This window comes from Rhamphochromis longiceps, linkage group LG17 (assembly GCF_057381845.1).
Source record: "Rhamphochromis longiceps isolate RC_006_pf linkage group LG17, R_longiceps_female_GT1.1, whole genome shotgun sequence".
Taxonomy (NCBI): Eukaryota; Metazoa; Chordata; class Actinopteri; order Cichliformes; family Cichlidae; genus Rhamphochromis; species Rhamphochromis longiceps.
In genome coordinates, this window is record NC_140573.1 from 10,607,549 (window position 1) to 10,751,727 (window position 144,179).

The 144,179-nt window shown below is 40.8% G+C and overlaps 2 protein-coding genes and 1 long non-coding RNA gene across 14 annotated transcripts; 1 reads left to right on the forward strand and 2 right to left on the reverse strand.

The window, feature by feature from the left end:
• Positions 1-23,556: 23,556 nt before the first annotated feature.
• On the reverse strand, positions 23,557-113,922 carry LOC146649315 (uncharacterized). Of its 12 annotated transcripts, none has more exons than XM_085385860.1 (8): positions 113,475-113,922; positions 69,107-69,408; positions 62,755-62,848; positions 42,134-42,206; positions 36,072-36,202; positions 34,982-35,115; positions 28,458-28,545; positions 23,557-24,097 (listed from the first exon to the last, which is right to left on the reverse strand). In XM_085385860.1, exons 1-4 carry the CDS (start codon positions 113,480-113,482, stop codon positions 42,188-42,190), a joined length of 423 nt encoding a protein of 140 aa, XP_085241986.1. In that variant the 5' UTR covers positions 113,483-113,922; the 3' UTR covers positions 23,557-24,097; positions 28,458-28,545; positions 34,982-35,115; positions 36,072-36,202; positions 42,134-42,187. The 12 variants fall into 12 exon arrangements, with proteins under 12 accessions (XP_085241986.1, XP_085241984.1, XP_085241983.1 ...); XM_085385858.1 differs by lacking the exon at positions 36,072-36,202 and adding an exon at positions 33,609-33,675 and having other exon boundaries at positions 113,475-113,921; XM_085385857.1 differs by lacking the exon at positions 36,072-36,202 and adding an exon at positions 33,609-33,693 and having other exon boundaries at positions 113,475-113,921.
• On the reverse strand, positions 63,084-65,644 carry sox2 (SRY-box transcription factor 2). The gene has a single exon (XM_085385854.1). The coding sequence runs from the start codon at positions 65,141-65,143 to the stop codon at positions 64,181-64,183; it is 963 nt and encodes a 320-aa protein (XP_085241980.1). The 5' UTR covers positions 65,144-65,644; the 3' UTR covers positions 63,084-64,180.
• On the forward strand, positions 97,680-99,013 carry LOC146649317 (uncharacterized). Its single transcript, XR_014908183.1, has 3 exons — positions 97,680-98,328; positions 98,467-98,749; positions 98,877-99,013. It is a non-coding gene; the product is annotated as an uncharacterized LOC146649317 (long non-coding RNA).
• Positions 113,923-144,179: the final 30,257 nt, after the last annotated feature.

Here is a 144,179-nt window from a genome sequence, read left to right on the forward strand (position 1 = left end):
TGGTGTATTGCCTTGACAGTGTGAGCAGTTGTTGGAAGATGTAAAGCCCATCTTGAACATCCGATGACCTGTATAGTGCACTCTATGAAGTATTTTGTATTGTATTAATTCAGACTGGGATTTTTAATTAATTTAAAAGTTTTTAAGCAAATCTGAGACCAGAAGTTTTGGTCTAGGTTGACTGATAAATCTGCTTCCCACTTTGCAGTAGGAAGGGATATTGATTCATTCTGTTTGTTTTTCTTATAAGTGTGATCTGGCAGGCCTGAGACATTAGCGTGCTTAGAGTAAATGCATGTCAACTACTCTGCATTATAGTTTCTCTGTCACTAGATTGAGACGTTGATGATTCACAGACAATTTTCTTGAAACAAAAAATGGCAGCACTTCATTATGAAAGTCTCTAAAAACATATCATATTTTAGCTATTCCTCTGATATGCAAAGGCTAGAGTTTATAATGGTGCAAAACCTTTGCTGAAAAACGTATTTCACTTAAAGCACACAAAATGTTTGACATGGGACGCTGCAGTTCACATCTTGTTTCCTAGCAACATACATAACTTGTTTTCTTTTGTAAACACACACAGTCGTGACTGTGTTTTTAGACCAAACCCAAATTAACTGTCAGTTGAATCACTTTTGAAATAATCTTGTATCAAAGTCTTTCACAATTTTCATATTATCACGCAATTACACCTCAAATGAGAGAGCTATGTACACTGCTCAAAAAAAAATTTAAGTGACACTTTGAAAATTTGTCAGATCTCAGTAGGAAAAAAATAATGCTGGATATCCATACTGTCATGGACTGTGTAATGTGTAGGAACACATTAACAAAAAAATCCTTGCAGCAACTCAAAATGGTACTCAGGAGTTTGATTGTCCCCCACATGCTTGTATTCATGCCTGACAACATCCCGCATCTCCTAATGAGACAAAGGAGGGTGTCGTAGGAGATCTCACTTGCCAGATCTCAATCAGGATATCACTGAAGTCCTGGACAGTCTGAGGTGCACGATGTTCCTGAGGTGTATGTGGGGACGACCGGTGCCCACATACCAGTAACTCTCAGTGCTATGGCAGTGGTATCACCAGCAGGACCTAGTGCATTAGCTTTGGATCTGGCAATGGGTTCAAAGAGTTCATCCTGATACCTAATGGCAATCAGGGTGCCATTGCGTAGCCTGTAGAGCACTGTGCGTCCCTCTGTGGAGATGCCTTACAGGCAGCATAACATTCTCCATGGCATCAACACACACTTTTATGTCTGTCACGTTATTAGGGTGAACCTGCTTTCATGTGTGAAAAGCACAGGGCACCAGAGGTGGACCTGCCCAGTCTGGTATTCTATGGCCCCTTGGAGGACAGTGGGTCTTCAGACCACCCTCGTGAAGTCTTTGTTTGGTCATAGCTCTCTCACACCAGCCTCTTGCTGGAGGTCATGTTGTAGCTCTGGCAGTTCTCATCCTGTTGCTCCTTGCACTAAGGAGTACATACGTGTACCGTTATTGAGTAAAAGACAGTCTACGGCCCTGTCCAGCTCTCCCAGAGTAACTTGAGTCCTGGAATCTCCTCCATGCTATTGAAACTGTACTGAGACAGTAAACCTTGTGGCAATGGCCTGTATTAATGTGTCTTCCTGGAACAGGAGCTACCTGTGCAACCTCTGTATGATCCAAGTATCGCCTTATGCTACCGGTAGTGAAGTCGACCCGGGCCAAATGCAAAACTAGTGGAAACAAACACTCCTGTTTTGGGGGTTGTCTCGTTGTTGGCCCTCTTGTGCACCTGTTCATCAACAGCAAAGCAGCTGAAACTGACTAACAACCCCCTTTGCTACTTAGTTGATCAGATCAATACCACAGAAGTTTAATTGACTTGATGCTCTGCTTTGATTAAAAAATGTTTATTTAATTTTTTTTAGCAGTGTGGTTTCCCTTCTGATTAGGTGAGCTTTTTGCAACAAAAAGAGTTCTTTCACAATAAAACACAAGAAATAGAAGTATATCATATCTACAACATAATAGGCTATAACATACAATACTAAGTTATTTAGCAACAATTTGGATGAAAAATGTCTTCACTTGCTGTTTGAATGAGTCAGTGGAGTCTGTACCATGGAAAGACAGCGAAAGAGAAATCCTCAATCTTGGTGGCACCGCTTGAAAAGCCCGATCCCCGACTGCGGTATCCTTAATATAACCATCACAGGCACAGCAGCTTCACCCACCTGTGGTTCAAACTTTCTGTTTATAAGGAGCAGACGAGAAATCGTGTAAACCTTGACTTTAGTTGAGTCAAAAATTCAAAGTATGGTGATGAAAATTAGCTTTAGGGACTACACTTGAAACTGCAGAAAGTCACTCAAAGCTAGGAGCTTACTTATACGTATATATGCAGGGGTGGGGGGGAGACAGGACAAAAGGTGACATATCAGTTGAAATTAAGTCACTCATTTTGTGTTTTGATTCAATCGGTGGTAATATGATTGGTTGATTCATTGATTTAATCATCCAGTCATTGTTTTTTTTGTTTTTTTTTTATCTCGGCCACATGTAGTCGTGCTGAACCAAATTCATTCGAAGGTCACACATCAGGACAAATGGCTGCTGAAGAATTTAGCTTGGGGAAATTGTTTCAGAAGCACTAACCTTCAGTATCTTTGTTCACAAGTCCAAAAACTCACAGAGTCACATTCCACAGCTGTGGCATCTGTTCCTGACAGTTTACCAGACACCTTGTGCAGCATCAAAGAAAAACATAAGGGCAACAAAGTTGTGGCATTGTATGTGGGATGCAGGTAAAAATTTTCACTTCAAGTTTTGATTGTACAGGAGAAATGTTTTCTATGTTATGTTAGGTTATCTAATCTGTTCCACATACAGCAAGTGGCTCAAGGGAACGAATGAAAGGTCAAAGAAAAGGTAGAAAAACTTAAAGGCCGCTAAATGAAGACACTGCTTTTCGAGTTCTGCCTTTTTCATCACAGCAGGTGATGCAGCTCTGCATGTTTTAATCAGCAGAATTTTGTGCCAAATGTCCTCCTGATGCAATCCCCACCTCAATCTGCTAAATGGGAACGTAAATTTGCAGTTCCAGGCCTCTGTATTAATAGCTAGCTGTACTCAATAAGATGTTTGTCATCTGCAGACCTGATACAATGCTGCTGTTAAGACCTTTCAAGACATTTTTTTAAAAGATGTAGAAATAATTGCTCTATAAAGTTTTACTCAACAGATATGTCTGCATTGCCGTTTATATTGTGAGACTTTACGGATTTGTGGTCTGAAGCCTCAAATTCTTTGTTAAGATTTTTTTTTCAGAATATACCAAAAATGAAGTGATCAAGCGTTGGAATGTGGCCTCTCTGTCTGGATTTCACACTTGATTTTTGAACGTTTAAATATAACGCAAGGCCATTATGGCTGAAACTGCCACTTTTTTGTTTGTGTCTCAAGTAAAATACTTTTAAAGTGTCATTCTGGATCTATGACGATATTGGAGAGACAAGAGAGAGCGGTTACACTCACAAAGAAATCAAACCTTCCATGTATTTCTTGAAAAACAAGCCTTTTGGACAGATATGTGACTAAGAAATGGATACAGTCTTCACAAGTTATGTGAAGTTACTAAGTTAGTTACTGTCACTGCTGCAATTGCACTTGACTGTTGCAGAGCAAGTCAGAGATGTTGAATTTCACTGTCATGTACTGCAGTAAACGCTGTATTTTCATGACATTATCAGGCTTCAGCAATCATGTCACTCTTCAGTAACAAGAGAGAAGAGCGGAGGAGTTGCAAGGAGCTGAAATCAAGGATGAAAGCAAATACAGGCTCATCGACTCGTTTTTTTTTCTTCTATCGAATGAAAATGAAAAAAAAAACCCATAAATATATTCTCATTGAAATGGAAAAAGTGAGAAAGTGTTTTACGGGACAAACTTGGAGAACTCTTGGGGAAGCTCTAAATATGTAACTACAGTGACATTAAAGGCTGAAGATCGAAAAAAAACAACAACACTAAAAACAAACAATGCTGCATGTGGACGATAAAGCGCACCCTTCATTCATTGTTCAGCATCGTTACACTGCAACTTGTCTTACAACCTCACAAAATCACAAAGTGGCTGTGGCTTAGGAGGTAGAGATAATCACAGAGTTTTTGGTTCAATCCCAGGCAGCTTCTTTCTGCATGCCAAAGTATCCTTGGGTGTGTTCATTGGAGTGTGAATGACAGATAGAAAGCTCTTAGATGTAGAAAATAAGTTATTGTATGAATGGGCGAATGAGGTGTGGTGCAAAGTACATTGATTGCACAAGTAAAAAAACACTGTGTAACAACCAGTCCTTTTCCCATCCATTTAGGCAGTATTCGTCCAATAGGAGAGCCTCATGCAGGCTAAAGTTGAATGAGAAAATGTGCTTTTTGCATAGATCTAGATATAAATAAAGACCATTTATATTTTTTATTTGAGGTTTTATCAAAGTCATCCACCCAAAGCAGGTGAAAGCCACAGTAAGCTAGTTTCTGCTAGTGCATTTGTAGTTTTTTTCCATCAGGAACAATGATTTTTGCTTGTGTTTGAGCTTGATCTTTACCTCTGACAAAACACACGCGCGCACACACAGACACACACACACAGGGGATGGTTCCTGAATGGGGCCGGAGGTCAGCAGCCGCATGCACGTGACAAGTCAGAGTTAATTCCAGCATCACAAAGGATGCTCTGGACACCAGCAAGCACACTCTCCAACAAACACTCACACACACCAGATTATCCCATCAGGCCAGCTACAAAGGTCAAAAGCAAATGTTCAACTTTTGGTCCTTTAGCTCTTCTATTGTTAACACTTAGATGCTTACTTTATGCAAAACCATCAGTGCATTAATATGAGATTTATGGGGGTTAATGCATAACAGTAGACACCAAGGTTATTATAGTTAACTGAAACTAAATTTAGATGTGAAAAACAAAAAAACCCAAACATTTCAGTTACAACTTAAATAAGAATAAAAGCTAGATTTTTGAAAACTAATTGAAACAATTTTGTGAACTTGCAAAACTAATTCAAATAAAGTAAAAATACAGTGTTTTGATTTGATAAAAGTTTAATTAAAATACATAGAAAAGTTTATCGACACTTTAGATGACTGCGAGTCAACTGCTTTCAGAACGTTCTGTGTCTTTATTGTAACACCTGTACTGATTTTCCTAAATCCCTTCTCCATAAAATAATAATTAATTAGGACCTATTATTGTAGAGTTTGTACCTCACAAGAGAAACCGCCTTGAGGTGACTGTTGTTGTGATTTGGAGCTATATAAATAAAATTGAACTGAATTAAAACCAAGATTGAAACTAAACTGAATTAAAAGCAAAAACAGTGCAATAAAAATAAAAACTGATCAGAAATGATTGTTTCTAGTCCTCTAATGAAGGTATTGCCCATAAAATGTTTAACAGAGATATTTTTAATGAACTTTTATTTTGCTTAATATGAATAATTTGCATTAGAAATTCAAAACTGAATTCAAATTAGAATTTTGATTGATAGCAGGAGTAAGAGTTTCTATTTGTCTTAATTTGCTCCTTTTATTCCGAGAAGGCTGCAAGTATAAATCATGGCATGCTTTTGATAATAACTCCACACACAAAAATGTGGAAATGTCATTGTTACACTGACGTTGTTACACTGACGTTGTTACACTGACGTTGTTACACTGACGTTGTTCATGTCCACGTGTGCACTGTAAGGCTAAAATTGGGGATTTATGATCAAAATCGACTCGACTTCGGCTGTTATTTATCAAACAGCTACTTTCATACAATCAGTCTGGTTTGCTCTCACTTCACTGGTCATCAGGTTTCCATGTCCTCCAACTATATAAACATTAAAAACAGAAGTTTACAGTAGTCTCTGAGACCTATTTGATTATTGGCTGGTTTTCCTTAATGGGAATTTTATATTTCTGACATTTTGCTACTTCCGTTTGATTCTTGTGCACCAGTGTAATTCTCTATAAATATTACTGCCTTGTCATGTTAATCAAAGGGTTTTGTGAAACTAAAGCCATTGTCACTATGTTTGTGGCACTGTGTGTGTGTGTGTGTGTGTGTGTGTGTGTGTGTGTGTGTGTGTGTGTGTGTGTGTGTGTGTGTGTGTGTGTGTCAGTGCTCTTCAGATCACTGTGTTTACTGATTGGTCTGCCATCCATCACTATCAACTCCTCTCCGCCCCTTAAACAGAGGCATCAGTGATGGATCATCCTGATTTGTATCAATGGGCAAAACCTTATCAATAAGGTTAAACACACTAATGTGGGTCTAAAGTGAGAACAAATACGTGTGTATGTGTGTGTGTGTGCGTTTGTTTTTCTATCCTCCTGGGGTCCATGACCTGAGATATCAGTCACGCCGTGGGGACCAATTTTTCCCGTGGGGACCGAGCCCTGGTCCCCACGGGCACAACCATTGCATTCAATAGAAAACAGGCTGCTGATATGCCTGGTTAAGTTTTTTTCAAAAAAAAAAAATGGTCCCCACAGATTCAATTTTCACAACTTTGTGTATGCCCTGGTGACCATGGGTGGTATTGCAGTGTGTGAATTTGCATCCGTGGGGACATTTTCCTGACAGTGTGTATAAGTGTGTATCCCAGTGGTCTGAGATGGTATTGCAGTGTGTAAACTTGCATCTATTGGATCCCTTTTCTGACAAAGTGTGAAAGTATTTATAAGATACCACTTTGTTCCTTTATTAATAGTATTAGAGCCTGCTCACTTTAATGTGACCAGACTTCTATTTTATTTAATTATTTGTACCACAGTTACTAAGGGAGCTCATTTATTTATTATACTTCATTTTCTTACGATTTTCTACACAACTGATATCATTTAAGGAGACAAAATATCAAATCATTAAAGTATATAATACTTATTATTTTTAAATGAATAAATGGTCAACTTATGAATCAATAAAACTGGGATAAATAAGCATTTTCAGCCAAAATACTGATGACAAATTACAAAGAAATTCAGGAAATGCATCACTGTATTATGCAAAGTCAACCCACATTATTCAAATTGTTTACTGCAGTTTGAATAATGCCAACCATTTTGAGATTCAAGCACAACAGCAACTACATCCTCTAAATTAGAGTATAAGCAAATAAACAAGTGATATAAAAGTTAAATCCACTCACCATTGACATCAAAAAATCTTTAACTTTTCAATTAAACTCCAACAACAACAGTCCACTTGTATTCCCAAAACTTTAGATGATCCAGTTTTGTAAAATAAATAAAATAAAATATATTGAACACAGATTGCCGTAGCACCTAGCAATATGCTAGCTTTGCATATTTTCAAATTTGATCTCTGTAATACAAAACAGAGACGTGTGGGTGACCCAGCCATTTCAGCAATGAGTGCCCCACTTATGGAGGTTGGCCAGGTGGTCTGGGTCACTGGTACTCTGACACATTTTCCGGTCCTGGAGCGACATGCAACATTATGGTCAGAATACAAGGGGATCCAGCCTGAGCAATGTTAGATTACAGCGGCAGGCAGTCCCTAATTCACCAGAACCTGTGTCTGTTACTGTCCTGGGCCTGTGACCCAATGTTTTGATTTTGTATTATGCTTTATTAGTCTGTTTTCCTTTTGGTTCATGGTTCGTGACTATTGGGGTTTTGGTTTCTGTTCTTCTGGGATTGTGAATTCTAGCTTTTAGGTTTAGTTCCGCCCTTGTGTTTATTCTCTTGTTCCCCAGTCATGTCTCATGTCTCTCAGGTCCCTTTATTCTGTGTTCCCTCTGTTCTCTGTCGGTGTTGTACCTCTGAGTTCTGTCCATGGATTTCCTGCTTTATTTTGAAGGTCCATGACTTATGTCAGTGTTTTTAGTTTTGCTTCCTCCATCTCGTTAAGTCTAATTTCTCCCGGCTGTGTTCCCACATGTTCGAGGCTCTATTTTGAACTGTTTTGCATGGGCAGCCCAGGCAAGGAGGACTCAGCCACACTTCTAGAAACCCTCACTGCTTGGTCTGTTCAGTCACTAGCTCAGTCAGTCACTCAACCACCTGATCCGCTTCTACCACAACTACCACTTCGGCCTGTAGCCCAGTTAGCCGCCCGGCCTGTAGCTCCATTTTCACCTCAACCATTACTTCAGTCATTATCACAGTCTCCTGCTCAGTCACTCTCAGTTCAGTCTCCTGCTCAGTCTCCTGCTCAGTCTCCTGCTCACTCGTCTTTAGCTCAGTCTGTTATTCAGCCTCCTGTGTTGCCACTAGCTCAGTCTCCTGTGTTGCCGCTAGCTCCACTTAGCACGGCCTGTACCTCTGCCATTAGCATAGTTTGCACCTCAGCCATTTATTTTATCATCAGTCCAGTCTGCAGATCAGCCTTTAGTTTAACTGCCTGTTCAGTCTGTCGCTCAGCCCCTAGCTCACTCACCTTTAGCTCAGCTGTTAGTCCACTCATTGGTTCAATGACTCATCCTACGCAGGGAACACACGTCATGAAAACATTTGCTGGTTCTCAAAAGGTGGCCATGTTAGAGACAGTAACTCAGTCCAGGGCCTCCCCAGAGGCTGAGTGTCAGCCACCAGCCGACTCTAGATCCCTGGAGGCTAAGGCGCCAGTGCCAGCTACCTCACCGGGGAACTCCACTGAGCAGTCTCAGCCGTCATCACCCGCTGAGAGCTCCAGCGAATTCACCCATCCGCCTCCATCCTCTGCTGGGAGTATTAGTGAACACTTTCAGTGCTCTGAGGACTGCATCCCACTGTCGCTGCCTTAGCCAAGCCAATGTGCTGCTCAGCTCCAGCCAGTGTCAACACTGCCAGAGGTCCCCTCTGCCTGCTGATTCTGTATCTGTTCCTGCTGGAGGGTCCGAGGGATCCATCCAGCCTGCAGCGCCACCTACTCCATCATTTGCGGCTGCCACGCTGTCATCTGGTCCTGCCTCGTCTGGTCCTGGTCCTGCCACACCGCTATCTCGTCCACGTCCGGCTCAGCCTGCTCGACCTTGTCCGTGTGTGGTTTGGTGTCAGCGGCCACCTTCCAGGTCGCTGACTGGACTCCGTCGCCGACGCGGTTGGCATCCTGAAATGCTCCGACGCTGCCGCTGCCTTCCACGCGGTTGGCCTTCGGATCGCCTACATTGCCACCGCTGCCTTCTGCACGGCCGGCCTCCAGAACTACTTGGTTTCTGTTGCTGGCCTCCTGGTCGGCCCCCTGAACTTGTGTACCTTGGACCCTGGTGCCATCGACCTCTGGGTTGGCCCCCGGAGTTACCGTCTTGTATTATTGAGCCACTGGCCTCCGGGTCGGCCCACTGAGCTGTGTTTTTGGTTTTCCCAGCTCATCTGTTTAGTTTTGGACTCCTGTTGCCGGGATTTTGCTTTGTTGGACTCCGAAGTTTCTGCTGGTTTTCTGGTTTCTGTATTGGAGAGGAGTGTCCCCCAGGATCAGATTCGCTGACCGAGGGATCGAACTTCTGGGAATCCTGTTCGCAGCCGGTCACTATGCTGTCACTGGAAAACTACTGAAGACTCTGATGTGGTCCCCCAGCCACCAAGGTTTATCCCAAAAAGACCAAAAAGAACCCCTGGTGTACAGCGACCTCTAAATTCTGGAAATCCATCAGCAGGTGAAATGTGCTCATCTCCTTGTTGTTTCTCTGAAATCGGGATGCCCACCAGCACCGAGCTCCAACCATTTTGCTGTCCCCACAAGCAGCAGGGAAAGACAGTCAAAAGCAAGCATGGCCACCCAAGGAAGGCGAAAGTGCACTCTGTGCAAAAGAAAAATTCCCTGGCTGGGTGTGCAGTGCAATGTGGGTCTCTGTCTCCAGGTGGGTAGGAACTGCTTCAGGGTCTATCACACAGGCCCAAAAACGCCTGGACGCTTGTAATATAAAAAGGCCAATAAATTAAAAACTGAGTGAGCGAGGATTAAAAAAAACATTTTTGTACATATTTATTATAGTTCATATTGCAAGTTGATGTTGTGTTGTATTTTGTTATTGCTGAATATCAGTTTCCACTATAAATCTCAAGTTCTTTTTTTTTCACTTTAAACTGTTGTTCCACTTTCATAACAATAAAATAATATAAAATGGCTGCCAGGTATTGAAAGCTGAGATTATTCTAAAAAATGGGGCAAAAGCATTCAGTTATAGTATGTTTTTTGACCCTTTTACAGCCAAAATTACCAAAAAAGTCCAGGTGGCCTAAATTGGTCAATAAAAGTTTAATTAATAATTTTGGATGTTAAAACCATATTAAACTAGTTTTTCTTGGATACATTAATATTTTGTTAAAACACAAGTTCAGCAATCTAATGCTGACATTTTGGTGCTGAAGGGAAGGGATGAGGGAAAACACACTTTTCCTGACTTTTGCGGTCCTCACTTTACCTATTCCCATCCCCCACCCGCTGCAGTCACAGGCTTGCAGGTGTTGCTAATTAGTCGCGTGCTCGGTACAGCCAGACACGCGGGGCGTAGCTCGGAGGCGAGAGGAGACGGCTGGGAGTATGAAGAAGCGTGACAGAGAGAAAGTGGAGATGTCCGACAGTCAAAGAATAGAGGATGAAGGGATGAATGTGGTAAGTACATTAAACAAACTGTTTTAGTGTTTACTTAATAATTAGGCAAAGTGAAGTGTTTGCAGCCGACAGTTTGCTCTGTAGTTAGCATGCTTTGCTAATGCTTGCATGACTTAGCTTAATGTGGTGTTCGACGACATTCTCCTAAACTGTACAGTTTTTAGCTGATATCTTAACATTCATGCAGTCATGAATGTCTGTTTTGGACACTTTTATTAGTTACTGTCGTAATTTTCGGGCGTATGTGGGACTGAAAATGAACGCTTAATGAGCAATCAATGAGCTTAATGAGTAGCTAGCAATAGTGTTAGCTCTAAATAGTGAGTAAATTTCTAGAATAACTTCGTTCAACTATAGGCCTGAAGTATTCACAACAAGAAACAAGCTAAGCAGCTACAGAGTCATTTCTTTTCAAAGCGTCAAGTTTTTGTCGTGGCGGGGAGGGTGGCAGTCGGAGCAGCGAGACAGACCCGCCGAAGCTAATCCAGGAGTCTGGATTAGCTTCGGCTGTCGAGGACCCAAGTTCATAATGCAATTATTGTCGTAACGAGCTAAGAAATGGCTTAAGTGTAATGTTGTGTCGTGGTATGCAAAACGAAGCGTGAGGTCGCGGGGGCAGCGACAGTACCAGAGCAGCAGGCGAACCGACTTTTCCCTCAGTTAAATATTCAGCCGTGGAAAGTAATTTAGTGGTGTTTTAAGTTTTGTGATTGTTTATGATAGACAAAAAAATGTTTTACTTCTGCAGTGGCTTGATTGCTGTTAATCACAAACGATGAAGTACAATATTAAATAATAAAATTACTATCATAGTAAATTAAGATAAATAAATCTAACAATATTAAGCATGTGAACAGACTACTGCACAGCTTAATTTAAACTATGACTTATATTCAAAAGATTGATTTTTATAAAACCGTATTCATATTTGCACCATGTTTTTATAGTGACTAACATATGTGATTAGACCTATTGATGTCACCTTAAATACTATCCCATTATCACTAAGTGTGTATTTCTTACTTGTTGATGTATAAAACTACTGTACTTCAGGTATGGACATGTTATGTTAGCTGTTTTGTGTTTGACCTCATCCAGAGTAAACAATCCACCAGACTGAAGGCACGTTTGCAACGCCTGAGAGACCATCATGATAAATGCTTGTCAAGAGCCATGGACTCCTTAAAACACCAAACACAGGTAATCATGATAGGGTTTTGACTTTTCCCATATTACAATATTAATAAATACAGTGGTGCTTCTGACTTAGATTTGTGACAGTATGAATGCATGTGCCAAAACATTCTATAGGGGTGTGTTGGTTTGATTACGCAGGTGTACTGAAAAGATAAATTTTTTTTTCACCAAAGCCAGGTGCTGAAGTTTTTTTTTTGTGTGTGTCTCTAATGCCTGATTTTCACCCAAGCGACTTTAGCATCATGTCAGCTCTTTAGTTAACTAATTTGAAATGGCTTTTGTCATGTGTGGGAGGAGCGGGGAATAGTGTACAAACCTAGGACTGACATTTAAGCAAGACATATTAGCCTTTTATAAAGAAGTAGAAGCTGTACCCAAATGTCATTCTAAACTAAAATGTAAATATTTGTAGGAAACTAGTACTTTGGTACAAAACTGCATCATTAAGTTCTTAAATATCCGATATATGTATCTAAGTATCATAAATATTACCTGGCAAAAAATGTACTTCAATGTCAAATGTATACATAAAAGCAAAGTATGTACACAGTTACATGTATTTCAGGGGGTGTTATCAGCCTGGCTGATCTGAAATTCAGCTTTTCATTTTTTTTGTACTTCTGTACAGTAATTGAAAAAAATGTTTGGTACATCTCATCACTCAGTGCTAGCTGAAATTGTCTACAGCTTAGTTTACAACAGTACTGAGGGCCACTTTTTAAGATGGAGCCATGTTTAGTCAACTATAGGCTAATAGAAAGGGTTTTGGGTGTTTTTCTTTTGGTTGTGCTGTAATTAAAGCCTTCTGAATTTAGACATCAAAACCAAAGTATGTGTAGTAATGCTGTGTTTTCTTACACAGCATTAGGTTTAAATAAAACAGAGGATGCATTTAGGAGTGTATTGGTCTTGTTCATCACCTTTTTGTGAACCTTATCAAAAGAAATGTTTGTCTCTGTAATGTTTAGCCATCGGAGAGAACAAACCAAGAGGGTGAGACTTCATCACAACCCCAGCTCTCACCTAAGCAACTTGCAGCTTCCAAGACTTTGGTAAGTAACAAATTAACTTGTGGTATATAACAGGCTCAGTACTCTATAAGTTTAACAGTTTACCATGTAGATATAGATGAAAAATTAGCAGTGGTGCTGGTATCGATAAATAAATAAATGTGACAGCTGCCAGTCATTATGTGGCTTTTCTGCCTTTCTTTCACTGCATGTTAGCGTAATTTGTATAAAAGATGGGTTATGTTCACACACACGTAGGTGACAGAAGCAGAACTTGACACACAAGCACAAGAGCACAGCCCACAGTAGTGATAATGAAATGGACTTCAGGATATACCTCATGATTGAGAATCCATAACTCATTACCCCCCTTAAACCACACTCAATTAATTTTCCACAGTTATATTTAATGCTAAAGTGACTTTGTTATCCTCCACAGCTCATCAAACTTAATAAAAATTTGCATTCTGCATTGGTTGTATATTAAGATGGTGTGCAAAGTATGTTGATACTCAAGCTGTGTCCCAAAACCTAGGCTGCATCCTTCGAAGACCGAAAAGGCCGGAAGTGCGAGGCTTGTAAAACAGGACGGTCTAGCATTAGATTTGCGTCACCAGCTGTCTCGTTGGCGTTTAATAAACTCAGCCGTCTCACCTGCTCGAGTGACCATTGAACCCTCCGGTCAGCTGTCGAGCGGCTGGGTAACAGAAGTCTCTGAAAACGTCTGAGCACTTTTGCAAATATGCGATCTCTTGATAAACTGAGCAGATATTTGAAGTTTACACAGCTACAGTCTCACCTGAAAATGTTAAAAATTTATTTTGTGACCCAGAAAGAGTAATAAGATTAATATTAAAAGTTAGTAGCGGCCGCCATTGTTGGAAACTGGAATTGGCTCGGCCGCGCTATGAATTCTGGGATATGGTGGGGCACAAAGGATACACCCGACCCATCCTTCAAATCTGGGGAGAAGGAGGACGCATTTGTCGGCCAGATTTGGAGGAGTCTACGAATTGGGACAGCCTTCGTGGCGTCGCTGTGATGTAATCGGTCTACAAATGCGGCCTCAGGAGGATGCAGCTGACGTTTTGGGTGCCAGCTTTAGTGCCAGTCAGGACAAGAAACCAAACGCATCTCTCATTTACCTGAAAATGTACTAGTCCAGTGACCCTGAAAGGCATTTTAATAAGTTTAAAGGCAAGCTCTGTTGTATTGTTTTAAGGCAGATATTTCCATGATTTTAAGTGTTTACATTTGGCTTGGATATGTTATATGTTCGGTTATCATATCGATATGTGGAACAAAGACTTGACATGGTTAAACAACATACAGGAGTGATTCTGTAACTTTTTTCATAACTAAGATATAATTATTGTGGTCATGAGCTACGTACTTCTGCGCTGTACTGCTTCTTAATTATAGAATGCTTATTTTTCAGTTCAGGATTGTTAGGAATTTTAAAAATCCACATTCAACATTTAGGATTGAGTAAACAAATAATATAAGCCAATGGCAGTACTTCAATACCAGTTCTTGTTACCCATCCTGTGTGAGAGGTGAAGGAGAGCCAGAATTGTCTGCACTGTTTCTGATGTGGATTAGATGTCATTCATATTTAGTGTTTTCAAGGTGCAAATTGCTGAATTGACTTGCATGACTTTCAAAATTGCAAGTATGCTTTACCACACATCTTATCTAACATGTTCCTCATTAACATTATGTATGCAGACATGGTAATACATGTGTCCTTTTTAATTTTATTAGCCCTCAGCAAGTCTTAATCAAGAGGGGGAGACCTCATCGTCAGATCTTTCATTTGAGCTACCAACATCATCTGAGAGCATGGTATGTGTCAAATAAGCACTTTTAGCTTATCCCATATGACCATAAGTATCGCTGAAACTTTTTCATAACTTGCAGGTTTTTGCTAGAGTGAGTTAAGCTGTCAGTTTGAAAGAGAACCAGCAAACACAGCCCTGACCATGCATTCACTGTTTTGTTAGCATGTACTGTCTTTATGTCATGTACTGTCTTTATGTCACATACTGTCACACATGGCCTGGCAGAGAACTGAACAACAGGAGGTTCAATCTGGCCCCTATGGGTGGCTTTGCTTCAGCTTTCATGCTTTGCAATCTTGGAGTTGAATTTTTCATAAAATGAACTGTTTTCCTGGTGTGGTGAAGTCAGCATAAGTCTACACAGGATTGCAAATGTATGGGAAGTTAAAATTTCTAGATATGTTATTCAAATCAAACTCATGAGGTTGTTAGTTTACTTACAGAACTCAAAATGTAAAAATTTCTTTCTTAATTCGCTTGAGAAGGGTTGAGAAGTTAAAAATCAGGTTTGATATCTTTCTCGATGTATTACAGTCATTGCTGTCAATGTCTTACTGTACATCTCCCCTCTCTCCATAGGAAATAATTGTTGATGTTGATGCTGATACTGACGTCGAGATAATCACTCCTGAAAGTTCATGCTCTGATGCTGCTGACCCAGATGTGCCATCACTCAAACGAACTGACAGCATATTTGTAAGTTTGCATAATTCTGGTCATTTCCACACTTTTATTAGGGCTTTAACTTACTGTAGAAGACTGGCATTGCAGCATTGCAATTTTTAAACTATATGTACTTAACAAAAATCTTGGGCCACTCTTCATTCTTTGTATTTTACTAGCAATATGGGTATAGTTCTCCAGGCTTCTTGAAGGACATTAAAGGGCCTCTTTGGCTGTTTCTGCATTTTGTTCTGTTCAGTCAGATGACTCCACACTGCTTCAATAATGTTAAGGTCAAGTGATGTTTTAGTGACAGTCTGCTAGAAAGAAATTACCTACAGATAACATTTAAATTTTATTTTTTTCTAAGTTGTCTATGTGGGGACACAACACTGGTTCATCTCTCAAGTTAGGAGACTTTTTTTTTTTGCTTTGAATGATTCATAGGTCATTGTTAAGTAGCTTAACAAACAAAAACATTCCTCTGAAAATGGTCAGGTACAAGGACTGGGCTCAAATGAGTGAAAAAGTAGCCAATGTCCAAAGAAAAACTTTGAAAGACCTTCCGAATGTCTGGAGAACTATTGCTCAAGAGCACTTTAGAAATTACAAGTCTGCCTCCTTGGAGTAAAAATGTAAAGTAATGAGAGAGAGGAAAAAATACAGGAGTTTTCATCCAATTATTTGAACAGCTCTGTTCAATAATTATTTTACAGGTTGTTTTTTGAGGGGTTTTTGTATCTTGTTTGACACAAACATTTGGTTGTCAGTTGTGAATTCTTATGGTAGTGCTGAAATGGTATCATCCAGCCCTAATTTTTCCTTGTTAATTTTATGGTTGGGTTGAAACTATCGGTAAACAAGTCTTTCTGTATACAAAGCTAAAGTTGTTGATGAAAATGACTAAATCCTATAACCCTTCATTAACCTGGTAACAGTTCTAACAAATTAAAGTTGACTTTAATGAAGGTGTTAAAGGGGTCTCACAGACGGTGTAAGATTTTCACACCTGGGTAATTATTCTGGCAAATTTAGCTATAAATGTCTCTATCTGGTTTTTCAGCTTACCAGTGAATACCTGCAGTCAATCTCCAAGGTGGCTGACACCTCAGAAGGTTCTGGAAGTTGTATTGAAAGCACTGATGATGAATATATTCCATCAAAAGACTCACGGAATGAAAGCAGTTCAGAGGGATCTGCAGATATTCTTGAGTGTGAAGCAAAGATGGCAGATTTTCATGATGAGGAATTTCTTAAGAATCTGAAGAGAAGCCGGGATCTTTATGAGAAGAAATGGGATGTGTGTGTTTCATCTCGTGCCCTGCAAACTCTAAAAGAAGGAAAATGGAACACTCCTCAACTCCTCCCTTTCACCGAGGATGTAAAAACCATGCATATGTATCTTGATAGGTACAGAAAAGAATGCCAAACCAGACTTGCCAGTGATCCCAATAAGAAGAACTGGTCAATGCTGGCCAATTTGACTCTTTGCGAAGTGATACTGTTTAACTGCAGGAGAGAGGGTGAGGTATCAAAAATGCCACTAACTGCATTCACCCTGCGAGACACTTCAGGAGTCCATTCGGATTTGGCAGTAGGACTTTCAGAGTTGGAACAAAAACTTTGTCGCCATTTCCAGCGCATTGAAATAAGAGGGAAAAGGAACAGAAAAGTTCCTATCCTCTTAACACCAGACATGCTGTCCTCAATGGAAGCCTTGGTTTCACATCGGCGGGCCTGTGGTGTGTCTGATGAAAATCCCTTTTTCTTCTCTAGACCTGAAGCAGACACTCACTTCAGGGGATCGGATGCCATCAGACAGATTGCAAAGGAATGTGGAGCGAAGCATCCAGAAACACTGTCCTCAACTAAGTTGAGAAAGCATGTGTCCACACTGTCCACAGTCCTAAACCTGAGAGACAATGAGATGGACATCCTCGCAAATTTTCTAGGCCATGATATCAGAGTCCATAGGGAGTACTATAGACTGCCTGAAGGAACCCTTGAGTTGGCTAAAGTCAGCAAAGTGCTCATTGCTCTAGAACAAGGCCGACTGTCAGACTTCAAGGGAATGAGCCTCGATCAAATCCAAATTAATCCCAATGGTAAACAAAATGTTCTTATATTTTTTATTTCAGAGTAAATGTCTTATGTGCTAAATGGTTTTCTTATCACTGCTTTACAGAAGAAATGCAGGAAGATGTGGAAAGTGATCTTTCAGAGACGGATGCATCAAAGGAGTTATCGTTCAGTTCCTCAACATCGAGTAGGTGACAGGTTTAACTGTTTTTATCATCCAGCCATTTACTGCATATAAAAATAGATGACATGATGGTTTTTAAATTTGTAGCAAAAAACGTGGAATCTTATAGTGGCAGACTGTTAACAGAGGGGACAAACTAAAACCTCAAAGTACATGTCAAATTGTTCCGAAAGAGTTTCTCTCATTTTACTTAGTTATCACATGAATGTATGTTCAATTGTTAAATTTTCTGATCAGTTTGGTTTGAAATGTACTTAAATGTTATAAAAAGGCTGTGATCTGTCAGTATTGACAGCTGATTTCAGTTAGTTGCTGGCAGGCAGATGGACAAGAACTGTATCCCTTGCTGCACTTGCCCCATCACTATTGTGCAGACATTTGATCCAAATGACAAGCAACAGATGTCTGCGCTTGTTGTTATGGCTTAATATTTGAATAGTGCAAAGATGTGGAGACATGCCATTCATCTTTACATACAGTTAATAACTCTAACAAAAAATACATTGCATAGTGTGAAGGCTGAATGGGCACAGAGTTCAACCATATACCATTACTGACAAATTTGACTTTTGACTTTTTTTGTCAAAGGATCCCAAAGATCGAGAAGTCAGCCAACCACTGAGTTTGATGAAACACCCACAGGTATCCAGCAGAATAACCAGATGGTACCTTTTTTTTTAAATTATTTTGTGGGTTTTATAAACACAGAAATTTAAAATTTTTTAACAGGATCCTCAACACCTAAGAGAAGAAAGGAGACGGGATCTGACATTGACGACCCTAAAGAGGGTACATCTCACACCCACCGCACACCCTGTTTTGCCTCAGGTACCTGTCTTAATTTAGCCTCTAAGCAAGCTTCACAAAAACCTAAAAAAAAATTACAGAAATTTGATTGTGCGCTATCTCTGTTAACAGGAACTTCAACAAAGGAAAAGGAGTCTGACACTGATGCCACTAAAATGGGTAATTTGCACACAAACTACAGGACTTTAAGTCCCCCCCCCCCCCCCCCCCTTCCTTTTTTTGAAACCAGCTTTTACAAATTGGTAGAATTAAACCAAACAGGAGCACAGAGAGTATAGATGTTATTTTTTGGGGTATATTTCAGTTGTGCAAACCTGAAAACCTTTTGATTGGTATGACTGTCTAGAGCAGATTTCACATAATCCACAAGAAAACCACAATTTCTGTAATTGTAACTGGATGTACTGAATGTACTTTAGAAAGTAGGTTAGAAGTTTTTTAGACTGATCATTTAGAGTATCCCCTACCAAAGAGCCTGATAGCACCATTGTTGCCTGTATTGTGTAACCTTTGTACCCTTGCGTGCTTATTACTGTTAGCTTTTTCTATTGCTGCTAGCTGCTTGCCCACTATTTTATTTTCAAGCCACGTCAGTTCAGTTGGCATTAATTCTCTGCATATAGAGAACCATGAATGGGTAAAATCGTTTGTTTCCACCTTTGTAATTGTTTTCCTTCAAGAGCTCTGCCAAAAAAAATCACATTCTTTATCTGAAGGAGACTGGACTAGGTATTTGACTGACAGTGTAATATTGAAACTTTTCAAATATTTTAAATTTTAGCACAGTAGATGAGTTATGTAGCAGGGTGATAAGACTGTACTGCATTGCAGTCACAATTTTGCATGTTTTTCAGTATTTGTCTTCTGTTTTCCAGGCTCACAAGGTACATATTTTTTCTACTTACACAGTTTACTCTTCTTCTCATAGGACCACCAGGATTCAAGCAAGGACAGTGGACCACAGATGAGCCTGATGGTGACCACCCTACTGCAGGTATCCCACAGACTGAGGCTTGGCATTTGCCCACATTTCTTCTTTACCCATTCCCTTTTCCACACAACAGCTAAAAAGGCTATACTAAAATAAGCACTGATTTGCTTTCTCACCCTAATAATGCTTTAATTTCTAAGTTGTACAAATGTTCTTAGTACAACCTATCTAGACTTGATGATGAATTAGTAATGATTAATGTAACAAGGCAGTAAGAAAAAAACGGAGGTCTTTCAGTACAAGGCTTTCATCAGCGTTACAGCAGATGAAATGTGTGCCAAATTTATTAAGGCTGACTACTTATGGGTGATTAGCTGGTTATTACTCTTGTCCAAAATGACTGTTACTGGTCAAATAATTTACTGTTGTTACTTAACAGAAAAACACTTCTTCCTCTGTCAGCTCTTTTTTGAGAGCTCCAGTAGGTGAATACTTTTACCTGAAGCAACCAAAGTCATACAAAAGTCTTTATGTCATGTTAATTCTGGACAAGATCATTCCAGGAATCCGGGCTCTGTGCCAGAAAACATGTTTGGCTAAAACTAGGTAATCCAGGTTTTCCATTTCAGAGTGAGTGTGGATGGTGAGTCAGACCCTGTAAACCTAACCTGCAGGATTTCTTTGACTCCTCTCCTTCTCCTGGTGTATCTGAACTGGCTGACTTGCATTTTTTTTTCTTTTTCTCATCCATAAAGTTGCCATCAAAGGTCATAGTTGAGTGGTTTATTTTGCAGAAATGTACATTTTTACAGACATTGGGAGATGTAGTGAGATAATAGTTTGTACTTAACAAGACCGCATTTTATAATGATTTACCAATGTAAGAATGGAAACAGAAATGACATCAGATTTACTATCAGTTAAAGATGAAATTTATAGCCCATTTTCTAACTCTGGATGGCAGTACAGCTGTTAGGCTGGTAGTTCCCATGTATGCAAACATTTCCTGTGCGTTACTGTTTAAAAAAATCTTTTTAATAGCATGTAGTGAGTGTCATCAGATATGACACGCCACAATATGTCATTTTTGATGACAAAGATCTCATACTGATGCAAATAAATACACTGGGTGCATCCTAATTCACTAATTTTATTGTTCTTTTTTTAAATTGAAAGTTGGTTTGATTCTAACTCTTGCAAGCCATCTCAAAGCTCGTATTTGATGAGTGAGGCAACATTCACAGAAGCAGGCTTCACAAAAGTAGTTTTCCATCTGACAAGCCACCCTATTTATATATTACTGATATTTTTATTTATTTATTTTTTTGAAGTGGCTGAGCAAACTGGTCTAATCCATCACATAATCACTGAATTTCATACCAATGATGACGCGTTGGATAAAGTCGGTCTGTCAGCAAGAAACACTGATAACTAAGTTATTTGTTATTTCTACTCACAGGCAGATCGTTTCTAAGCATCTGATTTGATCTTTGAAATTTCATTTTTGTCAACCATTTAAATTAAATGGTTTCTAGTATTATGAATATACTAGAATATTTTGTATTATTTAAAAAAAAATTAAGTTCACAATTAGAACTTAAGTACATACTGACACTAATTCTGTAAGTGGATTCTTTCTCTGAGCAGGATGCAGTATGAATCCAAATGACAGCTTGTTACTTATCTACAGGTGCTAAAGTGATAGCAGGCTACAGGGAGAAAACAATGCTGCTTTCAAGTGTTTCTATTATTGTTATTCTCAACTGTTAAAGCTGACTGACAACTGAACTGTGGTTAGCTACCTCACTTGTTAGAAGTGGATGTTTCCTTAGATTTTCTTGTATCTATCCTCCATCCTTCTTGGGAGGTACTAAGAAGCAAGGAAAAAATGCAAATGATAGAAAAGTGTAGGCAGTTTTAGGGACCTAGGATGTATCCACATATAACTGTGATAAAGAACCTAATGTGTAATTTGCCTGTTCACTGACAGATTTATTTTATTAATATTCTGAAAATTCATGATTTAACTGGACCCTCAACAGCTAAGAGGAAACAGTGCAAAATTTAAAAGTGATTACTCTAAAACTGAAGCGTCTACCCTTTTTAGTTTTGCCTTAATTTATCTTTAATTATTACAACTGTATTAAGTCACTTTCTTTTCTATTTTAGGAACATCAAAGAAGAGGACTTGGACATCAGCTGAGGTCCATGCTGTGGAAAAGACACTAATGTCCTTCATTGAGTCTGGTAAAGTACCAGGAAAGTCGGAGTGCGTTGCCTGTATTGAGGCTTCACCGAAAGCACTTAAAAACAGAACCTGGACAGGGGTAAAGTTCTATGTAAAAAATCGAATCACTGCAATGCAGCGTAAAGCTGCAAAAAGAGTTTAACAGCCTGTTAATTGTTCATTTGTGCCTTGTTTGCCCCTTTGCAATGTTTTTACGTTCTGTGCTAGACCAATGTTTTTGGACGTCAAAAAAAAAACATTTGGAAAGATTCATGTTCCATTTTAATTAGTTTTAATTATGTTTTGAAAAGGAAAAGGCATTCCTGTTCGGACATATCTAAAAATGCCACCTTGCTTATCAGGGAGTATTGTCTTATATATACTTATATTTATACTTATATTTATACTTTTATTTATATATATATATATAGATATATATAGATATATAGATATATAGATATAGATATATAGATAGATATAGATAGATATAGATACACTGTTTGTTGGATGTAAGGGGCTGAAGGTCTGACTTTAAAAGGCTGAAATAAATGTTGAAGGCATAAACTCAGATTGTCTGCCCATTTCGTACAGTAGGTGACTTCTTTTAATCGTCAAATGTGGTTTGGTAAAAATATTTTGTTTTCTGTTAAAGCAGATCTGATGCTTCATATCTGATGAAAATCAACTGACAAACTGAATTGATTTAAAATTATTTTATTTGCACAAGTTCAGTCATACCAAGTAAAACACTATAGAAAATGTTACCTTTTGCTCAACAACATTCTTCAATTTCACAAGTAGTGTTTGTGTAATTTCATAACTTCCTAACTAATATTTTAGAATCAGATTTAAAAAAACAAATTAATAAAATAAGTATCTGGCAGTCAGGATGAGATTAATAAAACAATCCATCCATTTTCTTCCACTAAACCAATTCAGGGTCTCAGTCATTATCTAATATGATAGTAAGGTTTCATGGATCAGTGTTGTTGACTGTATGCTCATAGACACATGACTGGTCCCCAGTATCAGTAGACGGGTCATGTCTGGTCCCCAGTAAAACAAAAATTCAGGTTTAAAATTTATTTGAGAGTGTTTGACTTTTCAAGTCATTTTTAAGTTTAGATGAATTTATTATGAATTTAGGAGTGAAAATCAAGTCTTTACACCCTTTGGAAAGGGTGGATCCCATCAGGCACCTGTCACTCATTGGACCCCACGATGTAGGAAAAACAGGTATGTGTGTGTGTGTGTGGACCAGGCAGGACGATAGGTGGGGGTAGGAGTCATTTGTTCTGATGTAACAGAGTCAGTTTCATCACCCGAGGCATCGAGGATGAGCAGGAAAGAGAGAATGCACAGAAGGGAAAGGAAGTGACACGATGAGTCTAAAATGACTGTCTCTCTGTCTCTCTCTCTCACACACACACACACACACACACACACACACACACACACACACACACACACACCCCCTGGGTGTCAGCTTCCATCAGCAGCATGTATGACTGTGACTTATAACCACAGCTATGCGATCATTTACACTCAGTGCAGGAGATAGCCAGAAGCTACTGTCCCTCTGTACTAGTGTGCAGTGATTTAGTGTCTGAATTCACAACACTTGCTTGGATGTATTAGTGTATATGTTTTTACACGCCATATACATATAAATGAAACACTAATACATTAGGAGTCTTTCACAATGTTTTTATTTTTGTTTTATCTTTTAAACAGTGGAGCGCAAGCTTCAAGAACAAGAAAGTACAATAAAAAAAGAAGAGTTTGTGATTAAACCCACATTTAAACCACATCAAAATCAGCTGCCCAGGTCTTATGATGAAGTAACTTATGACTGGCACGATCACACTGAACACATACTTGTTTTTTTTTCTTGTCATGTCTCAGTTAAACTCAAAATGCAAAGGTCACTGAATCTGGAGTTGCTTAGAGACCAGATCTGCTGTACCGGTTATCTTTAATCGAATCAAGTGTGAAGCTAATATTTAATTCCACAATAATGAACAGACTGTTGGCACACAGACAAAAAAGGAAATGTCACAGTACACTAATGTACACTTTTGATGGTTATGGCACAAGCTCAAATACAAAAACAGATAGGACACAAATGCTGAGAGTCCGGAGACGTACAGTTTAATAAGTGTTATAGAACGTAATGTAAACATGAAAATGAAAAAAGGAAATAAGTGAATGCCGAACAGGAAATCTAGCGAGGCCCCCTCGAGAAACCACAGTGTGCCATCTGCATTATTTCCAAATTATTTGTCATCTAATTTTTTTCCCTCAGCACCTTCAGAGAGCTGTCCAGCTGAAGCCTTCTTTTCAGCTCAGGTCATTTCAGTTCAGCCTGATTCACTTTAATTCAGTTTTCTACACTGGGGAATGACTCACACTCCTGACAGAAGACTCCCATTTACTGTCTGCCTGCATGTGTGTGTCCGTGTGTGTTTGTGTGGGGTTTTTTGGGAAACGTCAGCATCTTCTCCATCTCTCGTACTCGCCTGATGTTACACCGTCAGCATCACCTACAAGGAGACAGAGAAACAGGATTGTGGCGTGTTGTCAGCAACAAATCGGACTGTGTAAAAATAATGCCTCGTTCTTCCTCGCTCTCTCTCGTCTAGCATCATCAGTGTGATGTAATATGAAGAAATCACAGCTCTGGAAATTCTGCTTTTGAGGAATTATGGAGATAAGCTTGTGTTTCTTACTGTTAAACAATAAAGATGACGTGTATTTGTAAAAAATAATAAAAACATTTTTCTCATACTTAATGAATTCAAATACTATTAGACTGTGGTGGAGGTGCAGCGGAGGGGTGAGGCGTCTTAGTCGAGTCAAGCCGCTGTTCTCGCTCTCACACACACAGACACACACATACACACACACACAAACACACACAAAATTCAATCATGTTTCTGCTGCTGCCTGGGGGAACTCACTGTGGAAACCTCACTATAGTGGAAAATCACCTTTTCCATGTTATTTTACACAGCAGCACCTACGCCACACACTCGCAGACACACACCTACACAGTCTGTCTGCATTTACACGAGGAACCCAAAAGATCTGATTTTTTTTTTTAACTCTTTGTGGTGCTGATCTCACACCGTCATGCCTGTCTCAGCCAGAAGTCAGCGAGGAATGAGATTTTTATTCAGCCATGAAGAAAAAAAACGTGCCTCAGAGAGTTAATGTCATCCTGTGACAATACAGGGTTTGTTGCTGTAAGCGTGCTTAGCTAAGGTTGCATCAACCTGATACGTGACCTTATCTTGAGTGGCCATGTTGAATCGCGGAATCCTGAATATACTTATATACAGACACTTTTCTCTATAAAGTTATTTGGCAATGAATGAGGAATAAAGAGCAGGGGGCAGTTAATTTTGTAGACTATCCACAATATCAAAAAATCTGTCTTTTATTAATTACTGTGGTCAAACAATCAATACTTTTATTTTACATATAAATATATATTTATTGTTAGTAGTAGTGCTGGTAGTGCTGATGTTGACACTGACATGGGAACCTTATTTAGCTCAGAGAGTAGAACAAGAACAACAGTACAGCAACCAAAATTCCATCTAAGGCCTGAGTTACACAGGTGTAGGGACCAGTCAGAGACACACTGACAACAACCAGTTGTCAATGGGAAAAATGTGCAATTCCCGACCAGCTGGCGAGAGGTTGCTGGCTGCCTCTGGGTGAAACTGGCCACAAAGCCTTCTTGTGATCAATTTGGTTGCTAGCAGATTGCCACAGTTGCCCATGGTTTACATGGAAGATGCTAGCTTGTCTGCAAACACTTGCCAACTACTCTTTGAGCAGCAGTGATACTAAAAAATGCAACAGAATTTGGAAACGGAGAGCCTTCATAGTAAAAGTTGTGCCTTACTGCTGTAACCAGCACGATTTTACTTTGAACGCAAATGTTCTGCATTTCAAGTTTGTGGCACACTTGTCACACAGTAGTTGGCGAATGCCTGTATACTTTGTAACTTCCTATACTGATTTTTCTCTCTATAACATTCTGACAGGGAATTTTAAACTTTTTACATTTTTGAATGGCATGATCCCTTCCTAGCAATTTGTGTGCACCCTCATGCTATGGATATCGCAGGGAGAGCGATCAAACTGAGGGCCAAGAGCAAGAACATGGTGCTTGTTGCATGGATTCTAGATGGTCTGTCAGAATTCGTCATGTTGATTGCTCATGGCGTCCAAAATATCCTCGGGCCACTAAGAAATATCCCTGTGCTCCTGTTGGATAGCCTGACAATGAAATGGCATCATGTGAGGGTCTAAGATACAGTATTTATATATAATTAAACTTCACCTGAGCAACATTTGTTCATAAGCCATTGACACACACATACACACACAGTTTGTGCTACAAGGAACCCTCTCATCAACCAACCACATTACAAGCAGATGGTGAATATTATATGTGAAGTAGAAACATAATAACACCTTACATGAAAGAACTTTACTACAGAGTTGCTTCTGACTTAAAGGATAAGTCCTGTCATGTTCTGTTCTGCCGTTGCTTTCAACAAATCCCATGTGTCAGTGTAATCCAGTAATCATTACGTGTTAGCTATAGCTTTTTTAGATGTCATAGTGGTCCATTATTGTCCATTAACGGTTAAACAAATATCACCGGATCTCAAAATTTCATAACAAAATTAAAGTGCCACAGACAAAGTAGAGCAACTGTTGAGAGTAGTAAATATTGTTTTCTGTGGTCACTTCCCAGGAGGAACAGAAATTATGGGTGTATCAGTAGGCGTATTTGTCCTGAAGCATGAAGAACACAATGTTAAGTTTGGTATGAAATGTCCTCAGAGCAGTACGCCCTGGGAACTAAACTGCCACGGATCTATTAATGGTCACATACTCGCACTCCCCAAATGCTCGCCCTGAAATTTTGGCAGTTCACCAGTAGCTGTCCATCAGGTATGGTGTGCTAGTAAGGTTAGCTTAAGTTTTTTTTCTGTAGAGCTAATTGCCCATTTTCATGTAGCACATAAGCTAAATAAGTTAACGATAAAGTCATTTTAGAGTCCATCGCCATTAGAAACTGAAGGGCTGCGCCGAACAAAACTGGGGTTTGTCAAGTTTTTCTAGAAACCTTTTTAAAAGAAGAGGTAGCTAAAAAAAAAAAAAAAAAAAAAAAGCTAATGCTAAATTAGCAGCAAACCTTTCAGAGCTAATCTGCACCAGAAGTTTTGTCAGCTTGCAAAATGCTTGTCATAATGTCGTACTTGTAATCTCTTGTTAAATATTTTACCGTTGCTGACAAAATAAATTCACAGTAGTCTGCAGACAATGAAGTCTATTGTCTGTAGCAAGATGTAAAAAACAAAGGACAAAAGTGATCTGTACACTTCTTAAAAGAAAGTTTTCTATTTTGTCAAACAGCTCAGGCTTTTCTTATTGTCAAGATAAAGAATTTGAGTGTATTAACTGTTACAATAAGAGCAATTAGACATTTTAAGATCTTTTTAAACAATGGGGAAAGTGCCATTTTTGCTTTATTTTTTCCCTGCTTTGCTGAAAATATACTAAAACCTGAACCCAGCATAAAGTTTTTGTATATGTTACAACACCATATTGGTCATATTGGGGAAATTTACATAAAAATATAAATAAATATTTGTTAAATATTTGTTTTAGAGTACACATCCACTTTTAGAACTAAAGTTTAAAGTAAGGTTACACAATCTGAATTATGGCACTTTTGAATGTAATTAACTTTTATCTATTCTTTCCCATCGTTTATGTTGTTTTTCATGGTTTCTTCCTTTTGCTCTTTTTTAATCCCCTCATGCCAGATGGCTGCCCCTCTCTGAACCTGGCTCAGGGAAGAAGTTCCAGTTCAAAGGAACTTCTTCCTCCTCACTGTTGCCAAGTGCTTGCTCACAAAAGACCGTCTGAATGTTCTTGCTCTAAAATTGTGTTTGTAATATGAAGTAGTCTGTTGTAAACGACTGCTTTTGAAACATAAAAACTGTATAAAGTATCTGGGCACTACTGCTGCTTACATACTGTATTGAGGTCTTTGCTGGACAAATGTCATATGAAACTGGAAAACACCCGACTGAGAAGATGTGAACAAGCTTTGTGTGGGTGTCTGTCTGTCTGTATGGATCTGCAGTGCTCTGCCAATGCTACAGACATTTCAGAGCCCTGTGGCGTAATTCAGTGTGTCAGATACAAGAGGAAATAATGTGGTGAGCATCTCGTCGAATCGCTCCGGCTTAAACGGTCTCTCTCCAGAGTGTGTTTAGGAAATTAAAGGCCGGGGATTTTTTTCATAATTGTCTAGTTTATCATTTTATTACAGCTAGCTTTCCTCTGATGGGCTCCCTTTATGATTTATCAAATACAATTACTGCATGACTTATTTTAGGACCATTAATGTGTGCACGTGTGTGTGTGTGTGTGTGTGTGTGTGTGTGTGTGTGTGTGTGTGTGTGTGTGTGTGTGTGTGTGTCAGCTCTGGTGTATTTAAATAGCATTAAGTAATTGGAAAAACAGGTCGAGAAGCTGGAAAATCTAAATTGTCTTTGTGGATTTATACCCCCCATTCAAACACACACACACACACACACACACACACACACACACACACACACACACACACACACACTCTCCTTTTCCTTTTCTCTCTGTTGCTTCTGAGTAAATACCCAAAAAGCTTCTATTTTAAACGTAAAATAAGAGAAAATTGTGTTTTAACTGATAGAAGCTAATCTGAAATAGTTTCATTCTTGTGCTGTGACAATATTTCACAATATTTCTCAAGGAATGAGGAAAATTGGGATATAGAGAAACAGGGAAAGGAAAGAAACAGTCACAGAGAGAAAGAGGTTAATTCCATACCTTCGCCTTCCAGCTAATGAAGTGTAGGTGGCGTCCCGGTCACTTCAGCTAATTGAACAGTGGAGATTACAGCAGCCGTCGCTCCCCTCTGTGAAAAGAGGGCCGTGTTCATTAGTCGTTGCCATATAATATTCATTCTCTGTAGAAATATGTAGATAGTAATCTATGCAAAGAGCTGCTGGTATGATTATAAAGCTCTCAGCACGTTCTCTGGTAGCAATAACTCAAACAACCATGATTTAAAATACTGCATGTGTCTATGTTTAACTTTATTGCTTCGCACTGAATTTATGGGCCTTTATCAATTAGACGTATACTCAGAAGAATCTATTAATATTTATGTAGGGCAATGTATTAATTTTGACATTTAACAAACCAGTAAAAACAGTAAACCTAAAGTATATCAGTATCTGAGTGTTATTTGAATTATTTGAATGGCTTTAGAGAGCAATAACTCCTGCGCAGCTAGTAATAATGGGCACAGTTGATAGTCTTGGTAACACTGTGACAGACTTCACTGAGGCATGTCAGTGCAACTCTAGGCTGCCCTAAGTAAAACAAAGTCTATGGACGGAGAGTCATTGAACCCCCTAGCTGGAATATGTGTCAATTTAAAATCCTCAAGAAAGCAAGACAAGATGGCAAAGCTAGTCATGAAAGGCTCAGTTTAATTCAGCTTTATTTATATAGAGACAAATCACAGCAGCAGTCACCTCAAGGCGCTTTGTATAGTAGGGTCAAAAGCCTACAATAATAAAGAAGACCCCAATAATCAGGCAGGTAAGGTAGCAAGAAACTCAGGAGCAGCCCTGAGTTTGAGATAACAGGTAGCACTATGCGGCGTCCTGTTGTATTCAAATTGATGGTGTATAAACTGGAGTTGTGGCCATCAGAGAGTTGTCCCGATTTTAAAACAGGCAGTCTTTAGTCACCAAAAACCTGAAACCAGTTGTCAATGGACTTGTCTCACATTATAATCTTGGCCTTTTTTTAATGCACTTCTTCAAAAGCCTTTCCACCACATTTGTAATAATAAAATGTTTATTTGTCATTACCAGCATTCTTCTATTTTCAGTCATTCTGGAATAGAAATTACGGCCATTGTCATCCAACCTATTCTGTGCATGAGAAAATTGATGCTGCTAATTACAAGGTATGTCTTTGTACCCATGTACAAAGATTAAGGGAATGTGTGTACAAAGCAATGTTACATAATTAAAAGCTGCAGCAATGACACTCGTGTAACCGTGAGGTTGATTAATGTCTCTGGTTTGTTGTGTTATGTTCACGAATTTCACGCTCATGTGACAGGTTGTTAGGCTTTGATTTTGTAGTGCGGTCCTGTGATAAACGAGCAACATGCTATAAGCTTTTCTTACATGTACAGTGAGTTGTGTGACTAAAACGACCGTCTCGGTCATTTGTTTCTACTGTCTGAAAAGGCCCACGTGAGTAAGCCTTCCTAAAATGACATACAGTGCTGTTTCACTCCAAAGGACCCAGAGAGTCCACATCAGGAAGCAGGTGGGCTTGTGGTTTCACAAACACACCCGGCTCCAGTCTCGCGGCTTTCTACCATTTTTGAGTTTCACTTTTACTCCCTTGGTAAAAGCAAGGAGGTCCTGTAGGTCCAGCAGCTGGGGCCTTACTGTGTGGAGCTCGCATGTTCTCCCCATGTCTGCATGGTTTCTCTCTGAAAACTCTGGTTTCCTCCCAATGATATATATGGGGTGAGGTTAACTGGTGATTCTAAACTGGCTATAGGTGTGAATATGAGTGTGAATGGGCTCCCGGCTCTAGACATTAGCCTAATGACAGACTGGTGATCTGTCCAGGGTGTACCCTGCCTATCACCCTATGGCAGTGGGGATAGACTCCAGCACCCCCAAAACACCCTGATGAGGGCAAACAGAAGAAAATGAATGGACTTTGACTCCCCAGTAACTTCTATTGTCATTCACCATTTGGTTAGGTTTAGCTAGCAGCACTTCTTGGTTAATGTAAGGAAAAGACTTTTGGTTTGAAGTGAACATACAATAAAATAAATACATAAATAAATTTATAAACACAACAAATTTACCATTTACAGAAACCTCCATTTAAAAAACCGCTAACGTACTATCAGAAATTTGCAAGGACATTTTCCATGTTTTTATGCATATTTTTTGCAGTGTAGGATTTAATAACATCAAGTATAAATGACAGCATGAGCCTTTTTCTGAGGGGAAATCTCTATTAATAATGGTGGAAAGTGTAATGAAAATTGCTACTAAAGCAGAATTACTGTTACATAACTGAAATGTTACTCAACTAAAAACACACTACCATTAAATAGAAAAAAATACTTTACATAAAAGCATAAAATAACCTTCAAAACATACTAGGGATGTTTAATGTCAGGTGTCCTGTGGGTGTAACAGTTTAGAAAATGGATGGATGATTGTTTAATAAATAAAGTTAACTGAAGTATATCGTTGAAGGGTTTGTGAATCAGTAATGGAGACAGTTGTGAATAAATGAATGAAAAAATAATAATCAAGAACGTCCAGTGAGAGCAGAGTTTATTATACTCACAGCCATTACTGTGAATTTATGACAAACACACCAATTACTCATCTTAACTAGTTTATGGAGTTATACAGACTGCAGGTGTGTCCATGTGTGTGCGGTGCATCCTCTGCGTGCGTGTATTGACAGACAGAGAGAAACAGGAGGCAGTGGGCACGACCTGCAGAGGTGGGAGTGAAAGTAGGCAGACAAAAGATTTTAGAGTTAAGCAGGAAAGTTTGGATGGTCTAACGTTATAGTTTTCTTCTAACTTTCTTCTGGGAAGGACAGAAGCAGGAATGTGTTGCAAGTTAGTAAAAGGCGAGAAAGAAGCACTAAAAGACTAGCACGGCCCACCTCACAGTCACAGTGAGTAATAAAATTACTCAAATATATGTTAGCGTGCAGTCTTAAAGGAATTATATTTAGGATCTAATAACACACAACTTTTGAACTTTTTTTGTCTTGGTGTTTTTTTGTCTGATAGCTTTAAAACTCAAATTGTGGCCCCTGCTCAGCATTTAAAGCAGTAAAATTGATTTTCTAGTGTAAATCATACTTTTGTAAGTTGTGTAAATTACAACTTGGAAAAAAAGCACAAGTACTGGCCAGAAATGATTTAATTGGAGTGGGGAAAATATTGAGGCATGCGCACTCTTTCTCCCTGTGAACTGCACTGATCAGCCTTCCCCACCCGTGCGTCAATATTTGCTAACTCACTATCGCAGGATTCATGTTTTTTAAGTCACCTGATGCCGAAGTCACTGAACAGAACTCAGCAAAAACTCGTCATGTCTTTATCAGGACAAAAACAAAACTCCTCTCTGCTTCTGTCACTTTTCTAACCCCACTGAACCCCCTCCTCCCTGCCTCTTGTTGCCTATCCAGCACAGTGGGACCATGTCTCTCTCTCTCTCTTCTCCCCTCTCTCTCTCTCTACCTCTCTCGCCCCCTCCCTCGGGGCAGAAGTAGACCACGCCTTGAGGCCCTGCTCCCATTGTGTTTTCTCTGCTACTTCTGTTTGGGGCCTTTGTGTGCCGCTAATCAGCCGTGGGGCCATGCTCAGCCTCGAGTGTGTGTCTGCGAGTGTGCGTGTGTGTGTGTGTGTGTGTGTCCCTTGCCCTCATTACGTAGCCACACTGGGAGGCCAGCATGGGAAGTTTCTGCTGCCCTCCATCACCCCCTCCACCACCACCACCTCACCCCCCCTCTAGCTGTCCATCACTCACTTCCTCCCCCTATCCTCATCTCACCAACCCTTGGACCGGCCACAATTTTAAAATAAAACTGCACCTGCTTCAGTGGCTACATCAGAAAGCGATGCAGCAGTGGAGCAGAAAAACAACAGCGCTTTGTTCTAAAGTCCTCACAGTCACAGATATTTGCTGCGATCATTAGCGTCATTATTTTCGGAGCTGGAATGAAGCGATTTTGCGACAGGAACGGATTCTCTGTGCAAATCACAAAGTCTTTTCAACTGAATTTAGCGACAACAAAAGCGGGACTCCTCCACCCTAACACAAGGCTGAAAAAGTAAAAGTTTAAAGTGAAACTTCCCACTGCTTTTCAGGTCTTTTTTTCCTTCTTTTTTCAAACACGAGCACTTACAATACAGTAGGCAGGATGTTGTATGCTTATTTTATCTGCTGACGAAGTTAAAAAATATCTAACGCAGATCTTGTAAGAGAATCTTTTTTTTTAAACCAGGCTATAGTTGTTATGCTTTAACAGTTTAACTATCATGACTTGTTTAATAGCTGGTGAACATTCTGTGAACAAATATTGCCGTAATGTCACTGTCATCTGGGGATACAGTCATCTATACTGTCAAACTCCTGGCTGTATGATTTCAGCGGGATTTATTAAGTAACGTATTGTAATAGTAAAGAAAAAAACCTGGGGGTTGGAATAGTGTGCAGACCAATAATTAGTCATTTTATTTGTGAATGATTTAAGGCATCCTCTTCAGAGTTTGAGCTTTTCTTCACAACATCAACAACAACACTTTCTTTTGTCTCACGTTCACGTGTTTAGCATGAGTCAACTGATGATGACTACTTCTCTCTTTTAAAAAGACAAAACTGAATTTCCAATTGTTCTTTGTGACAATCAGTTTGTTTGTTTCTTTTTTTTTTTGTCTTTCTTTTCATAATTTATGTCTTTGTGTGTATCACTTGCCTCGAGACAAATTTTCTCTTTTGGACATTGAGTTAAGTTAAGAGGAAAATGTTGCCCTCGCTGACAAGTAGCCTACTGGGTTCAGTATCAGTGCAAAGTCCAAGAAAACAATCTCAGTTTACACAGCCCTGTTTGTTTGGCGGGTTGTCTTTACAGAGATTAATGAAAGTTCAGTGCAGTAACGCAAAGTAAAGAAAAACTGAAGAGTTATTTTTTTAGATTATCTTTCACTTTCAGTGTTACTTATACACATCAGTAAGCTGGACTGAGTGAACTGTCCGCTGCCCTTTAGTGCTCCTCCCCTGTCACCTGCTGGATGCCTCTCTACCCTCATGTTCCCCCCCCCCCCCCCACTGCTCCACCGCTTCACCTCCTTCCCATCTACTTTCTCCCTCCTTCAAGTCTTCACTGTTCATGAAATGTCACCTGTTCACATGGAGTGTGTCTCTCTGTCTTGATGCCCGATGAAGCTTAAGCCGCTGGACCTCTTTGCCTTGAGGACAAGCATAGCCTGCTCATTGCTCATGTATACACACACACACACACACACACACACACACACACACACACACACACACACACACACACACACACAGTCTCTGTCTCTGTTCAGTCAAGAGCTACACGGCTGTCTTAAATTTCATTGTGGGACAGAGAATATCCTCCCTATATATGTCACTCTCTCTTCCTTTAGCTCATTTCTTGCTTCACCTGACTTATCACACACCCCTGGCCCGTCCTCAGTCCTCCTCTGCTGTCCGACAATTTAGCTCTAGGTCATCAGCATCGTCTACTTACTGACCTAAATTCATGTTACGCCACATAATTAGGCTGTGTGCTTGTTTCCGTTCCCACTTTCAAAGACAGGTCTAAAGAGCTTGAGAAGCGTCTTGAGAGGGGAGACTTCTGTCCTGTGTCCAATGGCACTCAACAAGTTCTCCAACTAAATGGAGCATAGGAGCATACTGGCAACAGGAAACAGGCAACAATAAACTGTTAGAATTTTTGTTAGGTTAGAGGAAAAACCCTTGTTTAAATCATCGTTAGATGTCCAAGATTTTGAGTGTTACTGTGTTTCCTTCCCACTGTTGCCAAGTGAACAAATTCCAGTTCCTGGGTATGGGGCCGTCTGATTTTTGAGGTTTTCGCTCTATTATTATATAGTCTGTAAATTTTCCATGAAATTTTGGTACATCACAACATCATTGAATCTGGACAAATAAAATGTACTTGACATGTATATGAAAGTATGTTTATACCAAACATACTTTCATTGTTGATTAATTATTGGAATTTAAAAAAAAATTTGATTTTCTATATTCCAGTTGCATTTAACTCAGAACTATTGGTTCATGTCTTTGAGGCTGATGAAACCCTCCATCCACTTTAACCTCCTCCGCAGTGGTTCTGAAACCACAGTAGACTTCCTTTGCAGCCGAAGAGCCTTTTGAGAGAAGCACTGAATACTCATCTAATTCAAGTGAAGCAAATGAAACATTTTTTGAGTATAGACACAAAAATACACGTCTTTGACATACCGCCTGGAGCTGAACCGCAGTATATTACTAGGTTCGGACACAACCCACATTTTGTGAACACAGATTAATATATAAATAAAGTAACATTTCCCACAAGAGTCCAAAAAAAAGTGCCTCAGTCGGGGGACAAAACTGACATTTTCACCTTGTGCCATAATTTTTTCAGAAAGCTAATCTCAGAGCTAAAGGTGCTTACTGTTACCTCACTGACATTGCACATGTTTCAACAGAGAATCAACAGCATGAAAGTCTTGTTCTCACCTAGAAAAATTTCGATTTGTTTCTTTGCTGGTTCAAAGCAGCAATCTCAGCTCAAGAGGACACACAGAGGAAATGTTGTGAGACCCCCAACACCACGGGTGGCTCTGCAGGAACAGCGGACCAACAACTTAGCTCTAAAGAGAAACACGGGCAATGTTTAGTACAGGAAAATAAGTGCTCTTCCATAAACACCGCAGAAGCCAAAACATTGAGATTAACAAAAATTGCAGAGCAGCAATAATTTACATTCCTCAAAACAAAAAACAAGTTCAGGCCAATCTTTTTTTTGTGGATTGCTTTAACATGACGATCTGTCATGTAAACCCAGGACAGAGTAAAGGGAAACCAGAATCATAAAATAACAACACGCCTCATAAACTACCGCTATAAAGGTTTAACTAAAGCCTTAAAATAGCAATTACATCAACTGAGTTTCGTTTACAGAAAAAAAATCAGTGAGTGTATTAATATGTGTGTGTGTGTGTGTGTGTGTGTGTGTGTGTGTGTGGGAAGGGGGGGGGGGGGGGGTGAGAGAGTAAAGAGTAAGAGCAAGAAAAAGATGGTAATTAGTTGTGACTCAAGGTTTCCCTGACCATAATCCTCTGAACAATCTACACTCATACAGGTGTTCACTAAATCCAATTACCAACAGAAGAGGCAGTGGGGAGGAGAAGGCTAAATTATTTTAGCATTAAATAATACTGAAACGTTTTTGGGGGGTTGCCAAATAATAAAGTTGTATGTTGCACCTTCAAAATGCATTTTCCAGTCACTCGGGGAGACGGATATGCAAATGAAAATATTAGCAGAGCATCTACACTTCAGTCAGACTTTGAGTTTGTAGTTTACTTTTTCATAAATGACTTTGTGTTTATAGATTTCTGTCTTTTAAATAAGGTCAATAGCACTACCAACATGGAGCTTATACATAACAATAGCTGATAATATAGTGGACTCATATGACTGCCCCTATGTTTACAGAGCGCAACAAAGACGAGGCATTATATTTCAAAAGCTGCCTATTTATGTCAGGAGAGCTCATGCTCTTAAAAATGGTAATTGAGCTTTGGTACAGCACATGCATAATTACCTCTTTAAGACTGTCTCTGCTATTTCTTTTGTATTCCCGTGTATCGGTTTTAATATGTAAGTCCAGATATTGTGTACAGTAGATCCAGTATGTGTCACTGTGGTATTGTGCAGACCTCATCCTCTGATCCCCTGTATGGTTAAGCAGACCACAGAGCTCTGAGCAGGCTTTTGCAGCTTATTCAAATCAGAGCACTACTCCATCAAAGCTTCTGTTAGTTTAGCTTAATTGTAACTGAAATGAGATGAGATTAGAAACAAAGGCAGTCATTCTGTTACACAGTAAGCATGGGCAAGACTCTTCTAAACAGCACAAAGTAGTCAGCATAAAACTGTTAATGATTTTATGTCGAAAATTGCTTTCACCTGATTTGTACAATCAAATTCTAACCAAAATAAGACATGACCTGACTGAAAAAATAATAGAGTTATTTTTTAAATAAACATGCAAAGTATTAAACTTCTTCAACTGAACATCCCATAATAATAATAATAGTAACTATTATAATGAACATATACCTGACATGCTCATCCTAAACTATGGAGGTGTGCAGTGTGGAAAAAAGATAAGTTTATCAAATAAATGCACCAAAATAATGTAAATAATGCAAATGAATTCAATTTATTTCCTTTATATTAAACCAAATTACATCATTACACCTCATAGTGCATGTAAGGTGAAGAGGCCACGTTAATAGAGAGAAAACCCCAATATTTAAAATGACCGTCTATGAGCAAGCACTTGGTGACAGTGGCAAGGAAAAGCTCCCTTTTTATATGAATAAACTGCTGTGTGTGAAGACAGTGAAGAGTAATAATAATAAATGATTTAATGCAGAGTGGTGTATGAACATATAGAGAGTGCATAGAGGTGAGTGAAGAAGAAACAAAAAGTGCATCATGGGAAAGGAAAATAAAAACAGAATTCATTGTATGTCAGATTTATAAATTACCTGCATTATTTTACCAATATTCTAAATATGTTTGTTGATATATTTATTTACTGGCAATATAAGGTATACGGCATTGCTTGGTGGGCTTTTAACCCTGTTAAAGTACCATTCAATTTTTGGCATCTTTATTTCAGCACTGTCAGAATGTGAGAAAATCCCCAAATGAAATCGTAAACTCAAATAAAAACTTGGGAGTTCTGATCTTAATTACTTTTCTACTGCTTTGTAATATTGTTATGACCAACTGCCTGTCTATGCTAGTGAGCTTGTTTGTGCTCTTCGCCCTCACCTGTAACTAGCGCTACAGGGAATGCTTGTCATGCTACTTGTGATCAACGTGTAGTCAGACAACATGATTTTGGATTCTTGTATTTTTTTTTCTCAAATAAATATCCAGAAAATAAACTGTATCTTGTTTAAATGCTAGCACATCACTGGTATACTTCAAGGACACTTACATAACACACAAGTGAAGAAGAGCTTTGCGAGTGAAGATGAAGGTGGTTTACTGAAGTGAGCAGAAAGGGGAAAGAAGAAGAAGATTCTTGCTCCACTCCCTCCAAACTTGTAATGGAGGTTTGATTAGCAAGCATGTAATGTACTTTGCCCTGAAGCTAAAGGCGGGGGGAGGTACAGGGGGGTGTTAGAGGAGGCAGTGAAAAAAAATGGAGGGAGCATTATGGCAGGAAGAAGGTGGAGCGCATACAAGCTGCCCTCTCAGCAGATCTCCTCATCCAACCTCTTCCCGCCACCCTGTCCACCTCCTCCACTCCTTAAGACGAGGACACAAGTTTCCCCCCTACTTCAAAACCTTGTGTCTAATGCCACCTCCCCATCCACCGCCACCTTCACCCCCTCCCATGCTGTATAAGTGGTGGAGGTGGGTGGAGTAGGATGGGGTTGGAGGTCAGAAGCAGGAAGAGTTTTTTTCTTTTTTTAACAAGCTGCACGTCTGCATGCAGGAAGTTGTTTGTGCACAGACACAATGCAAGTTTATTTGAATCCAGCAGGGAACAGTGAGCAATGTTGTCACTCAGCTGGTTTTAAGGTCAAAGGTTAAAGAAAATGTTGAGGTAGCACCCACCAGTGTGTTGCCTTCACTGGCAAAAAGAAAAATGAAACTAAAAGTCAGGGGAAAAAAAGTGTTTCTTTACACGCAGCAACAGAAATATTCATATCTGTATGAACAACTCTTCGGGGAGTCAGGTTAAATTGAGTCTTTGTCAATTTAAACTAAAAGATTCACTTTATAAATGATGGTGTAGTTTTAATAGTAACAATTCAAGGCACTGATGCTTTTAAAGTGACCCAGAAATTGTTTATCTTACTATGAATGAGCTCCCAGCCTTCAATCGTCATTTTCTCCTTTAACATAACTGATTATCTGCTAAAGTCACTTCCTAAATGTCAGGAAAGTTCCACCCAATCATGGAAATTATGAAAATAAAACTTCTTTTTAAATTAAAAAAAAAAAAAAAAGTTCTAACAATCCAATCCAAACAATACAGTCTGTCCCTTTCTCTCCATCCTTCTGTCCCATCCACCGCACCGGATCAGCGTTTCTCTCCACCCCTCCTCTGCCTCGCTGTGCTGTCAGCTCAGGGTGTGAGCAGAACAACGTTAATGTGTGGAGACACCTGACAAGCCTGCTGGCCTTTAGGGCTCAGCCTAATCACTCTAGACCCGAACCCATCGGGAATTAAACCTGCAAAACCAAACAGTCACTGTGGGAGCTGGCTGGCATCTGCTGGGGCCACTCCATCGGCTGCTGAGGGGAAAGGAACGTTGCAAATGGCGCGAGAACTGTGCTGTTTTAATGGACTAAAATCCACGACCTGGGTAGATTTATTGCCAAACCTGTTGTGCCATTAAGTAGCCAGGACATCAAGTAAAAAAAAACAACAAAAAAAACAACAACAACAAATAACAATAATAATACAAATGTTTCAAAGTTTTACTAAACTAAACGTATCTTGAGGAGAACTACCTCCTTCAATTCCTGTGAGTTATTCTATTCAGGGCTTTGATTTTTCATTGTAAATCCGACAGGATGGAGGTGTCAGAGTTGAATGCACGTACACACAGGAACACTTTCACGACCATTATATTAAAAAACGTCTAGAAAATTTAATACTGCACGACTACGGAGAGACCGACAAACGCTGATGTATGACAACATAAAGGAGGTTAAGACAGCGAGAGGCCAAGAGTCAGTCTGAAAATGTCACCGTAATGTGCTTGAAGTAACATTAAAGCTCTTCTCCACCATTCACGCTACAGTGCTGTGTTAACTTTAAAATTAATGGGGATTTTCCAGTGTTTAAAGTACAGTAGCTTGTTAACTCCAGTATCTGTTAAGCCACACTGGGCCCCTTCTCCACTCTCTCTCTCCAGATGCCCTCATTAATTTTAGATTGGCTCTAAATGAGTCTCCTTCATCGCAGCCAAGGGTTTGTAAATTGGATTCATTTATATTTAAATTGTGAAACAGGCGTGGTTAATGAGAGAGTCGTTATTTTGGGGGGTTATTTCAGATTGGGCCGATAGCCGGGGCAGCTCAGTGCTGTGCTGAACTAAAACCATCAGAGTAGAGGCACACGTGATGTTGGGCTTAACGTTTTCTCTAACACAAAAAAAATTAAACATGTTTAAATTAGATATATATTTTGAGGCACGTTGTTAATGAAAACGGTAGAATGTACAAGCACCTTGGCATCACCGTTTATTCTTTAACTTTAGAACATCACTTGGATCTAAGCTTCTAAAATGTTTTCTGTATGAAAATGTGAACAAAATTAGGGAGGAAAAACAACTGCCGTGTGTTTGTGTCCTTTGTTAACACCTAATTTAACACTCTTAAAACTAATGTGTCACTCTCAACGCATCTGTGTGGTTTTCAGCGCCGCATGTGCCAAAAACAAGCCGGTGAACGTGTTGACTTAACAGGTGCCTCTATCAACACATGACGCCCTGGCAAAGCAGCGGGACGCCTCTCAACCTAAACTGCTAAAACTAGAGTGTTGAAAGTGCCACATCTGGGGGGGGGGGGGGGGGGGGAGAGAGAACACGAGGTGAGACGACAGAGATGTCCCCCCACCCCAAACCCATCCCTCTCATAAAAACCCCAAATCACACAGTGCTTTACAGCTGTACATCTCCTTGCAAGGCTTCTTACAGCTCTCGGCGTCCTATAGCAACCCCCAGCTTCTCCCTGCTAGGAATTTGACTGTTAGGAATCTAAGTGCCAGGCGTTTAAAACCTGAGGAATGCTATTGTTCTGGTCACAGCTGCACTAGCACTGGCCTGGCTACTGCTGCCACTGTGTGCGTGGGGAGGGAAGAGGGGGGGGTGATGGTGCAGGAGGAGGAAGAGGGCGGGAGAAGTCGAAGGTGTGAAAAAGGCAACTTTACGTGTTTTCAGTGCTCTGCGGTCTCATGACAAAGCAGCACATAGTTGACAGTAAGTTGACACATTCCTCCAGCCCGGCCTCCTCTCTGACTAACTGCCCTACTACTCTTCTAATCTTCTTACAGCATGAGATGCTTCACTGTATGTAGGTTATATCTGAAGCTTTAAAAAAATATATCAGATAAATGTGCACAACACACATGCTTGGAACTGATAAACACACAATGGTATGTATGCAGCGATGCAGTGGAAGATTAAAACTGCTAGTAGTATAGTTGGTGTTAGGTAAGCCCATACAGGAAATTTATAGTAGTTGAGGACAGGGCATTTTAAAGCTTCTTTTAAAAACAAAAGACATTTGTTGTCTTTTATACAGCTTGGCTCCAAGATGGGTTTCGCTCTCACAAAGCTAATTTCTCACTTTGTGACATGTTGATTCTTTATACCGCTGCTGTTTAATTTGGATGAAGGCAATAGTAGAGGTCTGGCAGCTTTGAGTAACAGGCATGTGTTTTTTCACTAGTAGAGCTGGTCAGTTTCTCTGCTTAAGCATATTTCTTTAAGGCTAGTCAAAATTAGCAAGCTAACGAAGCTAGTGCTACCATTAGCTAGCCTTTCCCTAGATCTACCCGCCCCCCAAACTGGCAGCCTTTGAAAGGTACTCCACAAATCATTAAGGGCCAGGTTTTAGTGTTAAAGACAAAGTACCGTTGGTACTGACAAAGAAACTGCAGTGACAAGACTGTGTGTAAGAGGAACTCAGAGATGTTTGCGACTGACCATGTTGCATATATATTTCTGGAAGTTCCTGGAAGTATTTCTGGAAGTAATTTACTAACACTGACATGCAGTTTACTGCTGACCACACCAATATTTAATGCTAGGAAAACAGCATGTCTTATTTTTTACGCTTGATATGAAAAAGAACAAACTGCGCCTGTGTTTAGAAAACAGTAAAACCGAGTAAAATCACTCGTAAAACTAACCACTCCCATAAGTGCTATTTGGGACACTATTTTAATGCCATTTAATAAATCATTTAATAAACAAAACAAGAATGTGCTGTTGCTCTGGTACCAATACTAGTGTATATCCTCAAATTATTTTCAGTAGCTTTTAGCCACTCCTCGTGCAGATGGAGTTGCTCACTTTTTATAGAGATATCGGCGTACCACATCATAACGTTTGCTACTAAAATTATGTGCTGCCTGAAACAAGTAAAAGCTATTTGAGGGATGTTGGTTCATTTTCTTTTCACTTCAAATGAGCAGTTGGGTTCGGGGGTTGGGGGGGCTTTCTGCCCACTATATTGAATACAATTTTTATGTGACTGATTTTAGGCTGTTAATAAATAAAAATCAATGCCCGGCAATGTACTCTCAAGTGTGTTTGTGTGCAACTTTTACTATATAAATCTGTCAACAGCAGTGAGGATGCAAAGCTTCTCTCTCTCTCACACTCACTCTCTCCTTCTCTAGTAATTACCATCCAGCTGCTTGCAGGAACAATGCTTGGCTCTCTTCCAGACGGCTGACTTCATACACTCTGTGCCACACTCAATTTGGAGCGCAGCGGAAGCTGGGCATGACTGGCACCCTCCAAGGCATTGCTGTCTTTTTCTATGGGACTCTGTGTGTGTTTGTGTGCATGAGTGCGTGTACGTGTTTGAGAGTGTGTATTTGGGTGTGTTCCCTAAACTTACCATTTGTCATTTTGCCATCCCGTTTCCCATTGTCCCGCTCTCTCACTCGCGTCTTCACTCTCTCGTTACATCACTAGAAGAAGAAGAAGAAGGGGTGAAAAAATGGAGTGTTGTTTTTAAGGGAAATCAGCATGTATTCTGCCTTGTTTCAGTATTCACTTGGAGATCTGTTTAGGAGCAGACCCAGAAGGAAGATTGCCACATACAGATGCTCAGATATATTTAATGGATGATCAGCAGAGTACAGAAACACGATAAAATCATTCATTCTGTGTGTTTAGCAGAGCAGATGTGGGTGAATTCATAGAAGGCAGATTTATGAAAACACTCTGGCTTGGTGAAAAGCTGCTGAGACTATAAGGTCAGAGTTCACAGTGAATCCATGTATACCCACAATAGTTCCCAGTGTTTCCTGATGCAAGGCTGTGTTACCAGGCAACGAGTAGTGTTCGGGGGCTAGTAACTTGCTGACTCCCCCCCTGTGCACTTCAATAAAGTTTAGATTCAGAAAGTTAAAGGTGACTTTGGTTAAAACGACTGCAAACTTTGCCTAAAACTAACGTCACAGCAGATCCACTCCCAGCTGTCTGAATATGAGGAACTCCCTCATTATGCGGGTCAGAGGAAACTATTGTTATCACTCCACTACAACACACACTCACAGACAGACAGCGTGAGGAGGAGGCGGGATGAGGGCACAACTCAGACAGAAATCGCTCAACACATATCTTTATATGGCTCCCTGCAGTCGCTCTATACAACTGTACACACGCACACACAAGCACACCCGTGCAAACAAAAAGCACGTACATAAACACGTACATAGTGCTCCCCTTTCAGACCCTGTCTTGGCTGAATAGGGGGCAGTACGAGCGGACTCTTCCTCGCAGCATAATGAAGAACTGTTTGGGTCCAGTACGCCGAGTTACGCCGATTTCACTGCCCAAAATAAGCCTCAAACATGCGCAAACACGAACACACACACATACTACCAGGCCCAGTCTGGCTCTTACTGTTTGGGACAGAGGGGCATTTAAAGAGGCGAGATAAACAGCAACAGTTGCTAATTGTTGCGTAACAACTCGACAAGGACAGAGCAGCGCTAAAACAGAAAGTCTTACAGTTTCATTTTGATTTGGGATTCAAGGCTGTCTCTTGACACTGGGTTTGACCACGTTTTTAAGGCGATACATTTGCGAATATACATGGCGATTTTCTGCTTTTTTTTTCTCATGAAGAAGACAGAATCCTTTTTATCCAGACATCGATCATATGGAATTAAAATGGGATTGAGATGTTTAGTTTTACAACCATATTGAGCCACCACCTAAACAGGCAGAAAGATATCATTGAACATTTAAAATAACAATAATAATAATAAATCAAAACTATACAAGGCAGGATATGTGATGCACAGACAAAAAACTAATTAAAATTTTTTCCAACTGCATAAAAATGTGCTGTGGATAAATGGTAATCTGTGTGTAATCCCCTCTTTAAGTGCTCTCACTAAGTGCTCTCATGCGCTCGTATGACTGGACAGGTAGAGCAATGGAAAATGAAAGAGGACAGGCTGGAAAACTGTAAGATTTACTTTGCTGCTAGCTAAACAAGATAGCTTTAGCTTGAATTTAAGCTGTCAATAATTTATAGCTGTTTGCAGCATCTCTTAGTCTTTCATCAGTCTCACATTTTGCTATCTAAACTTGTTATTGCATCATTATTAACACCTGCATCAGCACAGTGACAGAACATTAATGTAAATTACACCACAAAAACAGTAATGTCATTCCCCATTTGCAAGGCATATGACTGAGGCTGGTACAGCGTGGCACAGGACCAGGCCAAAGCAAACAGAGGTGTGTTTCTGATTTGACTGCTCGCTCAGTGCCGTTACAGAGTTAATACAGACGCTCACATAATGCAGTGTGGCTACCACCAATCAGCGGTGGTATTTTTGGAAAGTGAAGTAAAGAAATCTTGCACCCCTCGATATTCCTTCCCACTGTCGCCAAGTGCTTGCTCGTAGCGGGTCGTTTGATTGTTGGGGTTTGCTATATAGATATAACTGAATTGAATTTTATCACAAAGCTGGTGTAAGCTGTCATTTCCTAAAAAGTCATAGGGTAACTTCCTTAAAAGGGAGTTACAGGAGCATGCTATAAAAGAAGGTGTGCAGTTGGTTTTAGTTTAATCACGTTTGAATTGGTAAAAATTAGCTTAAAAAATCACGACCACCAGTTTTTGCAGTGTAGTTCTACAGTCATGGGCCCCGTCCCTGTGAGATTACTTCTACTAATATACACTGAGTGGACATGTAAGTTTGTCACGTATGCAGGTATGTATGCATCTATTGACCTGTGAGCACAAATGCATACGTGTTCATTTCTGGGTATCTGTGTGTGGATGCGCACATTAATGCACGTCCGTGTAAGTGTGTGTGTGTGTGTGTGTGTGTGTGTGTGTAATGGCAGTGGGCCCCCAGGGCTGGGCCCCCCACAGTTTCCAGCAGGATTGTGGGTAGCTGGGAGAGGGTTTGGATTCTGGCTTTGTCTGTCTCTGTGTGCTGACATCACTGTGCTGATGGCACCAAATCCCTGTTCTACTGCACGCAGCACTTTCTATACAAAACACAAATACAAACACACATTCTCACACATGCGGACACATGGTACAAGTAATGCCAACTTAGCCAAAAAAAAAAGAAAAAAATGCGCTTTCTCTTTTTGACACACATCCAGACATCCATGATGCGGCTATGCCATCATACCGTGAGCTTTTTAGCAGATATTTGACGCTGTCGTCGACCTGTAGATTTTTATAAAGCAATGACAGCTTGTTTTCAAACTAATGATCACCAAACTGACATTCAGTCACCAGTTAAAGATAAATTTCAATAATTCCTTAAAGTTTTCCACACTGACTTTTTCAGATTCATCCAAGACAACATTAAAACATGCACGCACAAGGATATTATGATATTCATGGTATTTACATGTTTTCCTACATACTGAGTATTTCACTGTTTCCTCTCAGCAGCTTGTGCCACACACGAGTCTATTTGCTTCTAAGCTCAACTATCTGACTGCGTCTTTACATAGCCTGGTTAAATATTAACTGAGAGCCTTTCTCTTCCCTCTAGTGCTGTCTTTGGTATGTATGCAGCTAGCAGGAGGGCGGGAGGCGTCGGGTAATGACGGTGACAACACTTCCCCCTCAGCCTAGAGGAAATTGGTAATTGGTTTTGTAAAAAGTACATCGCTAAATTGTTTATTGGTTGCTTTAATTTGTTCGATAGAGAGAAACGAGGCCAGCGTCAACGTGCCAGAAAAAAGTGTTTACCAGGGGAAAAAAGTTTCAAGGTGATAAATGATGATACCAAACAGGTTGCCTTGAGATTTCAACTGAGAGTCTGAAGCTGCAGCAGGATGAGTTCTTCTCAAATGGGAAGAAATGTTACATTTTAATGCATTCAAAGTGTTGATATGAATATATTTAAGAAAAAAAAAGAGAACCGGAGCTATGTTTCCTAAAGATCCCATTGTGAATTTGTTTTCCATTTCATTCTTGGATAGGGATACAGTGTCTTGCTCAAGGGACACTTCAGGGTAGCAGCTGCCTGCTGACGCAGATTCACCCTACATCCTCTGTTTGAATAGCAGTCTCTAAAAACCACTCATCCTGCTTGATGCCCTCGTGTGGTTTTGTACTTTGCAGGTCATACAAGGGCTTAATATCTACACACAGAAATACCACGAGAAAAAAAGCATGAACATCAAGAACACACACACACGCACACACTGCTCCTAAGAACCCCAGAAAGCGATTGGGATGGACCCAGCACTCAGAGCCACTCAAAGCCAATCAAAGCTGATGATAGCACAGACGTTTATACTATCCATCAATCCACTGCCTCTCTCTCTCTCTCTCTCTCTCTCTCTCTCTCTCTCACACACACACACACACACACACACACACACACACACACACACACACACACACACACACACACAAAAGCATTTTTGAAAACTGCCTTCTTCAAGTGATCTCCATCCACATATCACTGAGGAGGTAAAGGGTTATCATGGTAACGGAGAAAATGTGAGCACAATGATGCCAATGGTGCATTTGTACTACCGGAGAAGTGAAAGACTAACTCATAAAAGATTGATCAAACATTAATTTGGCAGGGTGAGCTTTCTGCGGAGATGCTGGCTTACAGGTGAAACACAATGTCCTGAAGTGTTTAGGTGAATTCTGAATATATCAGAGGAAGGCTCTGCGCTCTGTCCTCTGATGAACAGTGGGTGAAATGTATTTGTAAAAGGAACTCAAAGTGAGTAGATGGGTTGAAGCCTGGGTTGCCATTCTCTACATGTGACGCACGGGGAATCTGATTAGCACTGAAGTCATAGTTTTACTGAGTTTTACTGTGCTGCTGTTCATACGGCACTGTGGAAAAGAAAAAGTGAAGAGGACTCAAACTATCAAGGCAACACGATTCAGTTCCTTTTAGTGTTGTTGACTTTACTTTGATTTTAGACAACACTTCTGGGAACCTGAATGTCCTCGCTCACCTAATTACTCTCTTGAGGTTAATAATAAAATTCTTGCTCAGCGGCATGTTCCCTGAGCCTGGGTTTGTGTTTCCTTCAGGAAAACTGGTGATCTTTAATTTGCTGGGTAAATGTGATAAGCACTACACCGACACACTGCTACAAGACACTCTTCTTTTATAAATAAATGTTATTATGTCCCCATAAACATATGTAAGGAATACTGAATAAAAAATTGAATAGAACACAGCAGCATTTTTTAATCTGCGAAACAATACATGGTTCTGAACAGATAAACGTCTTCCTGCCTGGTGTTGATTACAGTAACTTATGTGTGTTATACGATATAGATGCAGTCTACAGATTGTAGTTCAGATCTTAGCTTTATGAAATATTTTCCAATAAAATTAAAAATCACTGCATTTCTGAAAACGACTAGCCTTTGACGTAAGCTCACAAGATTTTTTGTTGCTGCTGTCACATCTTTAATCTTTAAAGATAATCAAATGATAGCTGTCTTTTTCTTTGTTCTTTATGAGGATAAAACTTACATGCAGATGATTAATATACTGGCAAGGTTGTTTTGTTGAATGTCCATATATGTTTACTTTATTCCTTTAAAAGTTTTAAATCAACTTCTCTATCTATATCTATCTTTCTAGCTGTCCATTTCAACAGACTCACTTTATTGGACTCATTTAATCCTGCACTTTAGATTTCTCACTCACAAAGAAGCAGTTTACTCTGGGTTTATTTACCCTGGTGGAAAAACAGTCTTATTAATGAGCTAAATCTTATTAATTGCACTCATTTCAAAGAACCTTGAATGATGAATGGGCTGTTTTATTTCATTCAAAAAGTTTAATTTTTAGTTGTCCCTTTCCAAAAATTGTTTAGTCTCATGATTCAAGGTTTTCTACACGAGGGTTAAAAAAGTCTACTTCATTTTTTTTTATTTTGTAAATTCTGATAAACAAAATCATATTTTTTTATGATTTTGGGGAAAAAAGAATCTACTTTACACCAAAAAAAACATGTCATAATTTTAAAGCTGACAGTTTTTGAAGACTTTACAGGTTTAGGAGTTTAAAATGTCCCAAATTTGAATACGATCAAATATTAGTTGGGAAAAATTTGCTCAAGGCACACTTTTCCTTCATAGATATTGGTTAGTAATTTTTCTATCTGTTTTCTTTTACAAAAGAAAATACACATATAGAGAATTCACTTCCAGGTTAACCTGTTTTTCTTCAAAATATTTCAGAAATGCTGTATTAATCACATCAGAACGATTAAAGGGTAACTTTTTTGTTTCAGTCAAAAAAGGATGGATGGATGTGAGATACAGATAATCTAACAAACAGCAGACACTCACGCAGTGCGCACATCTGCCTTCATCTGCCTTAAACCAAATTTCGCAACATGTGAAAACCTTCTAATAAACTTTTAATGACCACTCCGCGCACACAGCCCGTCCTTTGAGTGCTGCTTCTCTTTCTCTCACCCACGCACACACACAGAAGGTCCTGTCAGGGCTAACTAAGCGCAGTGGCGGGCAGGGCAGCATTTGGATTGGCTGGACAGGGGTTACCGGGGGTTACGGTGGATTTGGTGGACCACCTGCTGAGCCTCAGCCGCCAACTGACTAAAAACATTTACATCAGAAACCACCCAGGATAGGGAAAGAGAAAGAGAGGGGAAAGAAAAAAAAGAAAGTAAAACTAAGAGACGGAGGAAGTTGAGACAAGAAGCACTATTCATGGAAACTTTACTCGTCATCTGCTCAGTTAACCTGACTCATCTCTTGTTTTTACAGATGACTGTTGTGCCACAAGAGAATAAATCAGTTTATCGCGTACAGCGCAGGTTCCAGTAGCGGTTGTTTAACTAATACCGATTCAGCTTTACAACCTGTTCACTCACTTTTGTTTTACAATAGTTTATGATGAGGAGTCCAAACCTGCAGCGGCAGTGTGGAAGCAGTCGAGGGCTTCTGCGCCTGCTCGGAGTGCAAGCATTTGTCGGAGACTGATGGGCTGAAACTCTTGCCCAATAGCCAGATTGTTTAAGGTGTGAGTGGACACACTGCCAGAGCTGTTAGTGTGCACGGGGAGACTTTGGCTTACAGTCAACGGGACAACAAAGTTTCATTGACAAGGCTTTGGTGACCGTTGAGCCTCGCTGGGCCAGAATTAATGGTTTTGTTTTTTGGGGGTGGTGTCTGTATGCTGCTAGTACTGTACCAGCTCCTCTGATACGTGGACGGGGAAGACTTGAGCTTTAACAGCTTTAGATGCACTTTTATTTTTCCTGTCAGTACAATGGTGGTACTTTTCAACAAGTTAGGACATCAAAATCCGCTGTCAGGTAAAATTTTCTTCAGAAAAAAGAGAAGGATAAGAGATGAAAGCAGACACTTTCTTTATGTTTACTCCCTTCGATTTCTTCCACTTTTCAGACGTAAAAGCTTTGAAACACCCATTAGCATAAATCAGCATTGAGGTGTGGGTTTGCTGATCATCATACTAAAGGACTGAAAGTGATTGAAGTCAGTGAGCTGCAGAAAATCCCAGCACAACAATGTCCGATATCACTCATAATCAGCTTAATTTCGATCCGAGAAATCTCTAAAAGTTCTGACACCACAACTGTTTTAGTAGCAGAGCTTTGCAGTGGCCCTTGCCCCTCCAAATACATCAATTCCCCCTCCGGATCCCCTCATGTATAAGGGCCCAGGCCCATACGGGGGTCCCCTCAACACCCCTACTCTGTCTTTGGCTCTGTGTGTGTCGGTGTGTGTGTGGTTGGGGAGGGGGGTTAGTCTGACCCGCAAACTGACCTCCTCAAACTTCAAACTGAATACTTCTGGCAGTTACCACGACGACAGAGCTCTCCAAGCCTTATCCTACTTACCGAGACGAGACGAGGAGCGAGGAAGAGGTGGGAGGAAGGAGAGCAGGAGCGAGGGAGGTAAAGAAGGAGAAGAGCGACAGAGAAAGAGAGAGAGAGAGCGGTGTGGACAGAGAGAAAGATACTGGTGGGGGGGTGGGGGGGCAAAGAGGGAGGCAGGGAGGACAGCCAGGCAGAAAGCGAGAGTTGCTGCTGTTGCATCTCTGTGTTTTTCATGAGTAGACAGTTTACTGGGAGATTATTCACAGTCTGGTATTTAGCCTTATTAGGCCACTGCTCCCAATGCAGACTTCCCTCCCATCATCCACTGCCACATTGGAGATTTTTTTATATATTTATTTGCTTGTTTCACATTTCCTTCACCTTTGTGTACATTCAACTTTTAGTAAATGCACAGTTTGCACTTTTTTCCCCTCTTTAAACGGAAGAAATAATTCAGGGTGGGTTGTGCGGGGATCTGGAAGGAAAAGTCCTGTTGGTTTTCATTGGATAGCGTTAGGCAGTTGGAGCACTCCCAGAGCTTGGGGAGAAAAAAAAGCGACTGATTGAATTGTCAGAACAAAAGATGAGCAGGTTTGTCAAAGGCACACATTTGTGTAAACAAAACCTGGAAGAGTAACTTTCAGGAAGCATTGTGCTGAGATAAATCCAATCACAGAGCCTACAGCAAAAGGTTGAAATCAGTCCAGCTGCAGATTTTGGATCACGGTTGTTAAATGATTGCTTAATTAGAGGCAGTAACCTTTGTAATCAAGGTTTAAACACTTAATACAGTTGGGGAGAGGTTTTGGTTTAAAAAAATGTATCATGACAATAAGTGGGCAGGTTTCTCTCTACCGGTCGACACTTTGACACTTTCCTAGTCCAGTCCACAGTTACAGAGTTGTTCGAGCATCTATCCCAGCTAACGGGGGAAAGCGACCAATAACTACCGGGGAAAAAACAAAAGCTCTTTCTTACTCTTCTCTGACCCCATGTAAAGCAAGGCTTGTGACTAATTTCAGTGCAGATAATGCACTTAATTTATAGCCACTACATCGTGTAATCAACATTTCTTTTAATTTACTACCCATCCACGCAACAACCATGACCTCCTTCATCTGAGGACTGTGACTGTAAATGGACTGGCACTTACATGCTGCCTTTCTACTCAGTTGAGTGCTCAAGGCGCTTTCTTCTGCAGGTCTCAGTCACTCGTGCAATCACCCAATCGCGCACACATTCACACAGTTGCATCAGGAACAACTCAGCTTTCCCGAAGACACTTTGGCACACGGGCTGAAGGAGATTATGAGGAGTCAGGCATCGATCCACCGACCTTGCCATTCGTAGACAACCTGCTCTCCCACCTGAGCCACACTGTTTGTTTTTTTAAAGGAAAGCATCTATGCCAGTTTTTGTTGATGATCCAAAAGTTAGAAATAAGCAAGTTAATTAAAAATAATAATGATAATAATAATGCAGTATGTTAAATTTGCCACAGCTCTAATTTGTGCCCCTGAATGGCTTCTTCTCCATAGCAACCACATCCAAGGCTAATAGATATTGTAGTATTTCAAGCAATCAGGCATACCAAAGTAAATGGAAGAAAGTTGTAATAGTAGCCTTTATATGAATCCATAATACTTTTAACTATTCGAGAGTTTTCCACGCTTCTTTGTTTGAGAGCACTGAAGACTGGACTGGTGAAAACGATGTATGGATTCGCACCTCCTTCTGCTTTTTTACTGTTATTGGATAATTTGCCGTTACTTTGCAATTTCTAATACGCGCATTGATCGGCACGTTTGAACTTTTTCAGGCTACGCTTCTTCACACGCTGTAACCATCTTAGTAGGCAACAATTTATTGCTAATGGCTTCCTTAAAGTCACCTCCCTCCTACTGTTTAAATATCTTATAAGCTCATTAAGAAGCACAGCCAGAGGGTTCCTGCCCATCGAGTCTCAAACAAAAGTCAACTGGACTGTGTCTGATTTAGACAGTAATAGTGAAAGAATGACAGACGGAGGTAAAGCAATGAGGCCTGTCATGATTTTATGTGTGTGCAACTGTAAATGTTTGATGGCATGCGTATGCCTTGAGAAAAGCAATTCAAGAGAGATCAAAATCAATAGTCTGGGTGTTTGTGTCCCCGGGCTTGCTGTCACTCACGCGCCCTAATATTAAGGCGATTGATCCATCTTTGCCTTAATCTGTGCTCAACAGCTTCACCTGGCTCATTCCCAGGGCGACACAGTCTACAAAGAGACTCAAAACTCCCAGTAATGGGACAGCCGGCCCTGCTTCTCCATCCCGCTGTCTGGTTTCTTCTCTCTTGTCCTGTCCTCACTTTTTATAGCCATTCATGTCTCTTCTTGTATTCCCCTGATTTATTTTGCATCTTTTTATCCTATCACATTAAATATAGCTGCTACATATTGCCCAGGCTGACCTGTCTTGTCCTTCCTTGTCCTGCCAAGTCCATCCCAGTCTTGTCCCATCCTTTCTTTTGCTGTCTTAAATTCCAGCTATCCTCCTCCCTTCCTGTCATGCCTCTCATGCATACAGTGATTGTGGAATCCTAAAAGTCCTTTTGGTAGGAAACTGAAATTTTGACTGTGAAACAAACACAAACAGTTACTAAACCTCCTTTAAATCACCTTTTTATCACTACATTGCAATGCCACCGTGTCATCATGACTTAATCTGCGCTTGTTTAGAAGTCACTGTAGTGATGATCTCAACATCGAAAATGAACAGCATAATCTTTTAAGTGTGTCCTGAGGGACACAGTGGGGTAGAGGATGATGTTCGCATTAAAGCGGCGGCTGTGAACATAAACCGCAGGCTGTCTGGACTAACAGTCCGAAACGCTCCCTCGGGGCGGCGCTGTACGTTTGAGCTCCGTCAGTCTGTAAATCGGTAAATGATCCCGGCTGTCATTTAATCAATATGAACAGGGAGCAGCTGTCGCACATCATCGACTCCCCTGGGGGCCGTTGTTGAGACGCAGCACTAAAAGAGAACGCGTGTGAATGCAGTGTGTGTGTGTGTCGGATCCATTTTTCACAGGTATTTATTGTGACAAGCAGTGTAGCTGCAGAGCATCCTCTGGCTTCTCAGGGTTGTATGGTCAGTGCAAAGAGGGTACTGGCTGTTGATGAATTTTGCCCTGAAGGAACAAATTTAGTGATTTGTTGATGGAAATCGACTGCCAGCCCTTTTGAAAATTAATTGTTAGTTCATCTTCTCATGTTTTATTTTATTTCCCTATAAAGACAATATCTGGAGTCATTACTGGATTCAAAATATTGTAACTGTCTTGTGGTTTCAGTGTTGCCGTTCATTTTTTTAATCTGTTTTTTTACTTCACATTTTAAAGACTGAACAAGTTTACAGTGTAACCATGAGGTCTCTTTGACTTGTAGTGATTTTTTTGTGCCACGAGTTTAACAGAAACATGATTTCAACCACTTTCTCCTTGCAGGGACTCTGAGAGACGACAAAGCCGGTAACAGGAAAGATTTCTGGATGATTTATTTATTTATTTTTTGGTGGGGGGGGGTCCCCCTCTTTCTCTCTCCTTTCCTTTCGCCGCCTCTCCTTTTCTTTTTCCTCCTTTCCTTTTCTCTCCTCTTGCCTCCTCTCCTCTTCTAACGTGAGACAGTGAAATCTCATCCAGCCACTCTGCCTGCCCTTACAGCCAGCAGGGAGGGACATGTCATTTCATTTGTGTGCATGTGTGTGTGCGTGTGTGTCCCTTTACTGTGCAACACACAATGACGAGAGCACAGGGAGGAGGCAGGTTGTGTGTGTGTGTGTGTGTGTGTGTTGGGGGGGGGGGGGGGGGGGGGTGACAGGGCTCTGATCTCTCAGATAGGGAGATAGCCACCTGATTCAAATGGCTCGCTTGTTCCCGGCAGTCACTTGATCGGCGTGTGAACTGACTCCTCGCTTATTTACAATCAAATGCTGCAGCACTGACCTGCCCAACCCAACCTATTGCAGACATCTCTCTCTCCCTCTCTCTCTCTCTCTCTCTTTCTCTCTCTCACTTTCTGCCCTATATTTGCCATGTCCCTCTCCCTCCCTCCCTCACGCACGCACGCACACCCACCCACACACATACAGGTGTACTCATAAACCTGTGATGGAAACTTCCAGCAATGAGCTGCACTGTAATGATCATGCAATCTTTTGAAATATGAGCTCGAGTAAAGGGGGTGGGTTGCGATTATTTTTTCATATTAATACATTTATCACATTTGTAAGATCACATATTAGTGATTAAGCCACTCAATCAAATAGTTAATGCTTCAGTGTACAAGAAGATTTTTTGTTTTGATGTATTTTTTTTCTGGAAAATATACGCCGGCACTATCAGTGAAGCAAATCATAATAAATGAACAACTGTAGTAAAAAAAATGTCAGTATTGTAGCCTAACAGCGCACAATGAACACTTTAAAGCTCAAATATATCTGGGTGCAGAGTTACATTAAGGGACACACTTTCTTCAGCTACAGAACTATGGTTCCCTAGAGAGAAATGCTTTTCCCGATTGGATAAAAAGAAGATGAAGAGCATATAGTATGTTACACTAAAGCCTGGTTTCTAAGTCTGTATCTTTATGGATGAAATGAGAAACTAGGATGAATTGAGGTAAATATAATCAAAGACAAGGTGACATCTTTTTTCTTAACAACAGATTTTCAGAAATAATTAACGTTTTCATATCATCATTTATGAGTAGAGCTGATTTCTATATTTTTATAATCATTACAGTAATCTTAGTTTCTTCCTGTTTCGTGTGTGTGCTGTGCTACAAGAAGCAGCAAGACTCTAATCTAATCCAGTCCAATCTGAGCTAATCTGCACCCACTTGTGAGATAAAACAGAAGATTTTGCTGCATATCCACTACAGATCTGCAGACGGGATTTCAGACCTCGCTGAGTGACTTTTAAAGGTAGAAGAATGAAAACAGCGAATTAAAACACCATCTGAAACATTTAACGTGTAGAAAATAATAACCCTGCCCACCATTACAACCCCCAGTCTCAAATTCTTGTGAGTCTGGGAGAAACAACTTCAGTCTACTGCATCTGCTTGCCCATCCGTCCATCCGTCCGTCTGTCTGTAACTGTCCTGTCTGATTATCTCTCCCAGTTGGCCCCGAGGGGACACCCACACTGAAAGAGGCCACTCTTCCATTCAACAACAGCTTCTGTCAGAGACACGAAGAGAGGGAGACCTCAGAGTCACCAGCTCCAGAATAGCCTGATAGTGACTGATGCAATCAATCGAAATCTACACTACAGTCCGCACCATCGTCCAGCGAGCCAGATTTTACGCATAATAAAAGGAAATTGCTCTCGCTCGGAGCTGAGTAAATGCAGAAATTTTAAAGAGGGAAGGTTCCATGCCACGCCGTGTTCGCCTTCCTTTAAGACTCTATGTTTTCAATTCTTGAAAAAAAGGGGGAGAAAACACTAGTAGGATTTTGTTTTGGGCCAAATAAAGAGTCATAAATTCCCTGAACTCTGAACTGTCTGACAAATTTCAGTCAGTTTAAACCAGCACATTTGTAGCTTCTCTAGTTCCTTGCTTCAATGCAAAATGTTTAAACTCGCTAAGGATGCAGAATACAATGTAAGTAAACAAAGAGAAGGTCAGATAAATAATTCAATACTGGAAGAGTTATGGCATTTCTACGTGACAGAAAGTGATCTGCGTGTCGACACGAGTTATCAAAACAGTATCGCCGCAAATCAAAATGTGCCTGCTGCTGCTGAGGCCCAAACCATAAAACCATTTGGCAAATGACACATGGAGGATGTTTTCAGCCTTTATCTGATAGTTAGAGACCAGAGAAAATAAGGGGAAAGTGAGGGAAGACAGAAGCGGGCCCTATGTGTATGTATACACTGCGCTTGTAGCAGAGGAAAGTGTCGTGCTGATATCTCAGCAGGCTTTCAGGAACTGCACCATCTCTGTGACATGTTGTAATACAAGTCTAACCTTATAAACCCCACATGAACACATTTTCTTCCAAGTGTTCCTTAAAAACGAAACCCAGTGTTGACTGATGACATGTGCCACAATCTCCACAACAATGACAGCAGAATCCCTCTGAAATTACACTGGTTTAATTAAATATTAGTAGCACTGGGTGGTAAAAGTTGTATACTTTGTTTAAAGTGTATAACAATGTTGTTAAAACTGTAGATACACTACTAAAAGGTGGCCCAGTTTAGAAACATCCATTCAAACACTATAAACAGACATGATCAAGCCTGTTTCACTTGTTTGGGTTTGGAAAAAGTGATCAGAGTTCTCGTGGTTTTTCTGTCTGTACTGTTTGGATATTGTCCAGGTTTGATGTATGATTGTTCTTGGGTTTGAAAAGACTGAAGCCTGCTTTAACATTTATCATTTACGAACTTTGTATAATCCATAAATAAGCAAAAAAGAAATAGGTAAAAATCTCAGTTTGAGAAAAACAAAAAGGCTAGAGTTTTTTCTTTTTTTTAAGAGTGTGCGTCTTTGCTTTTATTTTGAAAAGCAATCAGATGAGCTAACTGCGTTGGACCAGTCTGCAAAATATCAGACTGTTTTAAATATATTTTATCTGTTCTAGAACGGTCTTCATAATGGGTGTATGCTCTTTAGTATCATTTGGCCGGACTTTCTGCTGTACTAAAACACTAAAACCACACCTTTTCACCCATTTAGCCCCACTTTTTTTCTCAGCATGCATTTCTAGATGTGTCATATTCTAAAATAGGACAGCACCCGCCGCCCCCTCCCGATTTAATGTGCGAGTGTAGTTGTTGGTCAACAGTTGGGTCGGGGGGCCAGGCAGAGGGAGGGGGGCCCGGGAACAATGGACTGTGCTGTTGTGCTGGACTCGGTGGAGAGAGAGGGAGAGAGTCGGGCTGATGACAGAGTGAAAGAGGTTAGTGTCTATGCTGGGAAATGAGACCAGAGGAGGGAGGGTGGTGGTGGTGGGGGTTCCTGTGTCTGTTGGCTTGTTAATGATGATTCAGTCCCATCAGCTCAACAGCCTTCTCTATCAAAGAGTCTCCGAATGCCTGCAAACCACCTCCAGCTATGGTGCCCCGACAGAAACAGGCTCCTGACAGTAAACCTGTCAGCTACACTCATTCTAACATGAAACAATATGTCGCTGTCACACTCATCTTTGGCTTCATGCGCGGAAATCTGGTGCAAAAATTCAAATCAATCAAAATTTGTCTGCCACGTGTTTCCTGTGCAATCGGTATTTTATTGTTTGACTTTTAACAGTTTGGAAAATAAAGAGTGCCGGAAAAAAAAGAAAAAAGAAATAAATGCTTAAAAAACATCGGTTTTCTCCATGTGGAACATGAATAAAGGGCTTGAGAGCTTCGGTGATGCTCTCGGCTGTGTAGACTAACGAACACTAAATGTATCCAAAGACTGACTCTGGGAGCAAAGAAATCGAGACCTCGGTTTCAAATTCGCCCTAATTCGAAAAGTGACGCTGTCGAAAATCAAAAGTACGACACCTCAGCCAAGTGGATCGAAACTTTCACCGGTGGGGGGTGGTGGCGGTCGATGGGTGGGTGTGGTGGGTTATAATGAAAGAAAAAGCCAGTCACTGCAGCACAGATCGGCCCTTTCTGTGTCTCAGCAGAACACCCCACCCGTCCACTTTCCCTCTCCTTTTCCCCTCCCCCCCCCCCCCCCCCCCCCCCCCCCCCGGGTCTCCTTGAGTTGCCTGAGCCGGCCTTGGGGTGGCAGTCAGCCTAGAAACCCGCTCATGTTGTTCCAGACAAACGACATGCTGTGGGAGTCGGGAAATTGTCGCTCTGTTTTATAAAGTCTACAGAAGAAAAATGCATATTATTATTATTATTATTATTATTATTATTATTATTATTGTTATTATTATTATTTATTTATTTATTTTTAATTGAGATTATTGACTGAGTTTATACCTTTCTGCCTTTGAATCACTTCCGATGTCCACTCTTTATTTATAATCGGACATTGGGTGGACTTTCCCGACAAACTAGTATATGTAGAGGATGCTTTAGTGCACGCTCACCGCCCTCACCGGTCTCCTAATATCCGGACAAGAAAGGACCGATTTTCACTTGTAACTGCAGGAACGGACCTCACACCGGTCACCTGTTGCTCTAAAGAGACGAAAGAGCATAAATATGCGCGACACTGGTTTGATTAAGACACCTTTGCGCACCGCCAGCGTCACTAGCAGTGCGTAATCTCTGGCTTTCCTCTAATCGCTTTGATTTTTTTTCCTTTCTTTTCTTTTCTTTTTTAGCGATCATATAGCTCTTGAGTGAAACTCCTGAATTGGAGCTGCATTGTCCTCTCCCCAACAGCAGCCAGCAGGCTCAGCAGCCAGCACAGCCAGCCAAGCGTTTGACGTTATTAAATAATAAAGAGATGCTGATCTGGTAGCATTGTTGTGAAGGGAAAAGGCCAATTGGCATGCCATTATACTGTCATTATGGCTGTATTAACTCGAATTAGACAATGTGCTTTTTGATACTTGCATTTTGTATGTGTGTGTGTGTTTTTTTATTTCTAGATTTTTTAATGAGTGTATGACAGAAATGAAGACTGAAAGTACAGCTACATTAAACCGGCATGCAAGGAAACAAAGATTAAAATAATTAAAGTTATCCTTAATTATTAAATTCGATTCGATATATATATATAAATATATGGAGTTTAGAATTCATTCCAAATATATTGTAAGTGGCCCGTGAACAGTAAAGATTTGTTTCCTCTAATGAGCCCTCTAATTTATCGACTCTACTCGTTTTTGTGGCAAAGCTCGGGTCCGTTTTAGCGCATGGCAAGAGAGGTTTCCTACCAGGCTACAGCAACCTGCGCCAGGCCTTACGTTGTTTTAGCCAGAGGGGAAAAAAATATTCACATCCCTCTGTATCCATCCCTCTCCCAGCCTTCTTTATCCTGGCTTCAGTTTTTATACAAGAAGCAAAATGAGGCGTATATGATCAGTTCCATGATCAGCTTTAATCAAGAAAATTTAATCGATCTGCAGCCCTTACATTATGTTCCACTGAGGTTCAGGAAGCCCGGGAGGCCTTTAAGCGAGGCCTGCAGCGCTAATTTCTAAAAGGCCTTAAAAAAGTAACAAAGTAAGTAGAGTGCAGGAGTAGGCTACATCACGTTTATGCAACCGCGTGGGTGTGAAACACGAGTTTTACAAGTGTCATTCGGGAACACGGAATGCAGATTTCGTAATGACATGCAGTTAGTGATGGATATTTAAAAAAGAGTTTAGGCACAATGGAAAGTAAAGCAAAAAACCCCCAAAACAACAACAACAATCAAGCAACTTTAATGTTACTGCAAACGGGAGTGAATTCCAAAGTTTTGTACGTGCGCGTTCACGGCCGATGGAGGACACGAAAAGAACAAAACGCGGACACCTGAGGCACCGCACGGTGAAACAGAGACACTGGTGTTTTGGTTGTGGGGATTTTTTCTTTGCTTTTTACTAAAGAGTCGTGATCCCCCTTCAAACTGTGCATGTCCTTAATGATGGCGCTCTATAAAGCTGTCAGCATCAATGAACGGAGATGATAAACGGGAGCTGGAGCTACGAGTGACGGGGTGGGGGAGGAGGGGGAGAAGTGGTGGGAGAGGGAGTGAGGGGTGGTGGGTGGGGGCTGTCGCAGAGGCCTCGAGCCTCTGAGAATGCAGGCCGAGAGCAGCGCGAGGCTGATGGCATGCTGGTCTGTGTCAGTGTGTGGTCCTATTCACTGCAGTAGCGGGAGAGAGAGGGAGAGAGAGAGAGAGAGAACCCCTGCACCTGCGCTAGATCAGCAGGCTACTGGCTGCCATTCAGTCCCTCTGCGCTCCACACACACACACACACACGGGCAGCTGAAACACACGACAGCTCTCTGCTCTGACAGTTTTGCTATTCAACTCTTCTCTGCGCTGTGATGCAGGCAGAGATGTCAGGCAGCCTTAAAAAACAAAAAGACTTGAGGGATGCAGAATAACGACGCGACACGAGAGGACGGATCTAAACAGGGCGTTTGGGATTATTTATAGAAGCGGTCCAATTTTTTTCACGTACCCCGCACCCGGCCCGAGAACAAGGGGATGGCCGGGTTCCCCCTTATTTAGGGAACCGTGATCGTGCTCTGACCGACATTTAAACATGGCGTCAGTTACACAGACAGAATGATAAAAACACACACAGATCCATGGCTGTTTGTTTTGTCTCATCACGGCTCGTTTATTACTAAACATGTTTCCCATTTAGTCTTGTGTCTGCCTTTTGTTAAAATAATAAAAATAACAATAAAAATAATAATAATTGTTATTAACTATATAATAATAATAACGGCTTGGTTTCAAAGCCAGCGCGTGTACACTTGGTAGAGTTTTTATGTTGTAAAAAACCTGCAAGAAAAAAAAATCATACAGCGATTTTATGAAAACGGAGATAGACGCTTCACGTGCGGGTGACGTCAGCGCCCCCCCCCCCCCCCCCCCCCCTTATTATTTGCGTGGTGGGTGAAAAGGGAAAGTGGCTCTCGTGGGATTACAGGCCACTAAGCTCGTTGTGTTTGCGTGTGTGTGCACGCGCGTTTGGTAGGTGGGTCATTTGACCTAATTAAATAATAAATAATAATATAATCTGAACAACAAACACGGGATTTGGATTTTGTCCAGGATAAATGACAGGTCTGACTCGATCCACCGTTTCTTCATTTATTTACATTAAAATTCCAGCAGGCCTCGCTGAGCCAGTTTAATCTGAGCTCACTTCACAGCGTTTACACAAAATGCTCGGCTCCACTTTGATGTCCTGTTAGAAGCTGCGCTGCTTTTTATTTTTTACAGTCATTATATTTTTAATTGCATTTAATAGAAACACCTTTGTAACGGAACACGCACGTCAATATGGGCACAGACGCACACCAGGTTATCACAGATAACATCTGAGAGCTTATTGCTTTTCTTTTCTTTCTTTTTTTTTTAACCCGAGGCGTAAAAAAAACAGGAGGCGCGCGCTTACCACCTGTTGCAGGCCAAATATCCTCGAGCTGGGGCAGCCAGACTCTGCACGCGAGGAACAGAAGGATGGGTGGGTGGATGGATGGATGGATGGATGGATGGATGGATGGATGGATGGATGAACGGTCGGATGGGGGAGTAATGGGTGAACGAAAGGATGAAGGGGAACACCTCAACCGGGCCTCCCAGCTTCAACCTACACGGGCCAAACAAAACACACCTGACTGCGTAAAGTGCAGCAAACATACATCTGAACACTGAGACGCGTTCAAAGCGTCCCCGTGGACTAATAACACCACATGTGGGGTGTAACGTTTTAGGCAGGCCACTTAATTCCCGCTATCAGCTGTGCTGTTTGAACAGGAACGCCGGGCTCGGAGCTCAGAGCCTCTCAGACCAGCTCAGATTTTGGAAAGCACGCGGGGTTAAATGCGGGGCTAATATTTTTCTACCGAGATAGCGCGATATCAGTGTTTTCCGAGTGAACATTCACAGTGTCCTAGTTTGTGACTGCCTCGCTCACACAGAGAGCAAACCATTTACAGAAGGGTTACAAACAAAAAAAAGTGGCTGGGTATGGGGCAGTAATAGAAAATAGGAGCATTAATATAATAATATAATAAAAGCTGCCCACGGCCTCAAGTCAAGCATCCTGTGTCCACATGGAAGTCTTTACCAGTCAGCCACAGGTCTTATGACACGCCACGGAAAATATAAGTTGCCCATCGAGCATGTTTGGTGTTCTTTGCCTTTTAAAGGTTTTTCCCCTCCATCACATCAAAGGTGCCACGCTCAGCCGGGAAAAAAAATGATCATTTTGCGGGGCCCCGTGGGCCTGCAGGGGCCCACGGCGCTCCTGGAAACATAACAGGAGATCTTTACGCGTCTGCTTTTTTTTCTTTCTTTTTTTAAGCAGGAATAAATTAATTAATAAAACAAATTGTTTATCACCAGCGCTCTCGGCTATTACAACCGATTCAACTGTTTACATCAATAATTAATGGGACTCCCAACGATCCCCTGACCTGCGAAAGGTCCGATTAGGAGGAAGCGAGAGAGGGAGGGAGATGGAGAACTGGACGGATGAATACCGAGGGGCCTCTTCATCTGCCGCTCCCCCGGGACACAGCCTGCAAGACACAACGGCCCAATGCGCGCGCGCACACACACACACACTCTCCCCCCACAGATTTAAAACCGTTTGTTAAATTCAGGGCGAGCTGTTAGCTCATCATAAGGATCATTATTATTATTATTATTATGATTATGATTGGGAGGAATCCGCCTGGTTGGCAGAAAGGTGCATGGGTGGATTATTTTGGAGTCTGTTCTGTATGCGTTTGTTTTTTTGTTTTTTGTTTATTAAGGCAGAGGGTGGATGAGGGTGGATAAGGGTGGATGGTGGTGGTGTGCAGCAAGTCACCGGAGAGCTTGAACCATGAGAAGCGGGGTTAACGGGAAACAGCAGGGCCCGTTTGATTAAACATTAAAATTAAAATGACCACACTCGAGTATCGGCGTGGAGCTATTACACGGCCGAGGAAAAAGCATCCCGGCCAGGCTCCCTTCAAGAGGGCTCCACCTTCAATTTCCACCTAATTGGTCTATTTCAGCCTGATCAGCCAGCTCCGTGTTTTGAAAGGAGTGAGAGAAACACAGAGAAAGCTTCCAAAACTAATAGATATTATTGTTGCTGTTATTATTATTATCATTAGTCTTATCATTATTATTGGATAAACTCAATGAACGAGAGGAAATAAAGCCTGAACTCAAAGGTTTAAGCTGCTGAAAATACTCCTTAACAAACACAAAAAACACTGCAACACGGTGTCAGCAGACAATAAAAACCCACGGATGACACACATTCTCTTCTCTAATCTAAAATAACCTGGAATCAGATCTGCGCCTGGCATTAGCGCTCCTGCATGATCAGTCATCTATCAGCCTTACAAAAGAAGGCCCAGTAATCCAAGAAGAACAAAAGAAAGAAAGGGAAAAAATGTAGTTTGTATATTACATTTTTAAAAAGAGAAAGAAAAAACATCAAACCGTAAACCGGCTCTTAATAGTAATAATTATAAAAGAGGAGAAATGACAGTCTATACCTGGGGATGATGGGTATTTTGGTGGAAAAATCTTCCCCCCACTTTTTAGGAAACAGGCAACAAACTTTGGGCTTGATGTGGCCATCCGCAGGAACTAGAAAATAGAAACGTGGTTAACCACGACGCACAGTTATTTGTGGACTTTAAAGGAGGCATGTCGCCCCAAAGCTGTACTCTGTAAGCACTTAGTAGAATACTAAGAATACTAGAATTTACAGTACACATTTAAAAGAAGACGACAACTTAACATGTGATGACTGCCTGGCACACAACAACTACAACAAGATAAAGAAAACCCAGTGATGAATCAAATCAAAACTCAAACAATTTCAAGTATCCAAATTTCCAAAATTTATTCATTTCAAACTGCATATTGAAAAAAAAATATATACTCAGCTGAAATTGTAACTGTTATAAGGATGGTATTAGTTCCAGTATATATACATGGAGTGGTTGGCTGTTCTGCGTACAGGCCACAATTCTTAAAATACAACTACGGGAATGAAAAGAAAAAAACCCAAAACAATTTTTCTTCTTTTTGAAATAAAAACTTAAAATATCACAGGAAATATACAGAAATTGTACAAATCAATTAGAAAATAAAAAATAAAAAGTACAAGCGTCATATACCTCTAACAGATGAAAAGTGGGAGACGGAAATATAAATTAAGAACCTATATTTTAAGCTGCATTGAGAGGAAAAACAAAAAAGGCGTCGTTTTTTTAATATATATATATTTTTTCCAAGAAATAAAATGTTTAGTAATGCTGCCTTTAAAAATGAAAACAACAACAACAACAACAAAAAGAGCAGTTTTACCTGCTTCGTTTCATGTCCCCTTTTTCTTTCCAGTGTTGTGAAGTGTTAAATGAGCTCCCATAAGAATTTCAGCTCTGCTATCTTTCACTTTTTTTGTTTTTTTTTATATTTTTATCTGCAGAACTGGCGTTGCTTTATATAAAACAGGAAAAATGAAACAAATCGAAGAAAAAAAAGAGAAATAGAAAAAGAAATATGCAACCTTTTGCAGTTTAACAAACAAATTTCGTCTGATTGTAATGTTTCTTTGATAAATACTGTACAAAAGGGTGATTGCAATAATAAAACATTTTTTGATTGCGACTCCCACTTTCTAAAGTCTTCCAAACTTCATCCGTCAGTGAAAGGGGGTGGGGATGGTGGCTGTGGTGGGGGATCTCCTACCGTTCCTCTAGAGCTTCCTTAGAATAAAATGTGAGACAAAAAAAAAGACAAAATAAAAAAGAGTCGTGTGTCCCTTTTTTCTTTTTCTTGGAGACTTCTATACAACTTTTCCCACCCCGAAATTTTTCTGTACAAAAATAGTCCAACGTTAAGTAGTCCACAGTTTCTCTTATAAAAGTTCTTTCTCTTTCTCTCTCCTTTTCTTTCTTGCTTTCATGTCTCTTACATGTGTGTTAACGGCAGCGTGCCGTTGATCGTCGTCCCGGGCACGGCGCTCTGGTAGTGCCCGGACATGTGTAGCCTGGTCTGGGCGGTCGGTTCGCTGACCTCCGCCCCGGGCAGGTACATGCTGATCATGTCTCTCAGATCCCCGCTTTGGCAGCCCGGGGCGGCCCTGTGGGATGACGAGGTGACAACGGGCGGGCTGGAGCTGCTGGACTCGGACTTCACCACCGAGGATGGCCCCATGGAGCCCAGGGCGGTCATCCCTGGCGTGGTTTGCTGGGAATAGGACATGGAGTATGTCGGGGAGCCGTTCATATAGCTCTGGGAGCTGGTCATGGAGTTGTACTGCAGGGCGCTCATATCGTAGCGGTGCATGGACTGCATCTGGCTCGGGTTGTGCGCGTTCAGCCCCGGGTGCTGGTAACCCAGCTGGTCCTGCATCATGCCGTAGCCCCCGTTGGTCCAGCCGTTCATGTGCGCGGCGTAGCTGTCCATGCGCTGGTTCACTCCGCCGCCCAGCCCGGCCCCGACCCCGACCCCGGTCCCCATCCCGTTGCCTCCCGGAGCCAGCAGCCCACCGGGCAAGGTGTACTTGTCCTTCTTCATGAGGGTCTTGGTTTTCCGCCGGGGCCGGTATTTGTAATCCGGGTGCTCCTTCATGTGCAGGGCCCGCAGTCTCTTGGCTTCGTCGATGAAAGGTCTTTTCTCGCTCTCCGACAGGAGTTTCCACTCTGCGCCCAGCCTCTTACTTATCTCCGAGTTGTGCATTTTGGGGTTTTCTTGCGCCATCTTCCTCCTCTGTCCCCGGGACCACACCATGAAGGCGTTCATGGGTCTCTTGACCCGCTCGGGGCTGTTTTTCTGGTTGTTGCCGGTGCCGGACGTGTTGGTGTTGCCCGTGCCCCCCGTGTTGGTCTGGGGAGCTGGGGGCTTCAGTTCAGTCTCCATCATGTTATACATCGGGAACAGATTTTTAATTTCAAAAAAGTTGAATCCCAGAAAAAAAAATGTTAAAAAACAAAGAAGCCAAGAGAAAAACTCCAGCAGCCAAAGGAGCGGACAGTGAGGAGCGAGCAGGGCTGCAGCGAAAAGTTACCTGCCGGGATTTCTCTATGCAACTTTTCTCTGGACAAAAACAACAAGCATCAAGCCGCTTCTCTCCACACACACACACGCATATACACACACACGCACACACACAGAGACACGCACACACAGGCTCACGCACACACACAGACACTCGCTCTGTTTTCCTCTCTCTCTCCCTCTCAGCGCGCAGAGAGAGAGCCTTCTTCCAAAACAGCTCCCCGCTAATGTTGTGTCCACAAAACTTCTCCCGTCGCTTCTCCGAAAACGAGCGTCAACAAACCCGCACTTTTTCGCCTCTGTCCGCCCGAGCCGAGCCGTGACAACTCCGGATAGTTTGTGAAACAAGTTAATAGACAACCATTCATGCGACCGGGGGCTGTCAGCGTATAAATGGGTTCGACTCGGCCAATCAGAGCCGGCCTTTTTCCCAGCGACACGCCAATGGGAGACCTTAATTAGCATAAAGGGGCGGAGTCTGCCTGCCCCAGACACACACAGAGAGAGCCACACACACATACACAGGGTGCCCATATGGCCAATACCAAGTACATATTTACTATTTCCAGGCTGATGGGGATTTTTCTGTGGGAACATGTTAATGGGAGCACTTGATGATTATTTCCACACTTCATACTGAGAGAGCGCGTGATGCAGAAGCGAGAAAGTGGCTGCTTGCAAACTTTTAGCCCCACACAGAAAGTTAAAGTTGGATAAAAAACTAAACAGAATAAATGACAGTATAAACGTTCAGGAAATGATTTTTAGAGCCTTTAGACTTTACTTCTAACAACAAATCCACAGCTGGGAGTCAAACGCACATGCGCAACTATCAAACATGTTCAGCATCATTCGACCCTAAAGGTGGAGACAGCGTCCGACACAAGCCACAGCCTGCGGGAGCTAACCCTCGTCCCCAAAATCGAAAAGTCACTCATTCCCCTCCGCTTACAACAATCGCTCACCAACACCACCACCCACATCCATCAGAACAAAAGCACAACAACACTTAAATAAACTTTGTTAGTTAACTCAAAGCATCGAATGACTGTGTGTCTGAGTGTGTGTGTGCGTTTGTGAGTGTGTGTGCGTATGAAGGAGGGAGGGCCGGGGGGTTATGAGCTGGTTTTTAGCGTTGAAAAGAGGAAAGGTAATCCAAGATGTTTCCCCCCCTTTTTGTCCCTTTTAGTGAAGTTGAATGCCAACACACAGAAGGCAGACGGGCTCATCTCAGCACAAATAAGCGCTTTTTTGTTTGGGATGTTGTCGCTACATCTGTCCGGACAAAGACCCTACTCCACGTCACTTCCACTGCGAGTGCTGCTGTTGTTGTTAGGGCTTTGTAGTGTGTGTAAGAGAGAGCGAGAGAGGGCGAAGTAAGGCCTTACCGGGGGACGCGAGGAGGGGGAGAAATAAAGGTGAGGAATATTTTAAGATAAAGTGTGTTTGCACAAAAGGCGCAGCTCATTCAGTGAGCCCGAACGAGCGTGTCAGCCAAATAAAGTGTGTGTGAGTGTGTGAGAGACAGAGGGGGGGCGGGGGGGGGGGGGGGGCGGGTAGAGAGAGAGAGAGAGAGAGAGAGAGAGGAAAGAGCGGCCTCAGGCCGAAGCAGGCCGAGATTACCGTGTAGGGAAACACATGCCGCAGAGTGCGAAACTATCAGGCTTTAGAGTCTCTGGGAGGAAAAAAAAAGTTTTTGTTGTGGGGAGGGGTCTGTGCTGGAAGTGTTAGTTTCACTTGTTTTAGTTCTTTCTCTCCCCCCCCGCGCTCAAACTGCATTTGAGGTGCCCAGAGCCTCTGTGCTGCGTGACACCAGTGCCGCCTAGTGGAGAACACGGGACCTACACGCGACTGCAAAACTTGAGGGGAGTAGAGGATGAGTTAGAAGTTCAGTTCAACGCCAAGGAAATGCTTAAAAAAGAAGAGTCTAAAAACCTCAGTATTTTTTTTTATCACAAAAACCGCCCTTAGACAAAAAAATATATACTGAATATATTGTAATAAAAAAGCTCCGAAAAACCCGAGTCACCTGTCACACATCTCCTGGCCTGGATCGCTAAGCCAGAGAGTCACGATAATTAAAGAGAGATGAAGTCCACACACCTGAAAAAAATTCCGTTTCAACCAGATGAAATCCCAACTGAAAGTCAACATATCGGGCCTTATTATGACGATTTTCTGTTGTTTTTGTTTTTAATCATTTGATAATAAATAGAGGAGCGGATCCCCCACGCACCCACCCCTTCCCTCGTGCACTCATTATGCCGGCCCCCGGCAACCTTACATAAGATTCATCTTGTGCTTAAAAGGCTGCGAGAGGCGACACATGCAGCTCGGTCCATTCTAATGCAAGGTTGAAATGGGCCGCTCGGCTGCTATCTGCATCTGAGTGTGTTCCCCCTACCTCTAATCTGCTTATGATAATAAAGGAACAGCGGGGCTCTGCGGTTCTCTGAAAGCAGGCCCCAGCCAGTCGGGAATGGCCCCATGCATCCGCAATCATCCTGAATTTGTTTAACAAAAAAAAAAAAAAAAGAAGAAGAAGAAGAAGAAGGAAAAAAAGGGAGAAACCAGTGGGGCGGCCCCCTCGGACCACTTGTAAGCCCCAATGGTATATTCACCAGGTTTGGGGTGAAAAACTGCAAACACGCAGCGGTCTGTGAAGCTAAAAATGCTGTTTACGTGGTTGCACCAATTTAGGTGACGTAATCTCTGCAAGAGTATTTTTTAAAAACAAGTATGGGTGGAAAATGATTCAAGTATCTCCTGTCAGAATCCTTCTACAGAGGATCTCAATGATCAGAGTTTACCGGTGACAATTTTCAAATGCAACACATGGCAAAATCTATGAAGGGATTTACTCCCGTTACAGTGAAACAAAATAAAAACCACATTTGTTGTTTCAGGTGAAATAAACTTCTTTTTTTTGTTTTTGCTTTTTGTTTTTTGCCACAAGGGCTAAAGAAGCAAACAAGAAATAATCTAAGCAGAATCTTCACCATAATTAATAACGCGAATAATACAAAATACATGAAGAGATTGTTTTACACACACACACACACACACACACACACACACACACACACACACACACACACACACACATATATATATATATATATATACATATATATATATACATATATATATATATATATATATATATATATATATATATATATATATATATATATATATATATATATATATATATATAAAATCAAGCAGGTTAAATATTTAAACACGATTTGCTGTTGATTTTTTAAATGACAGAACTAAAAATGTCAAAGTGAATTAAATAAATTCGATTATATGGTCAAGCTTCTAAAGTTTAAAGACATTGCAAAACTGAACTGATGTCATTAAACATAAAAGACATCGAGGAATTATGAAAAAAAGAAGATACAATGTAAGAAAATGTGAAATGTAAGTAAAATGTAAACGTGGATTTACTGTAAATTTATGGCGGTCCGAATACAGTAAGCACAGAGGCGCGTAAATTAAGCCTGTAAGTAACAACAATAAGCCGGGGTTGGTTTGGAACACAGCTCAGAGCAAATACTATGATACTCGTGAGTTTTTAAAATAAAAAATTAGAATGTGTTTTTATATTTTTATCAAGCTAAATCAATTTAAATAATTTTTAAATGTAAATGATTTTTGAGCTACACGAAAACCAAACCGGCCGACAACAACACAGACAGTCAGTCAAGCTCATGATTCCAGGCAGTGTCATTCCACAACACTGTTTTATACACACACACACACTGACACACACACGCACACGCACACACCAACACGCACAGGGCTTCTCCACTCCGCCGCACTCCAACTTACTGCCAGTTTGGGAGTTGTCTTCCTCTCGTCTTGATTGGCAGAAATTAAACAAGTTGCCATGTCGCTCAGCCTCCTTCGTGTCTATCTCTCCCACCGCTGATGGAGCCTCAGCCTGTCCGGGGCAGAGCTCCAGTCGCCGGCACCCAGCCCGCACTTTCCGTTCGTATCCCCCCCGACCCGAGCCACCAACCACCAACACCTGGTAGTCCGTGCGCTTTCGGTGCGCGATTGTCGGCGTGCAGATCCCGGCGTGCAGCCCCGTCGTCTGTCTGGAGCTCTCCGCTGTCTCCTCTCCGCTAGCCCTGCAACAAGAAAAAGCCGTTTATGGCGACACACAATGTGAAAAGGGGGCCGATTTAAAAAGGAGAAGAATGCAAGCAAGAACAACAAAAGTCAGTTATAGCAAAGTCTGTGCCTCTCCTCTCCTATCTTCCACCCCCTAGCTTAGCCCACATAATGAGCAGGAAAAAGCTTTATATTTTGTTCACTGGGTATTCACAGATAATTTGAAGCCATTGTTTCTGCCACAGATGGTTCTTTTTAATACAATAACGGTGCTCTTTGTGAATAGCGAGCCCACAATAAAAATCTAAAGCGTCCTCCTGAATAACCATTTTGTTCTCTCTTGTATAGGCCGAACAAAAGCGCCAGTGAGGTAATGGCCTGCCTTATTGAAAGCCTCAGAATGGGGATTTGATAAAGATTTTTTTTCGCTCCTTTTTTCCTTCTTCTTCTTCTTTTTTTTTCTTTTTGCAAAGTACACGGCAATGTCAAAGAGAAACTGACACGGGATAAAAAGGAGGGGGGAAAAGGCTGGAAAAAGTGCTTGCAGTTGCAGATTGCAAAGATATTATTATTATTATTATTATTATTATTATTATTATTATTATTATTATTATTATGATAACTGGATTATAACTGGCAGAAGTCAGATGTGAGGGGCTGTGTTGCAGAGCTGCAGCAGAGCAGGTCAGGTGCATGTTCCTTTTTTTTTTCTTTTTTCTTTTTTTTTTTTTACAATGGAGCTTAAATCCAGAATACATTAGCTTCCAGAGGTCTGCTGTGGATTTTGCACAGGGTGTGTCAACTTCTGGACTCCACACAATTAAGTGTCCAGGGTGCAAAATAGCAGCAAACCCTTCTCACTTCTCACTACACAATCACAGAGCAAAGATAAATAAATAATAATAATATTGCATGACCTTAAAGTGCTTATAACTATAACTGGGAAATGTCATAAATGCATGGGTGTTAATGGGAAAAGGGGCGGGGGTGACTCATGTAACATGGTAATGTTGAGATGCTTGCCTATAGGCCTATAGGATGGTTCTTGCAGAAGTGTGCAAGACCCCCTGCACACACACCCACCCACCCACCCACACACACACACACACACACACACACACACACACACACACACACACACACACACACACACACACACACAGTCTTGATGTAATTCGTAATTAACTCATGGCTAATCAATAAAGCGTTTAACACAACGCACAATGGACACACAGGGGATGATCCCCAAGCCAAACATATTGGATGTCACTGATCGTTACAAGGTGAGGACACCCTGTCTGTCACACAGGGTTGGAGGGTGAGGGTGGGGGCAGCTGGAGAAGATTGCAAAGGAGAGGAGAGGGGGCATGAATGGCAGGATGGAGAGAAGGGCAGAGAGGGGATGAGGGGTATAGAGGGATGAAAAGGTGAGAAGGAGATGCAAGGAGAGAATCACATTTCAAACTCACCGAATCAGCCCCCCAACACACACACACACACACACACACACACACACACACACACACACACACACACACACACACACACACACACACACACACATATGATATGTACTTATCAATGACATCAGTGAATAATGGATTAAGAAGAAGGCTTCACTCATGCCTCCTGACAAAGTTCATTCATTCATCAGTTCATAAGATGAGAAAAATGCTATTAAGGCTGATAATAACAAACAAGATGAGAGCATTTGGAAAGTTTGGTGTCATCAGCACAAGCTTTTCTCAGTCTGCTGGTATTCTTTCACTGTGAAGCAGGACTGTTTTGCTACAAGCACCATCTTCTTCAAATGCCTTAATTTCAAAAGCAAGAGCTCAAACTTTTTTCCTTTTTTTACATTTGTATGAACTAAATGAGTTTCTCTCCAAAGTAGAAACGCAATGTGTGCACACAGTTAGTGTGCTTGTTGAATCTACGATCAGCTGTGACAGGAAGTGGGTGGGGGTGGGGGTTTGTTTAACAACAGGTTCTGCATGAACTCATTTGTATTCTTATTTTAAAGAAATAAATACCTAGTTACTTTCATTTTGTGTGTCTTTTATTTGAAAACAATAACCCAGTAGCATTTTTATGCCCTCGTAAAATCACTTGCACACAGGCTAAGCGATTCTCTAGAACTTTGCTTGAAAAGACAGAAACTCAAGCATCAGAAAATCTGAAATGCACCTAGTGTGCATGCACCGCAAACACTGTCTGCGCGTCACTGAGCTCGTAACACAATTACATCTGCATTTAGGTATAAAAAGAGGTGGAGTTTTACTCAAAAGGTGTAAAAGAAAAACCAAACACAAAGTGATGACCAATAGGAGCAAAGGCCTAAAAGGCATCCAGAGAGAGAGAGGAAAAAAGAAGAGAAAAGCACAAGAGCAAGATTTAAAGAGGAAAACATGGCGGAGAGAAAGCGAGAGGGGATCAGCGCTCTCAGTGTGAATAAGCTTAGCTGCAACGAAGCTCAACTCTCTGGCTTTATCTGATCAGTCTGTGCCATGTAGTCTAAATCACAGCCATACCACTCATATTAGAAGAGCTGGAGCACTTTTAATTATAAACCCATCCACAGGGGCCGGAGAATATGATAGCATGTTTGAAAAACTGGAACCAGAGAGAGCGAGAGACAGAGAGAGCGGGAGAGTTCACTGGCACCATGAGAGCTTTTTAGAACGACCAGCATCATCACTGAATACTAATGCATTTTACCTTGAGGCTGACCATTAACATACACAAAGCAAACGGCCACACACAGACACATATTTATGCTCTCAAAGACATTCAATCAGATGCATATTACACATACATGCCTGCATTTCAATATGCATGAGCGCGTATGTGGTGCTGTTTTGTTTGTGTGTGTTTTGTTGGGTTTTTTTCCAGCTCGGCCTAATGGGAGAACCACGGTGCTGCCCCCAACCCCCAGCCCCTCATGTGTCTGCATAACATGTGTGTGTTTGTGTCTGTGTGATGCAGACACACTGACACAGTAATCAGTGAAAAGGGAAGGCCCTGGATGAAGGAGACGTGGCCAACCAGCTGTCAATCACGCTACAAACACAAACATTACAGCACAAATACCCATTCATTAGCACCAATAAACTCGTCCTTGAGAAGAAATAGTAACATCGCTGGAAGGCTTTTTTTTTCTCCTTTTTTTTTTTGAGGATCATGGGTCACTGCGCAATGTTTTCAGGACTACCTAAACTACGTTCAGTATTACGAGTTCAAGTCTTTTTTTTTCTCAGTTTAAGCCATTCTCCTTCCTGCCTCTCATCATCGAGTATCATGCCATGATACTTATAACCTCAAAAGGTATCAGCAAGGCAATTTACGCCACATTCAAAGGCAAATCTAAGCCTCCTTTGCTATAAATCTCTTTATATGATGATGCCATTTTAACACTTTCATGTTTACCTGAAATTGACCGAAAGAAAGCACAAGAAGTTGAAAGTAGAATTTGACGGGGCTCGACAGATTGAACCAACTTCAGCAAAAGAGCTGTCGGCTGTGGCGACATCACCAGACACGAAGAAGCATGCCAAAAATAGCAAAATCCTCAATTTTACTAAACAAACAGTTAAAAACATTGAAATTGTTACATTTTGTGAAATCAGCAAGGCACGTAAAAAGAGACGAGTTAGAAACAACATCTCTCTCGTTACTAAAAAAGGCGCTCCCACACTTGTTTATTAACGATGTCACAAAGCCTCACGTTACAGTTGGGTCTCTTAAAAGAACCACACTCATCTATTGCACAGCATTTTGAATGACAAATCCACCTCTGTGGTGCCAGAGAACAGAAGGTGATTGAAGGTTTCTGCAGCAGACTCTGCAGAGTAACCGGCCTGTGGCTGTCCCGCTCCTCCGCATGATGTAATGCCCAGCTTTGATGTTGCTTTCAAGTTTGAGAGTGGACAGACAACTTTTCAAAAAAGAAATAAAAAAAAAAAAGAAGAATAAGAAGAAGAGGTCTGAAAATGCTAGAGTGGACATAAATTTCCATATGCGGACAGCATTTTAAAAGTTATCTGCCACAATGTGGACATGGTCGGACTTTGAGAAGCGCAGGGCACGAAGCTGTGGAGTTTGAGGATTAAAGCTTTGAAGATACTAAAATGCTGACCGCCAGAAGAAGGGAGGTGGCTGGTCAGTCCTGCAGCTGTTTGTTCAGTAGGCAGGCAGGAACACATACGGACACAGCTGTCAGATATTTGCTGAGCAACACAATATAGTGGCATCTCATTAATGAAGAATGCAACACAAACTGTTTAAACACAGAAGCACAAAGAGCGTCCTTTTGTAGGCCACCACGCTCTTTAGCTATAGTTCATGTTACAGGACTGTGTCAGCATTAATGCAGTCTCAGTGGAAGCTCGTTTCCCCCACTGAAAGGAAAAAAAGGCTTCCATAACAAAAAATTTTGAGTTAATAAGTCAAAAATTTGAAAAAAACAGCTTTTCAGGTAGTGGGTTGAAATTTTGAGCTAGCTAGCAGCCAATCAGGAAGGTCTGTGAAGGACATCATTTCCTTGTTACCTGGATGGCGATGGTGTTAAAATGCCTTCTGTAGCTGCATAAAAGGTTTAGAGTCAGTGAGTTCATGTCAAAGTACTGGACAGCTAATATCTTCGAGGTAGCAAGGAAATGACTTCTTAACACTAAATCGTCGTTTCTAAGACGATGTATTCTAGATATTTAGTAATTAACTGACTCTTCCTCTTAAACCACCATGAAAGACAGTTTGCACTCACAGTTTTGAATGAAATATCTTTCAGCCAATTTTAATAAATGTAACACAATTATATCTATTCTAAGAATAATAATAACTTTGGAGAGTCACAGACTTTTTAAAAATCTATAATTCTCTGCTAATTAACAAATACCTTCATTTGAGATTTTTTCTTTAACAGGGTGCATACAGGTAAACATTCTAACATAAATAAAAGCATTGCAACAGATGTCAAACAAGATAACCAAAACACTAGTTAGATTCTTAAAGTCATGATCTAGCAGTGCAAACCAATGACTTTATGTTAAATCTCTGGTTGTTTGGAGCTAATTAAAAATGCAACAAAACTATTAGAATAAGTTACGCACTCTAACATATTACCATACCAGTGTTAGCATTAACACTAATCACTGCTGTGCAGGCTGAGCTTAGCCTCAAGTTTGTACAGCTGTAAACTCACTTCCGAAACGTTGCTGTTTATTCATTCTGATCATGTTTTGTTTCTCTACAGTCACAGACTATCCTATATGATTATCACTGTTCTGAACAAAACCACCAAGCTCATTTTTCGCCTCCCACTGGCTCTTTCACTGATGTAGAAAACACTGGAAATGTTGTTCCAACTATGGCCAAGAAGCTAATCCAGAAAATGGAGGTGATAATGACAGAGTGCATGACATGACATGACAATGATTCTGCAATAACTATGCACTGAAAAACAATCGTCTATGCTATATTACAATACTTCACTGAAGAAATTACAAACACCCCTAAGAAGGCAAAACATAGAAATGGTTTCATTATACGAGGGAAACACTCACAAAAACCTGAATTATAATACCTGTTGGAGAATTCTTACATAGCAAAGACGATATTCAAAAGTCAACTTTCAGTTAAAAAAGTTTCTTAAACCTTGTTTTGTATTTTAAGTCACAATTTCTAAACTGTACAGATGGGTGAGTCTATATAGTTTCCATGCCCTAGTTACTGGCATTATTAGAGTTCATTTAGATGACGCTTAACTACCCAATCCACTCTTTAAGTCTGACATCATTAAGTCAACATCCAAACTCCGCTTCTGGTCCCAAAGTCAAACAAACACTGCGGCATCACGGTGAGTTATAAACTGTCTAAAATGAAATCTTTAATAAAATGATATGTTTTAGTTTGACGTTAGCAGGGAGTTAGCTCGCTACTTTCCATCTAAAGATGATATTCCATGTTCTGACTGAAGGATTTCTGAAAAATTTAAATGTACACCTCTGATATCACTTTCGACATAAATGCAGACAGAAAACTAAACAGCAGTGACGTTTGTGGGGTTACTGAAGTTGGACTAGCTGGTATATAATGATGTGCTACGTCGTTGCTAGCGCCACAGCTAGGGTTAGCATAATGTAAACACATTAGCACAGTGAAGCTGGAGGATGAACACTAATGTTTTTTCCACCCACATGAGGGTTTCCGATGGTTAGGGACAAATGCAATTGCATGGTAGGATGCTGTAAACGGACTGAACTTCAATCGGGAGAACAACTGAGATAATCTATTTACAATGCAAGGTTAGTCATTAATATACTGCTGCATGGGCTGGGCTGTAGTTACACCGTAAAGTTTTAAAAACTGAGCTTTAAAACATGCTGTCGATGAATAGTGTAATAAAAACCGATAGAGACCGACAGTGATCACTGACTTTTTGTGCAGATTAAATAGAACAAGATACAAAAGCATTAAAACATGTTAAAAACAGAACCTTAATAAAAACAGTGTAATTTGGACCCAGGGTTCTTACATCATCACTTAACAAGTGGATAACTGCTCAAATGAGCCTAGGATTACCCAAGCTGGTGACTAAGTTGTGAGTTTTGCCTCTAAAAGGACTTTGGTGTGAGCTATCATTACTATCCATTTTAATAATGTGCCAGTCCAGTTTTTTAGCTTTCTTCCCACTGTCCACCATTTCCCCTTTATAAGTTTCTTTCCTGTTCTTCAACACAAGTTAAGGCTCAATCACACCAATGCAAAAATAAGACTACCACATTCTTGTAAAAAAAAAAAGTTGGCTGCATTTAATTTTGTTGTTCCCTGACACCGACTGAAACAGTGGCCAACATGTCTCCCAGGGGTTGAGGGTGTTGCATGCTCAACCTCTGGGTGACCACTTTTGTTTGCAAGGAGATTGTACAGGTCGCCATGTAGTGAGGGAACCTGTCTCCAAACAATCGTGGTTACACTTGGAGTGATGGCAATCACTCTCAGACAGAATGACAAAGCTTTGCAAATATTTGCTGTCTAAAAGCAGACAGATTTTCATCATGTTGCAATCCGTCTGCACCAAGGAGCACGATATATAATGCATATATATATATATATATATATATATATATATATATATAGATAGATAGATAGATAGATAGATAGATAGATAGATAGATAGATAGATAGATAGATAGATAGATAGATAGAGATATTTATAACATTTATTTATAACAGTGATCAAAGTCAAGTTGATCAAGTATGTCAAACAGCAAAATGAGATAAAGATAATCTAAGATTTCTTTGTGTTCTTTTTAATTGCTGTGGTTCGTCTTTTCCTGAATTAAAGAAGCATCTGTGTGCAGGGGATGGCCTGACCTGACAAAAACCAACACCACTCTGAATTTAGAACAAGCTATCTGTGGATTACATCTCTACATACCGAGATCAGCATGACATAAAAACTCCAATTAAACGAGCAGTTAAATGTCACTGTGTAGGAATGACAAACCCAAACAGGGTTAGATTTCAGATTAAACATGACATTTGCCTGGCTGCACAAGTGAATGCTGTCACCACTACAAATTATCTGGATGATGATTAAAATGGCATTTTAGCTCATTTAGTGTTTATGGATAGTTTTCATAATGTTTTTATTGCTAACTTGCACAACTTAAAGGCTTCATCATGTTAAACAAACCACAACAGCTGGTTACAAATGCTCAAACGTCATTTGAATTACAGGACTACATGACCGATATCATAAATTAGAAGCATCAAATTCAAATGCCTGAGGAAAAGTGAAGTAAGATATTCAGTTACTGGCATCATATTAAAATTATGATTTTATAATAACCAACTAGTTTGCTTGATTGACAGCTAATAATGATCACACCCAGCCAAAATTGGCGTTTGCAAAAATTGATGCGTGTCAGGAAATGCAGCTGATCTGATATGTCAGGGCGTCTGGTGGGACTGCAGTTCACCATTAAGCTAAAAGATAATCTAACCCAAACATCAGTCACGGATCAAGCCAGAGGAAGGACACTTTACTTTGAAATAACTTGAGCTGATTGACGATTATTAGTGATCAAGTCAGATTAGCAGGCAGAGTGAAAGGACAACTCCCATGGTTTGAGTTGCAGTTAAAAATGTACTTCAGCATGCTGAAAGGAGCTGAAAATAAAATCATAGGAATCTGCTTTAGGGCCATCTGCCTCATGGAGAGCCAGAGGATTGAAGTTAACAGAAAATCCAGTCACACTAAAGCAGGTACAATACATACTGATATAAGCTCTAATATCAGTCAATGTAAATTCAGTGCATATATGTCAACGACACCACTCTTAAACAAACACTGAGATTATGTCTTGTGCATTACAAAACCCAACAAGGGGAAAGAGATGAATCCTGGTCTGTCTCCATGTGTCAAAATGTCCATGACATCTTCATGCTAAAATGCTAAAGGTGTAGGTTGCACCAGCCAACCAAAAGTGGAGCCACATCTCAAATGACTATTGCAATCTGAAGTTTATTAAAGCTTCATTAAAAGTAGGCAAAAAATACACACTGTGTGTTATTAGGCTCAGGCAAAGGAGGGAAGTAAGGCCGATAACAGCAGGGACCTCACATGGTGAGTGTGTGACAAATACAGTTAAGCACTCTCTTATACTGGGAAGTGTAAAAGGTGCTATAAGACCACTCACCATTATTGAAATTTACCTGTGCTCTTGGTTTAAATCTGATTTATGATTGCTTTTGGGAACAGACCGGAAATACACCTGACTTCCCGTGTATTGGCTTAACTTCAAACGTCTCATATTGACATTCCCTCACCTGTACAAATCAACATGAGTGCATGGCAAGAACACCAGTCAAGGGAACTAAGAAAATAAGCTCTCCACACTTTGCATGCACAATGGGCTCCAGTTCAAACTCCAACAATTTCTTGGCCTCTTTTGTACACTGAAATATTCACAGACGCAAAATACAGATTTGTCTGTAATATCGCACACATACACACACACACACACACACAAACTGCAGCTATATTACAGATGTATACATATAAGATGCTTCACGCTCACTCCATCATACACTCATCTCTCTCCTCTCTCCACTCTCATCTCACTCCCAGCCACCGCTGGTTTTGTTTACAGGCCAATTTGAATGAGAATGAATCTCTCTAATCCACGCCGGCTGCTGCGAGGCCCTGGCCCTTTGTTTGGGATTACTGCAGCTTAGCGCTAGCTAACAATGAGGAGATGAGCAGCTCACCTCATCTCTGCTAATGAAGTGTGGAGAGTCATTTAGCCGGTAGCTAGCTGCTACCGAGCCAGGATGATACCTTCACACGTGCCTGCACGCACACACACTCACGCAGATACATATACGCATTTGTATTTCTACACATGTGAGGACACTAACTGTTGACACTTTGCTTTTGTTCCTCGGTCACACGCTGAGCCTCTCGATCTCAAGTGTTGACCTTAAATACTGTGAAGTATTTAGAAAGTGCGACAAAGGACATGACTACAACTTCTCTGACAATTTCCATGCATAGCCTCGATCATATGTATATGTTCAAGGCTATATGAAGCTTTCATTGTTCTAACCTAAGATGTCTGTTTTTGCACTGTTGCGACAACAATTGTTTGCGGTTTGCCAATTTTAATATTAGTCCAGTAAAATATGCTGAATCTCTTTAAAGATTTTGGGCCTGTTTTGTACCCTATTCTATGTTTGCAATATGAACCTAAAATTCTATTTCTATTTATGGGTTCTACCTTTGTTTCATGCTTTCACAATATATTTGCAAGATAAGTTTGAGAATTTTCAAACCATATTAAATAAAATTTAACAGCAAAGAAATGTGCTTTATGTCAGCTCAAAATGAACAGTGAACGTTGTTCAAACACAGTCCAAATGTGCTGATGTAAACAATATGGCATCACTTCAAGTTTGTGGCCACACGGCTTTCAATTCCAGGCATAATTATTATTTTCAAGGCCCTGCATCTTCCCCTTTCCATAGACTAACCTCCTGAAATATACTGGGCATGGCTGCATGGCAGAAAATCAGATGCAAGAATGGCATACCAATTTTCAAAATAAGAGACTCTAATCCACACTTTAATTTAGAAACTCTCCCAGTGTGCCTTGGAAGGATGCAACAAGGCACAGACACCCATAATACTTGCTGTATAGTTACGCATTAAATCTCTCCAATATCCCCCAGACAATAACTGCAAACTGCATGTCACAGCAACACAGACCTCAACAACTGCCACTAATGGCTTGATTTTAATATGCAGCGTAAACTCAGTATATTGGTTAGCACTCTGTAAAAACTGAATGTTTTAGGCTTTAATTGCACTTGGCATGCTCATTATGCTAATATAGTGGATAGCATTTTGACAGTGCAGATCGTGCACAAACGTGGGCCACACTTCTAATCTTTGAGTTCAAGTGTTTTTATTCTCATCATCATTGGTGTGTAACAATAAGCACCTAGCCATGCAGTTCACCGTTACAAGCATTTCTAAAAGAATGATTAGGAACCTGCTGACTGCACAACTGCACGATATTTCATATTTTCACAGCTCTGACAATACATGTACAGCCACTCTGAAGTCTTCTTTCTATCCTATGTTTCATTCAAAGTAATTATTATTTAATATTTACTGCAGCTCTACAGATGAAGCTTAATGAGCAGGCCAGCTAGCAACATGTTCTTCGTCATTCTCATCTTCAGGGTGATGAAAGATTTTAGGGGATGGTTTAAATTTATGGTGGAAATGAACTAAAGACATTGAATTTAAGACAACTGAATACTTTCATGCCTTATATTCCTTTTTAACTAATGCCGTCTCTCGCTGTTGTCTGATAAGCTTTCTAATTCATGTACATATTACATGCTATAACTTGCTATCTTCAACTTATCTTATACCTTGTTTTCAGTCTGACTGTACATTGACACATTTGGAAATCTAACTGAAGCATTCCCTTAAAAAACAAACAAACACACAGTAACTGCTGTAAAACATGCAAAACACACACATTTATGCTCACGCTTACTGACTGGTATTTGTGTGTGTGGTGAGGGGTAAGCCATGGTCACCAGGGTAGAGAGGCGTCAAGGCAACAGGAGAATCAGGAAGATTTAAGCCTGGCACAAACACACAGAGATAGCAGCGGTCCACACTGAGAGCATGTTGGCGTGTCTTCTGACAAAGTGACTGAGCCTGGCATCTGATTAGCAGAGAGAGAGAGAGGTGAGGAGAGAGACAGAGACCGAGTGGAGAGGAGAGTTTTGATGTTTATCCAGGTTTGTGGATGAGCATGGCAGGATCAGAGCTCTGTGATTGACTTGGATGGTGAGCGAGGGAATGGCCCGATGTTGGTCACATACCAGGACATTCCCCTGGCCTTTACTTACACACTGGTATATGTGACACGTATGGGTACACACTCAAACACACGCACACACAAACACATGCAAGGTTAAACAAAGGTTAATGAAGGGAAGAGGAAGAACATGCGTGGTAATGTTTATTTAATTTGCTCTCTTCTGATGACATTTAGCACTCTTGATCACAATAATCACTCTGTTGTCGTCTACATAGTGCACACTTGAAGCTATCTTGTTCAAAAGTGTTTGCTCTTGGGTTTATTTTCTTGATTTATTCATTGATGGATTTGGCGAATAAAAAGTTTAAAATGTGTGTGTGTTTGTGTGTGTATGTGTGTGAAGGGGAAGAAGCAGATTGTCCTCAATTGTCCTATACAAAACGCAGCAGCCAGACTACTAACTCGCTCTAGCAAGCGAGCTCACATCACTCCTATTTTATGTTCTTTACATTGGCTCCCAATAGATTTTAGAATTTGTTTTAAAATTATTGTTTTAACGTACAGAGCACTAAATGGCCAAGCCCCAGATTATTTATCCAAGCTTCTCACAAAATACACTACTGCTCGCCGTCTCCGGCTTAAACAAGTTTTCTATTGACTAATGCTTTTTACATTTTTATATTTTTAATTTACATTTAAACTCTATATTGTGTATACTGTGCATTTTGCTATTTATCGTACTGTTTATTTTAATCTCTGTGTGCAGCGCTTTGTGACTACCTGTCTATGAAAAGCGCTTAATAAATAAACTTTACTTACTTACTCAAACAAAAAGAAACATCAACAGATGACAATAAGAAGTCCTAAATCCACCCGTGTTGAAAGGACATGAAAAGACATCTAATTCTCTCTCTCACTCTCGTTCTGTATTTTTGCACAAAATAATTTCTGTTCATCTACCAATCAGTTAATCAGCTTATCACTGCGGCTCTAATTTGCAAATGACAAAAAGGGAAAACACGGAATAATCTGGTATTAAATATAGAAACACAAAAGAAACAAAAACACAATGTGGTACTTCTTCGCCACCTATCAGTGCTCACAGGGAGGGGTCTTCTTTTCGGCACAACGCAGCTTGACAAACTAATAGTCCCTACACACACACACACACACACACACACACACACACACACACACACACACACACACACACACACACACATGTCAATGTTGAAAGTTTGATCTCTTCTAGATCTTTTCCTGTCTGCTTAGCAGCTACTTATAAAATGAATAAGGACTCACCACTGAGTCCTGAGTCCACCACAGACAGGTTCAGACTTCCTGTCTCCACCTGCACACCATTTTAAAACCGAGTCTACGAAATAAAATTAACGTGCCATTGATTCCCCCCCCCTCCTAAATTAGCCTGGTTTTTATTAAAGAAATGATGTAAAGACCATGACACTAACCAAGGCTGGAAACAACAGTCGAGGAACCATTTACTGACACTCAAAAAAGTGATTCTTTGTCCTCATGAAGACGTAAAGTAACAAACACCAATGACATAAGAAATATAAAGCAATCAATTTGAAAAAAAAAATGCAACTTAAACATGTCAAATAAAAGGTTTTTTTAACCATTTAATTACAGTTTACATTTTTAAATTTACAGTTTACGTTGTACTTTTGTAACAAAATTAGATGGAAAATTTATATATAATCCAAATACTTAAAGTTAGCATTTTGGGCATAAATATAGTGCATAAAAAAAGAACAGCACACAAAGTTACTGATTGAACAGGCGTATTTGCTCCTTGTGTAACGCCTGTCCACAGACGCAGGCATTTCATCCTACAGTGTCTACGACAGGCCTACAGACAGTCTAAGTTTGAATCACAGAGTCAACAAGCTGTAAAGTGTAAAAGCCATAAACGCTCAGTGTTTAACTTCAGGCTGAGAAACCTCACACCTCACTGATAATGTGTGCGTTTCGGGAAAGACTCAAACACTGCGGTCTTAGCGAGTCGTGACTTAACGTGCCCTGAGCTCACACGCGTACACTTGGTTTGTCTCCGTCCTGTTTAAACAGGATCTGTTGAATTTCACAACCAGCTCATAAAGGACGCAAAAATGTGTTAAGATCCGCGGGAAAATAAATCCGGACTGTTTGCCTCACTTCTTGTGTACATGCGTGTGTACATATATGAAAGAGTGTGTGAAAGGTAAAGATCTCTGATTGGCCTAAGACCCCGTTAGGGTATGAACTATTGTTTCCGCCTAAATAAGGCCTATTATGTCTTAGCGTCTATGAGTATATTGACATACTTCTTATGCAGTATTGGTATATTTTAGAAATCAACATTTTTATATCAGTAACTAAATAGACTAACTAGATTATAACTACGTATAAATATTCACGTTCTGCCTTCAATTTCAATGACAGGTTAGTGGACGGGGTTTGGACCTGTCTCTCACTAACATTCTTCTGGCTTTCCTTGATTTTGCTTCCTGGTCTTTGTCTCCGTGGGGGATTTTCTCTTGATCTCATATCCAAGTGCTTCTAGGATTACTGTGGCGTCCATGAACTCATTGGTTTCAGCGATATGATGAACAGCGCTGTGTTCATGTCTGGAAGTATCTCCTCTGACAGGACCTTGTCAGCAAGCTCGGAGAGTCATGCTCTGGGCTGGGTGGCTACCTTAGGTGTTCACCCATGATGTTCCTCCTCAGCTCAGTAATGCATCTGTCAGTAATGCAGGTGGCTGGGCATCATCTGCTTCAGTTCCACTACACTCTTCAACCAGGGTTGGCATATGGCCCTAATGCTCACTGGTGTTTTTATTTTGCTGTAGCCTCTGGCTCTTTTGATATTATAGCACTGAGCTACACAGTGCTTCCTGGTCAGTGTGCATCGTAGCATTCCATCAACTCCATGTTCTCAGTCCTTCTCCATGTATGCCTGGTTCCAGTAGCCCACATCTCATCAGTATGTCCTAGTTCTCCAGGACCTGACCTGGACCTTATTAAGCTGGGTGACGTCTGAGTCGGTATGGCTTTTGCTTTGTGTCACTTCCAAGATAGGCTTTTTGCTCATGCAATATACAAGGTGTAAAAAAGAATCATCAGATTTCAAAGTTCTTTAATTCTGCAGCTGTTCACTAATAACTAACGGAACACATACTGTTAGAAAGCGCGTATTGGTAAGTTCCATGTGGTTGATGGTAGGTTGCATAGCAACAGCAGTGGCTGCAGTAACTTCAGACATGATCACAAAAGCATGGGATGAGTATGGACCAATGATGTTGAACACTTAAAGTTTACAATCACTTTAAAAAGTAAAGCCTTTTGAAATGATAATTCTTTCTAATCTACCCTATAAATGTATATATCTACAGTCAGGTGGAAATAATTATTTCATCCCCTGCTGCTTTGTGTGGTTGCTCACTTACAAAGAACTGAACAGTCTTTAATTTTTATGGTAGTTTTACTTTGATGGAGAGAGACAGAATATCAACCAAAAATTTAAAAGATTCGACATTTTCCGCTAGACAGGTAAAGTACTGCAATAGTATTGCAATTTGTGAGTGTTCCCTTGAGTTACTTTTCAGTTACCTTTTAATATAAAAATGTTGTTTAGTTTCATCTTAAGTTTTATTTACAGTTTTTTACAGACGCTAGGACACATTTCACAATACTTAGGTCACTTTTGCAAAACTCTTCACACAATCCTCCTAACTGACCGTCAGCTTGGCAAAGCAGTTCATTTCACATTCAAAATGCACTACAACTACCAAAACACTTTATTCAGGTCTCAAATAAACTCATTCTTCCAGAACACTAGCAAAGGTTGACAGCCGACAAACACACTTTGTCACCCACAAAACAATGACCTAAAAAACACTAACAACATGTAGCATTACACAGTGTTTTCTTGTGTAAAACAAGGACACATCTCTGTTTATAATTTCAATATATGTTACTGGAATGGATCAGACATGCAGAATTCGTTAATATTTGTTTATGTATTTTTAGTTTTTTGCACTAAGTAATCCCAAAATACAAGAATTTGTATACACACCATCCACTGATACACATACAATAGTAATGCTAATCTACTCGATCTTCTCCATTTGGCCACAGGTTCTCATCCACATCACATCTTATGTCATCTAGGGCAACACACCTAGGAAAGAATCTTCTGGCTGCCAGAATTGAAGGAGTTGAACAATTGAAGGAGTAACACCTGTGTAGATGTTCATCTACAATGAGAATCAGCTGTGGCTGGTTAAACTGCATTTTTAGATTTAAAATATGTTTCAATAAAATATTGCTGTTGGATTTTGCTGTCTTTTTAAGTTTTGCATTGTGTTATTGTTTTGGCCATAAGTTTAACAGTTTTGACAACAGTATGTAAGCACATGCAAAATGTCCTGTCCGTACAAAGATTTTTGGCAGTTGTTGTGTCTGAGTGAGAAGATAATTCATGAAATTTGAGAGATGTAGTCATTGAATGCATTTTGTGCCAAAACAATGATAACTGGTCCTCAGTTTAGCCCACATAGACTTCTGTTGTGCTCACTGTGTGAGGAGTTTTGCAAACGTGACCTAAGTATTGAGAAATGTGTCCTAGCGTCTGTAAAAAACTGTAAAAGCCTTGGTACAAGTTGATTCAAGAGCAATATATAATCTGAAGTGAAAGCAGAGACAGAGTGCATTAGGTTCTCCACAGAGATGCAGCATGTGTTCATTTGCATGTGTGGTCTAGGTAAACTGTCCTTGCACACGACCTAAACCATCATAAATTCTGACCTACAGATGGCCTGCAGCTGGCACAAACCTGGCCACGTGATTGTATTTTCTTCATTCTGATCCTCTCAGTTTTTGGCAAAAATACATTTAGTTGGGCTACATTATACTTTATATTTCTACTTTGTAATTTTGTGCCTACTTCAACAAATATATCAGTAGTTTTGTTCTTGGGAAATTGCAGTGCTATCACTTTTAAAATTGTATTTTTCATTTCACAGCCATTTTCATTCAGGTAATTCAAGTCTCTGTTGCTGGAAACACCTGTGATGTTGAAATCTGTCCTGCATGCATTTCTGTCTGTGTGTGAGTTCACCAGCAGACACATTATTAGGGTAGAACATATTAATATTTCTCATCACGACTTGCTTTTTGCCGCTAATTATCATTGTACATGTAAGTCAAGTGTATGCCTGTGTGTGTGTGTGTGTGTGTGTGTGTGTGTGTGTGTGTGTGTGTGTGTGTGTGTGTGTGTGTGTGTGTTCACCATCCACCAAAGAGTTCCAAGCTGTCATGCTTTGGCCTCCTGCAGCTAACATCTGCTGCATTTAGTGCTGCCATGCTGCTCTGTGACACACACACTCTCTGATAGAATCAAATGATCACACACTGCCAAGGTTTATCATGTAACACCAACACACAGCCTCATTATTCTGTCCGCCAGTGTATCGCACACATGCTGCTTGTCCTTTTAAACACTGAAACCTGTTGCATAGCAGCGAAGGATTTTTAACTCTTCAATACTTAAATATTTCAATAACAGCAAGCGTGAATATTGATGTCATTAGATATTGCTTTTCGTTCTTTTTCTTTCAGTTCAAATTTGTTATGATGCTGGAGTTTTTCCAGGAGGTTCACGTATGTAACAAACCTTTTCATACAGATTCTCTCAGTCAGGAGTCATTCTGAAATACTTCTCTTTTTGCCCATTTAAAGGGCTTTAGACTACAATCCTTACTTTATCACTTACCCAAAACCCCTCTCCTCTTCTTTCCCTGACAGACAACCAGCTACACACCTATTAGCTCTGATGTGGAAAACTGGATGACCACACTGATGGAGTCCCAATACCAAATATTTCTTGGTTCCCGAACCCAAACAATGCCGGCATCTGCTACCACACCAATTCTTTTATGGAAAACCCTCTCTCTCACTCTCTGTCAGTGTCCTTCGCTCGCCCATCCAGGCACTAATGTAAATGAAAAGCAGTGGGAGTGGGTGTGCTGCTAATGTCTGGACAGGGACAAAAAGCCGGGGTATTGTATTGGCCATGTGACACACATCCGAACCTCGAAACACACACACACACTCCTTCCTCCTTCCCTCCCCTCATTCTCCTCTATTGACGGCTCTTCAAAATCAATAAAAATGATCTTGGAGTCCATCCACCATTTGGCTGCATCATCTTGGAAGTGCCTTCTTTAGAATATAGCAGCCATACTGTACAATGGGCCAGCCGAGCGCATGTAATTTGCCATTGATTTCCCCCCTCCTCTCACTCCCTTACCGACTCCTTAGCCCCTAGTCACTGCACACAACACAAAAAAACTAACTTCATCATACACCCCGTTAATGCACATGCACAATAACCCTCTTTTCTCCTGCCCTCTGGTAATTTCACTCTTTCATTATCTTTTTCACTTTCTCTCTCCTTCCTCCTTTATCTCCTTCATCCACAGCACTCTGTGCTCCGGCCCTACTGCTGAACTCTCTTCACAGGTCACTGTTCTTTGCCATAATGGACTTGTACAAATGTGTGTGTTTGTGTATGTGTGTGTCTGTGTGTTTTCAATCTGATTTTTTTATTACTTTTATTTTCATTTCTTTACTTCTCTTCTTTTGTTGAAGTGAATGTCCCACATGTTGTCAACCACTTCTAAGCACGTCTATATCTTGTAAGCAATATGCAGCCCACAACCTTTTACTAAGCTTCAAAATATATCATTTTTCACATCTGTTTAAAGTCTGAGCTTTCATTTCCATCCTTTATGTCACTGCAACATTTTAAGGTAGTAATTTATGACTGTCTATAAGTTTGTAATGTAATAAAACCAAGCGCAATGTCCAGGGATAAAAATTAGGCCAACACAAAATTTAATCTGAGCCCTTCAGATTAGCTCCAAGCACAGTTTCAGCTTCATGGACTCCCTTATTAAAAAACTCAACTCCAGCTATTTAGCTATGTAATAAAAATGTTTACAACTTAGCATAAAAACATTTTGGGTGTCTATAGCCAGTCATGGGAATAACGGTGTTACAAGTAACGGCGTTACTAACGGCATTACATTTTTCAGTAACGAGTGATTTAACTAATTACTACTTCTACAAGAAAATGCGGTGCGGTCGCGTTACTATTTTTCAACAAACAGACGGTGGAAGCTGTCTTCAGCTCACTGCATCTTATATCAGTTGCACGGAAGTAGCTGTAAGTAATCTGGGCGCTACAGCTTTAAGCAGCTGCGCACGCTCTCGCGGACGGCAATCGCTTTCTGGCAGGGATCGCTTTTTGGCACAACACCTGGAGCTAAGGGGGCAAAACAATCGCAGGAGTGCTGCTGTTTGACTGAGGAAGTAGTAGTCGTGAAGTAGTAGAAGTAGTCGTGGTAAGTCAATCACACGACCACTTCAAGATGACAAAGCAACAAGGTGATACCAGTTTTTAAATTGTGTTGATAGGCCACGTAAAACCAGAGTCATGATAAACAATATATACGCAGTGTTTTTTCCTCAATAGTTTTGTCATGTTTACTGTCTAAGGACAGTGCTACCAAGCACTCTCTGCTTATGAGCAAAAAAAAAAAAAAAAACAGCCCGTTCGTTTTGGTGGAAAAATGCACCATGTCGACCAATCAAAAAATAATAAGGTGACATGACATTTGGCTGTTTAGGAAGAGGGGGAAGTTTTAGGAGTGACGGCGAGAAAGAGAGAGAGAGAGAGGGAGAGAGAAAGAGAGAGACAGCAGAAAAAGATAGAGAGTGAGTTTTGAGATGTGAGAGATTTGTGACATTTAGCATGTTTGGAGTATGTAGTTAATGTGTTGTCTTGTGTAGTTAGTGTGTAGTGTTGTGGATAGTTTTGTGTTTTGTGTCAGAAAAATGTCTGATTTTAGATCAATTGTGTTAATACAATATGTCAAACTGAAAACATAACTGTAAATTCAGACATGTGAGGTTGTGCTGAAAAGGATGATACCAAACAAGGCAAAGTAAATAGTTTTTAAAGGTGAAATGTAGAGGTAAAATCAAAAGTAGTTAAAAATGGCCAATTATACCAATTATACCCTGGACCACAGAGGGTTAAACATTTTTTTTTAAGTAACGCAATAGTTACTTTTCAAGTAATTAATTACTTTTAGACTCTTCTAACTCAGTTACTAACGCAGTTACTTTTTTGAAGAAGTAACTAGTAACTATAATTAATTACTTCTTCAGAGTAACTTGCCCAACACTGTCTATAGCTAACCTCCTCTGCATAACAGGGCATAAAGATAGCGGTTAGCCGGTAACTGTCTGCTAGTCCTCACCTGGGCTAATTCAATGCGCTAATCTCCACCTCTCTGTCATGTTTGTGATGTTGATGTCTTTCTGAGCAGAAAAGTGGAACCAGGCTTGTCAGTGAAATTTTTAGCATTTACGTGGACTGTTACTTCCCCCTAACTAGCAGGTACATGTGCCCAAATGTTTTGCCCAAACAGTTTATAGATCCAGCTTGCCAGCCAAACTTGTTAGCCAGGCTTGCTAGCATTAGCTGAAAATACTTCATCTTCCTATGAAAACACAGCCACTTCAGCTCCAAAAAAGACAGCACATCAAAAATGCTAACATTGAGACTTCACACTACCAGGGTTCAAAAGCCATTGGGTAACATCATGGTGGCCACATGCATCTGTTTATGTTGGACCACTACAAAACAGCAACTTTTGACAAGACAATGTGGAAATATAAGTGTATTTTCCTTTTCCATAACCCTCCACATACCTTTTCCTTTAAAATTAAACCTCTATAATTAAATTATATTTTTTTGGCCCTTTCTGTTCAGTTGATGCAGTCAAACACTCTGCACCAAGCTTTCCTTTTTTAAGCTGTTGAAAAAATGTACTTCACACATTGCTTTGAGTTTTCCACTAAGAACAAAGAAAAGTGATTAGGACAACAAGGGGGTAATATTTTAGATTATTTGACCGTACTCAAGTGTATGGAAGAGGATTAGGGCCATTGGAAAAAAAAATCTGAGAAAAAAGTCAGAATTCTGAGATTAAAGTTAGAATTCTGACTTTTTTCTCAGAATTCAGGAAAAGAAGAAAAAAAAAGTGCCCCCCTTTTTTTTTCCAGTGGCCTTAATCCTCTAAGTATATATATCTCCTCCTAAGTGAGATATATATATATTTTAGGTCAAAAAGAAAAAGAAGTGTGTCATAAACAAAGTCACTCTTAGTGACTATTTGAATATTCAAGAATCTGTGAATAGTTCTCATCATTATGTGACAAGTTGGGAGTGACACCTGTCTGTTTTGATTATTTCTTTGCATTTAGATTTTTGTCATAGCTGATGATGTTTCCACTCATGGCAGTGACATCTCTGTGATGATGCTTCTGCTTAGAGCGATGACCTTTCAAAACCCAGCAATGACGTGTCTGGCCACATCGATGACATTCCATCACTTGGTGATGTTTCTAATGCAGGGGTCGGCAACCTGGGGCTCTTTAGTCCTTATAGTGCGGCTCCGCGTGGTTTGGGAAAATAAGTTAGAAGTATTTAGCTGAAGTGTATTTTATTTATGTTAGTTCTTTTTTAACTTGTAGTTCTAAATTGGAAGATTATTGTGATATTGAAATATAAAAATACAATTATATTCTATTATTTTTTCATCGCTCAAAATAAGCATCACACTCGCGGAAGCCGGTGTACCCGCCGAAACGCCGTGCATTTATCGAGACACCAGGTAGGCCAATTATGGACCTTCGGATCCACATTATGTCAGCAGCTGTTTGCAGACGCTGTGCGCAGAGGTTCAGGACCAGAAGTCCCATTGTAAACATACCACAGCAGACCCGACGCTGTTTGCATGAACATGCTTTTCAGCATCTCTTTATTGACCACTTTTCACACACGGTTGCTGTACGCATACAGCCGCTGTAGCTTTTCAGCTCACAGCCCGACACATGCCAACACAACAGCATAGATAGCACAGACATTAAGGCGGTGAGGCGTGATTGCGGGTGCCGCTCAGGTGCGTCCGCCTCCCCTGCAGCGGCGCTGCAGACCACGCCCCGCCACACACATTAACCAGGTAAAATACATATGTAGGCAGAATTTTGCAAATATCAATTTTTCATTTTTCAGCAGCATAGTGCTTTTTTTCCCAATTATTTTTTAAAAGTCAGGTCAAGGCTCCAAAAGCCCAAAGGCGATATAAAGATGGCGGCTCACAACAGTTTTTGTTTGCTGGATCATTTTAGTTCAGGTTGGTGTATTTCCTTTTGTTATATTTCTTTAAGAGTTCAAAATGTGTTAATTACATAAATAAAATGTAATTTTCTCATTAGCACTTCAAGGATTTCATAAGCAACACACCTTAGTTGTTCACACAAAGCATAAAGGTAAAAAAAACAATATATACAGTGTTATCTTCATTTTAGATGTCAAAAAGTATTTGCGGCTCCCAGTGTTTTCGTTTGGGTCCAAATAGCTCTTTGGGTGTTAAAGGTTGCTGACCCCTGTTCTAATGTAATCATCTGTTACTTGTGCCAGCATTTGTTGCCCGGTGATGGCCTTTTTAGGTCAGGTGATGGCATTTTTAAACTCATTGAGGGCCGTTTTGAACAGAAGAGCTGATGTTCACAAAGGTCTTGATCTCATTTTAAAACCTGCTGTGGACTGGGACAAATGTACAACAAGACACGCTCGTGTTAAAAACAGCTTGTTGCACACTGAATCACGTGAACTGTTTACGGGGAGACACGCACGTATCAAACACACAGAGACAGCTGTCAGTCAGTCTTTGAGATCAGTGTGTTGTTTGTTAAGTCTGACACTCTGCCTTAGCCGCTTTAAGCCTATTACTATATTCTTTCTGCGCTGTTCACAACATACACACACATATGCCAGTGCTATCACTAAGACTTTATTCAATAAGTCTTGGATATCCTCCAGCCGTACCACACATCAAACTGCAAACACACACAAACACGCACACAGACACAAACGATATCTGAATCTTTTTTTTTTCCTGAGTGGTGTTGTCATTGCTGTTTGTTGAGAGTATCATTTACAGCCAAGGTGTTTGAAGAAAGACACCTCTCCCATGGCACAGTGTGTGTGTGTCTCTTCAGAGTGGGGCTTTGCTGCTCCTGACACCGTTATCAGCTCTAGTCGAATGTATTTCTTATCGAGGTGGAGGTGTGGAGGGAGGTGGAACGGAGGGGTGTGTGCGGGGGGAGAGAGACGACCGACAATACAAGCTTATCAAACGTCCTCAGCCACGATTCGGCTTGTCACTCAAGACCCGCGTGCACGCTCACACACACGCATGTGCGCATGCACAAACACAAAAGTGCACACAGACAGCTGGGCCTTGTTTGATTGATAGATGGCTTTCCCCAACAAATAGAAGGCTGGGATCAACATCAATGCCCCCCCCCCCATTTTTGTTTTTATTTCACCTTACACATGCTTGTGTGGTTTATAGTGCTACGTATGGATGTGTATGTGTGAGAGAGAACATTCCAGAGTAACAAAGGTGGGATTAGGGATGCATTAGTTGGCCGTGGAGCGAGAGGCCTGTCAATAACAGCAGTCAGAATAAACCCCGAAACCTCGATAAGAAGACAAAGGCCGAGCCAGATAGCAGCAAGCAGAGAGTGAGAGAGAGAGAGATGGAGTAAAGGAGGGATCGATAGAGGAAGAGAGAGAAGAGGATGAGAAAGAGAAGGATGGATTAAGAGGAAAAGAGAGAGAGGATCAATATCAAGAGAGGCAGGAGGAGAAAGTTTGCACAAAGACCGAGGGAGGGGTGGAGTTGGGTGAGGACAGAGAGAGAGGATGCAGGAGAGGATGCTGAGAGGTGGAATGTAGGTAGGAAGCAGAGATTGACAGACGGGTCGATAAAGATAGCAGCAATGTTGTATTACATCCTGCTGCAGCTAAACATCTGAGGCTATTTTGAGCATTTTTACTGACGAGAGGCTGTCAATGCTCGATGTGAGGTTGTTGATTAGTCTTTATGAGCTTGGCTGCCTAAGAATCTGTATTTCTACTGTCACTTCAATTCCACTGATAAAACTAAGAAATAACCCAAAGATGTTTTCACTTCCTTGTGAAATTGTGTCCTTCTATTCGTGTCTGTCAGGTTTTGAAAGAATCCTGTAACCCTAATCCTTTAACAAGAAGAACCTTTCCAGAACACTGGGAACTGGTGCCTAAATAAAAGGAAAAGGAACAAAATTTGGCCCAATCTATAGTGTGTGCAACCCAGCAGACGATCCAGGGTCCTAATTTAGTCCATCACCAGTTTGTTCCACTAAGACCAAGCAGTGGTGGTATCAGCAACATTACGTGGAACTCAAACAAGTACAGTTTTCAGATTTTTAGATTTCTCTATGTATTCCATGCAGGTCTGCATGCCTGATATATTTCCTAATTATCCCAAACACCCACTGAAAGGTACAATAAAATGAGCAGAAAATCTAGCAGATTTCAACGCTCCTGAAAAACTTTCAATCAACTCTCCAAAAACTATTTATGCCCAGTATGCTGACATTACGTAGTTTGAATACATGTGAATTTTTTCTTATTTTGTTACATAATGTAAATTGTTGCATTTTATGAAACCTCATCCAATTATTGATACATTCAATTTATACCACCATATTTTCCTTAATGATTTAATATTTGAATAAATCAACTTGATTTTACATATTACAGTCGTATTTTACTAAAAATTATTCATGTTTTTTTGAGAACTCAACAAAACTCTTTAAATATTCCTCCAACACCAAAAGAAGTCAGTGTTTGAATTAAGGTCTGTTTTGTCAGTCAGTCACATTTTGGTCATTCTAAAATGTGAAATTTGAAATTGGTGAATTTACAGACTTTGTCAATGTCACAACAGATTTAACAGCAAGGTTTAACAGGAAAAATGGTGTAAAAACAAAAAAAAAGAAGAATATTTGTATTTGGTTTTTTTGCTAAGAAAGCTGACAAAAGCACCAACATTCAACATTAATGACCAAAATATCTATGTGTGTTACTTTTACTGTGTTTACTTTTAGCTCTGTTTGTCTTTTTGTGCTGTAAAAATCACTTAAGTTTTGCAGCCAAGTTTTGCTCGGGCAATGCAACGCAAAGGAATTATTTTATCACAAGTAGTTTCTGAACAGGTTGGCACACTAGCAAAGAAGGAGTAAGAAGGTCCTGTGTTTGACTGCACTGCAGGGCTGGAGTCTTTCTGTGTGGAGTCTGCATGTTTTCCTGTGCCTTTGTGGGTTCTCTGCACACTCCCACAGTCCAACGACATGCCAGCTTAATTGGTGATTCAAAGTTAGGTGTGAATGCTTGTCTGTCTCTATGAGTTAGCCTTGATCTAGCCAGGATGTACCCCACTTCATAACAGCACACCACCAAGCAACGTGGAACATGGATTACCCCCCCCCCCCCCCCCCCCCCCCCCTCGCCAAAAGCGCGATGATTGCTAAAGTGGTTAAAAAAAAAGGTTAGTGTATTTTTCGTGTTGTTGACGTTCATATTACAAATATGGCTCATCATAAAGGAAGTAATGAAACTGTAAATGGCACTAAGGCAAGATTGTTTTGAGGATCAGGTCAAGCTTCATTAAAACCTGATGAAGCTTGAGCATGTATGTGGTGGATCCAGATGGCTTAATTCAAAACTGCATAATATGACATTGGGACTGGTTAAGGACTCTGATCTCTTGGTGACCTTTTAAAGAATTTGAAGACATAAACTGACACTACGTAGTTTACCTAAAATACTCCAAAACATTACTGTCATAGACAGGATTTGAATTTTTCTTTTGGTACTTTGTTTCTATCGTCTAACTTTAGTATGTAACCCATTGAATTGTGTTTAAATAAATATATTTTTGTGTTGTCACATCTATTTTATGTATGTATAGCCAATAGGGCATGTAAACAACAGAAGTTGATCCAAAGTGCTTTAGAAACCGGCGCATTTTCATTTCAGGTCTCCAAAAAACAACCCAGTTTCACAGAAAACTGAAAGGTGTGTTTTGTTGCATTAACTAATTATTGTGGACACTAATAATCACAGTGACTTAGAGCAAATTTAAGATAGTTCAACTCATGAGTCATGACACACTGCTCTACCCTACATATGCTGCCTTTATAGGTTGAAAGTAATGGTATCGGTATTTATTTGGTATTGATACCAAAACCTGCAGTATGGCACACTACTAGTGGATACACACCTGATGCCTGATGAGCTGTGCTTTTGATGGAAAAGTACACAACTAGCCTCTATGCAACTTATCATCTTGCCAAACACATGCCAGCCTGAACTGGAGGCTAAAACGCCGGTTGCTCTTAGTCACAACAATCCTACAGAGGTTTGAACCAACGACAGCAGGGGCAGACAGTAGCGGGTTGGGAGGGGCGTGTAATTGTTTCAGGCGGCTCTCATTAATTAATTTCCCTCCTTCATTTAAACTGAAAATGCTACATAGGTCTGGGAGGTATAGGCAATGATACAGAAGGAGCGACATGAATACTGAGAGCGGGAAGAGACACGGAGAAAGACGAGAGGGAGAGAGAGGGAGTGCATCCCGCTCCCATCAGCATGGCAGCGAGCAGCTAGCTGTCACACAAAGACACAATGAGGCCCGGCAACAAACAGCCACTTAAAAAACAGCCTGGCAACAGAGAGCAAATTCAATTAGAGAAGTAATTAGTAGATACAGGGCCAGGCAGCGGGCTGCGGCGATGCCACAACACAGGAATTAATAGGCGCGGATAGGAGGAGGACGCTGTCATAATTAAGAGGCAATCACCTATGTCAATGAATACCTAAAAAAAAAAACACAGCCCCCCAACGCAAAACTATTAATTCAGTGATCAAAAATATTTCAGGAGATGATTAATACAGCAAATTCATTTTAAAAGACTAATTTCTGGAAAGATAGCAAGACAATTGCACATAATGTAGCCCGCCCGGCATTTATATTGCTAATTAAATTTTTTCTTTCTGATAATTTGTATTGGAAGGATTGCTTTTCTCTCTCCTTCCTCCCCTCCCACGTGTGTTTGCTTCTTCGCGAGTTGTGAACCAACGGAGGCAGTGTTGCAGCAGTGAATAGACTGCAGAGGCTGCTGAACGGTGTGGCTTCAGAAAAACACGAATTGCTGCCATGCATGGGCGAAAAACACAAGAACATGAAATAACCCCCCCCCCTCCCGAAAAAACAAAATAAGCAAACAAAAAAAAAAAAAACCGCTCACCACTTCCATCTTTCCCTCCATCAACATTCTCTCCAGACTCCACAGATACAAAAAGACCAAGCACTTAAATTAGATGATAAGGACGTGAAATAGTTTATTGATTGATTTGCTTCCCTCTTGTTGTGGGGTACATTGGAGGGCGACGGCAGCTATCATTCCACGCCAATGGCTTCTCTGTCGCTAATTACTCTAGTTTTTAAATCCCTCAGATGAGCCACCGAGGTTTCGTACAACAAACAGGAGAGCTTTGAAAAAGCAAAGGGACAAGGACAGATCTGAAGGCTGAAGGGAATCATCAGAGAGTGTAAAGAACAAGAGAAGCTGGTTAGCTTCAGCGTTTCACATGCAACAAGCGACAGGATTTTATGGTGTTGGGCCTGATGTTGCTTTCATGCATGTTGGTGTGGAAATTCTTAGAATGTCTTAAAGCCACTGATCTGAGCAATACTCACATAGCAGCCCAGAGAAGCTGCAGGGCAATAGGTCTATAAATACAACAGGAATGAATGACTAGCAAAGCCACACAGTTAATGAGCATGTGCAGATATAAACAACGTAGCTGACACAAAGTAAGCACAAGGAGAAATCTGGATGCTTGTATGATAAGGATCTTTCATGATCAGAGCACCAGTGGTACAAAGAAAAAGATTTACTGATTTCACCTTACTTCCATTTGTTTGGCTGTTCTCAGGAAAACTCCTAGAAAAAGAAAAAGAAAACATGCAATACAAAAATACTTGAACACAAAAAACAGAAACTGCCACTCAGTGGCAAAGAAAAAAGAGAAGAGAAAAAGCATCACAGCATAATATTATAATGTAATGTAATACCACGTAAAAACTGAAAAACGCGGTCCACACTTCCATCAGCAGGTCTAAAATTACCAAAGTTTTTTTATTCAAGGTCAAAATTAAGCATTTGTGTGTCTGTTGCTTTTACAAGTAAAGAAAGCACTACTATACGTTCATCCGTGATCCACCAATTCGTAATGAGCCTAATCAGGAATTTCTCTGTAATTTCAACCCATCTGTTTCATACATCATTACACTATAAACCTTCTAAACTTAACTTAAAAAATTAGAACAGCTTCCTCACCAAAGCTTAAAAAAAAGGGCTATAAACCAGCGTGAGAAAGACAGTTACCAACATTAAACACCATGCTCTCAATAGTCACGCTATAATAAATGAAACTTTTTATGTGACACATTTTTCTGGTGTGGTCTGGTGTTTATATTGGCTGACTAATTTTGTGCTCAGCTGCAAAACGTACGATAACCTTTTACCACCTCGAGGTTTCTCTTTATGATCTCAGAAACAGAATTCTTACCTTTATTTATGACATTGTAGTTTTCTGCGCTAAAACTTTTATTGACCTAAAACAATTACACAGGGTTTTTTTTCAAACAAAAGCTAAATGATTTGTATTTTCAAATGTATATCGTGATAAATATTTTTGGTCATATCGCCCTGCTCTAATCTGTTGTCCATCTTTAATGATCCTGTGCAAACTGTAGCCTCAGTTTCCTATTCTTCTTACCTAACAGAAGCGCAACCCAGTATGATATTTTGCTACTGTAGCCTAATTGCTTCAAGGTTCAACGTGTTGTGTGATCAAAGATGCTCTTCTGCATATCTTGGTTTTACAGTTTTTCTTGATTGCCTAAACACTATAACCAGGCCTCTAAACTAAAATTTCAAAACCGTAACGCTATTGTTCAAAAAGCTCACCCATTTCCCTGAACTATAAACACTATTCCCTGCTTTGACACATGACTCAAATTTGGTGAACTGTTACTGCAAAACTCTACACACAAATCCCTACATTTTACAGTGCTTACACCATGTAGTCATTTAGAAAGCACTAGCATGCAATAATGTTAACTTAAGTCAGCATAGCTTGAGCTCAATTAGCACACAATTAACCAGGTGGAAACACTAGGAGTCAAAATTTAGCACACACCAATCAGAACCTGCGATGGATAGATAAAAGGGCCAAAGTCAGCTCATTCAGGTTTGAAACAATGGATCCAAAGAGATGCAAAGGAAGAGGACGTGGTGGAGAAAGAGGACATGGTGAAAGAGGAGGACGTGGTGAAAGAGGAGGACGTGGTGAAGGAGGTGGAGAACGACGGCGACAAGGAAGGGGAAGAGCAAGGGCAAGAAGACAGTCAGTCTCGGATGAAATTCGAGCCACTTTAGTTGACCATGTCCTTGTCCATGGGATGACTATGAGGGAGGCTGGGCAACGAGTACAACCGAATTTGAGTCGCTTCACTGTTGTCTCCATCATCAGAACCTTCAGGGAGGAAAACAGGTAGGTGTACTTGCAGTAAGACTGCTTTGTACAGTAACGTTTAAGTTACTGAACTTATGTGTCTTGAGTATGTTTCCATTATTTGCCTGTAAAATGAATGTGTGACAGTTACAGTAATGAGTGCTTCTATTTTTGTAGGACACAGAGACGACCACCTGGTGGAGGCAGGTTAAGGCTTTTGTTGGAGGAGCAAGAGAGGGAACTTGTAAACATGGTAATTGCAAATAATGTAATCTGCCTGCAAGAGATTCAAAGGAGAGTGATTGAGGATGATCATCTTTTTCGAGGCATAAATGCCATCAGCCTCTCCACAATTGACCGCATCCTCCGAAAGAATCAATTCCGGATGAAACAGGCATACCGAGTCCCTTTCGAACGAAACTCTGACAGAGTGAAAAACCAACGTGTGGAATATGTTCAGGTATGAGTTTGGATATTGTATAAAGTATTGTGTACCATCACAGCATGGCAGTTTATGCTGCCATTTCAGCACTCTTGAACTGTGGTTCAGGGTACCGATTGACTCTACTGTGTTATGTGTTTTGCAGAGAATCTTTGAGATTGAAGGACGGCCTGTTCCCCATGAAATAATCTTTGTGGATGAGGCAGGTTTTAACCTGACCAAAAGAAGGAAAAGGGGGAGGAACATAATTGGCCATCGGGCTATTGTAAATGTCCCTGGTCAGCGTGGGGGGAATGTCACTATGTGCGCAGCCATCAGCCAACGAGGGGTACTCCACCGCCATGCCGTACTAGGACCCTATAACACTATGCTTCTCCTTGCTTTTCTTGATGGTTTAAGACAACATATGTTCCAGCTGGACTACAGGGAACCAGCACAGCCAGAGCAGCCTCACTACGTTGTTGTGTGGGATAACGTCAGCTTCCATCGCGCTGCTCTGGTTCGTGACTGGTTTACCAATAACCCAAGGTTTTCTAATATCTTTCTGCCTGCATACTCTCCCTTTCTAAACCTGATAGAGGAGTTATTTTCGGCATGGCGGTGGAAAGTGTATGACCGAGAACCTTATGTCCGTGTTCACCTCCTTCAGGCCATGGAAGAGGCCTGCCTAGACATATCAGTAGATGCATGCCAGGGGTGGATCAGGCATGCAAGAGGATTTTACCCCCGCTGCCTGGCTGGGGCCAATATAGCCTGTGATGTGGATGAGATTCTTTGGCCTGACCCAGACCAAAGACAAGATGCTGAGGTGGGATAATGTTTCTGGTGTGTGTTGTACTGTATAGTACATGAATGACAATGTGCCACTGTACATACATTGGTTGTGTCTTTTGTGTTTATCATGTGACAAGGGTTTTGAAGGGGAGAACCATAAGCAACCTATTTGTTTTGGAACTATTGTTTTGAATTAATTGTACCAGTGTGCAAAACTCTGTTGTGGTGTGTGTGTTTTTGAGGGCTTGTGTTTGATGTCTGAGGGCAAAGTTTGGTTTTTCAGCAGGAGTGAATAGTTTTGGGTGTAGAGCTTCATTTTGACCTGGAAATAGGATGTTTGGGAAATTGAGTGAGATGTTATGGATTTGTGTTTACAGTTGTGAGGATATGAGGCGTAGTTTCAAGAAATGTGTTTTAGCAATCGAGAAAAACTGTAATACATGATGATTAATTTAAGTTATTGTTCCCATCCTTGGAACAGCTTGAAGCAGTCTCGCCATTCTCTTCTCACCTCTGCCAACAACAAGGTATTTTCTCTGCAGAGAACTGCCACTCACTGGTTATTTTCCCTTTTTCTGATCATTCTCTGTAAAGTATAGAGGTGCTTGTGTTGGAAAATCCTAGTTTCTCTCAAATGCTCAGTCCAGCCCATCTGACACAGACAATCGTGTCACATTCAAAAGTACCAAACACTCTTCTGCAATGACCCGCTTCAGTTGATCTGACTGTAAACAACTATTAGAGGTGTTAGACTTATGATGGGTTGTGTTTCTACACCAAACTTTACTAAACTTCTCAAAATCCATCACTTACTGTAAATGCCTCTATCAAGACCTGAGAATGGCTCAGAAAGTTTCAAAATCAATCAAGAACCCAGCTGGACGTTGGAAGATTAGTGTCTATTTATTTTATCCATGCATAGACATAAAAAGTAAAGTAAGGGCTCTATTAAATTCAACAAAAACCATACAATAACCAAGAAATGATTGACTTCTGTGCTTTGTATTAAATAAGTAAAATCAAGCAAGTGCAGATGACTTTAACCTGATTTTGAGAACACAAAATCAACAAAGAAAAAAAAAATGCAAATGAAAACTATTTACCGTTGGCTCGAAAAGTCCACACATTTTATCTTCTAAGTGGAAATGAAAGCGGGGCCTACACGTCGCAGAGGGGCCCAGACTGTGATGATGAGCTGAGTTTCCACATCCACATCTTTTAAATACAGATTTAGTTTCTTAGGTTCTGTTAGAAAATGGAAGGAGATCTCCATATGCAGAATTTACATATTCATCTTTGACAGTTGGGGGTTATTTTGGGTCCTATTTGGGAGTGATGTGAGAAAGAAAATATCCACTTAGCCATATCACCTCCAGCGATCGGGACTCATAAGCCTGGCAATAGGCTGAGAGGGGAGGATAACACTAATGTGGCCTCAGATTTCTATGCAGGACTAGTTAATGCTATTTACTGAGGAAGGTAGATGATCGACTGCGGAGCAGAGAGGAGAAGGGAGGGAAGGAGATGGACATTAAGTGGCCTTCGGAGTCTGTGGCCGCTGCTTTAAGAGAGCCAATTACCAGGCTAATGGAGTTAATGCCAGAGATGAGATGAGCTTGGGAGATGAGAGGAGAGAAAGGATAGCGTGGTGGTGGTGGTGGAGGGGGGGGGGGGGATCCTGACAGTGAGACAAGCCGCAGCAGAGAGAACGATTAGTGTTTGTTAATCTGATGGGCAAATCATTAAGCATCAAACATTACCGCAGCACGTCGTGAGGAAAGAAACCGAAACGGGGATGCAGGGCCAAGGACACCCGGACCAGATCTGTCCCGCGGTTTCATGATCCGTCATGTTAGGCTGAAGATTAAAAGTGTGATCTCCGGGCTTATAAACGATTTAGCCAATTACCAACGTTATCTAAAAACGCTTTAATTTGCCATTCAGAGCTGCAACAGGGGCCCTCGGAGCCGTCAATGAGGGTGATTAGAGCCCCCGATTGCAGCTTCGAAAAGGTCCCAAACAGCTGCTGTCAGAGTGACTTGGAGATGTCAACGCAGGAAAAAACTCCACTTCAGAGGCTGGCATCTGATTAGAGAGGAGAGGAGAGGAGAGGAGAGGAGAGGAGAGGAGAGGAGAGGAGAGGAGAGGAGAGGAGAGGAGAGGAGAGAAGAGGAGAGGAGAGGAGAGGAGAGGGTAGAAGGGGGCAAGAGAAGAAGAGATTGAGATTAGAAAAGAGAGCAAAGAAGAGGTGGAAAACCTGAGTTGGTCGGCTGCCAGCAAGCTCAGTGTAACAGGGAAGGCCCATCTGCACTCTCCGACACTCAAGATGGCAGATGTAGAAGCAGATTGATTTTCATTCAGCTGTCATGATACACAAGTGGAGGAAGAAAATACACACGCTGGCGAGCACACACACACAATCATGGTGTTTGAGAGCTCTGTCAAGTGCCTGGGCTGCTGTTGGCTGTCGGTCTGCCAAGCTGTTTCTCTCCTTCCTGTCATTTCCTCATTCCCTCCCTCTCTCACGCTCTCTTCCTCCCTCTGTCTCTCTCTCAACGAGCGCTAGAAGCATCTAAACACCACATCTGGCGCTCAAATTAAATCATTTACAGTCCATAGAGAGAAGCGGCGTTTAGTGACAATACAGCCGGTGGGGAATCAGCGTGTTTTCTCTAAGCTCTGACACCAATCGTCTCCTCTGGCATCTGATTAGATGTCATTGCGGAGCTGTTCAGATGCGCGAGACGTGTTTTCTTGCTCGCACGCTACAAAATCAGAGGGGTTGAAAATGTCATGGAGGGAGCTGATCATCTGCTGGCGTCGCCTCTGACACCTGCACTCCTTTCTCTCTGCTTCCATCTGCGGGTCTGTTAACTTGAGCAGATTTTATTTTTTTTGCACCATGTTTTCTCTTTCTACCTCTACAAACGTTTATAAGGTCACCTATGAGCTGGCTTCAGAATTCATAGGGTAATTAAAAAAATGTTGTAATATAACAGTGAATCGCCGCAGTCTTTCAAAGTCATCTTCCACTGACAAAAATAATAATAATAATAAAATAAGCAAACTGCAGGTGGAGCTGCCGGCTGTATCGGTCAGCTCCCAGTTTACATAAGACTTAAAATACTATTAGAGCCAAGGATAATTAGAGCCAGTCAGACTGTATCAGATCAAACTGATCTCAATAGAAAGAGCGCTGGCTACCAGTGAAGAGAAAAAAAGCAATAATATTTGTTGTTTTACCTGTTTGCACTCTTTTTGTCATGTCAAAAAGCACATTTTTCCATAATGACTATCATCTGCTAAAAGATAAATCAGGTATTAAACATATAGACGCTTGCAGCACCCAGACTGAGCTATGTATAACTTTACCAAGGTCAGGTCAAATCTAACAACTGAGTGAATCCAAGAAGAGCTCCAAATTTAACGTTTCATTCAGAGTTCTAAACATTGCATTCAAAGGCCATTATAGAAAACAACTGAACATCCAGCCACTGTTACAATGGCTTCATCAAACACAGCACAGGCACTGCTTTGAGCCTAGTTCTGCTGGAGGTTTCTTCCTGTTAAAAGGGAAGTTTTTCCTTCCAACTGTCGCCAAGGGGTCAAGCGCCTTGAGGCGACTGTTATTGTTATTTGCCGCCATATAAATAAAACTGAACTGAACTGAACCTATTCAACCTTGATTTAAAGTAAAGTCGCCACACAGATTATACTTGTATAACCTTTGTATAACCTATATTTGTGTTTTAAGTCAAATCTCAGTGCAAGTCAGGCTTTAGGCACACAGGCCTAGAGACCAGTCGCTGATTTGTATTCCCTGATTGGTTGGTGATTGGTCGTTGGGGGTTGGTGGTTTTTGCCAGGTGAAATCAGTCACAAAAAGGGTGCCGTACCAAGAAAACTCCTTGGGATTGCTGTGGTTATCAGAGGATTGCCATGCAATGCAGCTTGCATGGGAGATTCCAGTTTCACCGCCAACACAAAGTCAGTAACAGAGAGCGTTTTGGTCCAAAAACTGAGAGTTGCACTTGCTGAAATGTGTTGAATGCAGCTCTAAGGCACAACCTTTACTCTGAGGGTGTTTGCAGACAAATCAGCATCCTCCATGCAACCTGCAAGCCACTCTGGCAATCTGCTATAGACACAGTATACCTCACTGTGACCACTTTCACTTAGTGACAACAAGTAACCTTTCACAACCACTCACCAACTAGTCAGGGAATAATTATTTTTGTCCTCATAAACTTATCAGCATTTTTTTTCATAAGGTCATAATTCAAGGGAGCAGAAGGATTGTTTCCCCATAGATTTTTATACAAATGTAACTTTTTTAAAGAAAGAAAGAAAAAAGAAAGACTTCCCCCTGCTGGTCATTAGGGAGAGAGTTCTTTTTTAAAAATGATACCCCTGATTCAGACCCAGAGGCTACCTCCAATTTTTAAGTGCCTCCAGCACTACCAGTGTAGAATACTATGTGGGACGTATAGGTCAGGGTGGATGAGCATGAAGTGCGTGTGACTTTCATTCAGTAGAACAGAGTTTCCGTCTTACTACAGACATGTAATTAACCGGCATGCAATTAATTCTGTTTTTATTAACAACAATCCACAATTTTCTCTGACCGTAATCAAGTGGTTTAACCCTAATCAGACCACATTCATAGCATATCTGGCACAACCACATTCGTTCCAAAACCTTTTGCAGCTGCTATTCCAAAATATTGTTGACATCCTTCAGTGTAATAAGGTTTTACACCATTGTCTACTTCACTTTCTTTCTTTTTCAGTAGGTTTGGTAAGACACCACTGCTCATGACAGGCTGAATATGTCTTTGCATTGCTCTTTAGTTCAACATGAACCATTTTTTGCAAATAACTGCTTCTGCAATAGCTATAGAGTGGAGCCACAATCAATTAATAGTGTAATTAAGTGTCCCTGAATGTCATCTACTGAACTCAGTTCATTCAATATAAATACTATTTTGAATAGTTTTTAAAACCTGCAGCAGATAAGAAAAAAAACAAGCCAATCACTGCTTTTTACTGGTGTTCTGTGATGCATTTTATAATGGTTATCAACTGTTTCTTTGGTGCAGTACACTTTAAAAGGTCCATCTTGAAAGTTTTTAGTTCCAAAAGACTCGATATGTATTCATCAGAATACACATCGAGAAGGCAATGAGGTCGGTCCATTAGCATCAAGACGAATTCCATTTCATTTGTGAAAATGATTCAAATGAGATTGTTCAAATCAAAAGTGCAATAATGCCAATCCATTAGTAGCCTGTTTAGGAAAACAAGATCTCAGGACTCAATAAAAGACTAAATGACTTGTTAAGACAGAGATTTACTTCATAAAAGGTATCGTGGCAATTCAGTCCCACTAAAAGCACAAAAAACACGCTCTCACATGACAACTACTGTGCACAATATGTCCACACACTCCAAAAGCGAACAATAATGACCACCAGGGCTCTGTCAATCAGCTGACAGTGACACTTATAAAACATTCCACTCTCTGCTAATCACATTCAGCCATCATTAACCACTGCTCTGTCAAAGACTAATTCAGGCCTAATAAAATCATGAAATATTTCTTCTTCATCATCTTTTTTTTTTGCCAAAGAACTCAGAAACATGGTTTTAGAGATTTGGGGAAGCATGATAGAAGACTATTGACTTGTAGCTTAGCCTGGGAATGTAGTGACTCCTGTGAAATCCCTATAAAATGCGAGACTGGTGGTCATCCATCATTATAGTCAGACAGCACAGGCCTTTGTTTGTCCAGCACCGGCCAGCGCTGGACTGGCCTGGCTAACAGAGAGACTGTAATGTGTGTGTATGAGAGAGTCTGAGAGAAAGACAGCTGAAACAGAAACAGTGTGAAACAGAAAGCAGTGTGAGAGTGCGAGAGAGGGAGGCAGTTGACCTGGTGTCAATTAGGAGCCCATATTGTTCCATTCCCTGGGGGCGAGGCCGACTCTGAAACATTAAATCATTTCATTCACTTCAAACCGATCCTGCTGCCCCCACCCCCCCAAGCATTGCCTGTGTGCCCGAAATCTCCCACTGCCTGCTGCTTTGGCGACATTTTCACTAAACTGTGGATTGGATGAAAGCAGCTTGGATCTCGGAGGCTGTGATACTGCAGTGGTGCCTCATTTAGAAGGCAACGAGGTAAAAGACCAAAAGAAAGGCTGTTTTAGTTATCAGATATTGGGTGAACCTTCTTGTTTGCTTAATTCAAGGAACAGCAGGAATGCAATACATTTTAAACCACAAGTTTCTTTTACATATATTTTTGAGCCGAAATTTACACTGCAAAGGTATGATGGTGGTATAAATGACCTCTTAGGATCCTAATCATGGAGACTTTTGCTTTGTCTCAAGTGGAAATGGAAGTTATGATGATTAAGATCAGGTTTTACCATATGGAGAAATAATTGTCCAGGTGGTGCAGAATAGCATATACTTTAGCATTTAATATTTCTTATGGAACATCACTTGATATCAGCAGGACAAAGTGAACACACGTTACAGCAGGCATGGTAATCCAATACTGAAGTCTTCAACTCCCATAAAGTTTCATATAGTCAACCTCATCATCACTATGGATGACTCTGCTAGTGCTTTAGTTACATTCAGAAGAATATATATAACCTCACAGCTGGAACCTCTTCGTTCAGTTTTATTTAGCATATTGTAAAATGTTCAGCGCACCAGGTGTCTCACTGTTGGTGTCCTGACAAGGTTTTGTTTTGTTTTTGTTTTTTTAAAAACTATAATATATGTGACTGTTAAATACAGTTAACAGCTTTTAATGCCACTGAAATGGATGGTTAGGTCACAGTTCAAAGTGTGAGTAACTATTTTTGTATGTGGACCTTATTCTTGATTTAAACACAAGTACTTACAGGACATTCCTAAACTGAATTCAACATCTCCACTCTGAAGCAGACTTTAATTTATAGAGACTGTATGGGCTGGAGATCATGCTTTCTACTGTTCAAACTTGTTTTAATTTGCTTCTTTCTAACAATAAGGACATAATCTTAACAATATAAGTGAAATACTGAGTTGACTTTGCTTGATTTAAAATGAAACAGCCATATTAAATCACATGTTTTGCTTGGGTGGGAAGTATCCAGCTCAGCAGCTTGTTTTTGTTGGCGCTTTCTAGTCTGAGAAAGCATTTCATGTACTTCTAACACTAACTGAAGACTTGTTAATTGAAAATTATCTTCACACAGCAGAAAATATTAATGAACAAAGATCACATTAACACAGTATCCACAGTATCTACTAAATACCAACAAATGAAAACTAAAATAACTCTTATGTCACGTTTTACAGCTAAAATTGAATTTGGATAAGATTTTGATCGAGTTTGCGTGCACAGTTATGTTTGGAAATTATCGCCTAAGCACTGTTAAACTTCATGCAAATTCTCAAAACTGATTTAGTAATAAATCCCATATTTCCGATCATTGTTTGTTGGTGGCAGACTCTAAATCAGCTTTTCCATAAAATCCTCTCTGACAAAATGTGACAAACTATTGTTGTTCTTTGTCTCCATATCGCTCTAATCCTCTTTCTCTTTTTCTGCCTCTCCATCCCTCCATACGCTCTCCCCAACCACACAGAAAAGGCCTCAGTACTGACCGCCACATAAACACATACACAAACACACAGAGCTATGGTCGGCTCTGTGGGTCTTAGTGGGGGGCTTAGCTGTGTGGTCACATTTTACATGTGTGTGTGTTAAATTGTGAGTTGGCCTGGGTGTCACTGGGTTTTGGCTGTGTGTGTGTGTGTGTGTGTGTGTGTGTGTGTGTGTGTGTGTGTGTGTGTGTGTGTGTGTGTGTGTGTGTGTGTGTGTTTATGGCTACAGATGATGAACTTGGCCAGACTTGGGAGAGGTCTAGCCGGATTTTGTCATTCACATTGTCTGTGTAACTTGTTGGCACTTATATTGAATTGGGCTGCAGTATGCATACATGTGCATGGCTGCATCTGTGTGTGTGTGTGTGTGTGTGTGTGTGTGTGTGTGTGTGTGTGTGTGTGTGTGTGTGTGTGTGTGTGTGTGTGTGTGTGTGTGTGTGTGTGTGTGTGCGTGTGTGTATGCTTGGCAGTTGGCATAGGTATGCAGCAGATCAGTTTAAGCCTTATAAACCCATTGTTGTGAAATAAAACCATCCTTTTTGATTTGTCATAACCCCTTTGTTTGATATTCTATCCATGTTCCTGTTAATATGCAAACACACTTTGGACTAAGGCTACGTTCACACTGCAGGCGAAAGCGCATCAAATCCGATTTTTTTTGACCCTATGCGACCCATATCCGATCATGCTATGACAGTGTGAACGGCGCAAATCCGATATTTTCAAATCCGATCTGGGTCACTTTCGTATGTGGTACTGAATCCGATACATATCCGATGTTTTAGAAAGCGACTGCTGTTTGAACGGTCAAGTCGCATTAAATCCGCCTTTTACGTCACCGACACAAGACAGACGGCAATTATCAGCTCCGGAGAAGCGCCCGAGAAGACATCGCGAACGCTTCCTGGCCATCCAGTGTAGATGTTAGTGAAACTGTTGGGAAGACAATGTGAACATTTTATTTGTACTGTATAATCTGCAGATTCTGACAGAAATCTGCAGCTATCATTTGAAGCACCGCTCCTCTCTTAAACAGCAATAAGGATCATTATTAGGTTATTTACATTATTATGTAAATAACAAAATAACTTAAAGCAAAAATTGGGAAACGAAGTCCGAAGTCTGCATATTAAGGGCCATCAGTCAAACAATACTGTTGCTCTGGGTCTAAACAGAGCTCGTTGTGTGTGACAGCTTCTTTTGCGCATGCGGGCCGCTTTGAGCGTTCACACTAGAGCGCGTTTGCTGTCGCATTTTATTTGTAGTGTGAACGAGCAGACAAAAAAATCGGATTTGATCAAAAAATCGGAATTGAGCATCAAGACCTGCAGTGTGAACGTAGCCTTAGTGAATAAACTCATTTATTCAAATTGTTTATCATAGGGAAAATGTGATTTGTCAGACACTGAAGCCTAATGATAGCTTTCAAAAAGCTAACTTAGCTGCTTACCCAGTTCATTGTCCGGAGACAGGAAGGTCACACGTCATCTGCTGACAGAGAATAACTGTCGCAATATCAGGAATAAATGAGCATGAAAGAAGGGCGACATTTTATTAAGATGTCGGTGGCGTTGCGTCTTTCCTTCGTGTTGTCACTTCTTTGTTGAAGGACACCTCTTATTAGATGACAAAACTTAGATATTATTCTTCATATTTCGAGTCTGAAGGTGCAGACGCAGATTAAAATGTCCCTCCACGGCACATTAATGCCTATGAATTCTCTTCTCCTCCACCTATGTAGCCGGTGTCTTGCTACATATCTAAAACTAGTAAAAAGGGAGATGTCCTTTCCAGTAACGGTATTCAAATATGGCGGAGCAATAAAGCAGCTTCCACAGACCCGTGCTTATTCTTATGCATTTCTAACAGATTAATTACAATTACATGTGACTGCATCAGTTGACACACACAATTACACACAATGTATGGTTATGAGTACAACATTCTTTCTTTCTATTAAATAAACGTTTTAAAAAAACCTGACCATACCAAAATGTTGATGGAGTTTCATATAAGTTAAATACCAGAAAAACTGCAGCAGCCCAACTCTGACTTAATTAATAGGCAGTCACTTTGACTGATAGAACCCAAACGAAACCCTAACTTCATCATGAAAGCCAAACTGCAAGGAAAAATATATGATTCACTTACTTACTGCTTGTCATCCTAGCCCTTGCATCCAGATTACAACCTTGATCATCAAAATGTGTCTTTAGTGCGACTTAGCTTAAAGTTTTGAGCACAAACAAGTGTCAACAAGCGTGCATTTATTCCTCAGCTCCTCAGAAATGTTGCTGTGAAGTCTCCTTGTTGCTAAACCAACACAGCAGTGCCGATTAAAGTGGATTTCAAGCTCGCTGCATTTGATCAAAGTCCAGCTGATATCAGAATCACGGAGCAGCTAAGCTCTTAGAGCCAAATCCATAATAACACTCCTACACCACCCACAACAAAGAGACAGCCAACGCAAGTAAATAAATGCAGGCAGAAAATATCATTTGAGGACCCCTCCCATCTCAGTGAAATAATACTGCCGAATACAAACCTCCATAATTGGTTGAAGAATTAGGTTGATAAAAGATGGAACCTGGACACTAAATCCATTCAGCTCATCTGTTTACTGCCGAAGCCTTTTAAACAAAACTGTTGTTCTGGTTTGATAGTGTGTCACATAGATAAGTGTCTCAAAGAGTTGTGCGTTTGTATTTATTTTGTATTTATTGTTCATTGATCTCTTAACAGCAAGAAAAAAAAGAAAAAAAAAGTGAAAAGCTTTAGGTTTCCGACTGAAAAAACCCCATCACCAACGTCATACCAAGATATGTTTGATTATGTTAGCATTTTACTGCAGTTGGTCTGTCAGTTAAGCTCCATCTTCAAAAGCTGTTTTTGGAACAAATTAAAAAAAGAAAAACATCGAGCAGCGCTTTCAGCTCTCTTACTGTGCTGCACTGTCAATATTTTCCTCCTCAGCATTAACCCTAAAAACACACAGACACTAATGCGTAATGTCTTAATGTACAATAAAAGAGGAGCGACCTCTAAAAGAAGCGAATGCACGCACTTCTATCCCATACACGTGCGTGCGCCTCTCCTCTGCTTCAGGGAGCGGAAAAAAAGTTTTTCTCTGTCAGCCTCTTAAGTGGCTGGCCTTCAGCTATATTACCCTCGTTTCCTCCTCCCTCCCTCCTATCCCTCCATCTCATCTTAATGTGTTTGATAAAACATCAGGCGCAGAGGGAAGGGCACACAGCAGATGATGTGCTTTTTTGGCCGAAAACAGGCATCAACTAAAGGACGGGAATAAAGGGCTGAGTCCGCTCTGTCTGTCTGCCCGAGTCTGTCCGTCCACTCGCTGCATTAAGAAGCTGCCCGGCTTCTTTTCAAAGCCAGCCACTCTCGTCGGGCCGCTGCATCTCAGGCTTTTTGTGCCCCCCTCAATCTCTCCATCCAACCGCCACAACCACCCCCACCCCTCCTCAGCCCATTGCTGAGTGTCTGTAATGGCCCAGACGTGGAGTGGGGTAGGTGGGGGGGCGGGAGAGAAACTAAGGAAGTGAGAGAAATGGAGGAAGAAAAAGAGACCGAGCAGGAGCAACTGGAGGGTGAAGGAGAGAAGGTACAAAAGGAGGAGAGAGGGAAGTGATGGGAAAAGTGGTGGCAGAGCAGAAAGAGGGGACACAGGAGCGAGATGGACAGAAGGGGGTGGTGGGTTGGGGGGAAAGGAGGCCGAGTCTTTAGGAGGAAGCCAGGCGGCACTAAGCATCTCTGTTGCTGAGCAGTCAGGCCTGCCTGCCCCCCTGGCAATGAAAACCTTTCCATCCCCACCTCCTTCCCCCGCACCACATCCCTCTCTGACCGCAGCCTCCTCCTCTCCTCCTTTGCCCACTTCCTCTTCTCATTCCACCTCACACACTCCCACTTTCATTCAGATTTGCTACTCTTATAAGGACTTTCCAGCTCCATGCTTTACCCCTATGAACCCGAGGCCATCTCTCATTCGGTTCAGACACTTACAACATGGTCACTACATGTCTCTGTGAGGTCAGAGTACCGTACAAGCTCTAGGCTATTTTAATGACAAAGTATGTGAAAATAAAAATACTTTTCATATCCAAAATAGCATGTGAAGAACTGTAGAAGATTGTGTTTTTCTGTAGTGTGCACCCAGAGGGCAGACGGTTTAAAAGGCCCCATTTGAACTCCACCATAATGCAGTTGAAAAATTAAAACAATTATCAATGAAGATAAACTCATAAAAAGAGCAGCAGTCTCTGCACTGCACATTTCTTTGGAGCAATTTCTTTGTATGAAGAAAATCTGAAGAGGGTATTAAAGGCAATCTAAAAGGTGGAAAAGAGATTTTCAAAGATGGAAAAGTTTCAAAATCTTCCCGAAAAGTACACCGAGTCAAGTCGCAACACCTTCTTTCACAACCCAATGGGTCATGCTAATGTATCTTTTAACGTCCTGTGACAAAACACTCTGTGGCGCTTTAGAGGCACACATTGTGAAGGTGGATCAGTTCATTGAGTACAAATGGAGCTCAAATTAAAAGTTGCTTAATTTCGCAGCAGGCAGAGACACAAAGAAGGTGACTAATAACTTGCAGCAGCATCTTTTAAAAGGGTCTCGGGAATGAAAGCGGTCTTAATTTTGAGGAATACTGTCATTGGTGTGAGCCCAACAATCATCTTGCACTGATTTGTTTACAACAATTACAAGAAAAGGTAGGAATATTAACTTGCCCACACATGTCTCCGACTCAAATGAAAAGAATCGCTATTTGGCCTGTCGTCAACTTCAGTGATCCTGCTCGGTCTTCAGGACACACACACACACACACACAGACAGACACACACACACACAGTCAGTGGCCTCAGGACTAATTGCTAGATTGGAGCAGATTTTCTAGTTCAGTTCAGGGCTGTAATTGTGAGGAGAGCTGGGAGGAATGACATGGCTTCAAGCTGAGAGGACAAATCACCAGAGGCCAGCGATTAGACTGCACCAATGTTCACATATCTGTGTGTCTGTGTGTGTGTGTGTGAGAGAGAGAGAGAGAGAGAGAGAGAGAGACTATGTATGTATTGGGGGTGAGGGGTTAAGCCAACCATCTCTCACTTCCAAGTTTCTGTGGCAGTGACCCCAAAGAGGCACACGTGCACACACACAGACACACAGGCACACCAAGTTGACCCCTGCAGACTCCACGGTGCTGCACACCAGGCTGTTGAGAATAATTTGAGAGCCTACTTGCGATTTACTACAAAAGAGAAAACTACAGCTCTGCTGGATGCATTTATCTCTCTGAAAGGAAATGACAGAAAAATGAGAAAGATTGAACTTTTTTTACAACTTCTCATATCTTCTTCATGCTTGTGTGCATTGTGTAATACATCTTAACGTGCACAGAAATGCAGGCTTCAAGTTAGAGGATAAAGACAAGAGCAAGAGAGACTTTTCACCTTTGAGCTTTGACCTTTTGTCAAATGTGAGCAGGAAAAGTGCATATGGTCGCTGCAGCCTAAAATCCACAATTTAAGTAGGTTTTGAGATTGCGGTGAGTTACCGTAAAAATTACAGCTTTATGGTAACAGCATAACAAATGTTAGTATACAAGAATACTCATAATCTTAAACTAACTGCAAAAACACTAACAGAGCAGAAAAGAACTGGGACACAATCTTCTACAGTGCCCTTTAGCAAGGTATCTGCTCTTGAGACATGTATGGAAGTCCTGGTCAGCTGCTTGAGAGAATGCCTGCAGGACTTCTGTACAGCTGCTGTGTTCAGCTGATAATTCACTATAATGTTACTCTACCACAACTCTGAAATGAACACACACAGCTCCAAACAGAGCCAAAAAACAGAAAAAAATAACCATTTCCTGCAACCCACGTCTAGCTGTCTTCCTCTCCCCGCAGGGGGACCCTCAGACACAGCAGGACAGGAAGGATGCATGCCGAGAGAGATGGCAACACACACAGAGACACACACAGCAGCGCCAGCGTTTTGCTACCAGATAAACCTGCATGAAAACACTAGCACAGCCAGGAAGGCCTGCTTTAGAGACACTTATTCCTCACTCCCTCTACATCTGCACCCGCACCTGGGCTCTCTCATGGCATAGCCAGCTTTTAATAAGAGTGAGAGAGAAAGAGGAAGAAGACAAAAAAACGAAGGAGAAAGGATATAAAGATATTCGCACAGCCAATCGTACAACTCCGCATCGCTCAGCCAGCCGGTAACAGGGAATCAGGGAGTCAGTAAATCATCCAGCCCGATCTTTTCAGTCAGCTTACCTTGCCATGATGTCATGCTTGTCATTATGACAAGGGCCACAGTCCTCTCATCTGATTGGATGTAATCCAAACCAGCATTACATCCATGGCAGGGAAAGGAAAGGAGACTCCACACTCACAAAACTCTAATACTGATTTTCTGGCTCTCCTTTTTTTTTCTTTTGGTCTTGTTGCAAGCGTCTTGTTTCTCTTTTTTCGCTCCATCCTCCAGCCTAGCCTCCTAACAGGCTTCACACTTCTGCAGATTAAATGTCCTCCTACACTATGACCTGCACTATTTCTGTGACAAGTCATTTATTTCTTCACTAACACTCCATCTTCCCTACCTGGTCACCTAATTCTACTAGCATTCAGTGCGGCCTGTTATCAGTCACCACTGCCTTACCTTTTCTCACCTTAGCTGGGGCTGGGCTGCATCCCCTGCCCTCCCACCTTCTCACTTTCTCCCCCGCCTCCCTCCACCCAGCATCCCCTGGCTTGCCGTCCCCTTATCCCCCCCAGCCTTGGAGCTCGTAGCCCGGCCTCAGCTCTCCCTCTCCCTGCCTCGCCTCCAGCCTGCCTTCCCCTCCACTCTGCCTCCCTGAGCCCCAGCCTTCTGCTCAGTGTTCAAGGGGAGAGCCAGCTAGGAATGCTGTGGCTCTAGACGTTTTGTCCAAGCCCTAGGTCTCTTTCACTGAGGCAAGATTAGTTCATACAAAAACTCAACAATACACCACTGAAAGCCATTGTTGATATTCAACATTTTTCACATAGCGGAGCAGAATAGACAATGCGGCAGCCGGGAAAGCCCGAAGCGGACTAGCAGGGCTGATGGCTGATGGTATCTCAGCTGAGCGAGGCCTTAATCCCTTTTATACACACACACACACTCACGCAAGTGTACACACTCTCAACAGACTGGAGACAGCAAAATCAATACTGCTCGCTCTGTCTCTGTCTGAGTGTGGATCAGTGGGTGGATGAGTGTGATAGGAAGAAAAAAGAGTATACTGTTTGTGTGAGCGTGTGTGTGTCTGTGTGTGTGGGTGGTGTCGGACTGTCTTGAGCATTCTTAGATCTTTGTATAAGATATAAGATTTCTCAAGGTTTTCTTGCACAGGAACTAACTGAAGCAATGTGATGACAACTGTACTACAAACGAATTTAAAACAGTAAAGATTGTTGTTTTTTAATGAAACTGACACAAAACATTTAGAGATCTGTTAAGCAGCCACCTAATTTAAACCCGAGAAAGATTTCTACCTAAAATACAGTCAATACAGTCAACTCTCAGTGGAATTGTATGGTCACAACACAATCCTGCTGTTTAAGTGCCTCACAAAGGACCAAAGTGGGTTAATTTCATCAATAAAATAAAACAATACAGCACACCTCATGTTAAAAAACAGTATCTATCCACTCTGCAAATTCTGCAAACTTGGCCGAACTTTAAGCATTATAGTAACAAACACCATTTTCATATGAATTAAAGTGAAATCTAACTTTAATGTAGATATGGCTTTATTCAAGAAATCACTTCTGACTTAAAAACAGGGCCACTATGTTTTTTTACATCTCTCTATCATTTGCTACTTTTATATCTTATTTAACACAAAATTGTATTGATATCATGATTTATGGTTCACATGAAAATGAAAAGTAGGATAAAGCAGGATATGCTGTATGACTGGCCACTGGACTTTGGACTTCGCTTACTAATGGGTCATGATCACTGCACTCAAATAAATTACTTTTAATCCTCAATAAAAATGAAGCGATAATTTGGAGAAAAATGCAAATGAAGTATATAAAATGATAATAATTCCTCATTAAAAAATCAGGTAAATGTCATTTAAGTAGAATCCTTTGAATTTAACATTTCGCATGTACTTACGTAATAAGATTACATGGAAAAATTTGCCTGTAATGAAATGACAGCAATGACTCTGGGCATAAAATTTGCTTTAAGTACATGTCCATTTTTTACATACAGTCTATGGCCTCACAGTTGATGAATAAAAGGCTATTTCAGTGGTTTAAACCTGTAAACATCAAAGAACCCAGACTTTTATTCTAGTGCAACTTACCATCCCAAATAATCAATAGTTTTAAAGAAACCAGGTGGTGCTCCCAGCAACAAGTGACCTGAATCTGATGAGAGAGCAGCCCTTTAATAGACATAACACCCTTTTAAAAATCCACATGTGGGAGACACACTTGAGCTAGAATCTCTGGGTCTTCAGTCCAACTAATCACAACATAACTGGGTTATAAATATCTTCCAACGGTGAGAGCCGGGCCAGCTTTAAATTTTTTTACCTTGACACAGTGGAACGCTGCAGAGAATTTTAACTGCATTCCTTAAAGATGAACAGCAAGGAGGTACTGAAGTGTGAGAATGAAAGAGGACATTTTTTAAAAAATAAAGCACTGCCCAATTTTCAGCCACAAGGACAGCTGCTGGATTCCAACTCTGAGCATGGAATCAGTCTGAACAAGCATTTATGATTACAGCTGGTTAATGTAATGAATGCCATGTCATGTAAAACTCATAAATCAAGTCACGCCGGCGGAAACATTTCATAAAACATGATTAAAAGTGTCATGTAACACTGGGAGCAACGGTGTCAGAGTGAGACATGTTAATTGTGCACTAATGATATGTAATGAATGTCATCAGCCCCGAGGCTCCGGCTAACGAGCTAAATGAACTGGCACTAATGGGCCCGTTAGCTTATCTTAGCGCTAACATCAGCTAGCATAATAAAGGGTTTGTCTTCTGCTGACAGCGGCTGACGACTGTGAGTGGCACTGAAAGTTTCTGGAGGTGTCACATTAGAATTAGACGCTTTTTAGAAAAAGCCTTCAGATGTCAACAACAACAGGAAAACAAAGACTCGGAGGACTTTTTGTCACGCAGACGACTAAATGCAAAGACCTGAAAACAGATTCTCAAATGTATTTTTTAAATGTTTATTTTTCTCATGGCGCTGTCACAGGTCTTCCTTCTGCTTTCCACCTGGACTCCAAATCCAGATCCAGATCCAGCTGCCGGGCTTTCCCTGGACCCCCAAGTCCGCTAGGTAGCAGAGGAGAAGAAGGAGAAGAAGAGGAGGACGAGGAGGGAGGGGACAGGGGCCCTCTCTCTCTCTCTCACTCTCGCTTTCTTTCTCTCTCTTTTCTTCCAATTGACCAATTGACAGGTGATTGATGGCTATCTCTTCAGCCTGACAATGAGTAGCATTAGCATAACTAAAGCAATGTACAGTAGAGTGGGGCAAACAGTAAATTACATGTTACCCCCCACTCAGCTCTCACTCCCTTCTCTGTACCTCTCCCTCACTCTCACTCTCTCCCTCTCCCACTCCACTCACTCATTCAGCCCAACACTACGGCAGGCAAACAAAACAAAACAAAGTATGCTTTTTGTCCCTCGTGTGAGCCCTTAAACAGTGCAGCTTGACAGCTTCTTTAGAAGGAGGCACACAAAAGGCCTGACAGTGAGAGAGAGAGAGAGGCTGAAAGAGAAACAGCACAGTACAATGTGAATAAGACATTGACCTTGGTGAGGGTTTGTGTGTGCTGTTGTTTGGGATGGCTCTCACAATGTATGTCTAGTTGAGGAGTGTGAACTGTAAATTGATTGCCAGCATTCAGACCACAGCCTTGTTCTAAGTGTTTAAGATATTCTTCATCTGAAATCTAATTCAAGCTACCGGTGCCCAAAACTTTGCACTTTCCTTCCATGTTAGTTTTTTCTGAACTGATCTCCATCTCAGCCACAGACACTATTCAGGTTTCTCGTATTTAGTATTCAGGATGTTGAAGATGGAGGAAGAAAAGGGGAAGGTTCATGGTTAAAGATGAGGGTTGGTGTGACAAAAGAGAATAAGGATAGGGTGAGATGGAGGCAGGTAATCTGCTGTGCTAAAGGTCAGAGCAGAAAAAGAAGAAGAAGAACAAAAACGACCAGCCAATTTCTCTCAGTGACAGTAAACAACTTCCTGCAACCACTCACCAACTGGTCAGGGAATAAACACTGGTGACTGGTGGTTGCCAGTCAGTGAGTATGACTCGGTCTTTAGCAATCAGTTTCCCAACGACTGCCAGCAACCTCTCACCAACTAGTTGGGGAATATATATTTTTTCCCTCCTGACTTGTGGTTTCTAGTTGGTCTCCAACTGGTCTCTAAGTCTTTGTGACTGGGGCCTTATACATTTGACCCCACAGTGTTAGAATAATATTAGAATAATATTCAGTGATACTGAGTTTATTGGATAGTTCTGTAATGTCGAAGATGTCTAAAGTATTTTTAGATCTGTTTGGATTGTCATTGCATTCACTCAGAATTTGGTCAGACCTATCCAGAACTGGGGCGGCACGGTGGAACGGTGGTTAGCACTGTTGCCTCACAGCAAGAAGGTCCTGAGTTCAATTCCACCATCAGGGCAGAGTCTTTCTGTGTTCTCCCCTGTGCTGTGTTCTCCCTGGGTACTCCGGCTTCCTCCCACAGTCCAAAGACATGCACTTTGTTAATTGAATATGTTATTTGAATCTAAATTGCTGTGAGTGCGAATGGTTGTCTGTCCCTGTGTGTTAGCGACTTGTCCAGGGTGTACCCCGCCTCTCAGCTAGGGTAGTCTCCACCACCCCCAAGAAAAGGATAAGATGAAGCAGATGGATGGATGTCCAAAACTGCTCAGAGGTGTTTCCAAGATGGTTGAAGAATTAAAAACAATAAAATAAAAATTGCTAACTAGGTATTAAAAACAAGCTTTACACATGGGTTGCTAGCAAATTGACAGCAATTTAGGAGAATGTTCTTGGATTTCAAAAGCTAAAACTTTTTAATTTAAGCATTATCCTCCTGCTGCTCTAACCACACAGGTGAGGAAGGTCTGCTAAGCCACATCTGCTTGTCAGCAATTCAATCATACCTGAAAGGCTTGATTTAAATCCCAGGCAGCCGAACAAGCCTCACATATTCTGTTTCACATAAAAATATGTAGATGAGAGGAGATAAAGATGCTCGAAAATGTGAGTAAGTTTGAAACCTCTGCAGCGATATTCACATTACTATGATTCATGTTGTCCTGCCACCGTGACCCCTCAGACGCGTTTGCTCAACACTTTACACAAACAAGCTTCAAGCAAACTCGGGCTTTTAAGCGCTCGGCTGAGGTTAGGAGAAGATCACAGTCAACACGAGATACAAACAGCAGTCTTCCTTTTCAGCATCCACCCTTTTTTGATTCAACAACCACGTACACATTTTTCACGAGAACACCACTTTACCAATGAATAAGTAAATGCTACCGTCTTATTCATTTTAATGAAAGCAGTGTTCTCAGGCAGAGAGCCTACAGCACGGAGCGCTTCAATAATTAAATCCACGTAAAAAGGTGAATGTCATAACGCATTGGCCAGAGAGGAATGCATAGTTATTCTATCACTCAGGCCATGAGTGCCACATTTTCTACTTCTTCTTCTGCGCTACGTATTATATATATTATTGTCTGCACCGTTTATCTACTCTGAGCAAGGATGATTGTTTGTCCTTGAGCTCAGACGTTCGGAGGATGAGAAAATGAATGCTTGTGTCATATACTGTTGAAGTAACAAGACCTTTGCTGGATAGCAGGAAGGATGGATGAACAGACAACCAAAGGGGTGACCACATACTGGCCTGGTCTCCTTTCGCCGCCACTTGGGCCAGCAATCTGGTCTCTAATTGTTCATTCATGGTGTGAATCTTTAAATGGGGGGCCCTAGCCTGGCGCTAAGATAATGACTCGCTCTGTGTCTTTAGCTAGTGAGGCTAAATTACCACTGGGTGCAGAGTTACCATGGAAATAGGCCACAATGAGAGTGATTAGTCTTGTGTCTTTTACACACCGAGACACGGTGCAGTTCCTCCAGTTCAGCGGGAAACATGGAAAGCCTCTTTCGTTCCCTCTTTCTCCGTCAGCCTCACGTCAAATAGTATTTTATTACAGTAGGAGTAACAGTACAAAGAGCATCCTCGGGTATAATTAACAGTGATTAAAACAAATTGCATTTATGTATCAAGGCTGTTTTTTCGTTACTCTTTTTCTTATCTGAATGGGCAGTGAACCCTTTCAGGTACAAGCCCGATAAGGAGATATTTATAGCTGTCAGAAAAGATATCAGTTTCATCTTTAGTTTACTTTTGTTTGCTACACCAACAGATGCTCTCAGATGCTTCTCTCTCACCACAAGTTTCTATGACAACCTTTTCAGTCACCAAGGCATCTTTTGCTGATGCTTCTTCTTTCCTTCACTGAGCCAAAGAGTTCATTTGTCTTTGTGGAGATTTGCTGCAAGCTGATGCCAGTTAGTTTATATCTCTCTCTTTTTTTCTTTTTTATTTGCTTATTTGGCTTTGTATCTTTGTATCTTTTTTGTTGTGTTTACTTTCTTTACGTTATCCCTTTTTTCTGCTTTTTTAAGTTCACTGCCCAGTTTCCCCAAAATTGTGTTTGTTCTTTTCCTGCACTGCCTCCTCTACTCGTCTATGCTGCTGCATGTGTGTATATCTGTGTATATGTGAGGATCCTATAGAGCTGAGTGGCATACAACTGATACCAAACCAAGGAGAGGAGAGGAGATAATCTGTCTCAGTGTGACGCTGCCAGTGAACATCAGGAGTAGAGAAACTGAAATAGCCATCATTACCTGGTCCCGCTGTTGGCACCCGCTGAGAGGTCTGTGTATGTGTGCATGTCAGTCAAATCAGTGGACCGCAGAAGACCAGTGATCATAATATTTCTTACTAGAGCAGGACGGATGCTAATCAGTGGAAGAACAATATGATTCATCCTACAAACACATACAGATTTCACTGTATGTTATAAAGTGTTTTTAAAAATGTATAAAAACAACTCAAGGTTGCACTACTGCACTGAGTGTACAGAGTTTCATTTTCCCGATGAAATTAACATACCATTTACTGAAAGGCCACAGTCAAGGCCAAACAAATGCTCACCTTTGATGGGAAAATTGTCTACTTCAATGTGCCAGTTTTTGTTTGATCAAAGACTATATAGTTACTGTGAAAATTTTAAAGGAAGATAGCTGTGGTACACTGAGAGCATTGGATCCTTTATTCTACCTTTTAGCTTGATTTAGGCAACAAAAGCACTTGGATTAAAGGGGACCAATTATCCTCATTTCCAACTACATGTTTTTATTCTTGGACTATTAGAGTAGCTCTCCATGACTCACAGTTTGGAATGATCCTTCTTTACCTTATACTGGGTCTCAGCTTGGCACCCAGTTCCTGCACTGGCTGAAGTTACGATTTAAGCTCTTTCCACCCCTTACTTTCTTCAGATTGGCTGCCCCAAACAAACAGAAGGTTTGAAGACCAGTGCTCACCAGCCAGAGTGGTGTATGTGCGATGCCTCTTAGCATACTCCTTAGCCCCAGTCGGGCTACCAAAATCTATCTCTGCCCTGCCCGTCAGGCTGTTATAGGAAGTAAAAATATATGTCAATGCTTTTGCATTCTTTCGGAAATGTAGCTGGGTAATTATGTCATTGGCATCGGTGAGCCACTGTCAATATGTGACATATTGAAATCGCGTTTGAATTTGCGCTTGTTTTTTGCTTTCACTTTGCAATCGCGCGAACTGTGTATAGAGAGCGACAGCACTGACTGGTGAGTGACGATAATTTGCGCACCAATTCCTCTGACATCGTCTTATCAATCGTTAGCTTACTATGCAAACATGACAAGTGAAATCTCCTGCAGCAAGCTTAAACATGTGAGAGGTTGATCGCGCAGAGAATCGCTGAGCTTATGTGAGTGCGTGTGTAAAAGCAGCAGGATATATATTTTAGTTCTGCTGAGCCAAATAAGACAGGTCAGGGTGAAGAAGTGACCACAAAACAGAAAAGTTATGACAAATCAGACTATACGGCAAAAAGAAAGTGCAGCTTTATGGTTTCATGGACAAAAGAATTTCTGTGGCTGCAATATGACAAGCTATATAACCAGGGCTGCACATAAGTGGTCCGCAGGTGCGCAGTCGCTGTCAAAATAAAAAGAGCGCGCAAGATAAGAAGTTGCAACACGTGTTTGCGTACATAAGATTTTCTGGAGGAGGACAGACATTTGTTTAGAACTCTTAAAGATGTCGAAGAAGCAAGCTCCTTTAACCAATTACTTTGGTGTTCCTCCACCTCCAAAGAAATATCAGAAGGAGTCCGAACCACAAAAGAAGCACGTATTCTCGGAAAAGTGGTTGCAAGAAGTGAGCTGGCTTCAAACAAATGATGAACGCACAGAGATGTGGTGCAGAATGTGCCGTGAAAATCCCACTCTAGCGGACAAAAACAGTGCTTTTTATATGGACGCAAACGTGCGTTGCAACTTCTTATCTGGTGCGCGTCTTTTATTTTGACAGTGAATGCGCGCATGCGGACCACACCACTTATGTGCACCCGTGTAAATAACATAATGTTCTGCCAGGTGTGTTGTTGGTTTTCCCTCGATTTCTGAGTCAACAAGCGCCTTTGTTACTGGGACCAGTAATTTTAAGAAAGGCCCCCATTAGAAATGCATTATTGCTCAGTCTGCAATATCTTTCCCAGAACAAACACCAATTGCAAATAACATACTAAAAATAAACCTGAAAAATCTGTTTAGAACAGCGTACTATGTTGCAAAGAGTGAACTACCACTGGTAAAATTTAGCAGTCTTTGCAAGCTTCAAAAAGCAAATGGCCTAGATCTTGGTTCCACTTGTCTCTTACCCGTGACTTCAGTGGAAATTTCAAATTCAGGATCTGACACAGACTGATTCATGTCCTACACAGTTCTTACAAGTTCATAGAAATTTCTGTTCAATTAGAACCAAGTATTTGAGTTGATGATTGTAATTTTTATACAATGTTGTAATTTGTTTTTCAACAATTTTTTGATTAGTGTTTTGTTTCCGTTACAATATTATACTTTAATGTATAATATTGTAACGGAAACAAAACAGGAAACAAAACATCAATCAAATCACTCTCTTTTTTATTTGGGCTACTTAAATTTATTTTGGGCTACCAAAAACTGAAGAGTCCCTGCCCAAAGGGCTACCAGGGATTTTGAAATTTTGCGAGCCCTGATAATATTTTAATACAATCCTTAATGTTTATGAGACCACCACCCAATTATAATGTTTGCCACTGTGCCACTAATAATAATAATAATAACACTTGGAATTCTTCAATGGAAGCTATTTGTGCCCAGTCTCTTTCTTATTGTTGTGTCATGAACTCTGACCAACTGCAGGCAAGTGAGGTCTGCAGTTCTGTAGGTTTTGTTCTAGGTTCTTTTGTGGCCTCATTGATGCAGTCTTAGAGTAATTTTGGTAGTCTGTCCACTCCTGGGAGGGTTCACCACTGTTTCAAGTTTTCTCATTTTGTGGGTAATGGTTCTCATCTTGGTTCACTGGAGGCCCAAAGCCTTAGAAATGGCTTTGTAACGCTTTCCAGACTGATAGATGCCAGTGACTTTGTTTCTCATCTGTTCTTGACTTTATTTAGATCGTGGCAGGATGTGCTGCATTTTGAGAGCTTTCAGCCTATTTTGTCAGACAGGTTCTACTGAAGTAATTTCTTGATTCAACCGGTCTGGCAATAATCAGACCTGCGTTTGGCTACTGGAAATGAACTCGGCTCTCCAAAAACTGTGGTTAGCCTCAGTTCATTTATGATTTAACAAGGGAGGTATTACTTTTTAATATAGGGTCGGGTAGGTTTGGATAGCTTTTCCCTAAAGTAAAATCACCATTTAAAACTGCATTTACTGTTTACTCAGGTTGTCTTTCTCTAATATTGAAAATTGTTTGATAATCAGAAACATTTAAGCATGCCAAATATGCCACAAAAAAATTTGAATTAGAAAGTGAGCAAATACTTTTTCACACTATATGTGGTCAACTGAAGAGGAAGATATATCATGATTACAGTGTTATGATATTATGATGAGTAGATGATGTTATTCACTCTGAATAATTACGGGATTATTTAACTGTACAGCTTTTGCAGTGCATGCAAACAAGCTAAAAACATCATTGTCAAAACTGATGAAACGCACATTTGAGTAACACATGTCCACATTATTAAAGAAAAACCACAGTCATCAAAATCTCTGTTAATGACCTCTGTTTCCGGGGTTTTGGATAAGCTGATGAAGTCCACTTTCTTCCGTTGTTTCACTGATTAAGACCGTGACATTCACTTACAACGCAAGCTCCAAGTTTCATGAATTTTTCACCTAGACAAACATTCCTTGTCCTACGTGAGTTTTATCCAGAAAACCTCAGGCTTTGCTTTACTTGGTCTTACCAACTCAATTAATGGCAGTTCCTGGTTATTGTCTGCTACTTTCTAGCAATCTATTACCCCACCCAGGGCCAAGCTAATGCTCTTAACACAGATTACTAGCACAAATCTCCAAGCTAAACGCATTGTGTCTGGACAAGTGAGTGGGACTGCAGCAGTGACAGCAGGTGCTAAAGCTGCAGCTAACCCTGGTTAACGCTGCCTGAGCTTCTAAAACAGGAAATGCTGGGAGGGATACTTACCTACTTACTCACCCACACTGACTCACTCTCTCTCTCTCACACACACGCACACACACATATGCACATGTGAACACAAAGGCCGGGGACTTAAAACAAAGACAGCGTGCTGAATGGGAGAGATGATCATTGGGGTGCATCTACATGACAGTGCAGCTCTGCAGGAAAACGACGGGGCTTCCTAAACCTTCTGTTTAAGGACTTCTGTTCGCCCCTCGGGACAATAACCCATGTGTGAGAGTGTGTGTGTGTGTGTGTGTGTGTGTGTGTGTGTGTGTGTGTGTGTGTGTGTGTGTGTTAGCTAAAGAATAACACATTTACAGTTCTAATTATCCTAGCTGCTAAAATTAACAGCGCATAAATCAGTTACATTAACACCTGATGAAACTTTAACTGTTTAAAATGAATTGACTGCAGCTGTAAGAGATTCAAACAAATGCATTGATGCTTTGTTTAGGATTCTGCGGTTATCTGACATGAATATAGTGAGAAATTTAACTAATAATGTTTATTATCTGCTAAATCATTCGGTGAAACAGAGTTCATGCAAATTCAAGGGTGAGAATGTCAATTTTTAGCATCAATTAAACAATGCTGGTTGAAAAAGTCAGTCAGCTCCTCACAGGCACAGTAATACTGAAATAAAAGCTGCTTGTTCAAAAACCCAGTTGTGCCAATTAAAGAACTCCTACTGTACTGATTGTTCTGTCACAAATGGTGCGAAAAGGGGAAATTATCAGAGTTTGGGACAAAAGGTCAGATGATAACCTGTCAGCGTGACGGGAAAATCCACATGACAGAAATATACGCAGACAGATGGAACTAAACACACGAGACAAGAAGAAAATTTATCACAGCTTGACAGAACAAAAAAACGAAAGAGGAAACTTAAAGTCTAATATGATGTGATAAGAAAACAAGAGGGTAGTCAAAGATCATGTGTAATCGAATTGAAACTCTTACAACAACTTTTTTTTGCCTCTGAATCAGTCTGCCCCTCACCATCTGAGGGGACGTGCATCTGCATTTTCAGGATCAAACTCCTTTTTATAAAGACTGCAATTGGACAAAGAGTATGAACAGTTGGATTGCCTAAGAAACAACTAACTGCTCTCAGTAGCAACGTCTACGTTCACATGCATCCACATATACACTCACGCAGATGTGGTTAACCTGCTTCTTCCCAGGCAGCTGCTAGTGGCTTCAGCCACACAGACAGGTTAGCAAAAACATAGCCATTATTGGAGAACCAAGAGCTGACACCAGTGTAAAAAGTGGATACAGGAAACCACAGACCCGTGCTTAAGAATTTTAAGACAAGTCAGCTCATCATAACGATCATTATTACCATTTAACTTTGTAAGCACCTTTAGTGGGTAATGCAAACGCTTTCCATATTTAAGTTGTTTCATTGCTGATTTTCTAAAGTAACAAGAAAGCTCAGCAGGAGTCTGAACACATGACAATGACAATAATATAAAATACCCACATATTCATAGTGTGTGAATATGCTGGTCACACGCTGTGGCGACCCTTTGGGAAACAAGGAAGTATCTTAAAGTATCTTTCTGGTCTCTATCACATATTTGCAAAAGTGCTCCGACGTTTTTCGGAGATCTGACACCCACTATCTTGAAGCTAACGGGAGGTCGAGACCTACTACAGCCGGGAGGAACACCGCTTTCCCGGCACATCGTGCCTCGACCTCCCGGTCAGCTTCAAGCCGGCGGCCTCTGAAGAATGCGACCAAAACTTTTGTCCGTCTTAATTATTTTTTTCTCCCATGTCCCCTGCGGGGCTCCGTACCTCTGTACCAAACAGCAAGCCATAATATTCGGCAGAAAATGCACTAAATTTAAGTATCCCCAAAACACAAACAACACAAACACAACAATTGAATTTAATGACCCAAATTAATGAAGCAGAGGCCCACCAGACAGGAAACCAGTCAGCCAGTATCTAAATTAAAAAGAGATATTTTAAATTACCCCACTCAGAGTTAAAAAAGAGAAAGCTATCTTTACTGCCCAAAAATGTCCAATGTACTAGGCTATTAGCATGCTTTTTAATACAGTAACATTTTAACATGGGCATTATAAAGGGATTAAATCCCTTGTGGCCATTAGAGCAACAGTGGTTTTGACGCATCACCTTCATTTTTTTCATCTCTGGGACACACCACAAAAACTATTCAGGGGCAGTCAGAAGGACACAACAACCAGCCTGACCTCCAAACCCAACAGCTCCCAATCCAGTGGAGAATTTGCAGGATGTGATGGAGCAAATCTGATAAATGACAACCCCACTTAATAACACACAGAACCCAAAGAATATGCTGCCAATGTTCCAGTGCCAGACACTCATACTCAGTATTTCGCAGTAGGAACATCATAATACTAGAAATTTAGTGGTTGGTATCAATACTAGTTGAAATACTTGATACTCTAGTTGATGCCAAAACAAACATTTATCCTATAAAAGCTCCTTTATTTAAAAATTGCTTTTAAAATCACTGGTACCTTATATATGTGGTTTTACACAGTCCCTGCAAAACTACAAAAGCTATGAAAATGTCACATGTTCCCATGTCAAAACAAATCATTTTTCCAGGGTTTCCACATTAAAATCATCCTGTCCTGACTTCATTCAAAGAGATGCTGCAGGATGATAGAAACCTTTTTTATCGTGCCCCTGATTCAGATTATGAAATGAATTAAAAGATGCTGCCCCGCCCTCTCTTTGTTGGAGGTTGAACAATTTCTTTCAAGAGAAAGTATCAATCAACATATTGATTAGCACTAATTAGGAACAGTCCCACTGTGGTTAGCTCAGCAGGTGGAGTCTGCTATACGCATTTGTGCAGTCATGCATGTATGTGCCTCCGTTTGTGTGTGTGTTTGTCCATATACATTCTTGTGTGTGTGTGTGTGTGTGTGTGTGTGTGTGTGTGTGTGTGTGTGTGTGTTGTGTGTGTGTGTGTGTCTGTGTGTGTGTCTTTGTCTCGACTGTCACCCTGAAGGTTATCTCCGTGGTGGCAGCATCGTCAGGTGACAGTCGTATCCCATGATGCCAAGCGAGACGTCAAACTGTCTTTCCAACCAGGGTTCCCTTGACGACTAGAAAAACACACACACACACACACACACACACACACACACACACACACACACACACACACACACACACACACTATCACACAAAGACACATAGTGAACACACACTAAATACACCCTTTTCTAGTGGTAGGTGAAAGGTGTGCGCGTGTGTGTGTGTGTAGCCGAAGGGCTGCTCAGACTTTGATAAGCTATCACATGTCCCAGGTGATGGTCTCTAACAGCACATCAGTCCAAAGGCACTGCCTGACAACCAAATCAACTGCACCCAGACCAGACATCCTAGCAACCCAAATCAAACAAACCAAACCCGACAATATACATCATACATACGTTTCCTTGAAACACACTAACAAAAAGGAGAGGCTTTTATTTGCGACTAGTTTCTCAAAAAGGGAAACAGGATCCCTGATAAGAAAGTATATTTTAGGAACCCACAGGTGGTTCACCATGTTGGCCCAGAGAGCCACTGGAGGGCCTTAAAGCACAGTACGCCACTTTGAGACCACGCTTTCAGCTCTGCGGTGTTACTACAGTGCAGTTTCTAAAGAACATTTCGAATCAGTCTTGCCAGACAGAGGGCGCAACAGTGGACGGATAAATAAACAAACCTCTAAAACAATTTAGCATTTTATACATATCCTTAAAAATCCAAAAAAATCTGTCACTGCAGCAACCCAACTAATCTGCATTTGTATGTGCATGTGTACTTTCAGTGCAGCAAATGTAGGCTACTTAATGTGCTTGTTGCCATTTTACTCTGACACTATAGTGGGCACTGTAGATTACTCTAGAGCAAGCTCACATGAAGGCTACTGTAGAAGAAGAAAGCAGACAAAGCCAAGGCTAGCAGTTTGTTATTAAAAACTGTGCTGTGGATGTGTTTGTGCTGGCAGTGATTTCTGTTCATTTTGTTGAGGCTGCTCCTTCGGTCTCCATAAATATGGAGGTAAATGCATAACTGTTGTCAAAGGGGGTATAAAAATAGTTGGGCTGTGTATGGTTATAGTACCATAGATCTAGATATTGGGAGGCTTGAGTTTGTTTTTGTGGAAACTCCCAGCAAAAATAATGGAAGTGATTGTCAAGCTTCCACCTGTGAAAGGTTTCTAAGGGAGCAAATGTGCAGATCTGCATTGTATTGATAAAGAAAACATGTCCTGTAGTTACAGGAACTAATACCTTTTATTTGCTGATCCGGTATCTGATGAAATAAAAAACATCCCGATCATTGCCTAAGCAATAATACATAATACATAATGTATTATGTATTATAATACAGATAATAGATAGCCTCCACAAGGGAAATTATTGGGTTACAGCATCAGGATAAAGATTAACAATAGTACAGTCCACAATAAATAAACAACATAGTTAAAGTGCCACAGACGTATAACGAGAGAAAAGTTTTACATTTACAGCAGTGATGAAAAAATAACAAAGAAAATACAAAATAAAAATGAAGTTAGTTAAATAAGAGTACAAACTAAGACTGACATTGTGCAAAGTTGGTTGGCTGTTGAAACTCAACTGAAAGTTGTGTTATATTTTACAACCTGAATCTACACTTGTCATAACAACATAGCATTACATAGTAAAATACACAGTAATGAATCAGAATCAGAATCATCAGAATCAGAATACTTTATTGATCCCTGGGGGAAATTATTTTTTGTTACAGTGCTCCATTTTAAACCAACATTAAGACAAGACAGACAATACGCTAACTAAGAATAGTACAATATATACATATATATACATACATACATACATACATAAGTCACTTATAAATAAATATTTGGAAAAGAAACATGTGTAGCTGTAGCAGCAAACAGTGTGTTAAGTGGATGCGTTGTACAGGGACATGGCCACAGGCAGGAATGATTTCCTGTGTCGTTCAGAAGGGATTTAGATTGGCAGTTAAGCTCTTAAAGTAGAGCTGAAATGAAAATGAAAGAATTAAATTGATTTTCACAAGTTTTGTAATTGCCTCCCAATGTAGCTGGCATCCACACAAACAGGAAATCAAATGAACATTCAGTGTAGTTCAGGGTCTCTCTGTCTCTCTCATACACACACACACACACACACACACACACACACACACACACACACACACACACACACACACACACACACACACACAGAGAGAGAGAGAGAGAGAGAGGGAGAGAGAGAGAGAAAGCGTGCCATGTACAATTACAGAATTACAGCATCTTGGAAATGAGACATGACAGAGTAAGGATGCTAGTAATGTAGAGAGCTGTTTTCTTTCACTCAGCTCTCTCTCTCTCTGACACTCACACGCACACACGTACAGTGCCATCCCATAATGAAGTGTCTCCCGTGCGTGTGATGTCAGTGACACAGGTTCCATTACCTGACCTGTCACCACATTGCCGTGGTGACAGCCTGTCAGATACTGTTTGGTTGCTATGAGGAGAGGCACAGGAATCCACATGATTCAATAATACAACACTGATTGGTTTAGCTTTTGGGAAATGATGCCTATTCCCAAGCACGGCAGTATTTGAACTTTTATTCTTCTCATATTTCAGGCTATGAGAGCTGAATTTGAGTTTTTTATTATAAACTAACTTCAAAAGCACAGAGTATTTTATACAGTAGTTTACTGTTTTTTGGACCTTAAAAGCTACTGAAAAACTAACAACTACTATTCCTTGCGTTTATAAGTATAGTGTACTTGCTGTATCAGTACCATTATGGCTGAATACTGTAAGGAGATAAAGGAGATAAATGCCTCTGCTCACAGAAAGACACTGCACAATTTTATGTTTTTTAGACAGTTTTTTCCATCAAGTAAGACTGCTGAGCAGAATTATATTGGCGCAGGTCTCACTACCTCATGCAGGACGTAAGAAGTATGCATTACAACTACAGCAATATTACTACAATTATAATACTAAAAAAATATATAATCATAATAATGTGTTCACAATATTGTCAGTACAAAGTTATAATAGCACTGTGCAAGTATATGCACGAATTAAAAAAATTCAATTCAGTATGATTCTTTGATGTTATTTAAATTCTTTTGCACTTACAATTTGTTGTTGTGCGTTTATGATTCACTTTCAATGATAAATGTAACATCCAAAAAGCTAGCAATGGAGAACCATGATTGAGGCTTGGCTTTCATCTTCATGATGGCTGATCAAGCACATTTCCATAACCATAAAGCGCAAGGGTTAAAGGAATAATAACAAACCTGATATATTTTTATAGCTGAAGGAAAAAAAAGGAAATTAATCCAGCGTGCAAGGACAAGAGCATGAGAAATGTTGTTGTTTTCAGATAAAACTACAGTTTAAAACAGATTGAGGATATTACAGTAGAACATTTATTTCCCAGTATAACTGCAACAACACAGCTGCCAGTATTGTTCTGTAAAGCACAGCTTACAATACTTTTACAGTAAGAAAAACAATTAAGATCAGAGTAGGTACACTGTTGAGTATGCTAGCAAATCTAGCTGGCAGAACTTTACTGTTATTTAATGGAAAGTGGTTTTTTTTGAGAATGGCTAATCTGATGTGCTCCACGGGTGTGCTCTGTCCTTATGAATTGCTGAGATTATTGTGATAAGTGAGTAAAATTGTGGTAACAGTAAAATTATTTGTTTCTCAGAGGTGTAATGCAAAAATAATTTACAGAAAATGAATTTCCGATTTCACTTGGCTAAAGGTCACAAGATGAAACGTGTAGTCTCTGAAAGAAAAAAAGACATACGCACGTGTATATATGTTAATATTTATGCTGCTCTGATAGGAAATGTGTAGTAAATACAGACACAACAAAGGGAATTGATCACACAGAGCTGCAGAGTATGAAGGGTAAATGAGCTTCAGATAAGTGAGGAGGAGGAGTTTTGGTTCCATTCAGTTGAGCTCTACAGTGGCTCTTGTGTGTTCTTCCCCACCGCAGGGAGAAAATAAGAATAATTGATTTCACTGTTTTCTTCTGGTGTCAGATCTGCTCCGTTTATCATCATCAAATCTATCTCTCTGTCCTTCTCCTTCGCTCCAACCCTCTCTCTCTCTCTCCTTGTTTGTTCTGCTAATTAACTTTATTACCCTGATAGCTCCCCACTGCCTCTGACAAAAACAATTACCATCTCTTCCCCCTCCACCTCTTTCTCTCCTCTCCCTCATCATCCTTGCTCTTTCTCTTTTGGCAGAGAGCACTAATTAGTCCTGAGGCTTTGCTGCTGCTACACTTCCTATGTGTCGTTCTGCCTCTCTTAGAGGCTTTCAACATTACTATCTAACTATCAAGACTCTGTAAGATCTTCTGAGGTGAGAAAAAGTCAAGACCAAAGACAGTTTGTGGGATTAAAACAAACACGTTTTAGTAATATATCTCCGTTCTAATACATTTTCCTCTGGATTTAATGCATTTTTATATATATACATACATAAAAGAACATTAGAATTCGAATAGAATAGAACAGAATTCGACTTTATTGTTATTGCACATGTCACAAGGCAACGAAAACAAAGGCTTCCTGCATTGCAACTATTCCTGAGCCCTTTTTTTTCTTTTGTCTACTCCAGTCATAAAGGTGGGTGATGGCATTATTTCAATATATGTCAAAAAGGACTGTGCGCACCGTTTAGGGAGACATAACAGAAACCAGCCTTTCAACAATACTGAAATTAAGGTTAGTTTCTTAAGGATAAGGCCAAGTTTTACAGCTTCCATTTACACCTGGCTGTGACCTTGTCACAATTCAAACCACAGTCTGAATGGTTCATGTCTTACATTATGGTGCTGTTATCTAAGACATACAGACACAAACTGTTAACAGGTCTCAAAAAGGCCTGGATGTCATTTCTACTACATCTTTTAACACCTATTTAATGTAATCTTTGTAATCTTTTAGCACCTATTTAGGATCCATATTTTAAAAAAAACTTTTTGCATGTTGAAGGCATTTACACATTTTTCTATTAGGCTGTCCATTAAGCTAAATTTGCATGAAACTAAACTATGCTCTGCATCTCTCACTGTCTGTTACTCCCTCTCACGTCTGTGTCATGTCCTGGCAATCTGTCCCCCTCTCTCATGCTCTCTCTCTCTCTAGTTGCAGACAGGATAGCATTACATTGTCAGTGGTAATTTAACTCTCATCTGTCTTCACTAATTATTGTCACATTCATCAGATTCATCAAGGCAAGAGGGGCTCTCATGGGGATTGCACCATTTGCCGTTAATACAGCATCAGCTGCTATTAGGTCCGGGAAACTGAGAGGTGAGTGTGTGTGTGTGTGTGTGTCACTAGAGGGACAGCGTGTATTCATCTCTAATTAGACCAAGCTGTGTGATTAATTATACAGTCCGCCTTTTTTACTCCAAGGCCTGAGGATGGTGTTGTTGATGGGAGGAGAAATAAATATAGAAGATGAAAAAGGGGGGGACAAAGATGGAGGGAGATCAGACGAGGAAAAGAGAGGGAAAAACAGATGGAGATGAAGAAGTGAGAGGTGGTGAGCAGAGGAAGGGATGCTAATATGAGGGGAGGGAAGAGTGGAGAGAAAGAGAGGAAAAGACAGTTAGCAAAATCCAGAGGGAGAGAGAAGAAGCGAGAGAATGGAGCAGAGAGGTGAAGTGTTTTGTCATGTGCTCTCAGCATAATTCCCACCTGACAAAAAGGCCTTGAATCAGGGGGGAAATTGCAACTTGTCACCCAGCAAATAAACTGCCCTGATAACTGATTAATAACGCACACCTGGGACAGCTGCACACACACACACACACACACAGGCATACACACACTCTCACACGCAGATGTAGGCACATGCTGAGACACACTTGTAAACAGAGAAAGAGCCAACACATCATCAATGCATATGCAAGTACTCGCACATGCTGATGATTGCACTTACCCTCTGCATGCACACACACACAATTATATGCATTCAGATTGTGAATTTGGAGCCAAACTCCAAAAAGAATCCCACAAATTTCAGAAAAGCAACTTCCATGTTAGAAAAGAATTTTAAGTTTCATCAATCAGAACAAGAGAAACATTTTTATGCCTTTTTAAAAAATGTTTACCCATTATGTGAACAGCACAGGTACACACCCTGGTTCATTAGTTAAACTGTACTATTATGAATTTCATGTTATAATGTTATGTCATACATGATACTTTAAAGGTGCAGCCAGTTGTTTTTGAGTTCATTTAACAGAAATAGAGAACATTTTGCTCATTAATATATATTGACTCATGTGTAACTGTCGTCCAAACCTATGCTTACTTATCGAAAATGCAGGGAAGCAGGTGCTAGTTTGTGGAAGCCACCATGTTGCCGCGCCATTTTGAATACAGTGGCAGACAGACACATATGCAGTACTTTTAATTTAATGGATACAAATAGTTCTTTCAGTATATTCATCACATTTCCACATTATCGTCTTCCTCTTCACCTCAAACCTCTCCTGAACTAAACCATGTTTATGAACAACTAAATGCTCACAAACATGGTTATTTATTCCCAAATGCACTTACTTACTGTCAGCAGATTAGATGTCAGCTGTTTGGACAACAAGCCAGTTAATACCAACAATAGCTGGTTATAAGCTAACGTTATAACAGGTAATATTAGGCCCGTGTGTCCTGAAAATGCTCCAATAAACTTTGATAACGTTCTCAAATACTATGGGCAAGTTTATTTGCCAAGTGTCCCAGTTCAGCAAACTGAGATTCGCTTTAAAGAAAGTTTCACTGACAGGGTTGCTGGAGCCTATCCCAGCTGTCACAGGGTGAGAAGTGGGGTACCCACTGGGTAGGTTGCCAGACTCTCATGGGGCTAGCACAGAAAGCCAACTAGTATAACAAAAACACAGTCACATTCACACCTGCATCAAATTTGGTAGAATTATCGGTGACTCTAATGGTGGTGTCAGGACACTAACTCCAGTTTTGTGGGTGAAAGTTTTTCCTTTGGGATCAATAAAGTCTTCCTGATTCAGATTTCATCCACTACAACCTCATCTTAATGTGAACTATCCTCTTTGCACTTCTTCTTCTACTACTGGATAAGACACGCTACAGAATCACACAATGCCAAAATTGTTATGTAGCAGGAATAAAGCAAATTAACATCCACAGCTTAGATGGAAAAATGTAGTGGTGTTAGCAAACCTGAAAACATCTATGTGTATCGTTAAAGTGTCTGCATGGAGCTGAAATTTTAGGGTCACTTGACCTTTGCACTAATGTTAAAAAGAAAAGGCCACAGATCATTTTAAATGATGTGTCTGTAAGGGAAGGCATAAACGATGTAATATAGCACCACCTGAGCAAGAATAAGAAAAATCTGACCAGCCACTCCCCAGAGACAAAGACAACAACAATGGAAGAGAGAGAATTCAATTACAGACAGATAAAGGATCAGCTCTATTCCTTCCTTTTCCTGAGATCACACACACACACACACACACACACACACACACACACACACACACACACACACACACACACACACACACACACACACACACACACATATGTGTCAGTCAATATTGGCACACATTGACCCACCCAGGAAAAGCCATTTAGAGTGACATCTACTCTCAGTGTCTATTATACCCTTACACCTTTCTCTCTGTCCTCATAGCCCGGATGTGTTTCTAAATGCTTGCAGGTTCCTGGCCTGTGATCTCCACTGTGATTGGACAACAACAGTGAGACCAAAACGAGGCCAGGCCAGGTCATGCTCAGTGCCCCCATACTCTCACACTCCCTTCAGCGCGCGCACACACACACACACACACACACACACACAAAGACTGCAAAGCCATCTCCTCCAAACAAAACCTCTTCATCTATAGCACAAAGGAGGCTCTCCCGAAAGCCTATCATTTTCACTGGCACTGGGTCGAACGGTGACGGAGCGAGGGAGGAGGAGGAGGAGGAGGGATGAAGGACGGGAGGAAGGGGACAGTGTCGGAAATTGGATCAGAGCCGAGTGTTGTCATTTGGAGTTTTATCTGCAGAGCCTGATGCCCAAAAGGTCATCTGACATAATGGCTGATGAATTAAAAAAAAAAAAAGAAAAAACGTGCTGAGCAGGATTTTCATTTGCAATTTTCAATTTATCCAGACGGAGCCTCTCGCCCCCCTGATAACCGTCTCCAGCCTGTCAGCGCTATCGCACTGCCTGTCACAAACATCAAGCAGCTGTAGCGACCAGAGAGCGACTTAGACAGAGATGGAGATAGAGAAAGGGAGACAGGCCAAAGGACAGACAAGTGGTGAGGAGACAGATACAGCTAATCCCAAATAAAGGAAGAAAAACAACAAATGGATTACCATTAAGTAGTAATATAAAAGAGAGAGAGAGAGAGTGGCAGGCGTGGAAAAGGTCAAGGAATGAGAAACATGAAGTCTGTTTCACCACCTGATCTGCAGCTGTCAAGCACTCACCAGCACTACTTACCCTTATTTAAGCGGCATCAGTTTAAAAACGATTTTTCACATTTATTGTTTCACATCGTTGATTTTCGGCGAATGACTGCAGAGTCAGACTTTCATGATTGGCAAAGAGCCACAAGGGTCACAAGGGTCAAGTGAAGGTTTAGACCTCATGGTTTGTTGGATTTGGCGCTCCAGCACCAATGAAGCACTATGGGGTGAAAGTCAGTTACAAGTGTAACCTCTTAAAGACAGCAGGGAGAAAGTCATCACAATGATACGTATAAAACATGTTCGACTGAGGCAGAGGAGTGTTGATGACACACGTCTGAGCAGCTTTTGGAGTTTTTTTCTTTCTCATCACCAACCGGTCGCGGCAGATGGCCCCGCCCCTCCCTGAGCCTGGTTCTGCTGGAGGCGTCTTCCTGTTAAAAGGGAGTTTTCCTTCCCACTGTTGCCAAGTGCTTTCTTAGAGGGGGTTGTCTTATTTGGGGCTTTATCTCTGTGTTATTGTAGAATATTTTTCTTACAATATCAAGTACCTTGACGCATGGTTGTTGTGATTAGGTACAATATGAATAAAATTGAATTGAACTGAATGTTTTTACTGAATTTCATTTCATTGAAAGATGACTCTTGTCACACTGACCTTCAAGTTGTGTTTTTAAATATTTCATTTTGTAGCCTTTGTTAGATCACAGTATCAATCAGCCTTAATAAAAAGGAGAAAATCACTACTTATTAGTCTTTAAATTGCTCACAGTGGTCTTCACTTTCAATAATCTTGAATGGTAACAAGTGAACATTCGAGCTGCCAAACTGAGCAGAACCTCTGTTGTCAACTTTCATGTATGTAGATTAAATATTGTGTTGTGTATGTATTAATGAGTTTGTAAGGCTTTGTTTGTTTGTTTTTTCCAAACAGTTGTGTTGACCAAAAGGTCGCCCAGGGGTTGAGGGTGATGCAAGCTCAAACCCTGGGCGACCTTTTTCAATCACCTGGCAACTGAACAGATCATTTCTCAGAAGGCAAACTGTCTCCAAGCTATCACGGTTTAACTCAGACTGGCTGCAATCACTTGCAGACAGATTGAAGAAAGCTTGTAAATAACTGCCCTCTCAAATCTAAATGGTAGCATGTTGCAGTCAGTCTGAGTTAGTTTGTGCTGATGAGATTAAGTGGTTGCCAAGTTGTAGTATTCTGTTTTTATTGCTGCATAAAAGAAGAATTGCAGACTGCTTGTGATATTTTGCTAATGTTTGTGCAAAATGACACAAGACACAAAATCTGTGAGCTTCTGGCTGAACTTGCTAAATTGAATTTGGCAAAGTTTGCAATTTTCATCAATTTATCTCAGTTAAGGGACATATTATCTGTAGATTATAGTATATAAGTAGACTGCCTGTAAATGCAGGCTTGACCCCGTTTATTCACAAACTGAGAGCAGGCTGAATCTGTTTTATGGCCGTCTTGACACACCAAAGTTCCTCTCAAGATAGCAAGAGCTGCAAGTGGTCACAGGGTCCCTGTCTGTGAAGCAACCAGTTCAAAGGCAACAAGAGTGCAAGTTCAGTGTGCATGGTCACATTTTTTGGGGTTTTTTTTGGTTGTACCATGTTCTCTGGTCACTGTTTTCCTTAGTGTGCAATTAGCATTAACAAACATTGATCACAAGACCATTACAGCCAACTTTGAACCTCTTTGAGTGTGTATAGTTGTTGACACATTCACACAGGTCATCTATCATAATGAACAGCCCAGAGTCACACAGTACCCACATGTGGCTCAGTTAAGCTGCAGGAGAGCTTGCTCAGTATTTTGCAAAAACAGGTTTTCTGTATGTTTGTTGTGAACAAGTCATGTCTGATGATGTAAAATGACAAGATGCCACAAAAGCTATAAGAATGGGATCTTCAGTATCTATGAATCATTGGTGGATATGACCAGATATGAACAGGATATTCTGTTTTCACTGACAAGCGTTTGGTTGAAACATTACGGCACTGAGAAATTGGCAGCTGAGACAAAGTCAAGGGTAGCAACTGGTAGCTGGACATCTTCTACTTTAAAGCTGAAGTAACTATTGGTTTTGTCTATCGATGATTTGTCACATAAAAAAAATACTAGAGTACTGACCATGATCAGCAAAGACTCTGTAAGTCTCTTCATTCACGGCAAAACCATGGCTCATCAGTAGGGTTGCTGTGGAGAGAATCAGGGCCCAGAGCCAAGGTTTCCAGAGCAAACAGCCTCATATAGCTGCTCCCCATCACTGCCTATTCATCCCTCTGCATCCCACCTGACAGAGAGAGTGAGAGAGAGAGAGAAGCACAGACCAGGCACAGAGGCACAGAGAGGCACTTGGCAGTGAATCCAGGCCTTGCTGGGTTCGGTTGAACAGCTGTGTCTAATAAAGTGTCTCGCCTCAAAGAAAAACGGGGGGGGGAAACGGAGTACTTCACAACAATCCAACACTAAGAGAAAGGCAGCAGAGGAGGAAGAGGGGGATGGATGATGAAGAGATTTTGATAAAAGCTTAAATGACAGGGGGATAAGGTACAATGAGTCCACTGATTGGTGGATACTCAGGTTTAAGAGCAGACTGTTTGATTTGAAGAGGATCCGCCTGTGCCTGTTTAGATCGATAGCACATTGAAAGTCCTTCCAAACTGCATCTGTCCCTCATGCGTCGTGTACCGAGACTGTAGCATTTGTCGCAGAAAGCAGTGTGCTGCTGAAGGTGGATCCTTTTAAGCCACAGATCACCGCAATGAAGAGCTCTACATGCTGTAAAAAAAGGTTTTTAATCTGCTGTGTGTAAAATGCAGATCCATACAAACATGTGCGTTTGTATTCTGTATTCGCCTTTTAATGCAGAAGTATGCTGGTGGTGGGCCCTGTATCTCAGAAGGTCATACTGACATGGATGAAGACAACAAAGGATGCCAGACGGAAAATTGTTATAATGAACATATTAATAACATTAAACATAAAAATCATCTCAATGTAAAAAAAGTAACCTATATATTGCCTAAAGCCAGTGCTGGACTGGGAAAAGAGGCATTTAAACATACAAATCTTTCTGTGTGGAATAGCTGCAAAATCAACCTGCTCTCCTTGGAAACTGGAACCTGCTAAATAAATTCAAGGTAATTATTAATGGTTTGTATGTTACTTCGTTCTATATACAAAAAAAGTCCCCACCTGACCCTTTCAGAACAAGCATATCTTTTTTATGTATGATAGAATTTCTGTAATTAATGAAAGTATGGACAAAAAGCCTTATAGTTAGAAACTATGATTCTTACAAATGTGGTTTGTATCATCAGCCTATAGGAAGTACTGTATAAAGACATAAAATATGTTACATTTGACCTCTGACCTCTCATTCAATAGATTGATCTGAAGGTATAATAAGGTTATATCGCGAGCTATTTAAAATGTTTCTTACGGCCATAGCTTGTATTGTAACATATTGGCATATAGCGAATGTTATATAGGGATTCTAAATATCACCTTACTTTGGATGTTCGACCTCTTCTTCAAGGTCAAAGGTCAAACTTTCGTGAAATGTCTCTTATCTTTAAAACTGATTTAAACTGCTGCCTTTGCCTTTGTTTGTATTGGCCACATGTAGGACATGATGCTGGTGTTCGGGGATCCTAAATATCACATTGTAGTTTGCATCTATGTCACATATGACCTCTGACCTCACTTTTACATTTCGCATCTGCCTTTCTTTTACGTTGACCCCAAAATGCATTATATTGTTACAATAAGCTGCCTAATAAGTTACAAATATACTGGGCTATAATATTAAATAATATGATCAGGATATTCATGTCGAGTTATTTACAAATCAATACCTTCTTATAGTCATTAGATTTACAATTCTTTAATCATGGGTCATGTGATTTTTATGGGTTTGTTTTCCGTTCAGGATGTTGCAGGGTGAGTTTACATAGATGGATGGGTCTGTCCCTCTTGCACAACATTGTAAATATCTTGTAAAAAGGCGCACTTGATTCTTTTCTACTCTTTTTATTTCTATTTCAAACAGCCAGTACAATTAATGCCTTCTGCCCCAATGCACAAGTCAAGAACACTGAATCTAGATTATTTCTATTCATCAATAGAAATAAATGGGCTGAGTTATATATTTCAATTAAAGACTCGTTATTTTATTATTCTTGACACAAGGACACACCATTGCTAGTATTTTTTTTCCTTTAAGACCCTGTGCACTGCTGGCCTTGTCATAACATCCCATTCTGAAATCATTTAGGCTTTTAACAGCCCTCCTGAAAGGCTACCATACCTTTATATATTTCCCCACAAATCAGACTTTGCCCAAATTTATCAAAACCCCCCCCCAAAAAAACACAACAACAACAACAACTTTAAAACAAACTGGACGATTACTTGCTTGCTGTTCAACTCCCGGTCAAAGCATGCATGTTATATGTGTCCATTCCTGAAAGAATCTCTACACAAAGCACATACTAAAATCAAGCACACCTTAGCAAACATGTTTTACGATTACAGGTGGAGAAACCCAGAACAAAGTATGAAAAACACTCTTTCATTTTAAGGCAGACTGAGGGGTGGGGGGCATCTAGAGGAGAACAGCAGCACGATGGCCTTGAGAAAATGGATCCTCGCTTCCCAACACCTTTGTTTGTCTCAGAGTGCCACAAGAGAGCCCTGCATGTGTACATGTGTATGCGTGTGTGTGTGTGGTTGGGGGGAGAGTACGTGGGGAGTGGGGGGATGCTGGGCTGTGTGACAGAGTCTCTCTCTGCATTAATTGCTTAAATTGAAGCGCTGCCACGTCTCTCTGAGAGACGCTTTGATATGATAATGGAAGCCTTCTCAGCACAGGAGAGGCCTGCTTTGTGTGTGCGTGTGTGTATGTGTGCGTGTTTGTGTGTACGTGTGCGGATGGTAATTTAGTGGCATGCACCTGCCAGCACGCCACTGTCTCCTGTCGCCATCAACACAGCCAAGGAGACAGGCAGAGTCAGACAAACAGATTCAGGGAGAGGGAAGGCACAGCCATGTTGATCGGGTTTGGGAAAAGATGGTGAGAGGGATGAAAACTGAGGGCTTGAAAATGGCAGCGTGTCTCTGCGCTGCATGCTGCCTACAGATGGTCGACAAACGAAAGGAAAACCTTTTAGAAGAACGATGCTCCCTCCATCCCTCTGGTAAAGTTCCAGAAACTTGTAGGCTCTTTAAAAATGTCACTGATGCTCGCTTGTCCTCCATAACAACTACTACTTTGATCATTTTATTACTAATTTTATTATTAATCTTCAAATCTAACACTTCTTGATGTGTCTGGTTTTAAACACAAGACAAATTTTTGTTAATCTTATTTAGTTTAGTTAATCTTACTGGCTGCCACAGAAATAAATGTGATGTTTATGGTTGTAGGAAATCGTATTACTAAGATACAAAGTGATATTAGCTTGTCTGGATCAAAAAACAATCAGGTACCAGTTGCAATGATCCTTGACTAGATTTCTAAAGTAATAGACAGTAAAGTCAGTTCTAATATTTTAAGAATTAACATTTAAAATTTTTCTTGTAACAAGCAGTGAACTGTGTGTATTCTTTGTGTTTTTATCTGCTTTAATGTCCTGTAATTCCACTTCGATGTGTCATTCCCACAGTTAATGATCCAGTCCTACCCAAACTAGTTAAAGTCAACCTTGTTCATCATGCGTCATGGTCACTGGCGCGTCAATGAAATAACGGTTCCTCTGGTGATGTCACAGGTCAGAGGGGGTGCCATTAAAACACTGGCATACCCATGGCAACACTGAATTCGCTGCCATGGTGGTAGTCGTGGTAGCTGTGAGAGATGGTTTACTGGAAAGGAAGTGAGAGTGTGTGTGTGTGTGTGTGTGTGTGTGTGTGTGTGTGTGTGTGTGTGTGTGTGTGTGTGTGTGTGTGTGTGTGTGTTGAGTCAGGCTTTACCCAGAAACCCCTGCAGCTCCAGGAGGAGAAAGGAAGCACTGTGTTCCAAGCTCTGACACACACACACACGCATCCTGGTTACTTGCTAAGCCAGCTGACCTTTACACAGGCCGCCCACAGATGACCAGTCCACCACCATGTGATGCAGTAGGTGGCCAAATCTACTAGACACATACACAACCCCTGAGCTCACACATAATCATATCAAAGCTATTTTAGATGGCAAACATATCTCAGGATCTTGTGAGCTATTTTAAAAACTCTGTAGTGCACTTAGAAAATGATTTGGAACTATTATTTAAAAGATGGACGTAGCCACCGTGACTTCACCCAGACGCTCAGTATGTGAAGTCCCAAATTGAAGTGTTGTTTGAAGCATCATATCTTGCTTTATTATCTATTTTACTTTACATGGAACCATAATTCACTAAATGAAACCCATGCTTTATCGAAGCAGATTTGAGTCTAGCATTTAAGATCACAAATTCATCATTAGAGTGCTTATTGAAGTAATAAATTACGTGAGCAGTGGGATAATTTTTCCCTAGCCTTTTATACAAATAATTCTTATCGCACCCTGGGCAGTTGTCCCTCTGCTGGACATGCTGGACATGGCTTTACTTTTCACATTGGGAGGTTTTGTCCATCTTTTATACGGTTTTATTCCACATTGACTTCAATAGAGCAGACCAGAGCAGAGAGTATTTAGTATTTAGTATTAGTATTTATTTATTTATTGTCATTGTCAAGAACAATGAAATTGCGTTTGGGGCTTCCATACAACCCAAAAAAAAAAAAAAAAAAAAAAGCCAGTGATTACATACAATGATGTTATTAAACTCTTGCTTTTGACATGGTATGGTAGCTACATGTTACAGGTTTGTAACCATAACGAATAATTTATGCTAAATTTGAGCAAGTATTACCTGGTAGTCTGTGACATAATAAAGTGTAAACTTTATAGCTCATCATAGGTTGTTAAACGTTTTTCAAAGTTTGGCAGGATTTTGTTGTAGTGCTAAAACATGCAAAAAAAATTATGGTTGTCTCCAAAACTAGAGCGGTTATTTAGCCCCATCTTTCTATTTTTTAAGTTTAAAATAAAAAGACAAAGAAAAACAATCTAAAGACCGCAATGAAAGAAAACAACGCAACACTTAACACTTAACAACACTTGGTAAAGTGCTTTCATAAAGGTGGAGGGGGCAGAGCCTCAGTATCCTGTTCCTTCCTGGAGATGACATAAGTGGTACCAACTGTTGTCTTCTGCTGTGCATTCAGAGATGCTCTTCTGCATACCTTGCTTGTAAGGTTGGCTGGAGGAGTTACTGGATTACTTGAACAACAGTGCTAAAATCACCTTTCTTTCCCATTGTGATGCTCAGTTTGAATAATAGCAGGTTGTCCTGACCATGTCCATGTGCAGATTTGCTGGCAAATGACTGACTCATTAGGCAACCGCATTAACAACCATTTGAGCAGGTGTATCTGTGAATTACAACGGCAAAAGCTATCCTTTGAATTTTGAACCTTATTTTATTATGAATAAGCTTTGGGAGTTAAAGTAAGGAGCTGTGAGGAAAGAAGTGAGGCTTTGGATTTTGTGCTCTTGAGCTTACAGTTTGAGAGCAGTCTGTGGAGCTGGGAGAGTCAGTCAGAAAATCAGTGTTTTCTACAAACACTGGGTCTGACTGAACTATCACACACTATTAATAGACTCTGGGCAGTGTCACAAAGAGTTGCTCCTCTTGTTCACACTGTATGTGTGTCTTTAGTGCATGTGTGTTCATCTTTCGCCTGATGCCAAAGGCCCCATTCCCATCCCTTGATCTGGAACAATGTGCTTCAGTCAGAGAGAGAGAGAGAGACAGAGCCGCCTTAGAAACTGGGTGCCCTGAACGCACACACAGACACACAGCGCACACACACACTTCCCAGCCAGTTTCAACCCACTCCTAACCCACTACCACTCTTCCATTCAAACACAAAAAAGCTAAATATGAATATATGATTCCAGTTAGTTATATAATAAATGCAGCCTCACACACAGATTGTAACACCATGTTCCAACACTCGCTGACACATTTCTACAGCACACGGTCCCATGAATAATAAGTGTCCAACTATGCCAGAGGTCACATCCACGCTCCACTCCCCACAGCTTTCCCAACCAATCTCCTCATTAGGGAAATGTTTGTCCCAGTTGGGAAGGTGGGAAGGGTGAGAAACAGCAAATGAAAAAAGACAGGGAGGGCACTGAAGAGTTAGAGACTTCAATGAGTAATTGCAGCTGCCTACTTTCTTGCCAAATTTTGTCACTTCAAGCTTCCACAAGAGGTTATAGACTTTTAAGCAGTGAGAAAGAAATCTCATGAAAATTCAAGTTCTCTCCCACACAAAGACTACAACTGTGGTTAACAAGTCTTATTTCTAAGGCGCACCATGTTTGTGCTCAGTCATATTCATCACAACCACGCAGCCACACACACAAACAAACTGACAGTCAGCAGTTTGCAGTGTGCTCGCAAAATTGGGGTGAGCTTGGCAAAAAAGTGTTTACCTTTCAGAATACAGCAGAGCCAAATGCAGGAA

Excerpts from the sequence above, each read along its gene's own strand:
- sox2 (XM_085385854.1), bottom strand. The coding sequence starts at position 65,143 with ATGTATAACATGATGGAGACTGAACTGAAGCCCCCAGCTCCCCAGACC.
- LOC146649315 (XM_085385860.1), bottom strand. Across the intron at positions 62,849-69,106 it reads AGACAACTCCCAAACTGGCA|TTCCTGCGGATGGCCACATC; the intron begins GTAAGTTGGAGT and ends TCTATTTTCTAG.